This window comes from Haliotis asinina, chromosome 1 (genome assembly GCF_037392515.1).
Source record: "Haliotis asinina isolate JCU_RB_2024 chromosome 1, JCU_Hal_asi_v2, whole genome shotgun sequence".
In the NCBI taxonomy this organism is placed as follows: Eukaryota; Metazoa; Mollusca; class Gastropoda; order Lepetellida; family Haliotidae; genus Haliotis; species Haliotis asinina.
Window position 1 is genome coordinate 80604479 of NC_090280.1, and position 123578 is coordinate 80728056.

A 123578-nucleotide genomic window follows, 5' to 3' on the forward strand; every position below is an offset into this window, starting at 1 on the left:
ACTGTCAGTAATTATGAAAACCATTTAAGCAATGCTGTAAATTTTCAGGGCTGTCGGACAACAGAGCTGTATCATCGGCATATAACAACAATATCCTTATGATACCAATAGTTGTTTCAATGGTGACTCCTTCAGATCGGGAAGAAAGCATATGTGTTTCGACATCATTTAAAAATAAAGAAAACGAAAGAGGTGATAGATTTTCGCCTTGACGGACACCTTTTCCACAGCGAAAATACCCGGAAATATCATCGTTGTATTCAATACATGATTTAATGTTACCTTACATATGAAATATTATCCTGAAAAACCTTCCATTGATACCATAAGACAAGCTTTTGCCACAAACCTATCCTCCAAACGTTGTCGAATGCGTTTTGGAAGTCGATAAAGACACAATGTCATTTTGTTTTAACCTATTTAAGAATGTTCACTAAGTTGCTTAGGACAAAAATATGATCCACTGTCGAGTAATCCTTTCGGAACCCAGCCTGTATTTCCTTCCTGCATTAAGGACAGGTAAACAACTTCCCAAGGCAAAACAATAAAGTAATTGGTCGATAATTTTCTGGGTCGTGTATCCACCGTGATTGACCTTAGTCAATGACAGAACAACAATTCATGTCATAACAGCAGCCATGTTTATAGAGGATACTAAACGGCGTTCCACGTAATACCATTTTTATTAAACGAGTTAATGATTTGGTATCAGACGAGCGAAAGCGAGTTTGATACTAAATCTTTAACGAGTTTAATGAAAATGGTATTTCACGGAAGCGAGTACTGCGGCGAAATTGCCTACAGTGTGAGGGCTCTTAGTTTTCACGTCAAGCAAGGTCTAGTAAAAGAGCGACATCAACATTAGCATTGTGACGTCACAACTTTGAACCATTTTGACGTCATACGTCAAGCGGTATTACACTAGTGTAATACTGAAGTGAAAATATTACACTGCAGTATCTTCAACGGGCGAGTAATAAATTCCACCACACTACATTCAAGGGACATCACTCTAGTTGACTCTAGCATTAGAGCTTGCATTAACTCTTACGGAGTTGTCTCCATTAGACTGTTGACTCTTTATACTCTTAAGTGCCATACACAACACCACTCTCCCCTAAGTTTTTAACACTTAACAACTTGATTTTAGAATAAACTTGCATGAACTTTAAAATGTGAACTTTAAAATAATTAACTGAAAGCGAATTTTAACACGAGAACTTTAACATTAGGAATTAGAGTCATTTTTCACAGGTCTCCCTCAGACTTCGAACCTCTTTGGTGGATGTCGTCTCGTTGTGGGTATCGTCTCTGTGGAGCTGTGGTTGTCTCAGGTGCAGCCGCTACCGAGACATCAGGTTTCTCTGCTGGTACAGCTGGTTTTGCAGGTTTATCAACAACTTCAAGTTGCTGACTTGCAGGGGTTAGAGTCACAGGAATTTCAGGTAGGTTACTGTGACCTTTAGTGAGTTTTGGGATCAAATCAGCTGGACGTGACCTGATTTGATCTATGTGTCTCTTCCAGACTTGCTACCCTACTGACACATGATAGTTTCTGTCACCGTGTCTCTCTAGAACAGTTTCTTGTACCCATCGGGCACCTTGAACTCCGAGGTTCAGCACGAATACTGGGTCACCTGCATTGAAGAATTGTGCTGCTTTCTCAGTCGGTGCTTCTTTGCTGGACATCAGACTTTCTCTTGAAGGTCTCAGTGCTGACAATCGTGTTCATAGTTGTCGCCGCATGAGCAATTCAGGTTTTCCCTGTGGCTGCATGTGGGGTTGTTCTGTAGGAGAACACATATCTCTGTAGCTTGTCAGAGGTGTCACCTGGTTGATTCTTCATTTTCTTCAGCGCCGTCTTGAATGATTCAACTGCTCGTTCAGCTTGTCCGTTCGTAGCTGGATGCTTTGGTGCTGTGCAAGTGTGACGAATGCTGTTCATTCTCAGGAACTCATGGAATTCTTCTGACGTAAACTGGGCCCCATTATCAGTCACGATGTGTTCTGTTAGCCCGAAGATAGCGAATAGTTTTCTCAGGTGCTTGATGGTGACAGTCGATGTCCTTGATTGAAGTGGTATGACATCCATCCACTTGGAGTGCGCGTCGACGACCACTAAGAATGTGTGTCCTTGGAATGGTCCTGCGAAGTCAATGTGAAGTCGGGACCATGGAGATGAAGGCCATTTCCAGTTGGTAGGTGGAGCTGCGGGAGGTTGATTCGCTATCTCATGGCAATCGAGGCAATGTTTGACTTTGTTTTCAATTGATCGTGCCACTGATTTCATCCTGACCATCCCGTCATGTTCTCCATGGAGTTCTTCCAACAGCATCTCTTGGAATTTCTGTGCGATTATTACTCTTGAGCCCCAAAGAACCACGCCCTGTTCCACACTTAGTTCCAATCATCTCTGGAAATATGGTCGAAGTTCTGCTTCTGTTTTGTCAAGGTGGCCAGGTGGCCATCCTTCCAGCGTATGGAGGCGAACTCGTCTCAGTACTGGATCTTTTGCGGTCTGTACTGTTACTTTTTTTTGCTGTGATTGGCAATTCTTCGTTGAATGTTTTCACCAGTAGAATCAACTCTGTGTTGTTCTCTGTGGTTTCATCTTTCGGCGATGCCTGTGGCAATCTTGATAACCCATCAGCTGGTGCATTCTGCTTGGATGTTTGATACTCTATCTTGTAGTAGAATGAAGCAAGAATCAGTCTTGATGCGTGACGCTGCCATGACTGGAGTTTCTTTCGTTGGTGAAAACAGTCTGAGCAGTGGGCGATGATCAGTTACGAGTGTGAAGCTTCGGCCTAGTAGGTACTGCCTGAACTTGGTCACTCCAAAGATGATGGCAAGCCCCTCCTTCTCAAGCTGTGAGTAGTTCTGCTCTGTGCTGTTCAACCTTTGTGACGCATATGCGACTGGTCACTCCTCTCCATCAATGTTGTGTTGTAAAACTGCTCCTACGCCGTAGTGTGAAGCATCGCAGCAGGGCACTAGTGGTCTGTCCAAACTGTAGTGAAGTAAGAAAGACTCATCCATCAAGTACTCCTTGGATTTTTTGAAGGCTTCCTGTTCTTTCTTGGACCATTTTCACTCTTAATTATTCCGTAGAAGGTCGTACAGGGGTGCTACTGTATTCGCTAAGTTGGGCATGAACTTTCCGTAGTGGTTCAGCATTCCGAGGTAGGACCTCAATTCAGATACATTTTTGGGTTCTGGTGCTTGCTGGATTGCTGTGACCTTTTCCTTCGTTCAGTGGATTCCTTTCTCATCTATAATGTACCCTAGGAATTGGACTTGCTTCAAGAAAACTTGCATTTGTCTGGCCTCAGTTTGAGCCCTGCTTCCTGTAGTGCCCTTAACACTGCTCTCAGGTTTGATATGTGCTCTTCTCGATTTCTTCCAGTGACGCAGATGTCATCCATGAAGACTGTGACGCCTTTGATGCCCTTCAGTATCATCTCGATTGTTCTTCGGAACAATGTTGGTGCCGTACTTACACCATACGGTAATCTTCTGAACTGGTACAGTCCTTTTGTTGTGTTGATCATGGTCAACTTGCGCGACTTCTCATCCAGATGAAGTTGCTGGTACGCATGTTTCAGGTCCAGCTTGGTGAATTCTTTCCCTCCATTAAGTTGAGCAAGTAGCTCTTCGACTTTAGGAATAGGTAAGTTTCCACCTTCAAGTACTTGTTGAGTGTCGTCTTGTAGTCTCCGCATAGACAAACCTCTCCTGATGACTTGAGTAACGGAACGACCAGAGTTGCCCATTGTGAGTATTTCACTGGTTCAATGATGTTTTCCTTCTCTATCCTGTCGATTTCCTTCTTGATCTTCTCCCGGAGTGCGAGTGGGACTGTGCAAGCCTTGCAGAATATGGGGTGAGCATGGTCTTCTACTTCTAACGAGACTTCACATTCCCTCTAGTGGCCTAATCCCTTATCAAACACTTGGAAGAATTCTATCAACAAGTCATCCTGTGTATCAGTTGTGGTGTCTACCAGACTGATACTATTGAGGGAGAGCATACTCTTCAATGGTTCCATGTACTTGAGCCAGTTTCTGCCTACTAGTGAAGCTCCGTTTCCCTCGACAACCACTATGGATAGATCCATGATCTCTGATTCTGTGAGGGCCTTGACTTCCAGTTTCCAGTGACTTCCCAACACCAGAATGTCTGTTGCCAAATATGCATTGAGTTGGCAAGCTGTTCTAGACAGTGGAATCTCTGGAAAGGTGGATCTGTAGACCTCTTTGTTGATCAGAGTGACGCCTGATCCGGAATCTAGCTCGAACTTCATCGGCTTGTCGTTGACTAGTATGGTTTTCTTCCATTTACCTGTCTTTCCTTCATGTACTGAGGAAACCACAAAAATCTCTTCAAATACATCATCATCTTTCAGAGTTACCTCCGATTCCTCAACTTCAATCATGTTTGTTGACTTGTATTTACTGTACTCTTTCTTCTTTCCAGATCTAGGTGCGCGACAAGCACGGGAGAGATGTCCAATCTTCTTACAGTTGTTACAAGTTGCTGAGATGTAGGGACAGTCTGGAGGCTTGTGATCTTCTAGGTTACACCTGATACATGGTTTGTAATTACTGGGTTTACTCTTGGGAGTTTTCTTCTTGTTGCTTTCCCTTGGGTTGTGACAACTTGTGTACAGAACTTGTGCTTGTACCTTGATTTTGGATGGCTTTAGCTTCCTTGATGGCGTTTCCATTGACAAGGCTATTTGGTATGCTTGGTCAAAGGTCATAGTTGATTTCTCTTGCAGTAATCTGCACCTAATTGCCTCACTGTGTACTCCTGCTACAAATCTGTCTCTCAACCACATCAGAAGGGTTTGGCCGTAATCACAATCTTCTGAAATTCTTCTCAGATTAGCAACAAATGTACTGATACTTTCATCTGGCCTCTGTGCAGTTCTGTTGAAGTTACAACGTGCAGTAATGATGTTTGGAGGTGGGTGGAGATGAAGAGAGAGTTGGCTTACAACATCTTCAAACTTCTGATCACTAACTTTCTCTGGGGAAAATAGATCATGAGCAAGCTTGTACAATTCGTCTCCCATTGATGATATGAATTCGAAGATATGGATTTTTCTTTTCTGATCAACAACATTGTTGGCTGCCATACGTGATTCAAACCTTTCAGCTTATGATGAAAAATCTTCTTTTCTACCTGAGAACTTGGGAATAGGCACACAGAATCCATAATTTTGAGCTGCTTCTTGATTTGCCGTGGTGAAATTAGGTCACTGTCATTCAAAGTCACACAAACTGTCCATATCGTGATAGGGATTGAATTTATAATCAGAAACATAGTTTGGCTGATTGTGGTGGTTTGGTACACTTAGTTCACTTATTCTGATCCTGAGATCACTTGCAATGTCATTTGAACACTTGCAGAAATTTGATATGGGTTTCCCGCCATTTTTTATGAATGTCAGTTCATGGAACTTCAAATCAATATTCACCCTGTTTTTAGACATCCGTAGACCCTTCTGAACACTTAGTCCAATTTGCCTTGGGGACACCTGCAGTTTACGGGTCCCTGTCTCCGGCAGTCGCCCGGAAGTAGAAATGTATTTTATAGTATTTGGCAGTAAGCGACGCGCGCGCGTCATATATAAAAGACAAAACACGTGACAGCGGGCTGATCTCCGTTAGGAGGGATTTTAGACGAATTTAGAGGTCATTTTCGTGTTTACTGGCAAAACTCTAAAAGACGAGAGTTTTAAACACGAATTTTAGTAATGCTCCATAACATCAATCCAATCGTTAGTAATCAAAGGGAAATCCTCATGACGTTCCTTTTCTGTGATTGGTCAAATGTGGACGCACGTGTCGAATGTTCCAAATAAGGTAGTGGGTTACTAGGAATGCTACAACTTGAATGAGATGGGATACGAGTATGTGACATTAAATCATAGTAAGGAATTTGTAAATGCAGAGAATGGTATGTGCACTACTAAAATTGCGAGTACGTGGAGAGTGGTGAAAGCGTCCCTGCCGAGGTATGGAACTGCGAAAGGATTGTATGATAGTTATTTTGTGGAGTTGATCGTGAGGTAAAAATATTTACGTTGTTTTGATGATCCTTTTGTTACATTTCTTACGTTTATCCGCCGCGCGTTTGACCCCAAAAACCCATGCATACTTTTAAAATGAATGAAACTGAAAATAAAGAAAATGGTGTTCATAATTCGGATGCATTCATTAATGCAAGCGGAGGTTTGTTCTTGTAATGTAAGTGAAGCGTTTTGATATTAGACATCAGATAAACTTACCTCTTTTTGTTTATTAGGAATAGAAAAGAAATGATAAGTAATATGTAAAAATAATGTAGGGGGCACTAGCCCCCATAAAACCCCCCATTCTGTTGAAATATGAGATTGCCAAAAAATCATGCATTCGGTTAGCACTGGGAAATTGTATATCGTGATCTTAGAAAATGAATAAACACTGCAATTGACAATACCATGACATAATACTGACCCTAACATAATGTTGAGGAATGAAGGTCTTGAGCTGATTCTCGATTATAATCCAAAGGTAATTTAATAGGTCAAACAAGGCCATAGAACAGCGGCCATAGAACTCGCCGGAGTAAACAAAAAATGGTGTCAGCGTTAGTGCTCGCTTCGATGTAAATATGGCTTCAGCGCATGCCAGTCACGTACACTTCCGGCTACCCGTAAAGTGAAGTTTACCCTTGCCTTGGCTTGGTGAACGGGATCCCATCCTCGTCGCCATTTACTCTGTCGTGTATTCACCGTGACTGGCCTTAGTCAATGACAGAACAACAATTCATGTCATAACAGCAGCCATGTATATTCCACCACACTACATTCAAGGGACATCACTCTAGTTGACTCTAGCATTAGAGCTGGCATTAAGTCTTACGGAGTTGTCTCCCTTAGACTGTTAACTTTATATACTCATAAGTGCATACACTACATTACATTCGCCTTTCCTTTTGTAAATGGGCTTAATAATGCCGGTTAACCAGGTTTCCGGGATACATCCACTTTCTAAGACCAGGTTAAATAACTCATAACAAACCGGAAGAAGGATATCCTTGGTGCTAATAATGTGTTCATTTTATATTTTGTCAACACCTGCAGCTTTCTTATTCTTCAGATTATTAATAGCCAAAGTATTTCGTGTAGAAATGTCTCCATCGAGTTCCTCGTTTGATTCTGTAAGGTCGTAAATATCAAATGATTTCTTATCATCGTCACTTTCATTGCTTGTATTTATTGGCCGAAAATAGTCCTAAATATATCCAAAGAGATATTTTCATCTTTAGGAGGTTGAGATTTTAAATAATTCAAAAACGCAGTCGGATAATTCTTAGCCATAAGTCCAACCTCTGCTTGTGTCTTCTTGATATAGGCTGTATAATGTTTATCTGCAGTTTTCTTGTAAATACGATTCTGTGTTCTCATGTTCCGTCTGTCGACTTCATGTTTAGTACGTTGGTATTTACGTTTAGCTTTTCTAAATTTTCTTTTCATTGATAAACAGTCATTACCATACCACTTTGTACATTTCACGTTTTGAGTTATTTGTTTAACTGTGTGTGATTTAACACCAGACGATTCCACATCGCCAATAGCATCGATTTCGCATAAATCATCGGCATTTCCAACACGGGCATTAAAATCCCCATTTAGAATAACGGTATTGTTATCAGAATAATGTTGCAATATTTCATAATATAATACAAAGAAATGTTCGTCGCTGGCATATTTTGTGTTTTTCGGCGGAATGTACACAAACCCAGTAACATCCTTATCTGCATGTAATAAAGTCTTTTTAGCCTTGACCCACATCACCACATCACACTCAGTAGGTATATAGTTGTTACATAATCATTAATTATTTCTTTAAATATAATACAAAGTCCACCAGAAATGTTCCCAGTATACTTTCTGTTTTTCAGGTGCACGGTATGTTTTTCAATTTCAATATTATCTAAATGATCTGTCTTGGTTTCCTGTACACCTATAATATCACCAGTATTTGATGAGTTGTGTAAATTCTTGGTATTTTAGTTTGTTCCTCGGCCCACACACGTATGGATATAATATTCAGGGCCCTTATTCTCGAAACGTTCGTAGCCCTAAGAATTCTTAACTTTGATCGTAGCCAATGTGTTAAGAATGGGCTTAAGAAGTCCGTAGGGCTACGAACATTTCGAGAATAGCTAGCCAGCTGTTCACTGCAAGGGTGTTCAGTGTTCAAGTCATTATCACATATAACTGTGTTATTATCCTCATTTCCACGGTCAGCGTCCTATGGGCCATTGTCATGTTGATTAACACTTCTGGGCACATTTATTGTTCATGAATGTCATACTTTTATCTAAATCAAACACTGTTGATTTCACTTATCTATACTGGCTACACTCTGTCGTAAAGTGCGAGTGTAAAAACAACATCCTTCCTTCAAAGAATTAACCGCCAATACGTTGATTGATTGCTCATTCTAAGATGCTTCGGTGAAAGATCAAAGGCGCCGACAATACTTTATCAGGCGATAATGTGCACTTTTGCATTACGTCACAATGTGTTGACGTCACTGCGCCATTCCAGTCTGCCCCCTCGTAATCGAACTTTTTTGCATTACGTCACAATGTAACCGACGTCACGATGGATGTCAGTTGTCGTCGCCTTGTACAGCCTCCCACACTAAACTGCTTCGTCGTATCCCGTTTCTTGGTTTGCAGTTGCATCACACAGCTAACATCACCGGTAGAAACATTATGTTTATATTTTTCGAAGGATAAAATGCCCCATAGTTCGACTCAAAACTTGACAGAGACACGGTAATTTTGGCAATGTTTACACTCCTACAATGCAATCGTGGAATGTCGCATGACTAGTCAGCTTCTGCTAAATGTACTGATCTAAACTTTCGTTGGTAGTAGAAATGAGACGGTCATTTTGCCTTGTATGGTTTAAGAGAATCACAGATGTAATTAGAATGATCTAGAGAAGATATTTAACCCGAACATAAACCTCTACCAAACTGTTCATCATTTGTTTTTCTAGTAACGTTTGTCTTAACGTAGGGGGCTGACACGTCAAAAGAACAGCGCGTCAGTTAGCCCTGTGCGAGGATTCTTAATTTAGGTCAGGCACCGTCGTTTGTTTTCTGCCATAGATTAATCGAAATAAGACTTAAAATTATTAAATACGGCATCTTAGAAAAGAAATACTGTTTGTTCTACCACCATTTATTACTTACTTACTATACATGGTGGTAGAACGAACTGTATTCCTTAATTATTGGCTACCTAATGGCGGACATGCAATTAGTTGACAGGTGTGCTATCTTAGGGAGACTACAGTGTGAAAAATTCTGAAAGGATGTGTCATTTGTACGCATATCAGACTGTTGAAAGACACAAGACATAGAACAGGATCATAAACCAGCTGCAGATGAATGGTATATCGTTCTTGAATATGGATATTGATGGATACATTCCTGAACGAGGTAACAGCCTGACATTGTTGCTATAACTTCAGTCTCTTTTAAATTTAATATCTGCATTTTGATTTAATTTATTCGTTGTAGCATTCAGCAGAATCTGTATTATAGAAAACATGCACTAGGTCGCGAATAGCGGGTGTGTGAAATGTGATTCACGTTGGCAATCTATACAATGCTGAATGCTACAACAGATAAATTAAAACAAAATGTCAATATCAAATTTAAACAGACTAAAGTTACAGCAACAAGGTCAGGCTGTTAGCTTGTTCAGGCATGCATCCATCAATATCCACATAAAAGAACGATATACCATTCATCTGCAGCTGGTAGATAATCCTGCTCTATGTCATGTGTCTAATATGTCTAACATGCGAAAAAGTGATACATCGGTTCAGGTTTTTCATATTGGTGCATAGTCTCATTGGTCCCCCAAGATAGCACACCTGGCAACTAAATTATATGATGTCCGCCATTCTAAGTAATTTAGTTAGCCAATAATGAGCAATCAATCAACGTATTTGCGGTTAAGTTGGAAGGGAGGGTGTTATATTTTCACATTCGCACTTTACGACAGGGTGTAGTCATTATAGATCAGTATATCTACACACAAAAACATTACATGCCTTTTGACAAATTCTCTGTGAAAATAAAAGTTCAGTTCAGTGAAAAGTAATTAATCAGTGTACTATCGGTTAATCCTTTGATCGATGTTTGTTTTTGTAACTCAGCTGATACACCCTCTTGCATCACTTACATACACATGTTACATTTCACGTAATACTTTTGCCACATCAGACCTTAATTTATAATGTCGAGTATTATCTACTCCGGACAGGAGTAATGCCAACTGGGAACCATTGTCGAGTAATCTGAGTGGTGTTAACAGTAATAATACCTGTTAGAAATTCATTAATTGACCATCAAGTGAATGATGACCAATGACGTGTAGGTGTATACATGTACCACCAAATGCCGGTTACAAGAAGGGTTAAGTAATCGCTGTATTGCACGCAGCCTGAAAACACGTATGGGCCTAAACTGTCTTCGGGATACAAACGGAACTTCGTTGTTACATAAGAAATACATGTAAGAATTTTCTGTGTACTTGGGTAAATAGATATGATCAGTTTTTTACCTGAGAAAATTTTCAGAGTTTTCTACCAATGGCAAAAGTCGTTGTTTTCAGCAGGGAGCATACATAGAGATTGTAGATTATCCCTGTTATTAGTTAACGGGTTCAGATAAATCAAATGTGTGTTTTTATTAGCATAGATAATAGACCGGGGGCTTATAAGTATATCCAAAATATTACACATGATGTTTGCTATAAAAACTGAGACAAACCTCAATGCTATCTTATTATACAACTTTGCAATCTATCGGGCTTATACGAAACAAATGGCTTGCTGCGTGCCTGTAGACATCATATTTTTACATGACATGGTTAAATATCGAGGTAAAAACACAGAAACAGGATCAAATTGGATCAACCACTGTACCACCCAGGCGTTAGAAAGTAACCCCTACACTGCTGGGATACTTACAAGGAATACCAGGGATATTTTCAAATAACGGCATGAGATGAGCATTTCACTGTTTAGGTTGAACAAATTCTGCCATTGTGGACAGTAGCCCAGTCCCCGTGTCGGTCACGGTCGAGGGAGCAGGTGCTGACCAACCTGCTGCTTGGTTTCGTGCGACAGTAATCGCTCAGCATCAGTGCCCCTTCAAAGAATCGATTCGATTCGATTCTTTATTCAGTATAAACTTGGGCCATATGCCACTCGTCATCATTTTACAAACTATGCGTGATAGAATATGGTTATCCGTTGGAATATGCATAGTGATTTACATGTATAAATGGAGGCTGGACAAAACATTTGAGCACTTACATGCACAATTTTATGCATTTACACAATCTTGCAATACTATCTTTAGATGGGCCTGTTAATAATTCCAAAAATTTCAACATACTTGCCTTCTTCCAAAAATATGGTTTAATCAGCTGTTTTTGATATACTGTATCTTTTGGGCAAATTAAAACGAAAAGGTATTCATCTTCTATTGCATTTTCATTATTTTCTTTACAGTAAATACAATATCTTTTCTCCCTATCAATATTTTCATAGCGCCCAGTTTCAATTTTTAATTTATGACACGAAATTCGTAATATAGTTGAATATCTAACAGTATTTGGATGTACAGCATCTAAGTATAATTCATATCCAAAGTTAAATTTAATATTACTATATAGCCATAATTTTCTACACGTACTTGAAGCAATGTCATGATGCCATTTTTGGATAAAACAATTAATTAAACGTTGCTTGAAAAGACTATAAAATGTACTATGGTCAACACATCCTGGGTCACACCAAACATATCCAAACTCATATATAAATAACACATTTTTAACATAAAAAAGTCCAGTTTTTGACGCCATTATTGCATTGTGATAAGTTTAAGGATACAATTTGATGTGCTTAGCAGTTTGAACCAGTATTTTACAACCCTTAAATATCTATTAATATACAAAGGATAACGACCTAGTTCACCATATACAGCCATACTAGTAACATATTGTGGTGAACTTTAAGGATATTTTTACAAAATTTTAAATATACACGTTCAATTTCAATTGCATTTTGCATACCCCAGACTTCACAACCATAGTGCATAGCAGATGTAACAAAGGAATTAAACAGACCACCACATGTTTTAGCTGTAAAGTGACCAGCTCTGATGTTATGTAGCAGAACATTCATAGCTTTTAAACCCTTACCCGCTAACATTTGTTAAGTAAATCCAAAATTACCTGTGTACGTAATCATATTACCTAAGTAGTTAAATTCATCTACAACCTCAAGCGGCATAGTATTAAAATGTCAATGTTCATCATCTTTTAATTTTCGTCTTTTGCGGAAAACTATCACTTTTGTCTTCATACTATTAACTTGTAGGCCCCAGTCACCACAGTATTCATGCAAACTATTTAGAGAGTGTTGAAGTCCGCACGGTGATTAGATATCTATATTTCAAGGATCAATACACTCTGCAAAAAAAAAGTAAAAGTAGAAAAAATGGAAATACCTGACGCTTTGCTGATATTCATATTAACTGAAATCCAGTTGTGAATTCCAGCATGCAGTTAGGGTGATTTGAGGCAGGTCCAATAAAATAAAATAAGTTAAAAAATACTACTAATAATAATGAAAAAAAACCCCAACAAAACAACGGTAATTGGGGAAAACGCAACCACGTTGTTGGAGCATGGTCGTCAACTGGAATATGCGAGAAACACGAATTACTTAGCTAGGAAAATGATGCATTTCATTTGTTTGTTGTTACAACAATTGTAAAACCAAAACATTGCTACGACTGACGAGAAGTTCAACGCAGCAACCCCATTTGTCAGCTGTAGTTTGGACCCGTGAAGATCCGGGTTAGAACTGGTCTTCAGTAACCAAAGAGGCGATTAACAGGTTCGGGTGATCAGGCTCGCTGACTTGGTTAACACTTTCAGGATTGTCTGGTCCAGACTCGATTATTTACAGACCGTCATCATATAGCTGGAACTTTGCTGAATGATGCGTTAATCAACAATCCAAAAGTAAAGCCGGGATTTTTAGGGTATGGAGGCTATTGAAACGTTGTCAGACGCACGGGTCAACACGGGTCCCCGTGTGACAACTGCGCAGAACAGATCCATACGTATTCGTCACTTATGGGCTAGACTCACTACGGCCATTTCTACACTACAGAGATGCCAGACTTGCGAAGGATGTCAGTCCAGATGGTGAGGAATTTCCTCCGCGTTGCAGGTATGCGCCCGGGACGACCAACTGGAGGCGTCATTCTGGTTAATAAGAATGTGTCACTGTGTACGATGGAGGTTTGTTTGATTTAAATGACTAGGCACGTTTTTTTCTTCTTCGAACTATAGATGGAAGACGTGTTTACAGAAGTCGTTAGGAAAGTTATGTTTGAATCTTCATACAGGACGTGGCCAGTTTTAGGGGGGTAGTGTACTGATGTGGGACGCTATCTCTCATGCAGATAGAACACGGCCCGGGTGTCACTGAACGATCTTAGTGCTAAGGTGACGTAACTCGTACAACTTCACACAGACTCCAGGTAGTCTTGGCGTTAAGGTTGTTTTGTACAACACTCACGGCAATTTAAAGACACTACATAACACAGGTGACATGCTTTTCCCATTAATATGCCATCAGTAAACGTCATTTCTCAGCATTTCTCACCTCGGCCTTTTTTTATGAACCACAATAACCAAGCGCGGCCATGTTTCTCAGTCTTCAGAACTAAATCCTATCTTAAAGCCACAAACCCTCCGGTATTTGGCACAAGCAGTGGTGAAGAGATGGTGAATATTCCACAGGGGCGTGTCTCGCTCAGAAACAGTGTAGGAGTACAGACCCACCCTAGTATTATATAAAAGGATCCTCGATGTCTTTCTAACACTGTTTCTAAGCAGGACATGCCCGTTTGTAAATTCTCCAAGTCACAAGTCGTGGTCTGTTTGGTTCGCTCGTTTAACAGAGGATATCGCTATCTTTCCACAAACATACATAATCCTAGCCAACAGCCGCCCAAGCCCAAATGACTACAAGGTTAAGTGTATGACTTTTTGGCAAATAATTTGTATTTGTTTATTTTCACACAGGACATTCATATTTATACACAATCTGGGCAGTTGAACAAACAATAACTTAAGGGTGAGAAAAAAGCATGGCGATGTTCAGACAGAAGAATGAAGTGGTGGATACAGTTTTTTTCAGAAAGGGGGTGGTGGGGTCGGGGTTGGGAGGTGCACACTTCTGAGAAAAGGGGGGTCAAGGGGGTTGTTGCTGCACACTTCATTCAATGGTCATATATAACAAAATATCAGGACGGGGGTCGGGGGTCGGGGGTCGGGGGTCGGGTGTCGGGTGTTAGGGATGGGGTGGGATGGGTAACAAGAGTCATCAGATGACATATCCCCCCGGCCCCCACATGTTTGAAATAATCAGAAAGTTACTCATTGTTTTTTTAGACTAAGTTTGAATTGTTTCCATGGAATTCATGGAAATTATAAATGCCATATATCTGTAAACAGCAAAAGGCACCACTTTAAAATCTGTCTCATATATCTGCCAAGATCTGTTGAAAGATATGGAATGGTTTTCGACTTGTGCTCTGGAAACGAAGCCTATCCCTCAATTTTGAGCCTAAGTCAGAACTGTTTCAATGGAAACCGGGAAAAATAAAATGAGTGAGTTTAGTTTTACGCCGCATTCAGCAATATTCCAGCTATACGGCGGCGGTATGTAAATAATCGAGTCTGGAGTAGACAATCCAGTGATCAACAACATGAGCATCGATCTGCGCAATTGGGAACCGATGACATATGTCAACCAAGTCAGTGAGTCTGACCACCCGATCCCGTTAGTCGCCTCTTACGACAAGCATAGTCGCCTTTTATGGCAAGCATGGATTGCTGAGGGCCGATTCTACCCCTGGACCTTCACGGGTCGGGAAAACTAAAAATGACAAAACATTGTAAATAGAAAAAGGCACCACTTTGTGGTCTGCTTCAAATATCTGCCAAGTTTTCATGTAATATATTAAACAGTTTTCTAGTTAAGCTCCGGAAACGAAGCCCCATCCCTCCATTTCGAGACTAAGTCCGAAACGTTTCCATGGAAACCAAGAAAATAATAAATCACAAAAACCTGTAAATACCAAAAGGAACCACTTTGGGGACTGCCACAAATATCTACCAAGTTTTAATGAGAGATATTAAGAAGTTTTTGAGTTCTGCTCCGGAAACGAAACACACCTCTCACTTTTGAGTCTGAAACGTTTCCATGAAAAACGAGAAAATATGAAATCCCCAAAACCTGTACATAGCAAAAGGCACCACTTCAGGTTCTGATTGATATATCTACCAAGTTTTGCAGAAAAATATTGAATGGTTTTTGAGTTCTGCTCCGGAAACGGAAGCCCACCCCTCCATTTTGAAGTCCGAAATGTTTCCATGGAAACCAAGAAAATAATAAATCACAAAAACCTTTAAAAACCAAAAGGCACCACTTTGGGGTTCTGCCACACATATCTACCAAGTAACACTGACAGATATTAAGAAGTTTTTGAGTTCTGCTCCGGAAACGAAACACACCTCTTACTTTTCAGACTAAGTACGAAACGTTTCCATGGAAACCGAGAAAATAATACATCAAAAGATCCCGTACATAGCAAAAGACACCACTTTAGATTCTGACTGATACATATACCAAGTTTTGCAGAAAAATATTGAACGTTTTTTTAGTTCTGCTCCGGAAACGAAACATACCTATCACTTTTCAGACTAGGTCCAAAACGTTTACATGGAAACCGAGAAATAATAAATCACAAGATTCTGTACATAGCAAAAGGCACCGCTATAGGTTCAGATTGATATATCGACCAAGTTTTTGCAGAAAAATGTTGAACGGTTTTTGAGTTCTGCTCCGGAAACGAAGCCCATCCCTCCATTTTGAGACTAAGTCCGAAACGTGTCCATGGAAATAGAGAAAATAATAAATCACAAAAACCTGTACATAACAAAAGGCACCACTTCAGCTTCTGACTGATATATCTACCAAGTTTAGCAGAAAAATATTGAACGGCTTTTGAGTTCTGCTCTGGAGACAAAACACACCTCTCACTTTTGAGACTATGTCCGAAACGTTTCCATGGAAACCAAGAATATGATAAAAATCACAAAAACCTGTAAATAGCAAAAGGCACCACTCTTGGGTCTGCCACACATATCTACCAAGTGTTGCTGACAGATATTTAGAAGTTTTTGAGTTCTGCTCCGGAAACGAAGCACATCCCTGCATTTTGAGACTATGTCCGAAACGTTTCCATGGAAACCAAGAAAATAATAAATCACAAAAACCTGTACATAGCAAAAGGCACCACTTTGGGGTCTGGCACACATATCCAGAAAGTTTTACTAACAGATATTAAGAAGTTTTTGAGTTCTGCTCCGGAAATGAAACACACTTCTCACTTTTCAGACTAGGTCCAAAACGTTTCCATGGAAACCGAGAACATAATACATCACAAGATCCTGTACATAGCAAAAGGCACCACTTCAGCTTCTGACTGATATATCTACCAAGTTTAGCAGAAAAATATTGAACGGCTTTTGAGTTCTGCTCTGGAGACAAAACACACCTCTCACTTTTGAGACTATGTCTGAAACATTTCCATGGAAACCAAGAAAATAGTAAATCACAAAAACCTGTAAATACCAAAAGGCACAACTATAGATTAAGATCATTATATCTATCAAGTTTGGTCTAAAAATATTGAACGGTTTTTGAGTTCTGCTCCAGAAAAGAAGCCTGCCCCACCACTAGACTAACACCAAAATGTTCCATTGAAAAAAAAAAAAAATAAATAAATAAATAAAAATGCCAAAACTCTGTAAATAGCAAAAGGCACAACTATATGTTGAGATCATTATAAGTTTGGTCTAAAAATATTGCATGGTGTCTGAGTTATGCTCTGGAAACAAAATGATTACGGACGGATGGAGAGACGAGGTGTCGACCATATTCCCCCTCATTACATGCCCGGGTGATAAAAAGGAAATAGCGAAAGGCACCACTTTTGGGTCTGCCACACTTATCTACCAAGTTTTACTGACAGATATTAAGAAGTTTTTGAGTTCTGCTCCAGAAACGAAACACACTTTTGAGAGTAAGTCAAAAACGTTTCCATGGCAACTGAGAAAATGATAAATCACTAAAACCTGGAAATAGTAAAAGGCACCACTTTAGGTTCCAATTGTTATATTTACCAAGTTTTGCTAAAAAATACTGAATTTTTTTTCAGTTTTCCCCCGGAAATGAAGCCCATACCTCCATTTTGAGACTACATCCGAAATGTTTGAAACCAAGAAAATGATAAATCAGAAAAACCTGTAAATAGCAAAAGGTACCACTCCTGGGTCTGACACACATATCTACCAAGTTTTGCTGACAGATATTTAGAAGTTTTTGAGTTCTGCTCCAGAAACGAAGCACATCCCTCCATTTTGAGACTAAGTCTGAAACATTTCCAAAAAAACGGAGAAAATAATAAATCAGAAAAACATGTAAGTAGCAAAAGGCACCACTTGGGGTTCTGACACATATATCTACCAAGTAACACTGACAGATATTGAGAAGTTTTTGAGTTCTGACTCTGGAAACGAAACACAACTCTCACTTTTGAGACTAAGTACAAATAATTCTATGGAAACCTAGAAATTAAGAAATCACAAATGCCTGTAAGTAGCAAAAGGCACCACGTTAGGTTCCAATTGATATATCTACCAAGTTCTGCAGAAAAATATTGAATGGTTTTCTAGTTCTGCTCCAGAAACGAACCACATCTCTCCATTTTGAGACTAAGTCTCCAGAAAAGAAGCCTGCCCCACCACTAGACTACGGTTAAGATCATTATATCTATCAAGTTTGGTCTAAAAATATTGAACGGTTTTTGAGGTCTGCTCCAGAAAAGAAGCCTGCCCCATCACTAGACTAACACCAAAATGTTCCATGGGAAAAACAAAAAAATTAAAAATTCCAAAACTCTGTAAATAGCAAAAGGCACAACTATAGGTTGAGATCATTATATCTATCAAGTTTGGTCTAAAAATATTGCACGGTTTCTGAGTTATGCTCCAGAAACAAAATGATTACGAACAGACGAGGCATCGACTATATCCCCGGGGGGGGCAGGGGGTATAAAAAAAATTTCTGTTTAATGCATGTCAACAAATGTGCTTGGTTTAAAGTGTTGAATGTCAAAACCATATCTATAAAAACAGTTGGTACTCTTTGGTGGCACTTTTGGGGCACACACTACAGGTTGTCAGTTGGTCGTTTTCGGTATTCAGAACTTTTAACAATGTTATTTTCTAAATCCTCATGGCAACACATTTGACCTTGCTCATGTTGGTATGTTCTTTTGGTCAATCAAATTCTGGATGTCCGTTGTTCTTGTGAGGAGTATAATCAGGATGTTTGTTAATCACATTTCTCAAAAAAGGAATCTCCACAGTGTTTCAGTTTTAAGGAATTTACTAAATGATTCAAAACTGAATCATCCACATCTGTCAACCTATTATCACATCTCAGTGCATTCTGGTACAGTCTGAAGTGTACATGTACAACATAAACATATTCTCCACAGAACCAGGTCATCTATCATTAATAATCAAACACCAGTGACGATGTGGGTTAGAATTTGTCTTCAGTAACCCATGTTTGTCGTAAGAGGAAACTAAGGGGTCAGACTTACTTAGTTTACATGTCATTGCATCCCAATTGAGAACAATGATACTCATGCAGTTTACTGGACTGTTCCTCAAAGCAAATGAAGCGTTATGATGCAAGTCTATGTTAATGTAGTGCCGTGATCACTTTGAGAAATGGGACTATGAAAGCTGGAATATTGCTGAGTGTGGTGGTTGACAACCAATCAACCAAGAAATCAAAACAATCATCCACATATTATTCTTTAATAAACCAGCAGTGACTACACATCAACAAATCTGAGTCTCTCGCATACAAGATGGGAAACAGCACTATCAATGCCGACAAACCCTGACAAGTAAGTCCACCTACAAAACATGTTAAGGAAGTAATGTATGGCACTTGCACATAGAAGATGCCCGAATCAGGGCTCCACGTCGAAACAGTTAACAATCATTACTTGATGGTGTCTGTTCCATTGCATATAATTATGCACTATATGACAAAACAGTTATTTCACTTTGATTACACGAACCATGATGAAGTCTCAACCATACAGCTCAAACTATTCTGGATGGATGTTCGTGTAAAATGCTCTTTTATGCACACAGCCAACATATAATATAATTTAGGTAGCTTTTTGCCCAGACACACATACAGAGCATTTCAAAACTGACATTAACTCAAAATCCAGAATGGACTGAGTAGGCAATCAGTATTGTCTTCTTCATACAGTCTGGGTTTCTATCCTTTGAGCACGAAGTCTTCTCCCTTCCGAATGCTTCCTATTAGTTCTGGCAGAGCATCTTCAAGCAGAGTAACTTCATGCTGCAGCAATTTCCCCATTCCTAGGTTCTTCTCAACACCATCCCTCTGCAATAAAAATATTTATTTTGATAAGACTTTTGACTCAAAGATACTGGAAGAAACAGACCAATGAAGAACAATCACTGACTTTAACTTAACTGCTTTATTTAATTTCTCTCAATTTGCAAAGAGGAAGGCTTTACAGTATGACGTTCTCAACATCAGTTTGAGCACAAAATCTTTGCCCTAGACATGAAAGGGAGTCATGGGCATGTTATTGTGAGTCAGATATGCAGGTTTTCGGCATCTTGGCGAACATTGAGAATGATAACAGAAAAACCATTTCACCTAATGTTTCTACCTGCTGGAACCTTTGCATGCAAGATAAACGCCCTTACAACAAAGCTAACAAAAAATGATTGTTCGGATTATTTGATGAAACTTACACCCAGTAAAATTGGTGTTGCAAAGTATTTCGCATCGGTTTCATCAGATCGGATGTAGGCACATTCCACTTTGCCTTCCACACCACCCAAAGCCTCCAGCACAGAGAATGCGAACTGAGCCGCAGCGTAAGCCATGGACAAGGTGGCTGACCCCTGCAATAAGAAAAACATGTGTAAAAGAAAGCATTTTGTGTAAAGAACTGACAGTCATGATCAAATCTACGCAACTTCAATTCAGTGAGTCTGTATGGGTTGATGCACTTTTAGCACTATTTCATCAATATCATGGCGGGGAACACCAGATATGAAATCAATACAGCAAGTTCACAGAAAATTATTACCATAACATCAGTCTACATTTTGTAAATGGGGTGCACTTAATGTACCAATTACCAGTCATTGCACTACAGTGATCGCCCTTGCTTAGCATTTGCTCTAATAGTCTGACACTGACCACGTTTATAGCCTTTGTCCAATACTGAGTAAGTCAGTTTAGTTTTACGCCGCAATCAGCAAAATTCCAGTTATATGGCGGCAGTCTGTAAATAATCAAGTCTGGACTAGACAATTGTGTGATCAACAGCATGAGCATCAATCTGCACAAATGGGTCAACATTGTCAGCGAGCATGACCTCCTGGTCCCTTTATTCGCCTCTTTATGACAAGCATAGTCGCCTTTGGTGGCAAGCATGGGTTTCTGAAGGCCAGTTCTACCCTGGTTATCAAATACTGTACTAACATACTGACTTTAATGACTGAACATATAATCCTATCGTCAAATCTTCATTTACAGTGTCTACAATGTCAATCACATTTCATCCAAGCAAGGATAAATGATAACCTAACTCAATGGCTGAAGGTAACAACACTGACACACAGTATCAACCTAACAGTGACTTACATGCATACAAAATGTAGGAAAAAATTACATGATCACATGATAATGCTGTCAGAATTTACGTAACACGAGCAAGTTTAGTTTTATGACCCTTCCAGCAGTATCATGGTGGGGAATACAAGAAGTAAGATTGACACGCTGTGTCTAGTGTCTTATCTTGATCTCAATGTTGGACAGTTTCACAATGACTTTAACTAAAGTTGTCATATGACATGTCACACTTGTTTGCTATTTACAGTCGAACCCTGTTTACTTGGACCCTACATATCCGGAAACCCCGCCTTCCGGGCGATTTCTATGTGAAAAGAAACTTATGTTCATTATTTGTACTTGCTTAACCGGACCCCGCGCTTCCCAGCCTGGACGGCAAATTTTAAATCTATTCATGTAGATTTCCATTGAAAAATGATCCAGATATCTGGACGGAGAGATTTGTGTAATGTGCATGTGTATGTGTCACGTCACGTTTACCGCATGATGATGTGATTTCATTCTTAATCTATCGGAAGGCATTTGGTGTGAATTGATTAATTAGCCATCAAAACGCTAGGGACGTGTGTCACTTGGTTTGTTCATTAGGATTTGGCGTGAGAACATCGCATCAGTTATGAAAACACATGTTACGTAGGATTACGGTAAACTACACTGTAATTGTACCGTATATAACACTTATAAATTGACCCCTACTACCTGTAGCGATGCAAGTTAAAAATAGCCTGCCACATGATCTAAGTCATGTGATCCCATCCGCAAGTTTACTTTCTGCAGACAGCTTAAGTCTGACACGATTCCATAAGTTTTTAGGACATTTAAAATGTAAAAAAAAGAATATGCAATTGGCAAACAAGCTCCACACACTAAATGATTACGTCCGAGACAAGCTGACAAATGGTAACCTGCGTTACACCTTCCATGTATTATCGGTACACTTATATATTATGATGATTCACTGTTATTACTATTGACTGTTGATTTATTGATATACGTACATGAAATTTTTTTGCTATCACTTAATTTTCATGATTTGCCTGTTTGATCCAGTTAACCAGACGTCTTGCTATCCAGACGATTTTCGAATGAAACCAAAACATCCGCATAAACAGGGTTCGAATGTATAAAGTATAAATTTCAACCCCCAATATATAAAAAATGTTAAATAGGAAATGTGTATTTATTATTTTTCTATGGGTCCTGTGAATTTCCAGTGATTCAGAGACATCTGAAATTTACAGGTCCCAATGTCCTGTTACTTAGAAACACCATTCGAGAACACTAAACTAGCCAACTGCGCCATGTCAAACATGAACTCACAGCTCCCGCTTTAGCTTCTACAACTTCGGTTCCTGCATTCTGAATTCTCGTAATCAGTTTGTCACGTTCGTCCTAGAAAGAAAAAGAAGTCAGATATTACAGACATGTTTTCTCAATGCACAAATGTACGTAACATAGAAGCGAGGCATCAGCAATACTTTTCTTAGATACTTGCCACAGTTAACATGTGATACTTGCTACAGTTAACATGAATACTGAGGTTAATTATATTCACTCTGAGTCAATGAATCCTTGTCGTATCTCCTTACTGCCAAGCACATTAGAATACCAAGCACCATGTTTTATGTATTTCAGTATGCAACAGATCATCACTGCCTGTTCCACATTTTAGACCATGTAAGCACTTACAAAAGCAAGTCATATCTTGCTGAAATACTCATAAAGAGTGTTTCACACAGGTCCACCAAAGTGAGACAATGAATTTGCTTCAGGTCCAAAGACATATTCATAATGATTTTCATTTGAAATAATAACTTCTCAAATGGCTGTTTAAAATGTAAGAACTCAACAAGCTTTCCAAATGAGACTATAATACCCTCCATAAGAAAGAGTGAGTACTCTTTTACTGAAGCAAGACATGTATGATTCTAAAAGACTGTTTGTTGGCCTTTGGATGAGTGAGTGAGCGAGTGAATATGTTTTACGCCACTTTTAGTAATATTCCAGCAATATCATGGAGGGGGGGGAACCAGAAATGACCAAATTGTACCCATGAGGGAAACGATCCTGGGTTAATGGTATGAGGAGTGAACGCTTTAACCACTAGGCTAATAACCGCAAAACCCCTTCCATAAAGATACATTAAGTATTAAACTGCAACTGGCATGACCATATACATCACCTTATCAGCTACATGTATTGTACAAAAAGGAAAAAATGAAAGTTGTATCAGTTTATAAGTTCACACTCATACTTAGAAAACGACCTGCCAAAGTATCTGGTAAGTCAGAAAAGGCTCTTACTGCGGGGAAAGAGACTGGGGGAGTGCACTGTGAGATGATAGGGATGATGGTTTTCCCAGCATGGCCGCCAATCACTGGTACGTTAACTTTAGACACATCAAGACCCTAAAACAAACATATAATATTACAATTTAACATTTCCTTTAATCAATACATGCATACGGTAGAAACACCATTAAATGAGTAATCTGAGTGGCATTGTAGAATTTAGTGGTATAGAGATGACAAAACTTTATGGATGATCAACTTCAGTATTTTCACACTGACAGGTGAGTAGGTATCAACATCAAAACATTGAAGTAACAGGAACTGAATTATTTGTATTTCTGTATGTTAAAAACTATTACCAGTTATTGTTTTTTCTTGGCATCACTGCGTATCACCAACACAAAAGATTATGTGACTCCTAATGTTCATGGTATCACATGCATTATATAACAAATGACAGCTGTTGCCTTACCTTTGCCTCTGCAATGAATGTATTTGCTCTGACAACATCAAGAGTTGTAACACCGAATATTCTGTTAGGATCGTAAACTCCTCTCTTCTTAAATACTTCAGATACAATGGGTACGGTAGAGTTGACCTACAACAAAAGGAGCCATGTCTTAACTAGAAAAATAGGTAAGCGACCTAAAGAACATGATGCAGCAGAGACAAGTATACACACAGGGGTAACACCTAGTAAATAATCCTCCCCTTATCAGACCTGTAAACAAGATTCCAGGGTCTTGAAAAAACACTAGATTCTTAAATCAAATTAATTCTATTGGTGACCTTGACCACTAGACATTTGGACTTAAATGTGACTTCAATTTCTTTTCCAAAAATAAAAAAAACAAACATTTTAAACATTTTTCATAGCCTTCACTATATCTTAAATGTGAACAGTTGCACATAAAACCAAAGAAACAAATATGCACAGAATGACTCAAACCAGAAAACTAAATTCTCGTTGTTCATGGAAGTAGACTTACAGGATTTGTGATGATGCCCATGATTGCCTTTGGACAATATTGGGCACATGCATCAGATAGGTCTCTGACAATAGAAGCATTTGTGTTGAAGAGGTCATCCCTTGTCATACCTGAAATGTTAACAAAAAATGATGACACCATTATGATGGTCCATTTTTCTTTTCTCTAACTGTTCTAAAAATGGATGTGAAGAAAACGCTTTGACTATCTTTCATGACCACTATTTGGTGCATACTGTTTCAGCAACACAGTTAACGTGTTTAGTAACGTTTTGTTGTGTAGCCACAAGTAATACTGTATATTGAAGCAATCTAAAAATATATATTTACCTGGTTTCCTTGGAACTCCAGCAGGAATGAGCACTAGTTGGGAACCACTCACACACTCCTTGAGTTGGTCTGATCCAAGGTAACCAGAAACTTTAGCTTTTGTTTCAATGTGACTTAAATCAGCTGCTACTCCAGGAGTATGAGCAATATCATACAATGCTAGTTGACTAATAAGTGGCGACTCTTTTAGTAGCAGTGACAGGGGTTGACCAATACCACCACTGGCCCCAAGAACTGTGACTTTTGCATCAGTCTGAAATAAACAATGCTAATTAATATGCTGTGCACATGATCTAAATAATATTCAAAAGGAAAACAAAAAGCAAAAACAATTTCATAACTTTTTTACTCTTCCTGTGCAGCAAGGAGCAATTTACATACAAGGATTTAGAAAGGTCGAACAACTTCTCTTTGAAGCAAACAGCTACGTATCTGAATTATTCATTATTTTCTTTTAATCCACAAATACATAAGCATATGTATCTATGTCCCCTTAGCTCTCGGTTTATGTCCCTCTGTCCTTTGACATTTACACAACAGTGTAATCAGAAATCATACAATTATCTGCCTACGAGATCATGATTAACCATGTGCCAGCTGCTTAAGCAATTAAAAGGGGTTTTTTTTGTATGGTGTGCAGAACTGTAAAATACCGAATTGGAAATAAAACCTTCTAATAATTTGAAAAAATGTTGCAATCTCAAGTTATGCAACTGTGCTGCACACCTGAAAGAATGTAGGCATATTTACATTTCATGCAAACATCTTAGTAATGCCCTTGAAAATACTATGTCCATGCACTGATGACGTGATTAATGCTTCACTAAGACATGTACTACCATTCTTCTTACACCCTCCGCAATAGAGCATAAGGCTTATTGAGGCCAGAATTAATATAACGTTGCTATGCTGTTTCATCTGTGCAGCGACAACACCGGTAAATATTTTCGATCTTGCATCGCCTTACACAATGTCACGAATCCGGGCCACATGGACACCGGGCACTTGTTGAGGTGTGCAAACGTGAAATTGGAACAATGTCTATCAAATCTAACAGCAATCCTGAAAAGAATACAACAAATTGAACGTTCTGAACCTTCGTGCTCGTTGAAAAAGCATTCTTGACAATGCTGATAATCAGCGGTTGACGTGCGAGTCTTGAAAACATCTTCCCCGGTCTTGAGGCCTTGTCAATATGGCGTATGACAGGAAGTAGAGGATAATTGTAACACGCATGCCAGAAGCCATTTTAGTATTCATCCGCACATGGCAACGCATCTTCCACAAATATTACAGCATTTATGATTTCATGTCGACGTTTGTATGTAATCCAACATTGTTATAAAGAGCCTGGACACTGGTTCTTTTCAAAGTGGAAGTGATTACTTTATCAGAAGGTTTTAACAAGAAAACAAGATATATTTCTTTTGGCGGATGAGCATTTGTTTACAAACTGTGTGAAGAAATCAAGAAGTGTCATCTGCTAGCCGAGGGGATTCTCCATATTCTACTGTGTACAGATTTCACTATGGAAGGGCTTGAATTCATGGAACCGTCTGATTTGTACAATATGCTACAACAATCAACTGTGTTCTCATGTTTGAGTGATCCTAATTATCTGTTACTGATAGGTAAATACAAAGTGATGTGTATTATCTAACCAGTTGTTAACATGTGTTTACAATGTGTTATTGAATGATGTGATCTGATTTGATGCGTAACCACCCAGATACCTGCTATATATCTGAAGTGCTGTCAGAATATTATAAAGAATATTCACTTGTTTGAATAATTGGGAAATAGTATTATCACTGTTGTCACTGTGATAACCACACCTGCTATGTTGCTCAGTGGCCCTAAACATTTACACTGGCGTCTCCTATTCTCGCGGTACTTACGGATATTGGCTGAAAAATAATACAAACAGTTCTTTTCGTATGTATGCATGTTGTTTTGAAATGAAGAGATTCTCCCTCTAACATGTGCATCTATTAACTGCTTGATCCATTAGGTGTATTATCCTGAGCTTGATGAAAAACATGGTCATCATGAGGCGTCTCCCATTCTCGCGGCATAACGGGAAAGTAACGTTATTAGGTGTGAGGACGGGAAATCTTATCGGAAAGGGGGGGAAAAAGTTACAATTTTTCCAAGTTGGTTAAAAGTCACGAATATTTGTTACATTGCCAAATTGTGATAATTCACAGACTTTGTCCACTTCCTAGTTACTGGTCAATGATGTAAACAACCGCTAAGTATCATGCTTTTGCGATCTCGGCAGAAAATGTGTTTCCAGCGAGAATAGGAAACCCATGAGAATAGGAGACGGCCCTATATATTCACAATCAACTTATTTTTCAGGAGGATGATGTTTGAAATTAAAACGTATTCTATATTTAAATGATCTTGTGCATGATCTGCACACTTACATTGCACTGGATACCTTTGGCTATATTTGATGCATCTAATGAAATGGCATGCAAGAGCCTGGGTGTTTAGAAAAACTGAGTTATAAAGTTACATTGTAGTGGAAAAGTTAAACTCAGAATTAAAGGGGCACTGATGCTGAGCGAATAATGTTTCTCGCCAACGGTCTAATTATGAAACCAACCTGCAAATTGGTCAGCGCCCGCTCCCTCGACTGTGACGGACAAAGGGACTGGGCTCCTCAGTCCATATTAGCACAGGAGCCCAGTATTATATATTATGCCCATCATATGCCATTATTTAAAAAAATCCATAGTATTCCTTGTCGGATCGTAACAAAATATCCCAACAGTGTAGGTTTTTTCAGATGCTTGGATGGTATAGTGACTGATCCAGTTTGATCCTATTTCTGTGTTTTTAACCTCAATATTTAATCATGTTACATAAAAATGTGATGATTACATACACGTAGCAAGCCATTTGTTTCAGTCCGAAAGATTACAAAGCTTTATATTTAGATACTTTTGAGTGTTGGTTCAGCTGTGATAGCAGATATTATGCGTAAATTTTGGTAGCTATGGTAGCTACCCTGGTTTATCATTTATGATAATATAAACACACAGTTGATTTATTTGAATTCGTAAACTAAAAACGATGACTTTGCCTTTGGTAGAGAAATCTGAAAATTTTCTTACGTAAAAAAAAACTTATTACACCTATTTACCCAAGTACACAGCAAATGCCTGTATGTATTCCTTATGTAACAACGAAGTTCCGTTGGTATCCTCAAAACAGTTTCGGTCCATAAGTGTTTTCAGGTTGCAAGCGACACAGAGATTACATCTTCCTTGCTGTAACTCGCGTTTGATGATGTAAACCTACACGTGTTATTTGTCATCATTCGCTGGGTGGTCAGTTAATGAATTTATAACAGGTATAATTAGTAGTAACACCACTTAGGTTACTCAACAAGGGTTCCCATTTGGCATTTCTCCTGTCTGGAGTAAATACTCAACATTATAAATTAAGGTCTGTAATGGCAAATGTATAGTATGTTATGTAATATGTGCATGTATGTGATGCAAGAGGATTTATCAGCTGAGTTACAAAAACAAACATCGATCAAAAGATCAACCGATAACACACTGATTGATTAATTACTTTTATCTTCTAGTGGATTTGTCAAACGGCATTGTGTGTAGATGTACTAATCTATACTGACTACACCCTGTCGTAAAGTGTGAGTGTAAAAACAACATCCTCCCTTCAAAGAATTAACCACCCTTGTGTTGATTGATTGATTGCTCATTATTGGTTAACTAAATTACTTAGAATGGCGGACATCATACAGTTAGTTGCCAGGTGTGCTATCTTGGGTGACCAATGAGAGGTTTATCAGGTTTTCACCAATGTGAAAGTCGTGAAATGATGTGCTACGTTTTCACAAATTAGACTGTTGTAAGACCCACGACACAGAGCAGGAATATTTACCAGCTGCAGATGAATGGAATACAATTTCTTTTATGTAGATATTGATGGATACATTCCTGAACAAGATAGTGGCCTGACATTGTTGCTATTAAATTGGTCAGTTTTACATTCATTATTTGCATTTTGTTTTAATTTATTTGTTGTAGCTTTCAGCAGAATCTATATGACAGAAAAGACACACTAGATTGCGTATGTGTGTGAAATAGGATCCCTATTGACAGTCTATACAATGTATAAATGTTGCTGTCATGTTAGAAATTTACTGTAAGTATAAGCATACCGTGTGTTCTTTTATTAATTTTCAAAATCATACAAATATGACAATAAACTAATTAGGGTTATGAGACAAAGTATAAAGACGTACATTCAGGCTTCGTTATTTTTCCATCCTAATAGTTTTTTACCATTTCTACCGTTGGCAAGTGAGTAGCCTTCAAAGTGTGTCATTTGTTTTCATAATACATTTGTAATGAAGTAAAAATGACTTCACCTAAGTTGATCTGTCTATAATTATGGTATCAATTGCGCATACGGAATATGCAGCAGAGGTCATGAACCACTCAGTCACGAATTCTGGGATATCATCTGGGTACTCACGAGAGAGAGAGAGAGAGAATAACAAAAGTTTACAACAGTCCACAGAAATTGCTCCACATAAGTGCCCCTTTAAACATCAAAGCAGTCCATGAAAGTTGAAAATCACGTGTCACTACTGGAAAATCACTTATAAAAAGGAATTCTCTAATATTAATAAAAGTGAGTGAGTGGGTGAGTTTGGTTTTATGCCACATTCAGCAATATTCCAGCTATATGGTGGCGGTCAGTAAATAATCCAGTTTGGACCAGACATCTGGTGATCAACAGCATGAGCATCAATCTGCGAACTGGGAACCGATTACAATTTACATGTGTCAAGTAAGTCTATGAGCCTGACCACCCAATCCTGTTAGTCACCTCTTACGACAAGCATAGTCGCCCTTTACAGCAAGCATATGTTGCTGAAGGCCTATTCTACCACAGGCCTTCAGGGGTAATATTAATAAGGTAAAAATGGTTATTGGACAATTACTGAGGTAGGAGCTTATATACACTTTTTACTGACATGGTGGAAGTTAACTAGTATAATACTATCACAATGGTTTCATTAGGGATCTCTGCTCTCTTGATGTCATATTAGTCCAGTTATCTTTGTTTTTAACATCATTTTCAGTTTGAACTAGTTGGACCGAAAAGTTTTGAATGTATGTTACCTTTGTTTTTACAATTCACATTGTTCAACCATTGTTACTAAAATATGATTGAATTTTGTTTCCAGATTCAAGAAAACGTCATGAATATAACGAAAGTCATGTGGTTACAGCTAAAAAAGCGCCAAAGGTAATATGTGTATTTACTCTGTTCATGTAAAACTATAAATAAGATAAAAATGGGGTAGATTTCATTATGCTGTACCACTTAACAAATTTTCTGACCATGATTGGAAGGAAACTCAAGGTTTGGGTTAGGGTTAGCAGAGTTAGGGTTAGACTCCTATATACAACAACTGGAAGCAGCTAACACAATGGTTCCGATATAAGTAAAGTGCTCCAAATATTACAACACATGACTATAGCTGTACAATATGAGCATAAATATATGTATGTATGCTTACAGCTGTTGCATAAATACACTCTTTAATATAGTAACGTATAATAGAATAAAAATGATAACACCAAGTATTAGAACAATGATAAATGTTGACAATAAAGATCCCATGTAAGAATTTGTATGTCTGTAAAACTTTACACCAAAGCACATCCCACAGTTTACATGTGACATGCTTAGGGTATCTCTCTCATTTTGACACTTTTAAGGAAGGTTGATTAATCCTATTTGACCATTTCTTCTGTCTGTAGATTCTGATTATCATGCAGTTGTGATTTAGTTAATGCCATGCATTGTTTGTGCCTAAAGTAGTATCTGTAAAACCTGCACTGTTGTAAATTAGTTTTCGGAAGGTTTTAGTGCTCCTGGTTTGATTAAATAGTGACTGTTACATATTGTGGTGGGAATTTGTTGATTAAAAAATTGATTACCATATAAAAATTCAATCTGCTTATCAGTGATTGCATAATGAAAGAATCTATTAAACATACATATTCTATTAAACGTGCTAATGTATTATGTATGCATTTTAATAAGGAAATTAAGAGGAAACCTTTGTGTTGCTCTAGTTCTAGTTTTCAGAACAAATCTGTGGTAATCTTTGTGTCATACCATCCATGACTGAAGGTTTTAATTAATAAGAATCAATAACTTATTCAATTCCTTGTAAATGTATGGTTTCAATTTGCAAACTTGGCATTAATTGTGATTCGAGAACTCTTATGATTGAAACCTGATGTCATTTGTGAGGCATTGGCATGGTCTTAAGTCAGTTCATATTACAAGGACTGTGCACTTCCACCTTTTTCAAAACCTTGAAATTGAACTACTGATGTCTACTGTCTTAAATGCAATATACATGTATACGCTGGTTGTTACAACTGCAAAATACATATGTGAACTTTTTTTTTCAGAATGAAGATGAGGATTATGTTATACCTTATGATGCTGAACTGGAGTGTAAACAGAACATTGTCGTATATGACAGTAACACCGCATCATTCAAGGATGAAGGTTATTTCAATTTACATCCTATACCCATAAAAGTGCCCTTGATGATTATTACCAAGACCTGACTTTATCAAAAGGAACTACAAAATTAAGTTTAGAATGTCAGAATGTTGAATGAGTCTGTACTCAGACAGTGTAGAGGCAGTTGGATGGTACAGTGGTTAAAGCATTCTCTCTCATGCTGAAGACCGTGGTTTGTTTCCTCCAGATGGATACAATATGTGAAACCCATTTCTGCTGTCCCCCAGTGTGATAATGATGGAGAAATGGATGGGAAAACTCACTCACTCACTCACTCACTCACTCACTCACTCACTCACTCACTCACTCACTCACTCACTCACTCACTCACTCACTCACTCACTCACTCACTCACTCCACTTGTCTTGCTTGTCACAAGAAACAGCATTTTAAGCAGAAAACTGTAAGCAGAAAGTAAACTGATTCTCACTGGTGAAAACTATATTGAATACCCAAAGAAAACCAACCCAGAAATGGTTTAAACTTGTGATCACATACTCAGTAGCTCATAACGTCTGCAGCCTTCCTGCATCTTAAATAACTGTACATTTGATCGTTACTGGCCACAGCAATGTTCAGATCTGTACCATTCCTTATTTGTCTTAATAGAAGTTATTGAAGGCCTATTTTCAGTGAATGAAATATGAAGAAGATGCGAAGGCATGTCCCCTGAATGGATTGCCCAGCAGAATGAATTAAGTGTAATTGGAAATGCAGACAACACTTGATAGAATTTAGCAATGGGTTGAGGTTCTGAATTTCCTATGATGCTTTGTTTACAGGCCCTGCGGTGGATTGTGCACGGTTGCTATGGGAATATGGCAGCAGAAATCCAGTCAAAATTTTGAAAGGTGAGAAATGAGCTTACTTTGACCAAATACATTAGCCAAAGATTTTTTGTTTCTTTTGATAGTTTAGTTTATTTAGGATTAATGTTAAGCATGGTTTAAGACTGAACCTTGAATGGGGTTAGGTTCAGATGGACAGGCAACAATATTTTTCAGTGATGGTTTCTTGTGTGAGGCCACAAAATTCCAGCTATTTTGCAGTGGTATGTAAATAAGTGATAATTTGTCATCCCTTTATTTTTTTTTAATTAGACAAATTCACAAACAGTGGCTGTGAACATAACAGCAAACACATTTTCTGAAACAGTATGAAGATTTTGTGAAATATTTTCTCATTGGACTTTTCATATAATGATACCATAAAGTAGGGTTGAAATGGCTTAAAGGTGGAAAACAGTTTTGATTCTGATAAGTGGTCACTTTACTGTGTTGACTGACAACTTTTATGACCCATAAACATGTTTATTTCCAGGTGGCTATGAGGAATTTTCTGCATTGTATCCATTTCTCAGGACTCAGAAGATACTTTTTATGCCAAGGGTGAGATGGAGAGAATAAGGGGACACAACTCTCTTCCACAGATGATCTGTAAATAATTGAGTCTGGATCGACAATCACGTGATTGCTTTATTGCTTTATATCAGTATAGAATATCAGTATAGAATTTAAATGCATATATTGCTGGTGATTTCAGTCATGGAAGAACAGTAGGACTCTATTCATGACGGTATGATTGATTTATTATAAGGGACCATTCAAAATTTGTGGCTAGGGTGTGTGATGATGATTTTTATGGAGAAGCATGTAAAATGTGAATGACAACCCACCCTTTAAAATATATCTACAGTGACTGCCTGAATGTCATGTACAAAATCAATGCCCCCCCCACCCACACCATAATTTTTAAGCATGCTTTTTACATATTTTTATGTGTAAAATTGCTGACATCCCTAGTACATATGTAAAAAATTGATGACCCCCAGAACAAAAATTTGTGTGCACACTGAATAAATCATCACACACATGCACACACAAGAGTGCATGCACGCACGCACGCACACACATCAAGCCAACTGGTCTGATGAGATTGCTGACTTGGTTGACTCATATCATCGTATCCCATTTATTTAGACCATTGTGACCCATGACAGTCCCGGGGTGGAATAGGCCTTCAGCAACCCATGCTTCCTGACTATGCTTGTCATAAGGGGTTGACTAACAGGATCGGGTGGTCAGGCATGCTGACTTGGTTGACACATTTCATTGGTTCCCAAATGCACAGATCGACGCTCATGATGTTGGTCACTGGATTGTCTGGTCCAGACTCGATTATTTACAGACCGGTGACATATAGCTGGAATAATGTTGAGTGCGGCATTAAACTCAAATCACTCACTCACTGTAGATCATTGAACTGGATTATTTGGTCCAGACTTGTTTATTTACAGACCGGTGCCATATAGCTGGAATACCGCTGAGTGTAGCAGTAAACAACAAACAAAAAAATCCTTAAATTATCCTTAACAGGAAATCAGCTGAAGGCCCCACTATACAAAGAGTTATATTATGTAGATACATTTCAGACTCATGGACAAGAGCGATTCTTCACAGTGTTAAATGTATGACAGATAGAGATGGCGATATTATTACATTCAATGAGGCCATAGTAGTAGATGAACAATGATGATCTATTCAAATCTGAACAATGTTTTAGTTTGTATTTTATGCCTGAATTTATATTTTATTAAAAAAATGACCATAAATCAACCATGACACTATTTTTTTATGCACTTTGATTCATATATTATCTGACATATTAGTCTAGTAATTCTGAAAAACAGGAAATAGGCCTAAAGTACAAAAGGGAACATATTGCATGTCAGGTATGAATATTTTTCAGATTAAATATGAAAAGAAGGCCGTCAATTTCAAGCATTTGCAGCCTCAAAAGTTTCATCCTTTATAGTAAAGTGGAAATGTGGGGGGAAACTGTTGGATCCTGATATTGTTAAACATCTGCTGTTGACTTCAATGTACATTTCTCTGTGACAGGAGATGGATGAGCTGAAACCCTATCCCACAGAGATCATCCAGGGCACCTTGTACCTGGGAAACTGGAGGCAGGGCAATGCAGCATATATACAGAAGGATCTCAAAATCAAGGGACACATCAACTGCTGTGTAGAGTCCGAGACTTTGTAAGGATGGATGAATGGATGGATTGTTAGAAAAACTTGATGAAATTGTATAATTTTGTTCCAGTTGGAAGCATTATGTTGCAGGGATTTACTTTTGACAAAATATTTCATGCCATGTACATACAAATGGAACTTGGGTGCAAAAGATACAATGTACGTCTATGATAAGTTGCGAGTGTCTTACTTAGTTATAATTGCATTTGTAAGTGCAGATGTGAAATTAGACTGACATTTTGTTCCAAAATAAAGCTGTCTTATCTGAAAACATATACATCTAAAATATACATCTATATATGAAAATAGAAAATAAACAAAATACAAATGGAGCAGAGAGCAATTTTTAATTTCTGTAGAACTGAGACAACTAGACTTGCCCAATAATTCTTTCAGTTCTTTTAAACATATTTTCTGTTGTCAGGGAGACAGACTAATGTACTAACACTGCACAGATTTTCCTTGAGTAGTGTATTTGTAACTTGTAACACTGTTGTAATTCAGTTTGCTGTTACTGTATTGTGTGTCATTATTGTCACAATGTTACAGTAATTAAATTGTAAACTATAGTACTATAGCGATAGTATAGTGGGAAATAGTTCACACTCCAGCGCAGCGATGACTTAGCATAACATCACTGCCACAGGTTAATTTGCATATCATGTGACCGGACTTTTCTCATGTTTGTAAACAAATGCGCACATTCATTAATATGCAGCGACTGGCATGAGGCAAGCGATTCGCCAAGGTTTTCATTATATTTTACACTGTTACGTGAATATGTTTCTACAACTGCGACAGGAAGATTTGACAACACATATTTATATTTCAAACCGGCTACATCGTTTGCTATCCATTAGGCTTCAATGACAGCACGTGGACCTGTACAACCCATGTAAACAAAGGATCGCTCTGCAAATCGAAATAGTGTTACAAGTTTTAGGATAATTTCTCAGTGAAACTGAACCGTTTTAACAAAATGTTTAATTAGATGTGTAGACTCATCAAAAATAAAACAGTTATCAAATTTGTACATTATATTGACTGAACTGTGAAAGACTGAGAAAGAAAGAACTGTGAGGAATCGTCACATCTTTCTGGCCTGTGGCAGAAATACTATGCTGGCTCATGGAACTCTGGGTAAGAGAGTAGGAAATAGATGTATCACATTATTATCCCTATAATTTATGTAGTTGATATGTGAAAGTGTGAAATATCTGTTAAAGTAAATTCAGTCTAACTACAGTTCTGGAGACAGGTAGATAGGAAATGTGAAAACAGGACTTTACTGAGAAGAGATTAGCACAGAAATGAGCAATGTGAAAATCCAAAGCGACTTATTTGGAACAGACCATGACTTTATGCAAATTAGTGTGTGATGATATTGTATTACAAAGGGCACTTTTTAAATGCCCATATTGAAATTAGACTTCATTATAAATGATAGCTGTGTTAAAGGTCACATGCAACGTAAAACACAACTTTGCAGATTCTGATACCTTTTGGTATGCACTTACTGAATCAAAAATGCCAATTCAACTTATAAAGTTGAAACAAAAGGCGATGAAAAAAGCCCGTGAAATCAGAGTTCAAACGATTTCTGGATAACCTTTCATGCATCCCACTGAATGTCCAGTTAGGCCAAAGTGAATAATATCTCAACATATCCTATTTGCAGTAGTGTAAATTTGAGGGGTACTGAGTAACAGCCTAAAAAGAGTTGGGTAATTTTTCTATTTTTTTATTCTACTTTAGTAGCAAACTCGGTGATAAATAAATACCTCTCAAGAATCTCAATGTTACTTGATCAAACTTTTTACAAGAAGTATTTGACCTCTTCTGCATTCAGATGGACCCGCTAATAAATTTCATTGCAGCCATTGTCAATTTTTATACATATGGGATGCATGCATTTGCATCTTGTAAATCCCTGATTGTGTGTTCAGTTTCCCAGACCCTGGCCCCAACTTGCTGCACATACAGACAGAGGACAGGAATGATGCTGATCTCTACAGCCAGTTCGCTACAGCCTGTGCCTTCATTGGTAAGATCAGAACAGATAGTGTTGGCAATCAGTTGGGAGTGTAAAATGGTTATAGGACATATCTTTTCTGATCAGTACTCATGAAGTTTCTTGGTAAGTCAATACAGGCATCCAGAACCCAAACTGTCAGTTTTGCAGTTTATCATTGTGTTGTTTGGCAGCAGCCTCCATCTTGTAGTTGCTGAAGCAAAATCATCTTTTCTGTGAACATCATGTTGTGTGTGTTTTTGGTCAGTTTGGGCTATATGTGTGGTCCTGGTTATAAGAGACACCTAAATGGACAGGGTTGTGAGGCTGGGTCAATCACTGAATTTCAGTACCAGGTCGATCACTATTATAACTGAGACATCAGACACATATGTGATTGATTGCAGCTACTCAAATCTTATAAAATATCCCACTTTCCACTTACATCAACATCTGTCAAAACTCAACAGAAAGTTAAGATACAAGATTTGAAGTGCAAGATGATAGATTCTCATATCTGAAATGTAGAAATACCAGACAGAGTATTGTTTTTGTTGGTTTGAGAAATGTTTCAAGGAACCTTTTCACCATGATTTGAATATTTTTTACCTAACTAACTGTAGGTACTCAACTGATGAACATTAGCAGTGAATGTATAAACGTTTAATTATTAACGGACTGCCGATAAATATATTGCTCTTTTCGCATCTTCATTGAATCTTCAAAAGCCTGAATGGACAAAGATAAATTCATTTTAATCCATTATCAGAACATCATTAAAAGTAACTGCAGTCAATTCTTATGCACTTTACATATCTCAGAAAATGGATATCCAGATGTGGTCAAGTTTGAACCTTTTATATTATTTACCATACATGAGCTCATTGTATAAACAACATGGTGACAGATGGATAACTGGCTGATCAGTCAATAAACCTTTTACATAATTTAGCATAGATGAGCTCATTGTATAAACAACTTGGTGACAGATGGATAACTGGATGATCAGTCAATGTAGAAGTATGATACACTTCTATTTGTATTTCATGTATACAACAAATCCGTCAGTGAATAATTTGTTTCTCATCCTTAATTAACTATTCAACCAGAGACCATATACCAGTATATGGTCCCTGATTCAACTACACCATTAATTCTCATTTGTTATTGTAGAGTCAGTTTTCTCTTATGCTTTTGGTTGGCACCAGTATGATCAAACATGAATTGCCATTCACAAACGAAATATAGATAGTCATGGCTTATACGCTGGAATTGCCAGCTGACAAGTTGACTGTGGATATTTTGGCTTGTGTTCTTGAACTGCCACTTAACAAGTGGTCTGCAGATACTTTGGATTTTATTCCCCTTAACTGCCTCTTCATGGTAGATACTTTCGGCTTTATCTCTTACGTTTACAATAAAGGAACCTGTGAAGTTCTGGGTTACAGTGTGGGAGTTTAGTTTTATGCCAGACTCATACAGTGATCAACAGCATGAGCATGAATCTGAACAATTGGGAATCAATGCTGTGTCAACCAAGTCAGCGAGCCTGACCTCTTGATCCTATTTGTCGCCTCTTACGATAGATAAGAAATTAGTTGCCTTTTGTGGCAAGCTTGGGTTTCAGAAGACCTGTTCTATACCGGTTCTTCACAGGTCAACTGGGTTAGAATTGGTCTTCAGCAACCCATCACTGACGCAAGAGGCGACAATTAGGATAGACCGGTCAGATTCGCTAGCTTGATTGATACATGTCATTGTATTCCATCACAGAATGATACTCATGCTATGCATCACAGGATTGTTTGGTCCAGACTTGATTAATTACAGGCCGCCGCCATAGAGTTAGAAATTGCTGAGTGCAGGATTAAACGACGAGCAAAGGAAGAATGTTAAGGACTGAGAACTGATTGTGTTTGAACTGATTAAGGTGCTATATTTAACAGTGATTCAAGAATCTAAACGTGGAATGTCCAGAAGTTTTGATGAACACAATACTGGACTGAAATGGCAAATAGATTATGTATATTTTCATACTGATGTCTGAAAACCATAGTCACTGAGGTGGATGGACTGTACTTCTTGTATCAATCTTATTTCTGTCACGTGGGATATCAGATGAACTATTTTCTGAAAAAAACAATGCTTCATCATTCGATATGCAATAAAAGCCATTTATTTCATGTCCTCAGATACGCAGAGACAAGATCAAAAAGCAGTACTTGTGTTCTCTCTGCTTGGTATCAGTAGAAGTGCCACCATCATCATTGCCTATCTCATGCATCACTTCAAGTGGACACTACAGGTTGGTTAAAGTATTGCATGAAATTTGATCTATATCCTCAGTTTGGTTCGGTTCTTCTATACGTTTTCACAATCTATCACTTAAAGACGCAGCTGTAAAGCATAACAGTTTTGATTGATATTCAAACTACCTTCTATCACAGGAAGCCTACTGCCATATAAAGAAGTGCTGTTCTACAATCCGACCAAATCGGGGATTTATTGAGCAGCTGTCCAGGTGGGAAGAAGATATCCTGGGAGAAAAGAAAACAGATATCAGTGATCCCAGTTACTGAATACACAATGTAGATGTCATCATGTATATTTCATATTGATGTCAAATGTCTGTGATAAATGCTGTCAATTTCACCACGAGAAGTCATCTGTTTGTGCCAGCTGTTGTTAATATGAATCATGGTATGTGATTAAATGTTTATAACTTCTATCACAGTATCAAATAACAAGGCTATTCAATTTCTCATGTGGTTTATGATCTTTTCTAGATGTATGAATTAATTGCTATCAATACAGTTACAAGTGATGTTTGTTGTTTTCAGATTAGGATGAGAATTATTTTTGTTTACAGTTGTTTTTTTCTAAATGATTAATAATACAGGTACTGCTGAATAGTTTTTGTAAAGAAGATATGTTACATCCTGTTACTGATGTGTTTTTAGCTCAGAAAATCTCAATAATCTCATGTCCTACGTTTTGAATCTTCTTTCATATTTTTTTATACTCAATTTATTTGTTACTAAGCCTCTTTTGGAGGATGATTGAACTCTTTAAATAAAATAAAATGACGTCTGTGACACATTTTGATGCTTTTTTAAGATAAGATTGTTTGAATATGTGTGAATATTGTAAATATTCAATTGAGTAAATTGTAGATTGTTGTGTAAATATGACCATATATTATTCATAATAAATCTGTACTATAATTAACCTCATGAGAGCTTGTGTCATCAATATTAGTGTAAAGCACAGCATGCAAATGTAAGATTGTGATGTTAGAGAAATATTAGAGTCTCTGCCTTCTGAAAGAAAGGTTGGTGTTGTGACCCTCTAACTGATGTGATCTAACAGATGTGAAAGGATGGTACTTGCTGTTACTCTGCCTGTCAGATAGCATTAACTAGATAGAAAACGGACTGAATTGTATTTGTCATATACAGCAAACCCAAACCAATGTCATTGTCCCAGTTATTCCATGTATATGGTGGCAGCTTGTAAATAATCAAGTCTAGACCAGACAATCCAGTGATCAACGGCATGAGCATTGACTGTGTAGTCAGATCTTGGGTTGCTGAAGACCAATTTTGACCCAGATTGGGATATTGTGACGTGTCAACCAAGTCAGCGAGCCTTGCAACCTGATCCAGTTATCTCCCGATTGACAGATATGCACTTAACAGTCAGTTGACAGACACTGAACTAGAAGGTTAATTAGGGTAAGACCTACAGGTATAATGGAACAGTCCCCTGTTAGTTAGTAGATTAGGGTGAGCCTGAAACATGTTCACTACTGAGAACTTTGATTGAGAGTAAATAGAATTTTGTTGTGATTAAATGAAACATTCTGATTTTTACAGGGATCTGCATAGCCATGTAAGATATGATTTTAACCTATGAATAATATTCAGGTGCACATTTTTCCTTTGCATAGCTATAAAATTTAAATGATGCATCAGAGTTGCATTCTACATTTTAACTGCAGATGGGATAAAAGATGATGTTGAACACCTCAATCTTGTACATGGTTGGCTAAAGTATTGGAGTTTCTGAACTTATTACTTGTCCGCTTACCTACTATAGGTGGGAGCAATTCCTGAAGAAAAACTGGTTTCAGTTTGATTGAGTAGGAACTTTAATTTCAAATGAATGTCTTTTCAGCCATCTTCCAAAATTTTCCTGTTCATTGAACCATAAATGCTGTTGTTTCAAAGCGTCTGCAAACTGCCAGTTTCCATTATGGGAGGACACCCCTGATTCCATGTCACCTTTTACAACAAGCATGGCTTACTGAAGATCATTTCTAACTAAGATCTTCATGGGTCAAAATCAATAACAGTACTTCAAGGAAAGAATGGTAAATGCACCCAGGATAGTAAAATATAAGACTTCAATCATCTTATTCACAGAAGAATATTTTACAAAGAAGGTTCTATACATGATGAAAAATGGTTGAAAGCAATATTTGGGGGTGGGGTATTTTCAATTCTTTTCAGTTCTTGAGAGGCATTTAGAAGTCAGTATTCTAATATGAGAATGTAATGGATGTCAACTTCTTCTTTATTGTTTACACAGCGTTTCTGGGCTACCCAATCCACCTGACAAACTGGCAAGGAAAAGCCCAGAAATGTTGTGTAAACAATAAAGAAGAAGTTGACATCTGTAACATTGTGTCTTATATCAAAAACCTTCCTGCAAAATACACTGTCAATTTTGGATATGATCACAGATAGTGTATGATTAATCATATAATCTTTGCAGTACGGAGATACATTCATATCTCAATTATAAAGAACAAGTATTTCTTTAGAATGAGTTTAAGGCATATAATTGATGTCTCAAGAGTACATTACTAAAAAGAACCATGGCACTACAAAGCATATTCTCTTTCAAGATTTGTAATAACAAAATGCTGTCATGCTCATTGACCTGAAAACAATTGAAAAATCTACAGCATTTTTATGAAACTGGGCAATAAACTATGAAATACTGCAATATGAAGAAATAATGGTGGCTATTTTAAAAGCCAAATTATGAATCCACAATCATTATAACTGGGATTTTTCATCCCAACTTTCTTCTCATTAAAAGCTTCAGAAAAGATGAAACATTTGCATAACTGGACGACAGACAATGCACCTACATTCAGTCTCACTTGATCTGTAAGATGATCTGATTGAAAATAGTTAATCCTGAAAAGGATGTGATATATTATTGTAGAATCCCAAATCCCACTACACCAAATAATTCCTCATTCTTTACATGATTTCATATGACCTTCTGATAACAGATTTCGTAATGGGTTCTTTAAACAGACTGAACTTTCTATAGCAAAATCACATGATACTATATTCCAGATTTCTGTTCCTTATCTTGAATGAAAGATTTTCCGAATCAATGTTTGCTTATTTATAAAATATTTTGTTTGCTTGTCCATTGAAAACACTGCACCTACACTTACTAATTGTTAACTGTGAAAACAACCATTGGTTGACATGTCATAGTGTTGTATAGTGAGTGAGTGGGTGCATTTGGTTTTACGCTGTTTTTAGCAATATTCCAGCGATATCACGGCAGGGGACACCAGAAAATGGGCCTCACACATTGTACCCATGTGGGGAACCGAACCAGGGTCTTCGGCGTGACGAGCGAATGCTTGAACCACTAGCCTACCCCCCTGCCCCGTGTTGTATAGTGTATGACACCTGGTATCTAACATTGTACTCTGTCTCACAGTCCCTGAACCAAATTATTTTCCCTAATGCCAAACCCCCTGTGCAATGCTAAATCCCCAAATAAAGCAAGTCTCGATTTCCTCGGGTTCTGAATCTCTGGTCTCCCTTGGGTTCCTTGACAATTTATATGGGCTAGTTTGTTACTATCAAAATTATAGACTTTCAGAGACTAAGTGTTAGTCTACTAATGTTGATGTGTAGATGATGCTTATGCTGTTGATCACTGGATTGTCTGGTCCAAACTCGATTGGAAAAAAAATAATCAATCTGGACTAGACATTTCAGAGATAACAGAGATCATGTTGCCATTATCAACATAATGTGAAATATGAACAGAAAACAAGAAGAAGCATCACATATTCATGTTTATTGCTCCATCATGCTATAATGATATAGAACAGTGAGATGTGATATATGGGTATCAGTATATTATACTGACTTACAATAGTATACAACAATCTTTCAAAACTGCAAGACACTTTCTACATTGTACATACACTGTATATCTCATTATCTATGCAGACACATGTACTGAAACACTAACAATATTGAATAACACTAACATAACATAATGGCACAAAACTTTAGAAATAAAACAACAATTTGAGATAAAACAATGCACTAAAACTCAAAAGTACAAAACAAGATTTCTCTTCATAAAACAAATTAATAACAGAACAGCTAACCATCTGACAAATAATGTGACCTTCAATTACACGGCTGCAGTCACTTTACAGCTTTAACTATATTCCCATCAAAAGTCTATTTCCGTGTTGACATAGCTAAATCAGCTTTCACATTGACATACACAAAGAAATCCAGTTTGTCATCACCTGGCACAAAGAAAAGGGTTAGGGATAGCTAGCTGGAAATTAGAAATTTGCATTTAAATGTACATAGAAACCTTACCTGTGATGATAATTGTCAATGCAAGCAATGAATATATTTCTAGGTACTCTCACTGACAAACTAGTCCACATGTCATTAATCAGTGAGTGAATGAATATGGTTTTACTCTGCTTTTAACATTATTCTGGCAATATCATTGATGGGAACGCCAGATATAGACTTTACGCATTGTACTCGTGTGGGGAATCAAACCTGGGTCTTCAGCATGACAAGCACAAGCTTTAACCGCTAGACTACCCCTACAGCTGCAGCCATTTAATAATATAATCTTATACAGGGTGGGATAAAACCCCTATCCTTTATCAGCTATGATGAAAATGCAGAACATTGTCGAGTGAGTGAGTGAGTGGATGAGTGGGTGGGTGGGTGGGTGGGTGAGTGAGTGAGTGAGTGAGTGAGTGAGTGAGTGAGTGAGTGAGTGAGTGAGTGCCACTTTTAGCAATATTCCAGCAATATCTTGGTGGGGAAAACAGGAATGGGCTTCACAAATTGTACCAATAGAACATTGTTGAACTAGTACAGAAGTCCCTTATCTTGACAGCACACTTAATGAGACATGGGAGAGTCTCTGTGCTTTGATACAAGACAATATGTTCAGTCTCTGTGCTTTGATACAAGACACATATGTTGAGATGATGTCAATATTTCAGCAATATGAAAACCATGTGGAGTCAAGGGACACTAGATGAAAATATTCTGTTTCTGATACAATAACGACAATCAGGAAAAATATATGCTTTTTATGGTTTCTAAAATCATGCTTTCTGACGTGTCAGCTGATACAAATATGCAAGCTTTTATGAAGTTATGACAATGACGATAATAGAACATACTGAAAAGACAAAATTTGTGACAAAATCATCCTGCTGGAATACAAAGACATTCAAGTTTGCAGTAACTGCATCGGTGGCATAAATACAGATGATAAAACATGCAAACAATACATTTTATGATAAAATATCCAACCATTTGAACAAAATGGTTGAGGACGTTATGTTTGAAGACATGTCTTTTACCCAGTGAACAATATGGTAGATGTCAAAATGCTGTACTCATGATTAAACTGTGTCTTTGGGTGAGGGTTTGGCTCAAATGCTGTAATCTTTCCATAAACTGAAATACAAAAGGTTATTATTTTAGCTTAGTATCTCATACCAGAATGATATTTGCAATTTATGTCTCGTTGCTACTTCATTTCTGACACATAATGACTACATTATAAAACCTCCTTGATGACAGATTTTGTATGAAACAACATTGTTTTAAGTCTTGTCAATACGTATGTTTTACCCGTGTATGAAACCCATTAGCATTGGTGTGGTGTTAAAGGGGCACTGATGCAGAGCGAATAATGTTTTCTCGCCAACGGTCTAATGACGAAACCAAGCTGCAAATTGGTCAGCACCTGCTCCCTCGACCGTGACGGACAAAGGGACTGGGCTCCTGTCCACATTAGCAGAATTTCTTCACCCTAAAAAGTGCGGAGGCCGGATGCTCATCACATGACGTTATTTAAAAATATCCATGGTATTCCTTGTCTGATAGTAACAAAATATCCCAGCAGTGTAGTTTTTTTTTCCGGGAGCTTGGATAGTATAGTGACTGATCCAATTTGATCCTATTTCTGTGTTTTTAACCTCGATATTTAATCATGTTATGTGAAAATATGATGTCTACATGCACGTAGCACGCCATTTGTTTCTGTCCGAAAGATTGAAAAGCTTTACATTTAGATAGTTTTGATGGTTTTTTTGTTGGTTCAGCTGTAATAGTAAATATCATACGTAAATTTTAGTAACTGTGGTACCTACCCCGGTTTATTATTCATGGTAATAAAAACACACAATTAATTTATATGAATTCGTAAACTAAAAACGATGACTTTGCCTTTGGTAGAGAAATCTGAAAATTATCTTACGTAAAAAAATTCCAAACCTATTACACCTATTTACCCAGGTACACAGCAAATGCCTGTATGTATTCCTTATGTAACGAAGTTCCGTTGGTATCCTCAAAACAGTTTCGGCCCATAAGTGTTTTCAGGCTGCATACGACATAGAGATTACATCTTCCTTGCCGTAACTCGCGTTTGAGGGTGTAAACCTACACATGTTATTTTCATCATTCTCTGGATGGTCAGTTAATGACTTTATAACAGGTATAATTAGTAGTAACACCACTTTGGTTACTCATCAAAGGTTCCCATTTGGCACTTCTCCTGTCTAGAGTAAATACTCAACATTATAAATTAAGGTCTGTAGTGGCAAATGTATCGTATGTTATGTAATATGTGCATGTAAGTGATGTAAGAGGGTTAATCAGCTGAGTTACAAAAACAAACATCGATCAAAGGACTAACCGATAACACACTGATTGATTAATTACTTTTATCTTCAACAGCGGATTTGTCAAAGGGCAGTGTGTGTAGATGTACAGATCTATACTGACTACACCCTGTCGTAAAGTGCGAGTGTAAAAACAACATCCTCCCTTCAAAGAATTAACCACCATTGCGTTGATTGATTGCTCATTATTGGTTAACTAAATTACTTAGAATGGCGGACATCATACATTTAGTTGCCAGGTGTGCTATCTTGGGTGACCAATGAGAGGTTTATCAGGTTTTCACCAATGTGTTACTTTTTCGCAAATTAGACTGTTGTAAGACACACGACACAGAGCAGGATTATTTACCAGCTGCAGATGAATGGAATATCGTTCTTTTATGTGGATATTGATGGATACATTCCTGAACAAGGTAGTAGCCTGGCATTGTTCTATAAAATTAGTCTGTTTTACATTCATTATTTGCATTTTGTTTTAATTTATTTGTTGTAGCATTCAGCAGAATCTATTTCACAGAAAACACACACTAGATCGCGTATGTGTGTAAAATAGGATCCACATTGGCAATCTATACAATGTATAAATGTTGCTGTGATGTTAGAAATTTACTATGTAAAAGCAGACTGTGTGTTCTTTCACTAAATTTCAAAATCATACAAATATAACTATAAACTAATTAGGGTTATGAGACAAAATTTAGAGACGTAAATTGGCTTCGTTATTTTCCCGTCCTAATAGTTTTAAATTAAACTCTCAGTTGCGCATACGGACTGCGCAGCAGAGGTCACGAACCAGTCACGAATTCTAGGATATCATCCGGGTACTCTCGGGTGAAAAACAATAACAAACGTTTACACCAGTCCACGGAAATTGCTCCGCATCAGTGCCCCTTTAACAAACCCAGAAACATATTCTGTTGAACATCTGGGATTCAAACCCATGACCATGAGATGATAACTGGACACAAATCTGCACAGCTAACTGAACTTTCACAATGGTTCATACAGGCCTCAGAGCGGAGTTTTACACTATCACATTAAATGCAATTTTCATTTGAAACAAATGATGAGTTTCTATTCAGTACGCATTCAAAAACACTCATCTGGAATAATAAATCTTTTTGTCAATACAAACCAGTCACATACATGTCCCATTCTAGAACTTATGCCCTATGGTACATGATAAGGGAGACAACTCCTCTCACCACTGTGTGTATTCTTCATCATGTGAATGTTGTTTGAGCAAATCCTTTACTTCTTGTGGAGGTTTCAGTCCATGTTTTTCAGCTCGGGCCCATCTCTCCATCCTTGTTATTCCTGTCAGACAACAGAATGAGTTGACCTCTAACGTTGTAGGAGACATACGAGTGACAACACTGTTACATAGCTAACAGTATTAATACTTTCTCTATTGTTCTTCTGTTACTTCCTTACATTTAGACATTGACAACATATTCTCTCCTTACATAATTATACAAAATAAACCTCAACTCTTTGTTGTCTTTATTCCTCGGTACATTCAAAAAAGGCTGATACATTGGCCGATTTTCACAATGTATAATACAAGGAGGTTCTGTACAATTTGTAAGAGTGTTATACAAGTGTTTTATGATCTGCATGTTTTTGAGAACATGCTGCAGGGAACTGTGTGAAGGAACATTATTCTTTTAGCATTTACAAATTAATGTTTATCTAATTTCTGTAGCCTGAGCATCATTAATCCTCTCAATGTTACTGTTGAACCCATTCGACAGCAGTGCAGGACAATTTATTCATTTCCTAATATAAAGCGCATCTGGCTGTCAATCGAGTAATCCCGGTAAATTCAGGAAAATTTACATTATTTATGTTTGTCTTGTAATTAATCTCTGTGCGTTTGAAATTATCTGGATTTTTTCTGGAGCCGAATATTTTTTCAGTTGTTCCTTATTTAGTGACACACCAACTGTTTGAAATCGCCCACCCTCTTATCAGCGCCTTACGCTGAAATAATTCAGCAGGCTGAAGGTTAAGGAAACATAATGTGACACACTATTATAGAAATCATGTGCATGTGTCTGATACTGACGTCTTCATACAGCAAGTTTTAACATTCTAGTAGGTCCTACTTACCAGTTCACTTACAAATACATTGAAAAGAGTATGATCAATCAAATGTATTCAGGTTTTATGGTACATATCAATTTTGACAAGGCCCCCTGGCATGTCTGAATGAGTGCCCCCATTACTTCCCTTGATATACTGAAGAAAACGAAATATGATTACCACTGCAAGGGCCAAACTCCAACGTAAGATCAAACTGTCGAAGGAGTTCAAGGTCTTTCTCTTGCTGTGTCTTATTACCTCTGCTTGACCCTGCTGAAACATGAAACAAACAGTATAAAGATCGTCATAGTTAAGTCATCTTGATGAGAGTAGTCTGGCTGGTCAAAAAGCAGTTACTAAAGTAATGATGGGACAAGGTTTTTGTGTGTATTTCATGAAAACGACAATGTTTGTGCATCCTGAGGTGTCATCCCTGTAAGAAGAGCCACCAAACATGCATGAATCATTTACTGTTCATCAGTAAGGACATGAAATGAGTCTCAAGGGAACAGAGGGACCAAGCTTTAGGAAGACCAAATGCTGGCCAGACTGCAAGACATGTTGCAAATCATATTTCTGTAATGTTTTAACAACATACTGCCTTAAGCAATGAGTCCAAGCTAATGGTTCTCACAGTGGAAGACCACCGGTGACAACGTTGAGGCAAAATTGACAGATTGTCTGTCATCTTCTGCAAAACTACAGAAACTGCACGGACAATCGTTGGCAATCACCAGAGACTAATCAGTTCCAACACAGTACGGGGGCGTTTGAGGCAGAAAAATGTCAGATGTCTCAGGCCTCAATGAGGTCCGACCCTCACTGTTTGACACTGTGACACACTTAAAGGTCACATGCAACCAAAAAATCAAACATAATTAAAACACATTTATCACTTATTCATGGCATATGATATACACTTCAGATGGATGATGATGATGATGATGATGATGATGATGATGATGATGATGATGAGTAATAAGAAAGTAAGATTTTTGTGGATAACAGCTTCTTTTATTGTATTTTATGTGATTTGTATTTTGTTTCAGTAGGGATTCATATACTGATGTTAAGAAAGAGTGATAATGGTATAAGAACCAAAATGTCGCATCATATACAATAAAAAATGTTGTTATCCATAAATAATGTATACAGAAGTTGGGTTTTGCAAATACATGCTCTCTGCATTTCCGTCCGATCCAATAAAAAAATACTGAGATGGTGAACTACTGCGTGGCTGGAAATGGTCATATGTTCAAAACAGAGCTTGAAACAGACTATCTGAGTTTGCATCAGTGGGTAGCAATTCAGCGTTAATATGTCAACTAATGATGACCTGCTGCTTTGCTGCTGAACATATTAAAGTATTACAGAGCATTTGGCTTAAAAGTGGACCAATGAATTGCAAATATAACAAATAGTACCAATAAATATTTTAATGATAATTTGTTAAACAACTTTTTCATTTTAGGACATACCTCCAGCCAAAGAATTTGTCTGATGTTTTGATTATGATTGGCATTTCATTGAGTATTATACGGTTATTAGTTTTCGAGTTAAAGGGGCACTGATGCGGAGCGAATAATGTTTCTCGCCAACGGTCTAATTACAAAACCAAACTGTAAATTGGCATGCGACACAGAGATTACATCTCCCTTGCTGTAACTCGCGTTTGATGGTGTAAACCCACACGTGTTATTTGTCATCATTCGCTGGATGGTCAGTTAATGAATTTATAACAGGTATAATTAAAAAAAAAATTTTTTTATTCATTCAACTCAGTAGACAGTTATACAAATAAATGATGTAACAGCACAAGTACACAATAAGACAAAAGTTCATATGGATAAAAATGATACATACTGGATATATGGCAGCAGTGGTGACCATTTTCTGTCAAATTGTAACATTTTATTATTCTTAGTAGCAATAAACTTTTCAGTTTTGAAAATTTCACCCAGTATTTTTAGAAATGCGTCCAGTGATAACTTGGTGTTTTTAATACTTGATACATGAATGTATTTTTTACCAGCAAGAAGTATATGGTTCATTAAGTCAGTTTAATTTCCACCAATTAAGACTGTATATTTTGTCAGGGTAAATTTTTCTGTTGTTTTATTGTCAATATATTCTTTCAGTTTCAACCAGAATGTTTTCACACATTCTCATTCTCAATAAATATGTATCAAATTTTCAGACACTAAGTTACAAAAAGAGCAAAGTTCATCATCAACTAATTTCATTTTCAGTAATTCTTTCAGTAATTTAGTATCTTTTGTGCATCTTCTATACTCTTCAAAAATGTGTTCCCATGGGATTACAGTTTCAAAGAGTTTTTGCCATTTTTCACATGTAGAAGGGAAATTTTCAGTACTTATAAGCTTATCATAGAGATATTTTTACCTCTTTGGTGCTGATAGTAAACATATCTGTGATGTGCTGAGATAGTGATTATGAACAATCAATAGATCATTTCTAATAGTATCTTTCCATTTTCTTGGTATATTTGTAAGAACGTGGTAGTAATCAAGAACTGTGCCTTTGATTTTGTAAGTTTTCTTTAATAAGTTCATTAAATGACAAAATACCTTGATCATTACACAAGTCTCTTATAGAGTGAATACCCTTAAAATACCAGTGTCTAATAATAAAATCACTATTTTGGAATTGATGGTTGAACCAAAGGGGTTCAGATAAAATTTGATTAATATCTGTAAAATCAGTTTTATATGTTCTATAAAATATTCCCCATGCTGCCAACACATCTTTCCAATAGGGATTCATTATTTTCACATAATTTTCAATGTTGGCTCCAAGCAGAAATATATCCTTGAATGGAAAGGTACTAGGGCTAGTGTTTTTATTTTGGAGATAATTATTTAATACTGACAGTTTTAATGAGTTTATGAATACCTCTACATTAACCATTCTGAAACCCCATTCTTCATATTTTCTAATAAGTGTTGTTCGTTTTATCTTATCGCGCTTATCATTCCAGATGAATTTATAAAATATATTGTTTAATTTTTCAATGAATTCCTTTGGAGGATTTGGGAGTGAAGTGAATATATGCACCAATGATGAGAGTGCTAAAGTTTTAACAACCGTTATTTTCCCTATTAATGTCAAATTTCTTTTCCTCCAATTCCCTAGAGTTCTATTAATAATTTCTAGCCTTTTTCTTGTATTAATTACCCAAAGGTTATTCAAGTTAGGATTAAGCTTTATTCCTAGTACATCAAAATCCCCACTGTGCCAATCAAGCTAAAAATCCTGATATAACATCATGTTACTACCTGCCATTGAGCCTATCCATATTGCTTTAGTCTTCTCTACATTTATTCTGAAACCAGACATTCTGTAGAAATTATTTCGGGTGTCAATTGCTATGCTTAAGCTTTCTTCACATCCATCAAGAAATAATTCAGTATCATCTGTACATTGTCCAATTTTATGTTCAGTATTATTCAATGTAATTCTTTTTATTGCACTGTTGTTACGGATCATTATTCCTAAAATTTCTGCTACTAAAAGGAATATGTAGGGAGAGACCAGGTCGCCTTGTCTACAGCCCCTTTCATTGTGAAAAAACTGAGATAAATGACCATTTTGTATAACACAAGATATAGGATTATTGATTAATATTTTGATCCATTTTTCCATATTGGGTCCAAAGCCAAATTTTCCTATTGTTAGAATTTTAAATTCTTTAGAGACAGTGTCAAAAGCTTTTTCAAAGTCAATAAGTAACAACAGTCCCTTTTCACCCTGTAATTTTGCTTCAAACATAATATCATATAACAGTCTAATGTTCTCACTAATACATCTTCCAGGGATAAACCATGTCTGAGTTTCATGAATTATTGTATTCAAAGTTTTTTTTAATTCTATTGGCTATACATGTACTAAGTATTTTATACACTGAATTTAGTAAGGAAATTGGGCTCCAGTTTTTTAACAACTGTCTATTTATGTTAGCTTTTGGAATGCACGTGATGAGGCCTCTTTTGATTGTTGGACTTAACATATTTTGCCTGAATGTTTCTGATATATATCTACAAACCCAAATATGGAGATCTTTCCAGAAAAATTTAAAGAATTCTATTGGGAAACCATCTATTCCTGGGCTTTTATTATTTTTCATTGATTTAACAGCTTGTGTTATTTCATCTATTGTAATGTCGCCCTCAAGAGTTTCAGCCTCAACAGTTGTTAGTTTTGGTGTAATAATATCATTGAATATCTCAATATATTTACTTGCTTTTGTACCACCTAATGCGTATAAATTTTCATAAAATTTTCTCTGCTCATACAAAATAGCTGTACCATCTGATATTACTCCTCCTTTATCATTAATGACACTATTCATAAGCTTACTCGTATAATTTCTGTTTTCGAGATGACAGAAATATTTGGTTGTTTTTTCCCCTTCCTCGTACCACTGAATTCTATTTCAAGTCACGTGATTGGTGACCAAATTACTCATCGGTTTATAGGGCATATGATTCACATCCTCAAAATGCTAATCCTGCATATATATAATATTCAGAAAAAACTTGATATTGATAATATTGATAGAGATATCTATATGTAATAAACATCATGTTCCTTAAAACAGGGACGTCAAATGCATTTCACTGTCAGCAAGGTAGCGAATGTCAACAATAGTCACATGATCATGGCCCCACGTAGGTCTAAAAAAAAACTGTAAACAAACTGGTTACGGGAGCTGTAGGGACTGTGTGTATATTGATGAATATCCATGGCAGTATCATTCCGATTGCCAATCTTCAATTAAACATATTGTTATATGATCTTTGCATTGTTGTACTTGAGGAAGTTCAGTCTTGTGAGTATATTAAAATGGTATAAACAAAGGCCAGAGGAGACACCATGCAACGTTTTTACACACAGTTGAGAGTAAGTATCCTACCACCCGACAAGTTCTTACAAAAATGCTTGATCAATGTTATCCTCAAGTTTGACTGTTTTCCATGGCCAATCTGAGTTTTTTCTGCACTGCAAGATAATATCAATTCCCTTTTCCTGAATACATGTTTGGACCTTGTATTTCTGTATAATTAGTAGTAACACCACTTAGGTTACTCAACAAAGGTTCCCATTTGGCATTTCTCTTGTCTGGAGTAAATACTCAACATTATAAATTAAGGTCTGTATTGGCAAATGTATTGTATGTTATGTATATATGTGTATGTAAGTGATGCAAGAGGGTTATCAGTTGAGTTACAAAAACAAACATCAATCAAAGGATCAACCGATAACACACTGATTGATTAATTACTTTTATCTTCAACAGCGGATTTGTCAAAAGGCAGTGTGTGTAGATGTACAGATCTATACTGACTACACCCTGTTGTAAAATGTGAGTGCAAAAACAACATCCTCCCTTCAAAGAGTTAACCACCCTTGCATTTATTGATTGATTGCTCATTATTGGTTAACTAAATTACTTAGAATGGTGGACATCATATAATTAGTTGCCAGGTGTACTACCTTGGGACACCAATGAGAGGTTTATCAGGTTTTCACCAATGTGAAAAATGTGAAACGATGTGTTACTTTTTCGCAAATTAGACTGTTGTAAGACCCACGACACAGAGCAGGAATATTTACCAGCTGCAGATGAATGGAATATGATTTCTTTTATGTGGATATTGATGGATACAGTCCTGAACAAGATAGTGGCCTGATATTGTTGCTATTAAATTAGTCAGTTTTATATTCATTGTTTGCATTTTGTTTTAATTTATTTGTTGTAGCATTCAGCAGAATCTCTATGACAGAAAACACACTAGATCGCGTATGTGTGTGCAATAGGATCCACATTGGCAATCTATACAATGTATAAACGTTGCTGTCATGTTAGAAATTTACTGTAAGTATAAGCAGACCGTGCGTTCTTTCATTAATTTTCAAAATCATACAAATATGACAATAAACTAATTAGGGTTATGAGACAAAATACAGAGACGTACATTGGCTTCGTTATTTTCCCGTCCTAACAGTTCTTTTACTGTTTCTACCACTGGCAGATGATTAACCTTCAAAGTGTTTAATTTGTTTTCATAATACATTTGTAATGAAGTAAAAATGACTTCACCTTAGTAAATGTGTCTATAATTAAACTCTCAATTGCGCATACAGACTGCGCAGCAGAGGTCACAAACCAGTCACGAATTCTGGGATATCATCCGAGTACTCATGGGAGAAAAACAATAACAAACGTTTACACCAGTCCACGGAAATAATGCTCCGCATCAGTGCCCCTTTAAGCTGCAAGTTGTCGGTTCTTTTTTGAGCCAAACAGACTGTAATTACACTTCTAATGTACAAAATACCATAAAGTATGAGAAGCTGATGGACAAGACTATAAGATGGGAAAGGACAGTGACTTACATTGATTTTATGTTTGCTAGAAAACCACTAGAACTGCAATTACCTCAGAAATCACCATAGTAACAAATTCCAAAAACAAAATCTTCATATCCCTCAGTACAAAACCTGTAAAATATATCATACTAAGTTGAGTGACGTTACGACGATGTTGCCTAAGAGCTAATATACCTGTCTTCATGTCACAAGTGTTATTGTGATCATGTCCTTTATGGTTACCAGGTAACTAATTTAATGAAAATAATAAACGCAAGAAACTGTTTACCTGTTGGCGCCTCTTCTCTCTTTATCTGTCTCCCTACTCTCTTAGTGTGTTTAAAACTGTCTGTAATCATCGAACTAGACATGATAGTAAAGTGTGTTGCGACCAAGGAATAACAAAACTTCGAAAATATGCTGACACTGGAGTCAGGAAATAAACTTCACGCAACGCCACGCTGTTCTATTTACGATTTGACCTAAATATCATACATCTAATGCTGTAAGCATATTATAACTGTCAAAGGGGAGTAACTACTCATAGCTAAATATGCTTTCACCAACAACAAAAAATGAGGACTAGACGTTGGAGGATGATCTTTCTATAAAAGAAAATCATGAAATATATAACGATAGTTTCTCCCCATATTTATATGAAATGATTTATGTAAATATAAACAAGATAGAAAAACTAAACAAAGTTTCTAAATGATTCCTTTTGTAATAAATTCCCATTAACGGAATTCAGGTTTTCGTTCTATTAATTCCAGTATTTGTAAACGTTCAAAGATTGTTATTCCAGATTCACCAATAAAAATCGGCGTCACTGTTCTTTTACGTTGAAGAAACCAATCGCAGGCGACGAACCATCCACGCACTTGCACACGTCCAACTCAGGGCTGTGGCTATATACACGACATCGTGTATATAATGCTCTTATATACACGACAAGACAATGTCGTGTATATAAGTCTGTTATATGCACGACGGTCCTTTCATATAATGCTGTCATTCACACTGCAATTAACTAATTTAATATATGGTAGCATAATAATTGATAATGAAGAAGTTTTTTGCGTCACTACCAGTGTAGACTCAAATTTCTGTCATAACATTGAAGTTATGGTACCAATGCTGTGCATATATATTTTTGGGGCTTTTTATCAGACTTTGTGAAATGAATTTAATTATTACGAATCTTGCATACAGATATATTTTGTGCTGCGAATTTTTTAATTTATAAATAAAATCGAACACAAACTGAGTTCATTCAATGATCGTACAAGTGTTATGTTCAACATATTTGTACATGCTCATATATTGAGCATATCTGTAACAAACAATACGACATCTGTAACAAAAAAAATATTTTCCGTAAGTATTAAATGTAGTATTTTCCCTTAGGAATGCAATAAGCTCTGCAAGGCAGCTGGTCAGCAGTTACATATGTTTGGAGATGAAACGCTACAAAGCAGCGGTTACCCCTGTATATGTCAGATGACAAAGTACACGCCTGGTGGGAACTAAGTAATTAATTAATGAATATGTAATAAGGAATAAAGCACCCTGAAACCACAAGAAGCTTGTGATTGTGTATGTGAGCGCGTGATTATCCGATTGCTAATCTGTGTAAATGATTGATTGCGTGTATGCAATGGAGAGTGTATTACTGAGGAAGAGCATTATTGTGTGCATGCGTGCGTCAACGTGGTTATAACTTCCATCTGACTGTTTTCTCTTATTTTATTGTAAAGCTGTTATATTCTGTCATTTTAGTGTCTCACAGGCCATACAGCCCCAGTGCTTATATATTTAATGTATGTACATATTGTAAAAGCACGTGACAGTTTCAAAAACAGTTTCTCTATACAATGTGTTTGGAGAAAGGCACCATTCCCCCATGTCTGTGTTAGGAGAAAAACATCTACAAGGCAGCAATTTCCTTTGAGTGTGTTTGGGGACATAACCCTACCAAACACAGGGTAAATGCGAGTGTTAAGAGATAAAACCATACTAGGCAGCTGACATCTCTAAATGTATCAGGCGATAAACTCTACAAAGCCGCAGATGCCCCTGTTTGTTTTAGGAGAAATAAGTAACCATGGGAACGGGTACATCTAGCGGGTATCAGTGCGTATTAGGAGACAAATTCTACTACGCAGCGGGTACTTGTGTGTATTAGGAGATAAACCTACAACGCAACAGGTACATGTTTGTATGAGGAGTTAAGTCTACAAGGATGCGGGAATCTGCGTGTTAGGATATATACCACCCAAGGAAGTGGGTACTTGTGAGTCTCAGGATATAAACTCTTCAAGGCAGCGGGTACCTGTGTCTTTTAGGAGATAAACTCTGCAACGCAGCGGGTGCATGTGTGTACTGAGAGAGAAACTCTATAACACAGGATGACAAGTATCCGACATATTTTATTCCAAATAAGTCATAATATGTCACGAAATACACCTATACAATATGACAATATTCTAATAGAAGACATGAATACAGTACAGGTGGGACAACAAACATATATGCGGAATGACACTCATACAGGTGGGACAACGCCTGTGCACCTGGAACAACACCGACACAGGTACGACAACACCAATCGAGGTGGAATAACACCCATACAGGTGGAACAACATTCATACAGGTGTGACAACACCGACACAGGTAGGTAAAGACCCATATAAGTGGAATGATGCTCATGCAGGTGGAACAACACTGATATAGCTGCGACACTCATACTGGTAGAATGCTCGTGCAGGTGGAATATCATCAGGTGGAATGACACTCATACAAGTGGAATATCATACTGGTGGAATGTCGCTCATATAGCTGGAATATCATACAGGTGAAATGACAGTGAAATGAGTTCCAATCATATAAGATTCATGACGTGTTTACGGTGTGATTTCAGTGATATCCCTGCTGTATTTGAACAATTGCAAAGGTATATCGTTTTTTACACCTTCGCATATTTCATGGTCTGCAAACGCGTCGCGATATAACAAAATTACGTTTGAAAACCACCACACACAGTAGGGTTATCACCAGCACCAGATAATAATAGAGCTACATGCATGTCTATGTTCTGAGAAACAAATGTTCTGTAGTCACAGATTGTATATAAAACATCCAGTCATTCACCAGTAACGAATGTAAACAAGGCGGGGTTCATACTATAGAGCAAAGTGGACACATGTATCGGCCTTTCGGTTGCTCCAGCACAAACGAAATGGCACCAACGGTCACAACCACCGCAGAGGACCCACTGATGTTTCTTTTGCCTTTTTGGGGGATCACTACAAAATGGTAGGTCGCAAAGAGTGTCTCGATTGTCCTTCATTTTCTCCACAAATGTAGCAGCTGCAATTCCCCTGAAGTACTCGCTGTGACACTGTCGGAATACACAACACGACATGCCACTGAGTGCCGTCACAGCATTCTGAAGCATATTGACAAATAATCAAGGTGTGTTTCAAGATTCCACTCATTTTAGTTTGCCCACTTCACATAAGATATTACTCTGTTCATTAAATGTGTACTGAATTATAGATAGATTTCTCAATGGATGTGTCAAGAGTGTTTTATTACAGCCGTTTTCTCTATTGCTTGTTTGTTTTTGTATTTATTGTTTTTTTTCAGGAACCTCTTTACCATGAGAACAAATACGCCACAGCTACTTCCATCCGCCTGTAGTCTACAGGGCACTTCTTTTTCTGTCCAGCATGCATCCCCGGGATATCGTTTTTTTCATGAACTCCCTGTAATATATATATATATTACAGGGAGTTCAATATATATATATATATTGAAAGGTATGCATAATGTAGACATAGTAGCGTTTCACATTCACTACATTTACGATGATATATATTTTTGTATAAAACACATATGATTGCTGTGGGCAAAATACAAGGAACTGGACATGACATGCCCCTAAATGTAATGTGATTTGTGTCCTGTCCACATATTGGTTGTGTTCTACAGACTGGTCCCAAGAACATAGCCTGGTACAGATATGGCAAATGTCCGAGGCATCTATTAAGCCCAACAGCAAAACTGTATCTGTATCTTTTTTTTAATATGCCTGTACAACACATATGAGTAAAGAGGTACGCCTCTGCGGAATCACGGCACTATATTAATTTTGATTGATTAGATTAGATGATAAGTCTGGCAAATAGAAAGAATATTAAGTAAGTGGACACCTATTAAATGTAATAAACCTAAGAAAACTTGCCTGACGACTTGACGAATAATTGACGAGTGACATTGGCGTAGTCGTAAGTATCGGGTACTGTTGGGTCCGTCTTGTCGAATTGAGGCTTCACTTGCAATTAAATGTCGACTTCACTCGCAATCCATTGTGGAAACGTTAAGTACCGACGTCCTCAGCCTGACCAGCTTTACCCAACGAAGATAATGGCCGTTATGTCATTGTGACAGGTACATACCATATTGTGTATAGAACGGCAGTGTACAGGGAGGCAGGAACCTTCACAGATATACTTATGTCACGTTGTAAGTTAGGCCATTTTAGGTGAATGTAACGGAAGAGGTCAAATTTTTAGTACTTACCGCCAGTGTGAAAAGTATCGTGTAGCTCTCACTGTTGACTTTATGGAATCCAGAATACTTATATCATATCCTCATATTGGCAACCATAAGTATCCAGTGGTGACTAGTGCAGATCAAAAGAAGGACCTGGTGGTATTCTGCAAGTGGTACCTATATCAAAGTCAAAACTCATTACTGTCAGAGCATTTATTTACCACCTTTATATAATCTCAGGTGAATTTCATAACTGCAAAAAGTTACATGTAAAACGACGACATATGCCAGATGATACTTACCTGATTGAAAAAAAAACGTTGAGCAGACTTAAAAAGAAAACAAAAATTGCACAAAATTATGTTGTAACAAATTCCCGGACGACCTTACACCAGTAAATGCGTTTTATGTTCTCAGCTGTCTTAATAAATAACATTAGATTATGTCATGGCCGGTATAACGTTTATTCTCAACTCAGAATGTCAGCGACAAGACAACACCGTCCCTCAGAACAAGTTTCAAATCACGTTCCTTTTCCGAAGCAGTGCCGTCATCACTCTTGTTGGTGGTGGTCAAAACTGGTGCAGCTGTTGGTGACGGTGCCGTGTCTGTCTCAGTAGGCCTTCTGACTGTCGACAGAGCCGCGCATGTACGTTTACTGGACTTCCTCTGAATGACGCCATCTACGCGGGCTTCCATCTCTGCTGAGGTCCTCTGCAATAAAGGAATGAATTATAGGTTATGGAAATAGTTCCCTTGAGATATTTCTTATGCGCACACTGAACGATTTCCATTCTTTATATTTCGGAAAAACAAACAATACAAACAACATTCAAATGTATCAGCTAGCCATACCTTGTAGCTTCGGATTGCCAGAGACTTGTGTCCTGTCCTCTCAACTATCAGCTGTTCGTCTAGGCCAGAATCATAGAGACGTGTTGTTGTAGTCACCCTCAGTGAATGATTTGAATAAAATCCACCAAATCTTGCCATTTTACACTGTCGTCCGACAGTGCCTCTCAAAGGGTGCAACCGAACCGGAATATCAGCATACCATGCATCTTCTCGAATAAATTTCAGGGGCCTCAAGTAAAATGCGGTGCACTTTCCGTCTTTAGGTCTAAAAATAGGATTAATTTTCAAATGTAATTACTATAAATACACGTTTCCAAAGTGTGAAACATAGTATAGTTAAAGTGATTAATGATACTGTCCCTTGCATAGGTTTAAACATCTCATTTTAATTATGCGTTAGTGAGTGAGTCTGAACTAACATCAACCTCAAAAGTGTCTGTGAAACGGTGTTGTGTACCAAATACGTCGATGTCGGAATCACTCATACCGCATAGGCCTACCGAGTCCCACGATGTTCACTGATGAACGTGAATATATAACCCCCGCCCTCCCATAGTTGATCACGTTTATTTGCGTGTTTTAACGACACGTTTGGTCATGGCCATGTACAGCTAGAACAGTCCCCCATTAGTTTGGTTCGTGAATATCACAAGAACATTGGTTTGAGTTATACGCTTGATCGAACTTTGTTTTAAGTAGGAGAAAGTCCTCAACCTCGCTACTATTTTCGCACGTGAAACCTGTCTCGGCCTAACGGCGTCGAACAAGCTTCACGTGCGAAAATAATAGCGAGGTTTTGGACATTCTCCTATACATAATGCTATACATTACTATTTCTCCACATGCAATTAATACATGTAATTATAACAAAATTCATTCTTCTATTTAAAGGGATTCAGCACGAACACATTTACGGTAACAGCGTGTGCGTGCATGGTGGGCGAGCTGGATGAGGCACCAGGCTCGTTATCTAGCAAGTTTGAGGTGTCGGTATCGAGCCCAACTATACTGACGCTTTAAGTGTTGTCACAACCCCTAGTGTACAGTACACGACCCTGTACGCTTAAAAGAATACAAGAATCCGGTGGCAGATGAAATACGTGCAAACACTTAGTTACGTGTACAGGAATGCGCAGTAAAATTGGACAAAGTACTGTATGCGTCCCAGCTGATATATGCTGATATATAGCAATTGTAGCATTATTGTGTCAGCTCATTCTATACTTGCTTGTATCTCTATATTTTAACATGGGAGCGACGTTCGTCCATTCATGACTTGTATATTTTCATGAATAAAATATGTTTAAAGAAACGATGCAATGCGCCCGCCCCAAACCCCCCAGACACAATACACATTATGAAACTGTGAAAATATAGACTTGCCACATATTCTACACTTGCATGGGTTTTCTTGGACATATTTATGTATTTTTGGGTCTGTGTGACAGATTATGGATAGCTTATACGTACTACTTACCTTCTATAATCAATACTCTGGTGTTGTACAAGATACCTACTGCAGCGGATACCTTTGTATTACACCAGCTTAGGCTGCATAAAATTAATTAAACGTTTCTCGGGCACATGTTTTTCAAACGTGACGAGGGCGGTTGGACCTTGTTTTTTAATTTTTGATAGTAAAAAAGTGACGAGAGAGGGAAACATTTTTATTTTTTCTCTCTCAGAAATACCGCTTGGAAAGTTTAGCACATGTTAATGAGTTGTAGATTCAGTCAAACTCGTTCTTACAGACACTGATTCTTATAGTGGACAAATGTATGAAGGGGATGAGGCAAAGTCAAACTTATTATTTTTAAAATGACAATAAAAACTTATTATGCTCACAAATAATATTTCACTTTTTTTATATAGCCTTAAAACATCAACATGTCTGGTTCAGTGCCTATCTAATGCCCAAGCTGATACCAATGGATCAGTCCAGAAGAATCAATTAGACAAATGGTTATGTTTATTAAGTATATTTATTACAAGTCCAAAAGAGATATAAGATGAAAGTAAGTAATAAATAGTAAATAATATATATGGTACTATGTTCATCATGACCATTCGTGACATATTAAGCACAGCGTTTCCACAGAATTTACAAACAAAATATTTGTATCTCTAGCATGTACTACTTATGGCCGTTATCATTGTAACTGATCGCGTACATTCTTGACACTTTCAGCACTGGATGTATATGTAAGTCTGATACAGGAGTTGACCCCTTCATCTTGTGAGGAGATTTTCAAAGGTAAACATATCATGGATTTGAATGAATATTGGCGGTTATATCTGCTTACGGTTTGGTGAAATTGCATTAAAGTACAAGTATAAACAGTAGCACTTTCAAAACTTAATAGTGAGTGCTGATAAGGCGGAGGCATGCTCTGCTTTATTCTGAGAAATGTATGCAGGTAATATGCGTCTCTCTCTCTCTCTCTCTCTCTCTCTCTCTCTCTCTCTCTCTCTCTCTCTCGTTTTTGAGGCTGAGTGAACTTGGCGTTCCCGTAAAAATATCTACGGAATGCCTGAATACATTGTGGAGATCGGTACCGTAGCCCCTACTATTGGACAATATTTCTTTAAAAAGACATTCGAGAACCAAAAATATAATATTGCGATAATAGAATACGAGACAGGGCCCAGTTCAATGTAGCGCTTGTCCTCTGGCGGCACAAGGGCTTGTAACCGGTGTACAAGCAATCTACCAATCACAGCGCGTCTTGCAAAGCGGGGAAGGAAATTATCCAGTCGTGTATATTGTACCACACTATACACGACGTCGTGTATATAGACGATTCGCCAACTCAGCACGTCGGAAATCAACATGGCAGACGAAACCTCTTCGGTACCGGTAATCGCAGTGACAGCGGCTGTAGGCGCCGTGGTTCTCTTGTTGATTCTCTTATGCGGCATCGGAAGGAAGGAACAGAAAGAAGAAGAACAAGGTGAGCGATTATTTTAATCCGAAAAAGGCTAGAGTGCAGTTTACCGGGCGCGCGACCCGGGACTGCTCAGCGCTCGCTAATGAGTGCGCTATAGTGATAGCGCGCTGTAGAGCTACTGAACTGTCTCACTTTACCGCGCTGATGTATCCTTGGGGTTAGGGACCCCCCTTCTAGATCCTTAGGGTTAGGGACCCCCTTCTAGATCCTTAGGGTTAGGGACCCCCCCCCCCCCCCTCCTAGATCCTTTGGGTTAGGGACCCCCCTTCTAGATCCTTAGGGTTAGGGACCCCCCCTTCTAGATCCTTAGGGTTAGGGACCCCCTCTTCTAGATCCTTAGGGTTAGGGACCCCCTCTTCTAGATCCTTAGGGTTAGGGAGTAAAGGTTAGGGTTGGCTTACCTTAGATGCGATTATATCCATATATCCATCCACGAATCGAATATATCATATCATTGGTTGCACAACACCTTGAAAACAATGCCTAGGTGTGGCTTCTCGCTTTGATGAATGGGTAGGCGTGGCCTAACTCTGCGCATGCGCAGTAAATGAAAACAAACCATAATAGTTTGTTTTCATTCACTGCGCATGCGCAGAGCTAGTGGGGTAATGACCCGTTAAACGAGCACTAACTAATTCTGATCGCACCGGTGGTCCCGAGGTAGCGTGTCCGCTAATTAGTGTAATTAGCCAGTTGAAATCCCACGACCCCTGCTGAAAGCGTTCGAGCCCCACCAGCTCAGCGAAAAAAATCTGAAAAAGCGCGCCCGGTAAAGTGCACTACTCCCCCGAAAAATCCGAGCGTTTGTAGTTTACGACGTTTATAGAGAAGCCCTATTCCATAAACAGCTGATTAAGTCAATGCTAATACACCACCCCTACATTTAAGTACTACATAACGTGATCTCATTAAAAGCGCATGTCAGTGTCATTGACATATGTTTGAATACTTCATGGTAGTGTTGCTGCGTAATATGTATCTTAGGTTTCTAATTAAATGGTTTTTAAGAGGTTTCGCACAGTTAATAAAGTGAAAATGAAAACCCCAAATATGAATATGAAGCTCCGCAATCACACCTTACAGGAAATAGTATCCAGAATTGCATAAAGGTATGTAAGTATACATATATCCAAACAGTAAAACTCAGGTTCATCAGTTAAATGTTGATATTTTGATGATTACAAAATGTCCTTTATCACCCGTGTCTATTTCAGAGTGATTGTGCAATTAGATTGTTTTGCATTATCAGCATCATTAGGCAAGTGAAAGATCATCATCATTTGGCACAAAACTATGGTTCAAACCACCAGTTCCCTAGGCACTAAATTCAGGAGTTCTTGCAGGAAATATCAGGGTCCTGTAAAGTTATAAAATGCTGCAGTGTAGTTTGAAGGCGGAACTAGTGCAGAGAAATTGCCGTGGACTGGTTGTCTCTTTCGTTTTCATAACAGCTCAGGCAACAACCAGGTATGTGAGAAGCACGGCAAATTTGTCACATGAAGAATTGGTGTGTTTTTCCTATTTACTTTGGCATTAGTTTGAGTCATTGACGATTATTTGTTTTTGAGTTAGAGTGCAAATCATTGGGGAGATTTTGACTCAAATGGACTGTAACATTACTATACCCAATGTCAATTTTCAGCAAGTGTATATTTTGACGCAAACACAAAAACAACATGATTAAGACTGATATCATCAGAAAAATGAACGCTATGAATTTTTTCTGAAATTCAGGACCTTTTTACCTAAGTTTGTTTGCTTTCCTTCTATATTTAAATAGGATCATATGTGTATACATCAATACTTTCCTTAACTGGAGCTCCTGTTAATTATTTCTTTAATCATGTTTGTTGAAGTCACTATAGTAGTATGTTAAGAAAAATGAGAGCTATGGACCTATTTACCTAGACTTGTTTGCTAAACTTCCATGTTTAATTGAAATCATATATGTATACATTGATACTTTCCTTAGCAGGAGCCGCTGTTAATGATTTCTTAAGTCATGCATGTTCAAGTCATGATAGGAATGTGTCCAGCTGTTGCTGTTCTTTGCAGTTCAGGGTTCAGTGTAAGGCAGGTGACAATGATCAACATACAAACATACAAATCAATTTCCTTTAAATGAGATCTCTTTCTCAGTCGATAAACAATACCTCTGTTTGTGAAGACAGAAGAACACCTGGAAAGACATGAAAGAAGGCCTATGGACATATTATTTAGAGGAAGACTGCATAAACTTTGACCAACCATTATAAATAATTAATATTGATCCAGTTAAATCAACTTCCTATTATGTGTGAATGTGTTCGTGTTAATTTTTTAAGGAACCACTGTGCCCTTGTTTCTGACAAAAATTTGCGAAGTTTGTTCAGTATCCTTCAGCTTGAGTTAGTTGCCAGAGATTTAGTGGTAATGAACAAACTATCTTCATACATGTTTTCTCCTTCTTTTGTTTTCTATAAATAATCTAAACTATACACTGGAAAAAACGGAATAGAGCACCTTTTAACCAAATTAAAAGTTACTATAGTAGTAATATAGGCGCTATTAAAGTAGAGCATTTGTCATAATGAATGTGGTATATAACGCAGAAATCAATATACTTGCCTTATTTTCAACACAGACTGCCAGATCCTCAAATTCACCTGTGGGATGGTCAGGTTAGTATTTAGACCTGTTTTATGTATATGTAGATATTTTGTGGTCAGGTAAGTTTTGGTCAGGGCTGGCAAGTTTTACATCTATCAAGCCCTGTGATCTGTTTGAAAAATTTTGGAGTTTCATACCTTGATATTATGTACTTGATAGTTGTAAAACATCACCTCAAAGTTCATGTTGTGTAAAAGAGTGGTTCATGTTCCAGAGCAATCTGAAGAACCAAAGAAGACTGAAAAGACCAATGAAAAGGGCTCAAGGAAGACAAAAATCAGCTTAAAAGGGAAAAAAACAGCTCACCCAGCCTTCACCCATCAGTGGCTAGCAGGCACCTTGAAAGGACATGGGAGTCCAATACTTGCCTTCGACTTCAGCCCCAATGGAAAATACATCTTGACATGTGCCGAAGGTAATTAAATTTATGTCATGTTTTGATGTTTTATGTTATAGACACATTATCATGCCACACTTCTCTAAAACTCTGTATTGCATTTCTCTTATTAATACCAACCATCAGCCCCCAGCGAAACTACCACATAATTTATTCTGAAAAGTGGATTAAGATTACAATATGAAATTAAAACGTTCACATGAATTAATGCAGTTAAATGCGTTAAATGGACTCTCACCCTCTACCGACCAAACTGTATTTCAATCGAAACACACAAAGTTATATCCCTTGGAACAGTCTTTACGAATATCCCATAATGCAGCTTGTGATTGAAGCCAGTTCGAAAATCACTGACAACACTGCATGTGGCAACTTTAGATGTACGGAACAGTCGTTTACATGCCATATATGGCAAATGTTATCTGTTCGGAAACTTTTCGCCTCTATGTTTCAGTTATCAATTTCAGGCAAGTTTAAGTCTTTTATTGTATCATTAGGAAGCTATTTAATGTGCCTGCATATGCCCCAATAACTATATTATAGGCCAAAATATTTCTGAAGTTGCATAACATTGTGCCTTTAAATAAGTGTTGAAATTTTATTGTATTAGTAGGAAGGTATTTAAAGTGCTTGCATATGCCCCAATACATATATCATAGGCCAAAAACATTGCTGAAAAAGCGTGACACTGTACCTTTAAATAAGTTTTGAAGTTTCTACAACAACATTGTTAAAATTATGAATGAGATTCTTTCAGGTTCTGCATTGAATCCTGTAGATTCTTCCTCAGTGTTTTCTATTTAATCTATGATGAAGTACTTCTCCATTTTAGAACTAATGATAATAGGAACTCTTATCTGACGGATAGTCTGTGCTTAACAAACACTGCATATTTAGCTCGATGTTAAGAGAAAACAAGCAGAAAGATTTTAATTTAATATCATTTACTTGCGCAGTTGGTGTTTTATGATGCCAAAGTCACATGTAGATAGCAAGTTCCAATATGGACATTTGCTGCTTCTGCTGGCTGAGGTTCTTGAGGCTGAGATGATTCGAATGATTATATTTCGTTGAATTTAAATATTGCGGTTGATCAGCATGACCCCAAGTACAGTCGGTAGAATGCTTGTGTCATCTAGCATTGTTACTGGGATAGTGAGGTAGCATTTATTCATCACACTGAAGACCCTGGTTTGATTCTCCACATGGGTACAAAGCGTGTAGCCCATTTTTGGTGTCCCCCACCATGATATTGCTGGAATATTGCCAGAAGCAAATGAAAACTGAAAAAAATCACTCTTAATGTTGTTTTCAGACAGATCTCTCATGCTGTGGAGCGTGAAGGAATTTCTACAGAAAGAACATAAGTGAGTGTCAACCAAATTAACAACTGTTGTTTGTCATATTTATAAAACAACAACATGATTTTTGTACATTGATATCTGTCCTCCACAATTTGTATCATGGCGACTGTAGGATAGTTCATTGGGTTCGGAACCAGTGCGCACATATTTATATTTATGGTGCAGGATGATTGTGTGCACTATATCAACCACCACAACCACCACCCAGTTTTATTTCAATAATGAGTTTTAACTGGAATAAAAGTGAAATTTTTAAATCCTTATGATACCAGGGATTCCAAGTTTAACCTGTGTGAAGCAGATTTCTGATGTCCACTGTCTTGATATCACTGAAACATTGCTATAAGTGGCATAAAATCCAAACTCACTCTCTCCAAGTTGAACTGAGATGGCAAACAACCAGCCAAGTTGAGTGTTAGTGCTGTTCATTTCATTCATCCTCACAAAAACAATTTTTTTCATTGAATCCCATCTGACCATTTTTGCTGTTTGCCCAGTGTTCATGATGTTGTGTCGTCTGTTTCAGATTCATTAGAGGAAGTGTAGAACTAGATCATGCCACCAAACTTGCCTTCAGCCCAGACTCGAGGTAGTGACGATTAATCTATAATAGTAAAACATGGAGTGTGGTGATCATATGTTCTGTCACTTTTATCAGTTTTGTAGAACTCTGTACATCAATCTTTTTGAATTTGTGGGTATATATAATTCAAATGTTATATGGAGTGAGGCTTGAACATGTGACATATTATAGTGATGTTAATATGTTTTTACTGTCCTGTTTTCGTAAAACAATTCAGTAAGTGAGACTCTTTTCATGAAATATCCGCATCAATATAATATTTTGACTTCTGAAATATTAGTCAGAACTACTTGTTTATGTTAGTTTATAGACACAGAAAACAGATACACTGCTGTGACATCTTTTCTTCTCTTATGGCGAGTTTGGAAACATTGAGTTTGACTTTTAATCCATAGAAACAGTCATAAAATGTAACCCATTATGGATGACTCGGATCATCTCACGAAAAGAGATGTGATTTTAGTGAGGTCCATATGACATCAATGAGATTCTTTGATTCCTCAGTGATTCCTTGATGCCAAGAAGACTGTGTATCTTCATTTCAGGGCAGTTGTCGCGAGTCTGGGCAATGCTAACATTATCCGCATCTTCCGCCTGGGGAAGAAGGAAGATGGCTCTAGTGTCACCATACAAGGTGCCATGGACTTCCCTCAGGTGTGTTTCCGTCATTGTTGTCATTGTCGGAGAAGGGGAGGGGAGTGAGTGAGTTTAGTTTTACTCCACACTCAGCAATATTCCAGCCATATGGCGGTGGTCTGTAAATAATCGAGTCGACCAGATAATCCAGTGACCAACAACATGAGTATCGATCTGGGCAATTGGGAACCGATTGTCAATCAAGTCACGAGTCTGACCACCTGATCCTGTTAGTCGCCTCTTACGACAAGCATAGTCACCTTTTATGGCAAGCATGGGTTGCTGAAGGCATATTCTACCCTGGGACCTTCACGGGTTAGAGGCGGAGGGGAGGAGGGAGAATAAAAATATTCAACTGGCCCTTATACATTGCAACATGATCATGAATAATGTTGTCAGGGAGCTTGCATTTTGCACATTTAAATTCCCAAAGATGTACCTGATGATCTTTAAATCAAACTCTTGAAATTGTTTTGATTTCCTATCTCTGACATACAAGAACACCTTAAGAATTGCTTGAAATTCTAATAGCACTGGCTTGGGCTAACATCCAGGTGCTAATTTCTATCCTGCATTTTACTGTTGACTAGATCATGAACTGATGAAGTTGTTGCATGAATTCAAAGATTTGAGTGTGAACTATGTTTGAAAGCATTATGCTTAATGCATGTTACAGCACCACAATATCGAGATCATCAGCATCGGCATTGCTTCAAATGGGAAGTTCATCATGACTTGTCACAGGGACACCACTATAATTATATACAACCTCAAAGGTGAGGGTTTATCATGTGTATCAGGGATATAATAGATATAACCTAAAATGTTCATTGTGAGTTGTCACACAGGGACACAACTATCATTGTATACAACCTCAAAGGTGAGCGTTTATCATGTGTGTAAGGGATATAGTAGATATAACCTAAAATGTTCAACGTGACTTGTCACAGGGACACAACTGTCATTATATACAACATCAAAGGTGTGGGTTTATCATGTATGTCAGTTGGAATCGTGACGTGTGGGATGAAGATGACACATGTATGATATGAAGATGACACATGTATGATATGAAGATGACACATGTATGGTATAGAGATGACACACGTATGGTATAAATATGACATGTATGATATGAAGATGACACACGCATGGTATAAAGGTGACACATGTATGATATGAAGATGGCACATGTATGGCATGAAGGTGACACCTGTATGATGTGGAGGTTACACATGTATGATATGAAGATGACACATGTATGGCATGAAGGTGACATGTATAATATGAAGGTTTCACATGTATGATATGAAGATGACGTATGTATGTTGTGAAAGTGACATGATTGACGAAGATGACATGTGTATAGTATGAAGGTGACACATGTATGAAGGTTACACATCTGTGGTATGAAGATGATCCATGTGTGATATGAAGATGACACATGTATGGTGTGAAAGTGACATGATTGATATGAAGATGACACGCGTATAGTATCAAGGTGCATAGTATCAAGGTGACACATGTATCATATGAACATAACACATGTATGATAAGAAGATGACACATATGGTATGAAGGTGACACATGCATGCCATGAAAATGACACATGTATGCTACGGAGGTGACATTTGTATGATATAAGGATGACACATGTATAGTGTGAAGATGACATATTTAGCATATGAAGGTGACACGTTTTACAAAATCCCACTGTCAGTGACGGAATGTTTCCGTGTTCATGTATTCCAGGAGAAGTGTTGTCTAGGATAGACACACACCAGATGTCAAACTCATTTGGTGCTGTTTCTCCTTGTGGGAGGTTTGTGGGATCATCAGGTAAGTCTTACACCAGATACCTGTGTATGTCTTAGTGCAAGTGACTGAATGAAGTTCACTGCTGTAGCCATTAGTTTAACAACATCACCAAACAGGCTACTCACATTGTACCCTTGCAGAGAGGCATAGAGACAACTTATCATGAATCCACCCACCCACCCTAACCATTCCTCTCCCTTGATAGAGAGGGGTGGTTGGGCAGCCAAATGGTTAAAGCGTTCAAAGATTAGGCTTCAATTCCCCACATGGGTACAATGTATGAAGCCCATTTCTGGTGTCCCTTGCAATGATATTGCTGGAATATTGCTAAAATTGACAGAAAAAAAGCTCACTCACTCCTTGAGGTTTCATTTGAGACATTGAAACACCAGTTCACAATATCCAAAAGCCAAAGGATTATTTTTGTATTCAATAACCTTGTTTAGTGAATTGCTTTGGGCATTATCTACTTTCAAATAATTATACATTCAGCTTTAATCAATTGATTTTTAATGTATCCCATTTATCACATAAAAATTATTATCCACCTTCTATCTACCTACTCTAATTATTATATAATAGTAAAAGTGCAAAGAAGTTTTGCAATAGGTTTTCACAAGTGTAGGATGATTGAGTTATCTCCCTTGACTCTAAACCAATGATCATTGTCTGATCTATATTAATCCACATTGTCAGTTTGTATTATTGATTTATCATACAGTTATATGCTTGTTTGTAGGTTTCACCCCTGATGTCAAAGTGTGGGAGGTGCTATTTGACAAGTCTGGAGGTTTTAAAGAAGTCAGAAGAGCTTACGAGTTGAAAGGACATGGTGCAGGTGTCCATAGCTTTTCATTCTCAAATGATTCTAGTCGGTAAGTGATATATTCACTTTACTATGATTAAGTATGTCCAAGAAAATTGTATTTTACAGCTTTGAGTGTATGATGTGTGAAATAATTTTAGAGGAAAATGTTTATTGTATGACAGATTTTTTGAAATAATGGTCCAGATCATTAGTCTCTTATCATATAGCAGTAACAATATGGTACTAAAAATGTAACTAAACCTCTTAACATGTTGATAGCCTGATGGTTAAAGTATCTGTTTCTCATGCTGAAGACCTGGGTTTGATCCCCTACATGGGTACCCGTGAAGGTCCCGGGGTAGAATAGGCCTTCAGCAACCCATGCTTGCAGACTATGCTTGTCCTAAGAGGCGACTAACAGGATCAGGTGGTCAGGCTTGCTGACTTGGTTGGCACATGTCATCGGTTCCCAATTGCGCAGATAGATGCTCATGTTGTTAATCACTGGATTGTCTGGTCAAGACTCGATTATTTACAGACCGCCACCAGCTGTAATATTGCTGAGTGCAGCGTAAAACTAAACTCACTCACTCACACCCTACATGGGTATAATGTGTGGAGTCCATTTATGATGTCCCTTGCGGTGATATTGCTGGAATATTGTTAAAAGCGGTGTAAAACCATACTCACTCACTCACTCTTTAGTATGTCACTACGCCTGGTGTAGTTAACAGGACAACTTCTCAGAGTGCAAAAATGATGTCAATTGTGGTGCTTGCTGTTGCCCTGCCTGACACTCATGTCATGAAACTAGGACAGGTCCATTCAGAGTCTGATTACTGTGTGACATTGGAGTATTAATACTAAACTGTGGTATGATTTAAATAATATGCAACAATTGTGCATTTAATCCAGCATTAAATCACATTTTACCTTCATGTCTACGTTTTGTTGCCATGAACTGAAACATGAAGTGAGATGCCATTGTTTGTTTCAAGGATGGCATCAGTGTCTAAAGATGGTACTTGGAAGTTTTGGGATACAGATGGTAAGTAACCCCACCTTTCTTGCTGTTACGACTTCATGAGATTCTCACTGTAGTCTTAGCATGAATAATACTTAGTTTGGTTATTTTATTTAGTCCAGGTTTGGAGTCGATAATAGGATAAGGATAGGCCCCAACAACCTGTGTCTGTCATAAGATATGGCCAAAGTAGATTTGGTGGTCAGAATCGGTGACTTGAACAATTGATGGTCATGCTGTGATTGTTATTGTTAGGTTAATATTTTTACCTATGGAGATGGATCTTGCTTACGATCATGGCACCATTGTATAGCTGGAATATTACTGTGGGCAATAACAAGCAGAAAGCCTTTGTTTAACTCTCTCATGTGTCTATATATTTCTTACAGTGCGATATGAGTTTGATCAGGATCCCAAGCTATTATACACTGGCAAGCTCAGTCACCCTAGTCTCCATCTGATAACATTGTCACCTGATGCTCGATCTGTCGCGCTTGCTGGTGACCAGTCAATATCTATATGCAGCACTGTCTCAGGAAAAGAAGAAGAATTTTTTGAAAATGTACATACAGGTGAGTATCTACTGATGTCCCTCATGATAGCACAATGCCTTCCCTACCACACTGATTATCTCCTTTTAGCACAACACCATAGCACAACGCCCTCCCTAACATACTGATTTTCTCCTTTTAGCACAATTACTCCCCACCACACTAATTTTTTTCCTATTTGCACAACACCTTCCCATCACACTGATCTTTCTTCCTATTTGCACAACACCATAGCACAACACCTTCCCATCTCACTGATGTTTCCTCTATTTGTGCAACGCCATAGCACACCACCTCACCACACCGATTTTAAACTATTAGCACAACATTCATCGTGACATCGTGACTTGACTGACTGTGTTACATTTATCAGTAATCATCTCAGTCTGACCAACTGGATGTGAAAGTCATGTGATTAGGCCATAGATATGAACAACAGAAATAATGAGAAACTTAATTGCTCAGGTTGTTAAAGATTACTGATGGTCAGTATACCATTATATTTGGTTGAGGGGAAAATAAACAAACATCGAGGGTACATCAACCCATGGGCCCTGAGGGACCAATGAACAGCATATATCTTACTGAGCACCTCTAATTTTTAACTGTTTTAGGCATGTTTATCGCATCACAGTAAGAAGTTCTGAGTTACGCAGTTAGCCAATACCGACAACAACAAATATTAAAAGTCATCTCCCATCCATTGATTTGCTTTTGCAGAACATCAGTAATTTCTGTCCAACATCACATGTAGCTGAATTGTTCGAGTACCAAATGAATTCCCCCAGTTCAGCATTCCCGGCAGGTAACATAGAAAATAGAAAATGTTACTCGCGTATAAACAGGGTACACTGAAAATATAAAAAGAGCTCTCAGCCAATTAGCAAATGGCATTTATATGCAGTATGAGATAACAACCCATGTTCCCCTTGAGTAGTATATACAATGGGGGTTTTAAAACACTTTCAAGAAAAGTCTCTACAAAGCCTTATTTACTAAATAAGGCTTTGGTTGGGCCCTTAGCTCTTGCTACTATTACCCCTACTACTTAACGTGTGTTGGAGGTAACACTGTGCCGTACGGTACGATCAATAATTCTTCTCTTACAAACCCCCTACCCGGCCCATCCCTCAAGTAGTACAAGTTAGGTTCGTCGGCTTTTATATCCACTTTATCTATGTTGTAAGTTTTGACTCACCATATAGGATCGGTGGCCCGCTTACGGCTATCACCCTCGTGTTCCCCCGGCTGGTATAGATACCTCACTAGGGCCCTATCTGGTATCTGTTTCTCCTTCCCACGCAATGGAGCGGCCGACTCTGCAACTATTGATTTTAGTTTGATAGCGTCTGCCGGTTTCTTACCGGTGAGACGGGTGACTTCATGGTTGATTGCCGACACCACCTTGGGTAACCTCGTGACCCATTCAGTCGATCGTTTTCCAGGGGTGACCATCTCCCTAGCATACTGATGGCCGAACAAGCGCTCAGCCAAAGTCCTATTAAATCTCTCAACTATGGCTTGGCTGTGATGGGCTCCAGCTGTGCCACGCCTGACCTTTGTATCGTGTTTGGCTAGCAGTTGTGACACGGCACCCATGAACTCCCGTCCGGGGTCAACTTGCAGCTCTGTTGGCCACGTCAGCGGACTGCGTTTGTATATGCGTTCGAATCCTCTGGCTACCTGGGCCGAATCTTTCGTGGTCAAGGGTTCGGCTTCCTTGTAACGACTGGCTACGTCCACTACGGTTAAGGCATACTTGTACCTCTTGTCGTGGGGTAGGAACAGTAGGTCTGCCTGGTGAACGCTATTAGGTATGTTAATACCGAACCTCCTTCTAGGCACGTAGCGTGATGCCGGCAAATAGATCTGCCACAGGGCTTGTTTTTCAAGCCACGCTTTGGCTTCCTCCGGGGGTACTCGCGCTATTTTAGCTAGCTTATCTACTGCGCTAGCTCCTTTCCAGTACCCACGCGGGCTGTAGTAAATAGCCTCAAATTTTTTCATGTCCATACGCGTATGTGTTTATCCCATCAATAGCTATCCAACGTTTCGTGTCCATAGGCGACAGGGACGTCTTGTTTATAGTCAGTCCGTATATCTTATGCCCATCACTTCTAAGTGTGTTCATTTTATGCCTAAAGGTACGGGTCTTGAACAGGGCTTCCTTGAATCTGGCGTGTTTGATGTGTTGTTTCACCACATACTTCTTAACCCCCTTAGCCTTCCGGATCTCACTATTGTCGGCTTTCAGTATGGAGTACATCTTAGGTCTCAAACCTATGTACTCGGCTATGGGCGTGCCAGCACACTCGTCCTTCATCTTACCTAGGACCTTTTTATTTACCGTACTGTGTATGGCATGGGTCTTAGGGTAGTCGCTGGTGTCGTATAAATCGAGGTGTTTTTTCATGTCCTCGTACACGTCCTCGGTTCGAATCTCCATCAGCAGGGAATCCGTGTCAGTGTACAGCACTTCACACCTGTCACCGTACTGTTTCTTGAGCTCGTTGTAGTAAAAGTCGTACATCAGGTGTTTGGATAAATCGAGGATGCTCATCCCCACGTAAACAGGCCGGTTGAATTTTATGTGGCTTTTCTTCATGTGTAGGGCAACCAGGTTGTCTGTGAATATCTTACTACGGTTGAATGCCGGACTGGCTATCAATCTCCTGAGCTTGTCTTCCTCACTCGACCGAACCAGCTTCACGGTCACGCGTTTCCTCAGGTTCTCCATAGTCTTACCAAACACCGAGTTGTTCATGAGCTTGTAGAGATTTTTCTCAAAATCACTGGTGGCTTTTTTTCGTAGGTCTGTGTTCATTCTGATGTAGGGCTCCATCCATGGGCTCTGGTCGAACATGAGCACCCTGTGTATTTTGGTCAGCCTCATACCCAATGACAGGTACAGCTGTAGGTTGCGATAGTGAACGATGTACTTGGTCTTATTCATTAAGTTAGGCACGAGTTTTTCAACGTCTGTCACATGCCCACCTAACAAGTTATGTTGGTACTCAGACATCCAGTCTGGGTTAACCCTCATACGTTCGGGGGCCAGGGGGTAGCTGTTGTGCGATGTGTGTAATTCCTTGGTATACTCTAAGTCAACCTCGAGGATATAACCTTTGTTCGAATCTGGTGCAACCTCCATAACATCAACGTGGGGTACCCATTCGAATCCCCCTGTAGGTAGATACTGGCTCATGGCCCAGCCGTACAGGTTGTTTGCGTCGAGGTAGAGAATGTGATTGGTTGGCTTGTTAGGATCGTAACCTTTCACGTATTGATTATTTGCTTTCGCGTATCGTTTGGATGCCATGGAAATCCCACCTCGCAAGCCTTTCTCAATGAATAGGTGCATGTCGTAATCTGTGAGCAATTCCAAATTAACTCTGGTCTTTTTAAGCAAGGCGTCCCACGACAGACCTGGGCTGGTGTAATACCATGCGGGGTCGAGTTTATACTGCTTGAAACACGTTCGCCTAAACGTCTCAAACACGTCGGCTAACAGCAGTACATCTGTCCTCAAGTACAGGTCGTGATAATCACCCAGGTTCTTACAACCCAGTTTATTCCATACGTTAGTCGCGTGCGAGTAATCATCTCGTGAGACGGACGCCTCATTCAGCTTGCTATAAAAGCAGTCAATAGGGGGTAGTCTGGTCTCGGTGAACTTGACCCAACTATCCATGTACTCATAGGGGTACACACCCTTCCTCATAAGCAGGGGTCTAGTCTCGGCGTCTGTGTATCGATCGGTGATAGGGAAGGTATTGTTGGCCTTGACCAGACTGTCGAGTGACGACAGGAGGAACTGAAACGAGTCAATGAACCTAAGTCCGTTTAAGCTGAAGGAGATGTATCTCTCCATGTTGTTGGGGATGCATGTTATATTACCATCGATTTTCGCGATGGCCTGCATGATCAAGTGTGAGTCGTACCCTCTCAAGTTGTGACAGACAACGGGGATGTTTATTGTCTTAGGGTTGATTTTAAGCTTGAGGTTGCACGCGCTGTGAGCGGCGCCTCTATACTTACCAGTTATGTGGCAGTGATCTCTCACCGAATCACCGTTAAGTAGTGAGTCACACACGTGACAGTTAGTGCTACTAGCGTGAGCTAGCCTGTCGACTCGGGTCATACGCATGGGAGCGATTCTATACAATGCATTCCTAATAATTTTTTCTTCCTCCTGCAAACACTTTAGAAACCTTTCAGCCGCGTCAGGGCCCCTATACACTACCGGAGCTTTCGTTTCCCCGTCACAACGGACGACAATGTATCCAAACCCACAGGCTTTATGCTCGTGTGTTTTGTGGGTGAAGGGGGCCTCGCCGGCGGCACCACTGGGGGATTCCCCCACAACTAAGGCTTCGAAGTCGGCGTATATGATATAAGGCACAGACATTTGGTTCTTGTGGTTACTGAATTTTAGGATATTATCACCTTCCTTAGGCATGTCGACTCGTATGGCCGTCTGCCCCACACCTTGACAATCATCCCGGTGGGATTCTAATAAATCAGCTCGTGTGAAGCCATGTAGGCATCGTTCACAGAAGTGGGTCTTTTCTCTGTGTGCCGATTGGTCATACAACAGCCTGCTAAAGTGTTTTATCCATGTGTAGTGGTACTTGTCACCTCGCTGGATCATGAATATATTGATAACTTGGCGATCCTTCACTTCGCTGACCCTGTGTACTATTGTTGTGTTACCTTCGTGCCCAAAGACATTTATAGCCAGATTATTCTGTTTTTCTGCTTTAGTGATCTGGGATATGGGGGTGGGTTCATCTATACCATCCCAGTTGAGCCCATCTTCCTGAGGATAATTAGAAGACCTGTTCGGATTAGTGTCAGCTGGAAATAAGGCTGACCTGATAGCTAACCTCAGGCAATCGTTTCCTCTATTCTTAACGTTTACTATGGCATGTTTGTTCCTATAGTAGGGGGGCAAGGCTAGGTATGACCCGCCTCTGAATGGCACGTAGTTAGCTATGTCTAGATAGACATTATCGATTTTGTCTACAGCCCACCCGGACCCCAAGTGTGTGTAGCGTTCTAGGTATTCTCGTATCTGCTGAAAACTGGTATCGATTGATGCGTCAATGGTCTCTGTATGTGTGACAACCTCTTGTTTACCTCGGAAGTAAGGCTGAACATATTCAGTGGTACTCCCAACCTGCTTATCGAGCGACATTTTCACTGTGATCTGAAACTTGATACTTCCTAGGTTATTTAGTTCCTGGTTGACCTTATCAGCTATCAGAGGCTTGATATCTGTAATGTCTATGTTTCTATCAACGTGCATGCGCCAACCTCTCAAATAGTTGCCTACAGCGCGCTCAGTTCGCACGAACTGTAGGTCAATAGCTCTATTCTGTCGTAATAATTCTACAAGCTGTGGTTTTCTCATACGGGAATACCCGCCTAAACCCAAATCGTGTGCCTCGGCTTTCAGTTGTTTTACAGTGGGAACGGGGGCATGTGATAACATTTCGACTAACCCGGCTCTCCCCAGGTTTGAATAACCCGTGTATCCAAGCTGTTTTGCTTGAGCTTTTAATTGTTTTACCGTAAGAGGGGCTTCTAAACCTAGTAATCTCAACAATGCTGACTTCCGTATTCTAGAATACCCGATCACACCTCTCTGTTTTGCGACCCGCTTGAGCTCGCGTACAGTAGTCATAGTGTTTACACCTAACATAACCAATGTCTAATTGGGTCACAGTAAAGGGAGGTAACCCTTGATAAAAATATGTGGCTGTTTCCTTGTGCATTTATTTGGAGTCTATCTTGAGCAGTCGCCTACGTTCTTTTATGTAGTCCTTTTTATTCTCGTAGATGAGTTGATGTCTGACTACGTTCGCTCCGTGAGCTTTACATAGACAGTAGTGCCCTTTAACCCCGATACCACACACAGAACACGTGTAGTTAGGACTTCCCATATGGAAACAGCAGAACCCCTGATTCCTGCATTTCCTACCACAGGCCTCGGTCTTCCCCATAAGTATGTATTCGCATCGGTATGGAGCGGGTCTCATGTTTACTTATATAGGTATTTAATTTAATTGCTTCGCAACCAACGCAGTAGCTGCTATACCCAACACTATGAAGCCCAGTTCACGATTCATTTGTCCCTTGGATGGTGTGTAGTACTGAGCGAGTGTGGGTTTATTGAGCGGTTCCAATCGTTTACCAGTTAGTAGGTAGTATTCTTTCATTGCTTCATCGACATCGTTGAATGTTTGAACGGCATGGTTTTCACGCTGGAGTTGTTCGTTAATAAAATCGATCCTCTGGAGGCGTTTTTTAGTGTACTCGGCCTGTGCCTTTTGTAAGTTCTCAGTAGCGAGATCGTGCCGCTTCCTTTCTTCCTGTATTTCAGCCGCGTGATCATCTCGTAGTTTCGAGAAGAGGAAATTACTCCCGGAAAATGCCAGGGCATTCACTAACGCCCCACCGACCATCATAGCTATCGTGGCCATCCTATATTTATTTCATTATATTATCAGGTATTATCCCTTGTTTTACTAGGATGTCTTTTGTGGCCATCGCCATACCAAGGTTCATTATGAGCATACCCATATCCTGCAGGTTGAAATCTAGCTTGATAGTTGGTTGTTTAAGCACCATTTTAGTCAACCGAGCGTACCCTACTGCTAGACTGGCGACCACTGTGGCGTGGTATGCGTCGTTGACGAACGTTTTCCCCTCAGACATTATGTATATATAAAAATATTTTAAATTATAACATGATATGCGGGTTGACAGTGGGGGTTACCACCTCAGGTACCACCTCACGGTGAGGGTTTCCCTCACGTGTATATAACCACGAGATAGCCAAGGCAGCAGTTACGCCTACAGCCAACAACAGTCGGGTTTGGTTGGTCACTGTAATAATTTTATGTTGGTTACACCACCGTTTTTTACCGGCAGCTACTCTTTTAGGATTCTTCTGCCTGGTTACTGTTGGGGGTTCCTGTGAAGGGGTCACTTCCCTCACTGTGGGGGTTTCCTCCAGTGGAGTTTCCCTCACTGTGTGGGGTGTGGAGGGTATCACCTCGGAAGCAGCATCCATCTATACTATTATTATTATCATTTTTTCTCTCAAATTGACAATGCTTTGCCGTGATAATCGCCGCCGTCACTGGAGCCAACAACATACCATATTTGTGGTACAGCCCGCAGCTGATAGAACTCACAGCGTGTTCGATAAAAGGGTCTTTCTCGAGGTCCTCCCACAGGTAAAGTCGGCGCTCTGGTGGAATGGGAAGGAAGTATGATACAATACCGGTGTATATCTGGGTCATAGCCGATCCTGTCCTTGCAGTGAAATAAGGCCACCCATCGCGTCTGCTCCCTGAGGTCTTTCAACACCGAGTTGAACTTCTGCGTTAGCACCCAGACGCTGTGATTTGCATGCCGGCCGGAGAAGGCCAGGTACGATAGCATGTCTCTCTTTTTTGTTATCTCGCGATTAGCGCTGCAGTCGTCCAGTATAAACAGCGTCGGTTCCCCTTTAAATTTCTCGTGAAGAGCTTTCAACCAGTCCTGCAGGCGTGTTCCAGGGTCGATTTTGTGTACGTCCGGGTCCGTCATCACCCAAGGTCGCGCGTACGTTTTATTCATGCTCAGAGTAGGGCACATGATAACGATGTTATCGAACACATCCTTGTAGTAACCCTCCAACATATCCAACACGAAAACGGTCTTCCCACAGCCAGTCTGCCCGCACACTATGGCGCAGTGTGGGTCAGTGGGCAGTGGGGGGTACCCCCCATCAGTAGATGGCTTGCACGAATCTCCCATTGTCTATATTAAGTTGCGCGTCCATAATAATGTAGAGATATAATTTCAACTTACCAGCGGGTTGAGCCTTCTTAGTAATCTGGATGGTTATCCCTTCGCTGCCGTTATCTATACGGCGCCCGCTACCGTGCAGTTTATCATCATCCGTGGATCGCATGTCCAACCATAGGGCGTACTTTGTGGTCAGGTATTCACCGATCTGCACGGAGCCGAGGTCCAGGTCCTTTGTTATATAATCCCCCACTGGTAGCTTTTTTATCTCATCCCACTGCTGGTGTGGTCTCATACCATGACTGAACAGCTGGTTGGGCACGCCCTCGATGGTCACTTCCACCTTTTCAATCTCGGGGTTGAAAAACTTCTTGCTGTCCCTCCGGAATGGCTCGTAATCCTCCACGGGGACGACCAGGATACCTTTCATAGATCGCGCCGGCACGTTCAGGTTGATATTCCACACAGTGTCGCTCTTATCTCGCACGACTGATCTATGCCTCAGTACGCGATCGTACAGGATAGCCATCTTCCCAGAGTACTGGCTTCGAACCTGCCTGGCCAGCTCCGGGCTAGTGACCATGTCGAACTCCAGAGAGATGTTGTCTATGGCATAACTGGCCTCATCACCGTTCGGCGTACGCACTACTTTGCTATAGTCGTTAAACGTGAGCTCGTATTCGAGCCTATCACCCAGCGCGGCCTGGTAAAACGGCGCGTGTCCCGTGAGCAACTCGAAGTCGAGCGGCACGCAGAATTGATTCCCGTATGCTCGAGCGATGGCCTTTTCACCGTCCGATAGCTTGTCTAGCTGGTCTGTCGTGAAGGCATACCCTATACGCGACCGGGTTGATTTGCTGATGCCCTGGTACACATCATTGACTCGTTCTCCCTCGCTTTTCCAGAGATCCCCGTAGCAGTGAAACACGTCGCTGTTGTCGATGCTCAGCACCTCGTTACCGCTGATCTTGACGGTCGTTTTCTTGATGATAGCTCGACCCACGTTCCGCACTAGCTCGCGTTTGTCGTTGTCGGAGGTCAACGTGATATTGAACGCCAGTCGAACAGTGCCTGGTACAATGAGGTCATTCTCACCAAGGTTTGGAAATCTAACCAGCAGAGTTTGATTCTGGTCTGTCTTGCTGGGATTGTTGGTGATGGTCACCGACTGGCACACGGCTCTGGCGCCTAGTGGCTCTCTCAATCTTCTGAAAGGATCTAATTTTCTGCCGTACATTGTTATATAAAGGAAATATATTTTTAATACTAATGGCTGAAGACATACCTATGGATGATATGCGGGGCGATAGTGCCCAGGCATTCGATGATGACCAGGAGACCTCATTCAGTACTGGCCTTCTACAGTCGGCTGTCGACGATTATTACAACGCAGTTGAAAATAAATCCAAACTCAAGCCGTTGGGAAGGAACTATTCCAGGTTTACCCTCGATAGCAATGGCACGCTGCGTTTGAAGTCTCGCCCGGAGATCGATCTCATGAATAAACGCACTAGAGAACCGCTTGCCTTATCAACATTGGGCAGTAAACATGGGAATGACTTTATCCGCGATGAACTAGGCTTCATAGATTACGGTGGCGCGCGACCTAAGCAGTATCCTCCGAAGTTAGTTCAAAGTCTGCAAGACATCAGGGACGCCACATCAGATCAAAACATGACTTATGATATTAAAGAGGTGTTGGCCGACTACGAGAACAAGCCCTTCCCGGGGCTCGAATTTACCGTTCGGGAACTGCGGGGTTTGGATCTGACGATGCAAACCATTCGCGGACATCTCGCGAAAAGCACGGCCAAAATTAGCATGATAGACGACCACATCGCCTATGAAAAGGAAAAACTCGGTGAAACTGAGGACGAGTCTATGAAAGCCACCATCGAGGAACGAATACGTAATTTGGAAGAGGAAAGGCAGACCTGGCTGGAGACAGCATCCTCCTTCAAAGTAAAGCTTCGATCCCAGGTCAGCCGTATGCGGGAAACCATCAATCAAGTCCTCTACCGAGACACCACGTTAGCAGACAGGATTCGGATATTGTTCCGGGAGCAAGGGATCACCATCGCCAGCATTCTGACTGCATTGGGTTTCATCATATCAACCCTGGTGGTGTCACTGACAGGGGGTACCCCTGTGGGGCCTGCCGGCGGCGGGGGAACTCCCACACCTGCCGGTGGTGTTAAAGACTGGATAAAAAAACTCGGGGAAGGCCTAGCTAAACTGGCTGGTAAAGCCGCCGAAGCCCTTCCCGGCATCCTGGGTAGCATCGTCTCGTGGTTGTTGGGCGCTCTGGCTAAAACTGCCACGTGGCTCAGTCAATACCTGTGGGCAGCCATCGTCGCCGTGGCGGGTCTGGTGTACGTAGCGGGTAAGAAATTTTTAACCAAATAAGTCCCAAAGCTACCCCACCAACCACCAGGGCCGTTTTACTATCGATGTGATTGGAGGCCTGAATATTGGGGTGTGTGGGGGGTATCCCCACATGAACTTTAGACTCCGGGGGTGGCGCCACTATACCCGTTTCACGTGGTGGGATGTGTGGGATATAGGGGGTGTTAATATCGGGGTTGATACCCAACTTTTGATCCGCCGTGGCTATGACTATTTTGTTGTTATAACCCACCACTTTTTTTACTCTCAGTTGCATATCACTCGGAGCCATGTACAGCCCCACACCGAACACGTAATTGACTTTCGATCTGGCGTATTCTAACACGTTTTGGTAACGGTCGATGGCCCGCGGGAGATCAACTGGAGAATTGATAGCATCCTCAACGTTGGAAACGAACTGTTTCTGAGCGTCGTAAGCAGTTCCCTTACCGAGGATGTTGGAACGCGTCATCGACTGCGCACCCAACAGCGCCCACACGTACGTTCGAATCGAGTCGTTCAAGCGTATTGTACCAGCACGAGTGAATTCTTTCGATGTTTTTGAGATCATTTTAGTCCAGGCTGTGGCTGCATCAGGATTGGTTTGCTTTATACAGCCGACATGGATCTTTTCATTCGTTGTGGGGCCTGTAAATGTATGACGGTTTGGGTTGTATGAACCATCTTTAGAACCGGCCTGATATGTTCCGGACCTGTAGAAGTACACGAGAACTATACCGAGCCCATGGTTCACACCAGGAAGGCGAAAGTCTTTATTCGTTGGAATCTCAAACTCCCCACAAACACGTTCATAAGCGCGTTTATCATAGGGGTTATTCGTCATACTCCACGCTTTATCTTGGGGAAGAGGAGCACTTATTTCCTTCAATATTCGTCTCGTTTGATAATAAATATGAAACAAAATAACCGCCTTACTCAGTTCGTCTATACCGTAGTCTGGTGTCACACCCGACCCTGTCGTCGCACACCACACAGCAAAGTTGAGTTGGTTCTGCCAAAACTGCATTGGGTTTTGATTCCAGTTTACCACCGCCTGCGCGTTATTAACGGACACGATATAGTTTTCAAAGATATTAATAAAGGTTGTTTTAAACCCCGTACTACCTGCCACCACGATTTTCAAGTGTGCTAAGTCCATATTATAATATATAATTTATATATTATAATATGTACATAACACTTCCAGGAATGACGCACGCGATCGATAACACGTCAGGCCAACTAGAAGTCGCACTCTGCGATATCACCTACCTACCGCAATGGACTAACATCAACGCCAGCAACAATAAGCTGTTCGTCAGTGGAACTCGCAGCCAGATAACTGACGGCTACTACAGCGTGTGCTCTCTAAACGACGAGGTCTTCAAACCCCTGGGAGCCGAACTCAAGATGAACGACTCAAACGGTACAGTGGTGTTAATCAACAACGGAAGAACCTCATTGAGGCTCGGCCGACCATTAGCTAGGATACTCGGTATGTCTCCTGACGAGATAAAACCAACAACAACCGTCACAGGCACGAAGTTACCCGACCTAGTACCGTACCGAGAGCTGTACATTCATCTCGGTCAGGTGAGCACAACGTACAACATTCAAGGAGGTCACCCTTCCACTATACTGAGAGCAGTGCCGGTGAAAACTGAGAAATACAACGACGGTAGAACCGAGTCGTTTTCACCACGGCAGTATAAGAGATTAACCCAGGGCAACATACCTGAGCTGATAATATCGGTGTTAGATATAAATCATAATCCTGTAAATATAGGATACCTCAGCTTAACGCTTCATGTAAAATGACCAGCGCACAAGGGCCCGGAGTGAAAAAATGCGTCAATATCGGGCTCTCCGACCTCGGAGACACGCGTGGTTTCGACGCTCCCGGAGTAGATGGTAAATCGTATGCCTTGCAACTGAAAAACAACATTTACAAACGCGTTGAAGTCTCCGGTGGAACCCTAAGTGATATAGTAGATACCACAAGAGCAACAGTCAACAGTAAGTACGCCCTTGTCAACACCGGTGATAACTGGATAATATACCCATCGTTCGGGGGTAAACTGTTCGACTTAGACGATGTTGAGAGCACTACCGTCGCCCGAAACAAGCCATATATGCTCGTCTTCACCGAAGATGACAAGTGGGTGTTGTTACCCGATAACGACTGGTTTCTCAATATTAGGCTCGGCTCCCCTTACGTGTTTACTGATAACAAAGACAACCACCTAAACAAAGTCGTGAACAATGGAACCATGCTCGTGGCTTACGTCCCAACTCAGAGACGTAGCGTAGTCGTCAGCCCACTCAACACTATGGCAGCCCACATGCTATCGAGTAAACCAGCCATACAAAACGTGGCATTGCAGTTGGTGTCTGAATTCGAAGGCGTGGTCAAGATACTAGAGAGTCTACCGGCAAACTCAACACTGATCATCAAAGTCTACCTAGGGGAACCATCGGGGAATGATATCGAGATCGTGAAGGGAATCAAACTCGGGTGGGTGAAACGACACCAGTATCAAGTTTGCAACGTTTACGTGCGGGTGAATGTCGGCTCCAACACCAGTCTGGAGGGGGTCAACGTGATCGTGGAAAACAAGATATCACTAACCAAGATCTTCCTGCCTGACAACATACACTTCATGGGTATGAAGTTCACCCCTGAATTATTATCAGAAAACCAGTTGGAAATTATATCGTAATAGTATAATAATGACCAGTCATCCCAACACTATGCTTAACGACCTAGGAGATACGGAGGGATTCGATCAGCCTGGTGAGGAAGATGAATTATACATCCTGCACTTCAAAGACAACGTGTACAGACTGGTGTCGTTATCAGATTTAAAAGAGCCTAAATGGATGATCAACTTAACACTCGCCTCACCTTATATCACAATAGACGCAGATACGGGGTATATCTCTAAGATTAGGAACAACGGTATCTGGGCCGGGGATTTCATTCCGGATAGGGTACACATAGCAACTATGGATACCGAAAAAAATAGGTTAAAGACTGCAGTAAAAAATAAATTAACATTTATCAATTATTCTTTTAACATAAGGCTTGATATATTCTTCCCTTTCACACTCATCATAGAAGTCTTCTTTGGTTTAGACAATGAAAACACCTCAAGAGTACACCAATTTTTACCCGGGGTGTCAATACACTGGTTTGATGAACACATAAACCAATATTGTCGTATTGTTATACAACGGGATACCCTCGGGGGTTCTATAAACCGCTTAATAAACCTCAGTGGGGTTTTTATTACAACAGGAAAGTCTATTAGCCTCTCACCTATTACCCTGAATAGTAGTCTAGATCTTGTAGACTTCAAATACATTGATAGAGTATTAACTGAAACCCAATTAAAATATCTTTCAAAATATATATTATAGGATGGGTCTGTACCCAGTCGTAGAGGAAGTAGCGAAGACGCTGGAAACCGTAGATGGGTTCCGCTTGAGGCAGTTATGTGATGTGAAACGCCAACTAGAACAAGACCGTGACACGCGGAAAGCACTATGTAAAAAGTACCATAGAGCTTTCAATATCGTGGACGGGGCTGACACTACCCTTATGGTAACCAGCATGGGACTTGGGGCGGCAGGCGTTGGGTTGTTAGCTACCATCGTGGCCGCACCTATAGTGCTAGGTATTGAAATAACAGCTGGGGTGGCAGGGTTGGCAGGGTTGGCGCTTAAGTTAGTATCACGCAGACTGCATCGTAAGGCATTGAAACACGACGAGATCAGGGTTCTGGCCGAAGCAAAGCTCAACACAGTGAGTGAGCGTATTTCCACGGCACTCTCTGATAGTAAGATCTCAGAAGAGGAGTTTCGTTCAATCCTCTCTGAACTCACAAAATATAACGGAATGAAACAAGATATTCGATCCAAGTCTCGTAAGTCTGCTATCAGCGAGGACGAGAAAAAAAAGTACATAGAACAGGGGATACAAAAAGCCCAGCAAGCCTTTATTACGAACACCAAAGTGATCGTAGGCGGTTCACTTTAAACTGTTTCATCGATATAAACGGGTATTGATCGTACCGTACGACACAGTGTTACCTCCAACACACGTTAAGTAGTAGGGGTAATAGTAGCAAGAGCTAAGGACCCAACCAAAGCCTTATTTAGTAAATAAGGCTTTGTAGAGACTTTTCTTGAAAGTGTTTTAAAACCCCCATTGTATATACTACTCCTTGTGACCATTAATGGATGAATATAATTGACCTTGGAGGCTGACATAACCTAGATCAACAGTCCCAAACCAATGGTCATTTTTCCAGGTGTATGCCAGTATGTCTTGTAAAGACATTGTCAGTTGTTATAGTTAGAGAACTGTCAGTATTTTGTGCATCATGGAATTTGGTCATTTGATGAACTTCAACAAATACAACTTCTGTTTGTTCATTTGCTGTGAACCCGTGAAGGTTCGGTATAGAATAGGCCTTCAGCAACCCATGTTTGCCATAAAAGGTGACTATGTTTGTTGTAAAAGACGACTAACAGGATTGGGTGGTCAGGCTCGCTGACTTGGTTGACACATGTCATCGGTTCACAATTGTGCAGATCAATGCTCAGTGCTGTTGATCACTGGATTGTCTGGTGCAGACTTGATTATTTACAGACTGCCAGCATATAGCTGGTATGTTGCTGAGTGCAGTGTAACAACTCACTCACTCACTAAACAGCTGTGATGATTTTCTTATGAGAGATGACAATTGAAATCATTCTAGAGTTATTTGTGTAAAGGCCACATGTAAAAAAGCTATTCAGATTAAGTGTTCTTTCAAACCAAAGGTTATCCTAAGTAAGTTGCCATGACACATTTATCGAATATTCTACCATGGCTATGTGAAATGCTTGAATTTGATTAGTCAGTCAATAAAATCAGATGGGATCAAGTTTGGACTGAAAATGTGTCTGATTTCACGGCGCTTTACTGTGCACGAATACAACACTGCCGCACTACTTCAGCTTGACCACCAACGTGGCTGATATCAACACAACAGACATGATGTAAATGCTTACAAAACATTTATTAAAATTAAAAACATGCAATCATGTGATTTTCCTTCTTAATTATTAGGGAAACTCACCATCATATTACCTTCTATTATAAAAATATTCAAACTCAATTACAGTACACAGCCCAAAACAAACAAACAATATCTAACTTATAAATGCATAATGTCCAAGTAAGTCTCCATTCCTAAAAAGTAATTTAGTGGAGGCTCAATATTCTAAGAAATGGAGAGTTACGAGGATATTACCTCACTTAAATTGCATTCAAAATAGTGTATTTCTGTTATCAGACTTAAATATCAAAATGAAACGAACCATGAAAGTCTTATGTTTGAAACTGGTATGCATCACTCCATTTCGGAAAATGAATGGATCAGACAATGGAATGATGTCACAAATGTAATTTTATAACAAACTGTACTTAAGAAGGTGTAGTATTTTACACATTTCACTCCCATCAGACTCATGAAGATCAGTGTTAGATTATTGGCCTTTAGTAACCCACTTTTTTCATAAGAGACAACTAATCCAAACGGAGGGTCAGGCTCGCTGACATGGTTGAGACATATCATCAGTTACCAGTTGCACAGATTGATGCATATGCTGTTGATCACCGGATTGCTTGGTCTACACTCGATTATTTAAAGGCCACCACCATAAACCTGGAATATTGCTGAGTGTGGCATAAAACTAAACTCACTCACTGATAACAGAACTACTAAACGAGAAGTTTTTAACCCCAACAAAACCATTCACATCTTGTCTTCCAAGGGTATAATTGGATTAGTTATCCTTGAACTCTTATCCATTTTAGGGGGATGGGGTAGCCTAGTGGTTAAAGCGTTTGCTTATCACGCTAAAGATCTGGGTTCGATTCCCCACATGGGTACAGTATATGAAGTCCATTTCTAGTATCCCACCAGAATATTGCTGGAATATTGCTAAAAGCGGCATAAAAAAGGAAACACACTCACTCACTCATTCCTATCCATGTCAATTCTTCCAGATACAATATCACAGATAGGATTTGATGTGAGCAGCAAGTACTTGGTCTCCACTGGAGACAAACATGCGCAGGTCTTCCATAACGTGACCGGGTACAGGGCCACCATAGCTGACCTGGAACAGAAAGAGAAGAAGGCCAACACAGCAGCCATGAAGGAAAGAATAAGGAACCAGATAAAAGATGCAAGGTACAGTATGGCCCCTGTTGTTGGTGTTTACTTCCTGGTCCCTATATTTTGAGCAGATATGCAATGAAATATAAGTTTATTTGCAACTTGAAAACATAAGTGGAAATTATGCTTTAGCCCGTGGACAAGTAATATACCATTATTTTATTGCCCGAAATGAAAACTGACTTGTCCCAGGCATCTGGTGATGGGATTTTTTTGGGGACATTACCCGTTTCACTTTAATTACTGACAAACAGAAACACAAACGAGGTCAGGCTTGAGAGGTACTAAAGGACTCTTCGTAAGTTTTAGTTAAGGAATGATGATTGTTTTGAGGGGGTGAGGTTGGATGTTCTACCTGCTTGGTCTGGGGAGGTAGAGGGGTCATCAATTTTGTACACATGTACTAGAGTGGTCATCACTGATTTTGTATTGCTTCTCCATAAAAATATTCAACCCCCTTCCCCCTCTTATAAATTGTGAATGGTCCCTAAGGAAAGATAAACACTTAATTTGATCAGACTTTTGCCTGCATGTTTTTACTAACAAGTAGTTACTGTTGTGATTTATTTATTTGTTAATGTATTAAACCAGAACTCATCTGGGGTATACTGTAATGAAAGAATTTGATTGGCTGATAATATACTGATTATATACTCATGGGGAAAAATAAGGGATGGCACGAACACGTCACTAAAGTGCACCTTTGGATTTTACAGTTTTTTTGACAAGCTATGTGATACAATGTTTGTGAAGAAAGATGAAAAAAAATGAAGGAACATTTGCCCTTTCATGTGCTTTCTTATTTTTTCCCCTCAGTATACTTTTCTAATCATGGACATGTAGAGAACACATGCAAAGAGACTGGATTTATGAGGGTTTTGTCATATTCTATAACACTTGGATTCTCTTTTCAGATCTTCTCTCGCAGAGATTTTGGGAACAACCAATGGGCATGCAGAAAGCATGTAAAGAATCAGCCAATCAGCATCCCTGTTGTTGCTCAAGGAATCAGCAATGAAAGGCAGCATCTCTGCAAAATATTTCATAATCATTTTCCCTAATATTTACATATGTAATCTTATGCTGAACTTGAACTTGCTTTTGCTCCTGCTGTGGTGACAGTCATGAAGATTCTGAGAAAGAAGAAAACGAGAATGACACTTGTATATTCATGCTTGAATGAATGTCTGCAAAGGTCTCAATCTTACCAAATGATGCCGTCAAGGTTACTGTCACACAAAATGTTGAAATACAAATATGTAATTTGTTTTGTCAAGAAATACTGAAAATTGATGAATAATAAAAGATTATTCACATCTGATGAACAGACATTCTGTACTGGATATAACCTGTATTAGCTTGGCAACAAAGTCTGTTCAAAGAGATAATCAGTGTTGAGCGGACTGTTACCATGAGCCAGTTATGCTTTGACTAACATCAAGTGTCTGAAATGGAATATTAATTAAAATGGTCACATTGCCTTTGAAGAATTAACTGACAGTAGCTTGAACATAATCTAGACTTGACAAACCATGATAAGGCCAGGCCAATTTCATTTCTTGTTTGACAGATATTTTTTCCTCAGAAAACCTAAAGGCAGGAAGGGAAAAATACAAATACATCACCAGTCAAAGAAACATTCCTTCTAAATACTAAAAGTAGTTTACTTGGCAATTTATGAAATGTATATGGGGCAAAATACAATCTAAAAAGGTGTGTTCTTGCAAGTTTACATTTTTGACCAAAACAGTTAGAATTTTATTTTTTGAATGGGGAAAACTGAATTTAAGTAGGATGGAGTGCACATATTGCATGCACCTGGGCAATCACAGCAGGGACTTGACAAGAAAGCCACCCCCCAACATTTTCAAGCCTGCATTATATACTTATACTGGTACTTGTTCAACTACAGGAATACCAGCCATTCAGAGCATGATCCAGTCTGTGGAAGTGAACCTGAAATTTAAAATATCCAAAATTCCTTTGCCAGAGCAATTTTATTTCTTGTTTTTTGGATCTGACAACCACATTTTCTCAAGAGGGAGAAAAAAAATAAGTCCTTTTCCTTGAGTCCTTGAATTTAGTTCACTCAGTTTAAAAATGGCATGAAATGCAATACTACTTATATGGAGTGAATTGACATGCTTGTTGATCATCTATTCATCTCTGTTGTTTTTAGTTAAATCTTTAGAGAGGAGTATCTGGCCATGACCCTTGTGTAATAAAAGGATGTAATAGATGGTATATAATTATATGTTACTTTATCTTATGTCAAAAGACAAGGTAGGTAGGGCCAGGGATCTATGTGAATTACAGTGTCTGTGTGAAAATAAGAACTTTGCAAACCTTACCTTTTTATAGCTGTTCAAATGACTGACAACTAAACTTGGTACATTTTCAATAATTGCCTGTTAAAGACTACACTAAATGCATTTTTTGGGGTAATGTGCAAAAATGTCTCATAAATGGTTTTCTTGAAATAATTTTTTCAAAGAGATCAAGTCTTTGAGCCAAGCTGTTAAATATTACAAACGCATGGTAAACAATTGAGTCATTGACTTGTTCATTCAGTTTTTCTTTATTTCCACAGAGGAATCAAGTAAATGCATACATACATGTACATGAAATGAATAATTATAAAAATGTGTCTAAACATCTGTGGTGTTAGTACTACATTGTCCATGCTCATGACAGAAAATGCTGACAGATGCTACTGTGATGTCGTAATTGTTATGATGCAACAATGCCTGTGATGTCTCATTGTGAATATACTTAAAATTGAATTCATTTGCAGCAATGGAAGTTTTTTGAAAAGTTTAGTGTTAAACCCAGAAAAATATGCCTGCATCAAGGTGGCTGGAGACACCATTCATTCACTCATTATAGCTATATTTGTGCATTTGACTGTCAGAATTCGGTAATTTAGAGTAATGATAAAATGTGCTATAAGCCATTTGAAAATGTTAAATAATTTCCTGGGGCCTGAAAGAACCATTATCCTAACTCCTGGAAAGGATGCAGTTGCTGGTAGCACTATTAAGAACGAGACATATGCATTGTTTGTAAAACCTACGTTATTAAGCACAGACAGTGACACTCAAGTTGAAAAGGTTTAATAAGATTTGAAACAAAAACAAATATGCTGTATATCCAGCCATAATTTTCTGCCACAACCAACACAATGTATCATTATATGAACCTGTATCGCGACAAACATTGTTATGAAATGTACAAAATGTTTGGACCTTAAGTAACAAGGCAGGCATAATTATGTTTAGTTTTGTATTTTTAGTTTCTTATCACTGGGCTGTTCTTATAACTACTTGTTCATTTCTTCCCCTGTATGTTTTTTGGTATTGTGCTTGCTTATTGATCAGTCAGAGTTGAATAATCTATTTTTCTATGGTGATAAAGGTGATATCGTACCAAGACATATCTTTACTCTACTGGTTCTGTTTTCTGTCATGGGGATGGTAATTACTGTTGTAAATGTTTCATTATGTCAGTATGTGTGAGGCCAGATACATTGTTGGACAGGTTTATGTCAGGTCCACTTGTGAAGATCCAGGTTGGAATTGATCTTCAGTAACCGATGCTTGTTGTAAGAGGCAAGTAACAGGAATGGGTGGTCAGACTCAATTGGCTGACTCATGTCGTATTACAACTGCATTGATCGATGCTGATGTTGATCACTGGATTGTCTTGTCCAGACTTAGCTATTTACAGACCACTGCCATATACGAGGGTTGGCTGAAAAGTTCTAAGCCTCACTGTGAAAAAAAGTTACAAAGTCCATGTTTGTAATTTATTTTTCTACATAGTCCCCTTCCAAGTTCACACACTTTTGCCAGCGATGCTGCAAGGCCCGAATCCCGGTCAGGAAGAAATCTTCTTCAGCTACCCTAAAAAAATCAGTCACAGCGGAAATGACGTCATCATTACTTGCAAAATGGCGACCGGCGAGTTCCTTTTTCATTTTGGGGAACAGGTGGAAGTCAGAAGGAGCCAAATCAGGTGAATAAGGAGGATGGTCAATGAGTTCAAAGCCACAATCGCGGATTGTTGACATGGCCACCACCGATTTGTGAACAGGCGCATTGTCTTGGTGGAAGAGGACACCTTTAGCGATCATCCCTAGTCGTTTGGCTTTGATTGCTCGTCGCAACTGGTTCAGTAGATCAGCATAGTATCTACCGTTGATAGTTTGACCTTTTTCAAGATAATCAATGAGCAGAATACCCCTGGAATCCCAAACGACTGATGCCATCACCTTTCCAGCTGAAGGAACAGACATGGCTTTCTTCGGAGCTGGTGAATCAGGATGCTTCCACTGTTTTGACTGTAGTTTTGTTTCTGGTTGAAAGTGATGTATCCAGGTCTCATCCATGGTTACAAATTGTGCCACAAAATCATCGGGATCTGCTTCAAAACGATGCAAATTGTCAAGGGACGTCTGGAACCTGACACGTTTCTGTTCTGCTGTCAAGAGCTTTGGCACCCATCTTGAAGAAACTTTAGTCATTCCTAATTCGTTGGTGATAATATGCTCAACCCTCTCATGAGAGATGCCCACTACACTAGCAATATGTCGAGTAGTCAATCGTCGATCATCCATCAACATATCGAGCACTCGCGTGATGTTTTCTGGAGTGGTTGCTGTTGAAGGCCTTCCTGAGCGTGGGTCATCATCAAGGCTTTGTCTGCCACGCTTAAATTCTGCAGCCCACTTCTTTACTGTGGAAAATGAAGGAGCATCATCCCCTAGAGTGGAGACCATGTCAGCATGTATCTGTGTTGGGGACATCCCTTTCTTTTGCAAGTACTTGATGACTGCCCTGTATTCAGTTTTGTCCATTTCTGATGATTTCAGAGGGTAGGTTTACCAAAAGAGCTGTAGTTGAGATAAAACTATTAGTACGTTTGTAGTTCTTGTGTCTATGATTCACTAAATGATTGTCCTCGTTAGTGGCAAACACCTGTCTCTACCTGGTGGGGAAAAACCACTCAGGCTGAGAACTTTTCAGCCAACCCTCGTAGCTGGAATATTACTGAGAGAGGAGTAGAACTTAATTTGCTCACTCACTAATATCAGATACTCTGGTGTGTGGCATTTGAGATCAGTTCAAAAGTAGGATGAAAAATGTAATTCCATCAGTTCTGAACAATCCCGCTAATACTTTAATTCTGTGAATAATGAATTCCCTGTAATACTAAAAAAACAGGATGAATGACAAACATGTGAAAATAGGATTGGGATTTTGTTTTAGTTACTGAAAGAATCACTGATATGTAATGTAAGTATATTTTGTCAAATAGAAAACATGCTGGACCACTGAAATGTTGCTGTCAATTCCAACTGTCAATATTAACACTCTTGTGATAAAAATATGATTGTGAAATAGACTGGAAGATTCGTATTTAGTTAATGAAACACTGTGAAACAAGGTATGTTAATTTTGAAGGATGGAAGTCTTGCAGGTTCATCAACTGCTAATAAACTTTGTATACTTTCGAATGGAATATCTGACAGTGTTTAGTACAGTATATGAAACTATAAAGATGGGATGCTGAAAATGTACACATGTTTGTGCTCAGTGTGATTCACTCGTTGCGTTAGGGTAACCTTCAGGTTAAAGCGTTAGTTCGTCATGCTGAAGACCCAGGGTTGATTACATTTAGGAGCACATTCTGTTAAGTTCATTTCTGGTGTCCCCTCCTATGATGTTGCTGGAATATTTCCCAAAGTGGTGTAAAACTAACATCACTCACTCACTCAAACTCAGTGTGATTTACACAATGCATTTAAGCTTTCACAAGAAAAGAGGTAAATTTTCAAAGTACCTCCTGGTGAAGTGGGTTTTGATGATGGCTGAAAGTTACTCTTCCAGTATCAGCATGTTGATTACAAAGGGAACATCCAAACATCTGTATGAATGCCAAATCACATGAAAGGGAGAAACGTATGTTTTTGTCTTAGCTTTGAGAAGGTGCCTTTAGCAATATTTAAGCAATATCACAGTATGGGCCACCAGAAAAGAGCTTCACACGGTATACCCATGTAGGGAGTCGAACCCATGAAAAGGGCATGAAAAGTGAATGCTTCAACCACTAGGCTACCCCTAAAGGTGATGTGTCATGCTGAGATCAGCACTATTACAGACATACAACTGTTTACAGAAGGTGAGCTGGTCTCAGGAAAGCAGTGCTGCCATTCAACAGTGGAGTGGTCTCCCAATACCCTATGTGTGTCCTCTCAGTATATTTATAATAGATTTGAATGAATGTGTGAGTTTGATGATAGTGGGTCAACATGTCCAACTAGCTTGATGTTGGCTCAGCCAGAGTTTGTATTACCCAGATTGTTAGGACAGGTTGCCTTGATGTAGCTGTACCATCATCAACGATTTTATAAGACGCTTCGTCCTTGTAGCCATTAACGCCAGACAGGGACCAACGAGTACCATATTTTAAAGTATTTTTGTATTAAAGTCTTTTTGTATTTTCGAACCCGAACCTGCGATATTCTGCTGTCCAGGAGGACGCTGTGACCACTACAGCATGGGGGCGGTCCCCAACCATCAGAATAGTTGTACGTTTATTTGTACATAATATGGGAGGTGAACTATTTAATCACACATCATCAAAGGGACATTGGCCCTCTTTCATGGTTTTGTTGACAAGCGGCAGACTAGCATATTGGCGGCCAACAGAGTTGGCTCACCCATGACTTGTTTACTGGCTGACTTGAGTAAGGATTAACTGCTTGTAGCAATATTCCAGCAATATCAAGACGCAGAACACCAGAAAAAGAGCCTGAAGCATTGTACCCACGTGGCTAATCGAACCCGGGTCTTCCGTGTAAGGAGTTGGCTCACCCATGACTTGTTTACTGGCTGACTTGAGTAAGGATTAACTGCTTTTAGCAATATTCCAGCAATATCAAGACGGAGAACACCAGAAAAAGAGCCTGAAGCATTGTACCCACGTGGCTAATCGAACCCGGGTCTTCCGTGTAAGGAGTTGGCTCACCCATGACTTGTTTACTGGCTGACTTGAGTAAGGATTAACTGCTTTTAGCAATATTCCAGCAATATCAAGACGGAGAACACCAGAAAAAGGGCCTGAAGCATTGTACCCACGTGGCTAATCGAACCCGGGTCTTTCGTGTAAGGAGTTGGCTCACCCATGACTTGTTTACTGGCTGACTTGAGTAAGGATTAACTGCTTTTAGCAATATTCCAGCAATATCAAAACGGAGAACACCAGAAAAAGGGCCTGAAGCATTGTGCCCACGTGGTTAATCGAACCCGGGTCTTCCGTGTAAGGAGCAAACGCTCTAACCACTAGGCTACCCCATGTTGAATCTGTTGCGTGTGGAAATAATGGACTGCAACCGTGTGACTAGTAATGCTATCTAGTCTTTTCATGAGAGCTTTGAAAATGGAGGAGATAACATAAAATCTGAAAAAGACAAAAATGCTTGGATTTCACCAAATTATGCACAAGGCCAGGATGTCAATCGTGCTTCAAAGAAGAGTTTCTGCTCCAGTTAATTCTTGCTTTCTTTCCAGTACAGATCAAGTGACCAGTTTAAACCGGCCAATCTAAACTCAGATCATTTACTGCCTATATGACACGCAGCTGATGAAGTCGAGTTCGTGATGGGCACCTTGTTTCATGTGAATGAATGAAGGATGGGTAGGTAGTCAAACAGGCGACAATTCTTTGAGACAATTTTACATTTTGCCAACACATCATACACGACATTTTGATTTGATACCCAGAGACAGAAACATGCTTTCGGTGGTACTTCGTCTGGTCTAAGAACGGGGCAGAGATGTAGAGCTATTTTGTAAATACATGTATATGACTGTCTCCGACTTGTTAAGTTTTAATACATTTTTAAATCATGCAAGATTATGGCCGGATAAGAATGTTCATCATATAAGCAGCTTAATGGTGAAACAAAAGTCATGCCAACGAAATGTCGCAGGCTGGCCGAAGCAGAAGAAAGGGCAAGACGTAGCCGCAAACCGTGCTCACAAACAATATAAAATGTTTTGCCGACAAGTTTCATCTCTTACAGTGTGATGATGCCTTGATCGAATCAGATGTGGTGGAGTGTCGTCCTGTGCACAGAACTCAGATTACAGATCAGTTGAACTTTGGGCAACATTGGGCGCGGTGTGTCCTTTGATGGGTGACCGGGTGACCGTGTTTGACAGTTCGACTCCTGAGAGTTTCTAGGACTTCTGTCCTACCCCACAAAGAAGCACAGTTGGTACATGTAGTCCCACCTTAAATGTTCAAAACTGCCTCTGTTTACCCAGCAGAAAATGGGTACCCGGTGGGATAAGTCGCGTGTGTAACCTTCAGGAGACTCACAAGCAGCTTGGGTTAATATTTAGGAGATAGACCAACTGTGTTTGAAAATCAGACACATGCTGTACTGAATTGATGGAAACTAAATTTCAATTAGAACCGAACGCGCAGCGTGAATGAACTGTGACTTATCCCTCGGTGACCTGAAAGGGGCACTGTAAAAGTTGTCTCCTTATTGCTATCACTAATTACATTATATTTGTGCAGACTTCAGTATTTACATTCGGGCAATACTGTTCTATCTCGATTTACATGAACAAGTCATGCTGCATGCTCAATATATTCATACAGAGAATTTAAAAATCGCAGCACCGATTAGAAGGTTCCAAGGATGCGACACAGTAAATATGGAGATTGAAACCGCTCTTGATAAAAGCGGGTTGTTAGTTCTTTTATTGGTTTTTTTGTTTAGCGCCAATCACCCACAATGGTCCATCAATTAAACGGCCAACACAGAGGAGTTATTGGTCTTCTTTCATTTGGGTTTTCGTTTGGACTCATGTTACCAGTCGAGTCCTGTTGAAGCGAGTTCATTCTGGACTTAACTAAGCGATGCCTGTTTCCCGTTGCAGCAGGCCGAGACTGGATTTAACCAGGTGATTGCCTTGTCCTGTTGTAGATTGTCCTTCCGGCATTTGACAATGTTTACTGAAGGGACTAGATTATACAGTTGTTTCTGGTGACACGTGAGACTGTACTGGTGAACCAGGAGAAGTGCTATGTTTATTTTTTGCTTGTGGTGACCTGAGATCTCACTATGAGATGACAGTATTGACAATGTCCTTAATATTTTGAAAACATCCCAAACTCTGCCTTGTCGAATCTACAGCCTGTACAGTCTAAGTAAATTTAATCTCATTATTTTTCGTTACACTTCTACACTAACAAACCCTAGTAGGAGGTCGCGTCAGGTCTGAAAATACATTTATCAATTTTCTCAGCGCCCTGGGCACTTACTACATCGAATACGGTAAGCTTCAAGTATAGTTTCCTTCCCTAAGATAATCTATAAACCGATAAGGCGATCGAGTTCATTTGGTCATGCCTATCCGCACGGAAGTATTATTGACAGGTTGCAATCTTAATTGTTCCGGACAAATCTATAAATGAATACATTCTACAACAAGAGTGTATTTGGCCTGATCACTAATCACCAGAATGCCTAACACATGTATTCAACATAATTAGAAATAGAAAATGTTTTGTCGGGTACAGTTTACGGTTTATTACACTTACAGTGTACAAGCAACAGGTTTCTCGCAGTGATAGTGTGCTGAATTCAGCATGCGTCTTCATACTATAGGAAAAGAACAATTGACTCGTGTCCCGGTTACAATTGCGTCACATAAATACGAGTGTGTCCCATTGATTTTTATTGATATAGCTGTTTTAACTGAAACGCATTTGTCTGTAGTGTGTTATGAGTTCGAATATATTTACGAAAGCCTGTATAATTATTATTCTGCTTATTGATATTCATGCATGATCTTGCGTTACATCTGTGGCAGCGGGACCGGTGAGGTAGCCTGCTGGTAAAGGCGTTCTCTCGTCTCTCTGAAGACCCGGGGTTTCATACCCCACATGGGTACAATGTGTGAAGCCCATGTCTGGTGCCCCTTGCAAAACAAGCAGTAGATCCCTCTACCCGCAGGGCGAGTTATGGCGATGGAGCTTTCGCCAAAGCAGATCTGTTATGGAATCAACTACCTGAGAACGTGAAACACCTATCAGACATCATTCCATTAAAAAAAAGAACTGAAAACAGTAAATATTCTTTTCAACAGAGCATTCGACCAAGCGCCTTAGAGCAATCCTTGAATTCGGGCGCTATATAAATGTTATCATTATCATTATTATTATTAAGACTAAAGTCACTTATTGAGGTACCAGTAACTAGTATTTCTACTAACCTATTGTCTGAGCAGGTGCTCGGTCGTTGTAATGTGACCTTCTGTACTGATCTTCCGTTTATAAGATAATCATGATGTGTGGTATATGTTTAGTTGTTATACATATGTGTGACATACACCAGCAGTCTTCTATGTTCACGGTGTGGCACCTGTCACAATTTTGATTGCTTCAGTCTCGTGACTTGCTGACACCTGGCCCCGACATACGATACTCCATAGCAACGGAGTGAGCAATTGAGAGTGACAATGGTTTTTCGCCACTTTTAGCAATATTCCAGCAATATCACGGCGTGGGATATCAGTAATGCGCTTCACACATTGTACCCATGTAGGGAATCGAACCGGGGTTTGGACCACAAATCGTCCGCAGCACTATGTCATTTCGGTGATAAAATAGACAGGTCGTAACACTGTGAATTCTTTGTGGATCGGAATCCAGGGTCTCGATCCACAGAGCGTTCTTAGCACTATGTCATTTGTAAGTCGGTGATAAAATAGACAGGTCGTAACACTGTGAATTCTTTGTGGATCGGAAACCAGGGTCTCGATCCACAGAACTTTTGTAGCACTATGTCATTCGTGAGCCGGTGATAAACTATGTATAGTTGCGACAGGTCGTAACACTGCGAATTCGTGGATCGGACCCATTACGTCAGTCGTAAGCAGGTGATAAACTATAGAGTTGCGACAGGTCGTATTGTTAAGAACACTTCGTGGTTTAGCATGCTGTATACATATACGATGTCCCATTACATACCATAACTTCACAGCAAGAAACAAAAAAATTGACCGCTGATTTCGACGATCAGCCAACATCTCAGTTGTCGTACCCACTGATTCACTCACCAACAGACCCGTGAAGTCCGGGGTAGAACAGGTCTTCAGCAACTGATGTTTGCCATAAATGGTGACTATGCTTGTAGTAAGAGGCGACTAAGGGGATCGGGTGCTCAGACCCGCTGACTTGGTTGGCACGTCATCGGTTCCCAATCGTGCAATCGATGCTCATGTCGTTGATCACTGGATTATTTACAGACCGCCACCTTAGAGCTGGAATATTGCTGAGTCATTCACTCACTCACTCACTCACCCATTCACTCACCAACACTTATATTGAACATTACCCTAAGTAGAGACCTTAACACACTTATGTCGAATTGACAGGAATCAAGGAGAATCAGTCAGAAAAATATATTTCTAAAATTCGAACCTCTTTCGGAAGTGAATGTCAAAATAAACAAAAAGCTATCAGTTGTTTCAGTGACAGGTGGATACGTTTTTGTGCGAGTCGGTGGCGTTCTGATGACGTCAGGGGTAATTTGAAGAGCATTCGGGACGCTCTGACTGTATTCGAAGTACATTCAAGGTACAACTTCAGTCGAGATATTCCGAACATTTGAAACATATTCCACTTGAAGTCCAGCAGTAATCGAGATACATTTCGCCTCATTCGAGACATTCTGATAGTATTTGGATGTGGCTTGTCTTTTCTATTCTTCTTCAAATGTATTCAGAATGCTTAAAATGCAGTTCGAATGCAAAAAGAATACTTTGAATGCAGTAAGGCTGCTTAGAATGCAGTTGGAATACACCTCATATGCTGGTCCATATTTTTCCACGTCGAATGTACCTGGAAAGTTTCGAACATGTTCAAAACATTCGGGCATGTTACAAGAATTGACCCGAATAGATCGAATGCATGTTGGAATGCAGTAAGAAGTTTTAGGATTCAGTTCGAATTTCAAGGAATTTCCAGAAATTCGACAGCATTACGTCTCAAGTGTGAACGGGGTATGACCCGGATCTTCACGGGTGGTGTGGAATCTTTGCTATTTCGGTTGCTTTGTCAAGTGTGAAGGGTGTATAACCCGGATCTTCACGGGTGCGTAAGGTGTGGAATCTTTGCTATTTCTGCTGCTTTGTCAAGTGTGAAGGGTGTATGACCCGGATCTTCACGGGTGGTGTGGAATCTTTGCTATTTCTGCTGCTTTGTCAAATGTGAAGGGTGTATGGCCCGGATCTTCACGGGTGCGTAAGATATGGAATCTTTGCTATTTCGGTTGCTTTGTCAAATGTGAAGGGGGTATGACCCGGATCTTCACGGGTGCGTAAGATATGGAATCTTTGCTATTTCGGTTGCTTTGTCAAATGTGAAGGGGGTATGACCCGGATCTTCACGGGTGCGTAAGGTGTGGAATCTTTGCTATTTCTGCTGCTTTGTCAAGTGTGAAGGGTGTATGACCCGGATCTTCACGGGTGGTGTGGAATCTTTGCTATTTCTGCTGCTTTGTCAAGTGTGAAGGGTGTATGACCCGGATCTTCACGGGTGCGTAAGATATGGAATCTTTGCTATTTCGGTTGCTTTGTCAAATGTGAACGGGGTATAAGTAAGAAAGGACCACGCAGTTCTTGTGTCGGTTCAACTGAAATGTCTGAAATGTCATCACTATGTCAAAGGTTTGTTCCTGACACACTGAGATAATATCCGATCGTCTACTGTCAGAGCCTTAACTGGAAGCAAGATCGTTCACTAGAATGCTATTACACGCTTTCCACACAGATTTAATGGAACGTCACATTGACCTTTTGCGGTTATTCATTAACTGATCTATACAGAATTCATTCATTCATAGCATTTTGGAATCAAAACGTTTGAGGACATACGTGAACCATATATATATGCATTATTTGGATATATATATATATATATATATATATATATATATATATATATATATATACACACACACACACATACACACACACACACATTTATGCATTGAAACTGGCAATTAGCTGTATTTCACGAGAGAGACCTTCTGAGTTGAGTGAAATTAATCTCGTCAACCCATGTCTATATGTATGGCCTCATTTTCCAGGTGTGTTGATATGCATACAATTTGTTTGTCGTCCGGTCGATGGCACACATTACCATGCCTTGATAGCTTAAACATCCCCTCATTTTGTAACAGTATATGGCAGTCGGTCTCTGAAAATATCCTTGATATAATCCACGGTGTTAATGGTTTCTTATGTAAAAGCAGCGGGGTGACTTGGTGGTTAAAGGGTTGGGTCATCACGTTTTCAAGTAATTTCATACCGTCAAAGAGATACAAGAACCTGTGTGGAAACGTCGTGCTCTAGAATGAAAGAATCCATACATATTTGTCATACACATGTCCAAGTTTTAAAATTGCCACTCAAGGAAGTAGGGTGGATACAGTCATGTAGATTTCAGACATATCACGTCTGACGTGCCATGCGTGTAAGAACCCAGGGACGGATACAGCTTTTTGACAAAGTATGGCGGGATGCACACTAGTGAGAAAAGAGGGATGCACAAGTTTCAATGGTCATTTAACAAAATTTCAGGACAAAGGTGGGCGTACTACTGAAAGTTTCTGAGTTACTTTGAATGATTCACCACAAACGTTAATAATAAATTATATTTTATCATCCAAACCTGTCTTCCACAGGAGATATCGCGTGTGGGAGATCAGATGATGTCTCCTAGGCGATATCGCTTTGACAGATTTTGCACAATGCCCTGACAATGCTATGAAGTCATGAACTTGATGACGTCACAATGCTATGACATCTTGCACTGCAAATCCAGTGCCGGTGCTGTGTTCAGAGATGTACATTTTTCGTTGAAAACTAATGAATATGTCAACACTTATTGATAAAAGTAAAAATATGCTCGTCAAGCCTCGGATATTTGTTATTTTATCAACTCGTGTCGATATATTTGATATCAGTAGACACTTTCAAGTGGTGAGATTCTCTATTTGTTACGCAGACCACAAAAGCTGTAAAATATATTCACGAGTCTTTGAAACATCAACCAAGAACTGAAATCTTAACATTGCAATTTACAGACCTTCAGTTTCAGAGAAGGCTTCATCAAACGAATGTTGCATTACGCCGCTGTAAACTGATTGAATTTATTTTTACGCAGCAATCAGCAATATTCCAGCTAAATGGCGACACCGCAGTAAAAGCAGCATTGAACTGAAATAATGACAACAAGTAAGGTTTAGTGTTTAGACATCTCTTCCAAGCAATTTGATGCTGTGAACCTATGTGCAGTACTCACACGTCAAGCACCTGCTTGTTTGGTCCAAACACGATCATTTACCGCCCGCTGGATAATAATAGCGCAGCTTTAAACAATAAACAAGTAATATACCAACAATAACATCAACAAAAAAGAATAAGAGAATTATTGATCTTAATTCACTCAAACCAACATATATAAATGGTTACGAGGTCATATCGGTTTTAAGACATGAATATTTATAGATACTATATAAAGCTCATTATCACCAGCTGTCCACGTGGCTTGGTACTATCAAAGCGTGATCGGAGCGTGATCCATTCATACTTTGACGACACGGTGCCATCTGTACACTCTCTAACTACCGAGTACAACTGCAACCTTCTCTTGACCCAGTGGCCTGATTAGCTATCATCCGCATTCAAAGAAAGGCAGGTTCGTATTTGGACTCTCATAAGTCATCAGCTCTTGGAAATGTAGAACAATCTGATAACCTCCTCACGTGAATATATAGGTGTATTTGTATCTTGTTTATCGCTATGTTGTTTACGCCATTTTGCCTGTCTAGACATATAACGATAAACTATACATACGACGGGTCAAAACGTTACGAACACTTTGCTGATCAGGTCCTAGGTCCCCACCTACAGAATGATCTTAGCGCTACGACATTCGTAAGATGACGATAAACTTCAGACATACGACAGGTCGTAAAGTTACGAACGCTTTATGGATCGAGTCGCACGTCCCCATCCACGGGCGTACAGCTACGACTTCCGTAAGCCTATTATTTATTCCGAATGCGGTTCGAATTTTGGAAATATATTTTTCTGGTTGATTCTCCTTGATCCCTGACAATTCGAAATAAGTGCGAAGGGGCCTTTATGGATGGTAATGTTCAAGGGTGAGTGTGTGTGTGAGTTTAGGTTTACGCCGCACTCAACAATATTCCAGCTATAAGGCGGCGGACTGTCTCTAATCGAATCCGAAACAGACAATACGGTCATCAACAGCATGAACAGTTTGGATACGAGGACCACCAGATCCTACTAATCCCTCTTACTACAAACATGGGTTACTGAAGACAAATCTTAACCCGGGTTTTCTCGGGTCGAATAGAGCAAGGACCTTCACGGGCTGGAGGTTTAGACAATTGAAAGATTTCGCTCGTGACGTCGCCTTTGATACCCTTTGTGAGAGTTCAGCAATCTGTGAAGCCCATTTCTGGCATCCCCGTCGTGTTATTGCTGGAGTTATAGATATAAGAGGCGTTATACAATTTTGATTCACTCTCACGTATCAAACCTTGGCTGACACTATGGTGTATAGTTGGAGCGTCCGTCTGGAGAGAGGAGGTCTGTGGTCCGTTACCCAGGCTTGACGTTCCATGCTTGTCATTACAGCGACATAGTATCTTGGATGGCTATGAACTATACACACAGGCATGCATGAAAGCACGCACACATGCAGGCACATACTCCACACTCACGTACGTACATGTACACGCGGAGCCTCGTCTCCGACGCACTGACCAATAATATTGATATATATATATATATATTGAACAGAAAAAGAAACGCAACCCTGTTTTTTGGTCAGGTTTTTAAATAATTAAGCATGAAAGCTTGCTTTTTTTCATTTTTTCGAAACTTGCGTTTCTTTTGCTGTTTAGCATATATAATAAGGCCATGACTTCCACCAAGGCTACATAACGACTATTTTAAAGTGTTTTTAGATGTTATTTTGAGCAAGTGATTCTCGGAACGTTAGGCACGTTGGTACATGTAAATGTTTTTGTTTTGTTTCTTATAAAAATGAGACTGGTTTTACTCCCTTCCGGTAGATCATTAGCATATCAGTGTGCATCCACAGGCAAGGTTTCTTGTTGGTTGTTTTTGCAATCAGCAATATTCCATCTATCCAGCGCCTACAGATATTCCGGTGATCAACAGTGTGAGCATCGATCTACACAAATACAGTGACATGTGTCAACCAAGTCAGCGAGCCTGACCACCCAATCCTATTAATAGCCTCCTACATGTGTGAGTGAGTGAGTGAGTGAGTGAGTGAGTGAGTGAGTTAATATTTAACATCACATCGGCAACATCTGAGCCATATCGTGACGAAAACAATTTATATAAGAAAAATGACATCTTCTTACGACAAGCATGGGTTACTGACGACTAGTCTTACCCGAGATCTTCAGGGTCGTAGAAGTATAGGTTTATGAAAGCAGGCTTTAGAGTTGACACTGTGAACCTTCCATATGTGAACGACTGGTCAAGAGGTCACGACAGTGTATTGTTGCCATGGGATACAACCTTTCCACACTCCGTCCGGCTTACTTATCTAAACATCACAGCGTATTTAAACTCAGCTGCTATACTCTCAGTTAATATGGAATGTTACTCACACCGCTATTAAATTATCGGTAAACACAACCATGTAGTAAATAATAAATTAAAGGTATATCATTATCGGGAAACATCCAAATCGCATACCTGCCAGTTCTCACGTTTTTAGTTTGATAGTCACGTTTCTATTACTCATGACACGCTCTCACGACGAACCTGATAAATCTGACGCGTGCCAAACCTTATTCACGGGAAATATGTTAAGGTCTGTGTAGAGTTGTTTTCTTTGTCTTGCAGATTCAGAATATTAAACTGGCGAAAGTAGGTCTGAATACACCGTTTTCAGTGACTTCTCTGACAAGGGAATTTGCAGTTATGCGTTGGCTCCAATGGGCCTGGACCCACCCCCAGTTTCCACCCTGTTGGTTGAGTTGGTGGAGTGAGTGAGTTTAGCTTGACGCTGCACCCAGCAATATTCCGATATAACAACTTACATAATTTAAATCTCTTGAGCGCACTTCAATATCGCAGTTCGGATACGATGGTTGGATGCGATGACGTCACATTTTGTAGCCGCTGAATCTTCACGAAAGAAATGGAGAAAACTAGGTTTGTTTGTCTGTCTAGGTACCAAATTTAACACAATATATTTCGATGTACCAGAAGTTCATAATTCCAGTCTCCGAATCACAGGAATTCTTGACATTAGTATTCAAAAATGCATTTTGTGGGGACATGCCACAATGGACCCCGAGAAAGCTTGGGCGCTTACTACCCTCGTCGATTCGTATCAAATTTTATCTACACATTGTTTAGGTAGGTCGTTTTATTTGATTCTAAGCACACATGAAAATAAAAACATATGCATGCCCAAAGATGGCGTCACATAGATGTTTGATAGAACATTGTTTTCTTTAATTAAGGGTAATTAGTAGTGTTGTGACGATCCATAGAACAACCGATGGGTTGAAACTGAGTCTCCGATATCAAATAATCGACGGTAGAAACGAAAAACTATTGATGCATGGATAGCATGTGTGGCTATCGATACTTAAGTAATTGACTTCCATTGATAAATGCTTCCATTGATATACAGGAAGTACCAGATTCGTTCAGTTTGATTTAAGCTATCTGCCCCTGTTACCTCGCAAACGAACATGACCTGGCGTTCAGGTTTCTTGTCGGTTATTAAAAGAGACTAAAACTATATCACTTTGTTTTTATTTCATATTAACCATATATTCATTTGGGAACTGACTTCAAATGAGACAATTCAAGAAAGGAATAAACACTATTGCAATACTATTGCAATAGTTGCTCGCAATAGACCATCGCTGTCGCAAACAGTATGTTGCAATAGACTATCGCTATCGCAATAGTTTTCCCCCTCAATAGTCACCCTAGTTATTAGAGGCAGATTGAGGCCACAACCGTCATCATTCCCCCATCACTGATGTTAAAGGTTTCAACACATGTACCAGTAGGTTATTGTCCATATCAGGTCAGACACCTATATATAGACGACGTAAAGTAGGTGATGCCAGCTTTATCGATTGGGCGCACATGCACTCATTAAGAAGCAACGTTTGATTTGAAAACCAATACACGCCTGTAAAGAAAGCCCTCATCTTGAAGGATCGACATACTTTATTTTATATCACATGAGCCAATATCACGTGCATGTACCATGTCTCATGTAACCATGGTGACGCGACGTATACAAAATCGACCTTGTGGAGTGAAAATAGGTCCCGTGCCACACTATTGGCGAATATTAGAGTCCGTGAAAGAACATTACGGAAAGAATTGATCTGAAGGTTGTTTTTAATTGGGAGTTTTACTGTGACGCTACGTCACATGTGTTTTACGCCAGACTATGGTTGTCATATCACTGTGAATGTGAGCAATATTCCAACTGCATGTATTCATGCAGTACCCGCTGGGAAGTCGAACCCGAGTCTTTAGCCTGATGCGCGAACGCTTCACCCACTAACAATGTGGCCATTGTTGCTCCCTTTTGACGACGTGGCCATTGTTTCCCCCTTTTGACGGTATGACCATTGTGTTCCTCTTTTGACGACGTGGCCATTGTTTCCCCATTTTGACGATATGACCATTGTTTTCCTCTTTTGACGAAATGGCCATTGTTTCCCTCTTTCGACGACATCACATTTGGTTCCCCCTTTTGACGAAATGACCATTGTTTTCCTCTTTTGACGAAATGACAATTGTTTCCCTCTTTCGTCGACATGACCATTGTTTCCCCTTTTGACGACATGACCATTGTTTTCCTCTTTTGACGACGTGGCCATTTTTTCCGCCTTTTGACGACGTGGCCGTTGGTTTCCTCTTTTGACGAAATGGCCATTGACTTCCCCTTTGGTGACATGGCCATTCTTTCCCCCTTTTCGGAGACTGGGTGATTCGCGATCACCAACAGACTGTGTAAATGTCAAGTAAACCTAAACGATGAATGGAGTTGGTTTTACGCCGCTTTTAGCACTATTTAAGCAATGTCACAACGAGGGACACCAGAAATAGTCTTCACACTTTGTACCCATGTGGGGAATCGAACCAGGCCTTTCTCGTGACAAGCGAACGCTCTAGCCACTAGCCTACCCACCCAAGGATTGGGTTCGTTCCCCACCCGCGTCATACCGAAAGACGTTATGGTACTGACTGGTCCCTGTCTAGCGCTCAGTCCCTCGACTGGTCGGCCCGGAGTCAGTATAACGTTCCTGAGTGGGGTATTCATGCTTAACTGCGGCAGGGTATCTCAGTGAGTTAGCACTATAAAACCAGTCTACGTTTGGGCTAGTACAAGCAGCCACTCATACACACGCACAAACGTCGTCATATGAGCGAAATATTTTTAAATGTGACGTTAAATCTCCACCCCATAACACCAAAACGTCCTCTTGTCCTGAACAGTCAGTCGACAGTAAATGATGCAAGAATGTCGTTTCTTTTCAGTATAGAAATGAAATTGTGAATCTGAGAAATGATTACGCAGCTCGAATAAAATGGTGATTATGAATATGGTCACATTCAGTGCTTACTGTATTCAGTCGGTATTGTTGTCTACCCCCTGCTAGGTTAGCGTGGTTGGTGGCCCCAACTCAGAGAGAGGGGCTACTGATGTGGAACTGACAGGAAATGTGAATAAAACACCGTCTATTATCCGTGTCTGAGAGAGGCGTGTGTGTGCAGTCACCACTGTAACTAACTATTCATGCAGTGCGGATCTTATATATTTGTCTCACAGTCCCTGAATTACATAATGTCGACGACTGCCTATCCCGCCCTGCAATGCTCAAGCTAGACAAATCCTTAGTCTCTGAATATATAAGTTTGTCGACGTGGCCATTGATTCCCCCTTTTGTCAACGTAGCTACAGTTTCCCCCATTTTGTCAACGTGGCCATTGTTTTCCCCTATTGACGACGTGGCCATTGTTCCCCCCCCTTGTCGACGTGGCCATTGTTTCCCCCTTTTGCCAACGTGGTCACTGTTTCCCCCATTTGAAGACGTGGCCATTCACCACTTTTGACGAAGTGGCCATTGTTTCCCCCTTTTGACGATGTGGCCATTGGTTCCCCACTTTTGACGAAGTGGCCATTGATGTGGAACTGACAGGAAATGTGAATAAAACACCGTCTATTATACGTGTCTGAGAGAGACGTGTGTGTGCAGTCACCACTGTAACTATCTATTCAAGCAGTGCGGATCTTATATATTTGTCTCACAGTCCCTGAATCACATAATGTCGACGACTGCCTATCCCGCCCTGCAATGCTCAAGCTAGACAAATCCTTAGTCTCTGAATATATAAGTTTGATAAATTGAAAAGGGGCCCAAGAGAGAACAAAAATTCAAAACCTGAGGAAATCTAGACTTGCTTCGTTTAAGGCGTTTAGCATTGCATAGAGGGCATGTTAGTAGGGGAAATAATGTGTTTCAGGGACTGTAGCACAGACTATGCTCAAGCCCTAACTGAAACGGTTGTAGATTTGCTCAGGTTCTGAATCTCCCTTCTCAATGGATTTCCTTTTCAATGTAAAAGGACTTATTTAAATGTTTCCATTCAAATTATATATACACAGAGAACTTAATTAAGTACACCTGTGTGATAGATTTTCAACACTTTTCTAAAATTTCTCGTGATGACCACAATAGAAAAGCATGCCTTTTTCTGACCCGTTATGTATGGTCCTTAGAGTCATATAATTTGAATCCATGTTAATTTATGATGATAATTGCTCTATAGAAATGAAATTTCATACAAAACCGTTTCTATATGGCCCTGCAATGTTTAATGTTGAATTTGTTTGGTGAATGTAAACATTCAAAATGTCACTTTCCGTGTCTTACACGATTCAAGGTCAATACCGAGTGTGATCTCCATGTGACTGTATGACAGTCCTCACTCTCCTCCTCATACCGTTGTCAGCCTTTTAATCCCCGACAGTCCAGGCATTCCTTGTGTAAATCAGCTTCCATTGCAACTGGGCCTGGTTCTGCACAGGACGATCCCTTTGTTGCACATGACGACCAATCATGTCCCAGATATGCTCCAAAGGGTTAAGAGCGGTGCTTATTCAGTCGTGACATATGTCAGGGGGTTCTTTACTAAGTTCTTTGTGTACATCTTTAGAAACTAAGCCTTAGTCTACGAGACGTGTGCGCAGTAACCATAGTAACCTTGGCGTGTTCATTGTTTAGTGACTGGTTCGTAATGACGCACACATTCTACTTAATGATACATATTTTATACAACCCCAAAGATAATAAGCATATTTTTTAAAAATAAAAATATACTTTCTGCTGTGATGTATGCCAGTAGTCGGGGTGACAGGGACGCTACACTTTCCAGTAGTAGTCTTATCATTAGAGCTGGGACGGGATACCCGGATATCCGGGAATGATAGGTAATGAGTGTCAATACCGGGGTATTAATACCCTGATCCGTTATGATCACGTGGGTAATATGTTATATGTTATTCTCTCATTAGTAAAAGGCAGTAATGTCTTTGAAGATTTAGACATCATTACAGTAACGTCTTTTGAATATAATACATGGTTAAGATCTCGAAATTTTAGCCTCCAAGATGAAGAATATATTGCTATTTCTGTCAAATTCGATGTCTGGAATTAACATAATGGGTATCCGGGTAAGGTAGGGTAATAGGGGTGGGATGTCCGGGTAGAAAAGTTTGACCCGTCCACGCCCAAGATCCGTCTGAGCATTCACATACACAATGCTATGTACTTTATGCATTCCTATATACAGCATAACCATTAATATTTGATCAAAATGTACACACTATTGCGCTGTATGTAGACGTACAAAGGACGCCTGCTGCAAAGCAGCTCACTGGGAGATTTTTCAAATTTCACAGCAAGGAGTGTTTATCTGTTATATAAGGCACATTCTTCCCCACAACGAACCATAGACTCCTTACAGAACGAGGCAGGTGACCGATTGCACAGAGAATAAAGGGGCGTACAATTTATATAGAAAACTGTTGGCGCCGAGGTTAATATTATTCTATTTTGTCTGAGTAATAGTAAGCAAGGACATATTGATGAAACCTGAACTATATTACATTTGAAATGAAGGAACATATTTTTATTGTGTTCTTAAGCTGTATATCCACAGGGGCTTGTATTGCTGAAAATAAAACATCCTGGGTCCAACAAGCCTACAAAGAAGGAATCCTTTACATGTATATGGATATCAGTGTAGGCTTGTTGGACCCAGGATGTTATTATTTTCAGCAATACAAGCTCTTTATATGTATAGGGATATCACTGTAGGCTTGTTGGACCCAGGATGTTTTATTTTCAGCAATACAAGCCCCCGTGCGTAGGACAAAGCATCTGAACCTCTAGATTGTGTTTTAGGTTTCACTTGGATTGTGCAGTCAGAACTTGCAAATCCTAGCTAACTCATCTGTTTCAATACAGATTATTGCTGTCCTTCTATGTTGTGTCATGTTTGACTGGAGGACCTCGCGCAATAGGCACACTTGCCCATCCCTTTACCCCTTGAGACTCAACTGTGACGTAACCACAGCAGTTCATCACGTCTTACATTGGCGCCTAACGTGGGGCAAAGTGTCGCAGGCGCTCATAGTACTCCACAGTGGTCAAAGGTATACACTCACTGGCACATGGGACATAATTCTGTATCTATACTCCTACTCTTAGTTACCTTAGTCAACTAAGAATTCTCAATACCTCAACCTAAATATCCGAATTTTTTAGTCAACATGTCCTCGCTGACAACCTCTGAGCTCGTATAAACTATGTTGTCAAGCGGTCAATTGGAATAACTGGACTCCCAGAGGGAACCAAATCGGAATCGGTTGGGGATGAGTTGTCACGTGTTCTCCAGGTGCTTGATTCCATTTAACAATGTTTTTACATGTACCAGACAACCATCATGGCCTCATGTCTTGTGAATGAGTTTAGTTTCACGCCATACTCAGCAATATTCCCGCTATATACAGCCTGGACCACACTATCCAGTGATCAGCAGCATGAGTATCGATCTCCGTTAATGGGATGACATGTGTCAACCAAGTAAGAGAGTCTGTCCGTAAGGGGCCTCTTACAACAAGCATGGGTTGCTGACGATCTTCAGGGCCTTCACTGGTTGCTCTCATGGATAGATTCCCGACGTGGGTACAACATGGGAAGACCATTCTGGTGTTCCTCACAGTGATATAGCTGGATATTGCGGCGTAAAACCATACTCACTCAATCAATCATTTAAATAGTATCCGAATCCTGAGCGTGCCAAGCGAACACTTTATGACCTATACGTCCGTTTTGGGCCATTGTAAGACGATAGTGCAAGAAACAGCTTAACTGACTTAACAGCCTCCACCGCCCAATCCAACATTAAACAGTTACTACGCTGTCCCAACAGAGGTAACAGTTCACAACTGACGCGCGACCATACAACAAAACACATCAGTACACATGCAAGTCTCCAGACAGAGACAGTCCATTATATAGCAGGACACCAACCGAGATATTACTGGTGCCACCGATATACAACAGTGTCACAACAGATATAGCATTCGAAATATAAAGTCGAAATATAAAGGGTCCTCATAGAGATATACCAGTGTCCAAACCACGGAACCACTGCCCTATACCAAACGAAACAGAAAAGTGTTCCAACCTACGTAGATACAAGTGTGTCCCAACCAAGCTTCCCAACAGAAGTATGGTCGTGTTCCCAATTGAACACAACGACTTCCCGGTCCTTGCACACTCATGGGGGAACAAACGTATTCCCGCTAACAAAGAAGTCATGTCAGTGTCTAAAAATATAACCCAGTCTTTGTACATTATCCAAACAGTGGCAGTATTTTCCCCAAATAGACACTACAGTTAGTTCAGTTTTACGCCGCTTTTAGCTATATTGCAGCATTATCACGGCCGCGGACACCAGAAATGGGCTTCACACATTGTATCCATGTGGGGAATCGAACCCGGGCCGTTCGTGACAAACGAACGGTTCATCCTATAGGCTAGCCCACCGCCCCTAGACAGTATAGAATTTCAAAAGATTCACCATATATTCCGGACACAACAGTGCCTCAGTAGTCTCCCTCCAGAGAGGACCTACACGGAACAAAAAATTTAACCCCCCCCCCCCCCCCCACCTCACACCCCACCCAAACATTTGAGACAGTGACACTCAAGTCGAAACTCAAGAGATACCTAAAAATTTCCCATGCAAAAATCCTCGAGCAATCATCGTCATCGGCTTGCTGGCGGGTGGATGCCAATGTTCTGTGTAACCAGACAAACTAGGCCAAGGCCAGACTCGCCATTCATGTTGCCCTAGACAACGCAGTCGAATATGTCTCCACTGCCACATTGGTAAAGTTATAGTCACTAGCTTCGAGAACTGTCTGTACTGTCATAGCAGATCGAAAAAAAATGTACAAGCGGATCCAGTCAAAACTGGTCTTGTCTGCTACTTGTCTAAATGGGTTGAAGTACGAACGTGCATTTCACTCGTAATACCTGCTTCATTAAGTTGCTTGGCTTCAGTCAGTAAAATTACCTTCGTTACGGCTGATAGAAGGCCCACGTTAGAGTATGACTTGGCTACGTTTCTCAGGTAAAGTCTTGATTATATTCAGAAATACTTACAGGCCCCGTTTGAAGTCAGTTTGTCGATTGAAATATACTTTGGTTTATGGTTAACTAGGTGGTTGGTCAGGTAAATTGGCATTTCTTGGTCTGCGTGGTTAAAGGTCGAAGTTGAAGGACAATAAGCTAGGACTTGACTTGGCGGAAGGAAAACCAGAGCCTGGTTCCTTAAAACACCCAAATTTGAACCCGGGATAGTTGAAGGGCATAAGTTATAGCTTGATTTGGTCAAAGGCCCACGTTAGACCCTGGCTTGCTTGAAGGACCAACGTTAGAGCCTGGTTTTGCTAAAGGTCAAAGTTAAAGCCTGATTTAGCTAAAGGCCAAAGTTAAAGCCTGACTTGGGTTTAAAAACCGAGTTGTGTAGGTGTCAAGGTAACTGGCTGCACACCCTCGTATTCTGATCACTATCTTACGGGTTACTTTAACCCAGTAAATCTGAGTATTTCCTGGTGTAGACGCCTATGCATGATCTTGAACGAAATACAATACACTAAGAGTACAGCGTCAATGAACATTGGCCCAGTTACGCCGCTGCTTATCTCGTGCTATCTGCCGCCCCCTTGAATCTACGCATGTGAGTTACACATCTGTTTGAATATAAGATGGCAGAGAGTCAACACTGAAAACTCGGTTAAACTCGACAAAACATCACTTATCGCTCTCAGGTAAACACAAAGTACATATAGGGCTTGGGGATTCATACAAGCACTGAAGCGGAAGGGAATCGCCCAAACTGGTTTAGATGTTCAGTCTGTTCCCCGACCATCGATGGAGACAGGGGTTGAGGGAAACACTGGGTGTAGACTAAGATTAGCAGACAGGGGCTGAGGGAGACACGGGGTGTAGACTATGACTGACAGACGGGGGCTGAGGGAGACACGAGGTGTACACTAGCTAAGAGTAGAGGACAGGCGCTAAGGAAGGCACTGAGTGTAGACTATGACTGACAGACGGGGGCTGAGGGAGACACGGGGTGTACACTAGCTAAGAGTAGAAGACAGGCGCTAAGGGAGGCACTGAGTGTAGACTATGACTGACAGACGGGGGCTGAGGGAGACACGGGGTGTACACTAGCTAAGAGTAGAAGACAGGCGCTAAGGGAGGCACTAAGTGTAGACTATGACTGACAGACGGGGGCTGAGCGAGACACGGGGTGTAGACAACGACTGGCAGGCAGGGGCTGAGTGAGACACTGGGTGTAGACTAGGATTGGCAGACAGGGGCTGAGTGAGACACGGGGTGTAGAATAAGACTGGCAGACAGGGGCTGAGGGAGACACAGGATGTAGATTAAGACTGGCAGACAGGGGCTGAGGGAGACTCGGGGTGTAGACTAGGATTGGCAGGCAGGGGTTGAGTGAAACACTGGGTGTAGACTAAGACTGGCAGACAGGGGTTGAGGGAGACACTGGGTGTAGACTAAGACTGGCAGACAGGGGCTGAGGGAGACACGGGGTGTAGACTAGCTAAGAGTAGAAGACAGACGCTAAGGGAGGCACTGAGTGTAGACTATGACTGACAGACGGGCCGTGGGAGGCACTGTGAGATTGTGAGGGACACACGTATATGCATGAGCAGGTGCGTCGCTACCATTTATATAAAAAGACCGAGCTTCACATGATTTTCAGTAAAAACGTTGGGCAATCCCTCAATTTTGTCTAAATATATAGCTTTGCTACGCGCCTGTTGAATTGTTGTATATGATTTACAAAGTGATTATTCCTTTCATATAACATGTTATGAATTTCGTGCAAACACATACACATGATAAAGCTTTTCGAAAATGACAATGAGACGAGTTAATGTACTCGTAATGTACATTTCAGTGACCGCAAACACGTTCCGATGTTGTTTTTAACTTATTAAAACTATTTTGGACATGAAGCATCTCTCACGTGAGGGGCGGCTCCGTGCAATTGACCGTTGTGGCCCGATCTATTAACGTTTCACAGTCAGTAATTAAGTGATTAGTATATTACAATCACGATATTGACAGACAAATGACGACAGAGATTGATCTGATCGACCTCGTGCGACATATGGGGCACAAGGCCGTTTCATCAGTTCTCACAGCTGCAGGTGTCACAGTGAGTCGACAGACTATTGGTAATCGGTTTTCACTGATGGAACCTGCTTGCGTCAAATCCAAGTGTTATCCCACGACTCAAAGACTGTTACATTACTGCAAATTGTCGCTGGTGCCACCAAGTGTCTTTGGCAAATGTTACATTTTCGGGTCAGTTTGAACTTCCTTTACGTGCGAAACAGAGTTGGCGCAAGTGCAATGGGCGTTTTCACGTCGTTAACGCCAGACAGAACGATCGTTTTCAGGGAGGTTTTCGTAAGAGGTAACTAACGGGACCGGGTGGTCAGGTTCACTGACTTGGTTAACACATGTCATCGTATCCTGTACATCAATGCTCATGCTAATCCTAACCCGGATCTTCACTGGTTGACAACAGTAAAGACATGATTTGGCTGAATAATGCAAACTAAATCCCATGTACCCTATAAATCTAATCTGAAAATAGTAGTTCACTTGCAGGCATTGACTAATTCATTTTGTTTTTTGCAAACATCAACACACAAGATTCATTGCTTTACCAAGCAAATGCCTTTAAAACATGGGTTATTTTGGATCGACTATAACCCGAATCTTGATGGGAAAGATGATATATACTAGTTTGACTTGCCATGATAAATTACACGATGGTCTGTAGTTCGCTTTGGCCAGTCATCTAATAAATTTAACACTACCTTCCAGCAACATCCTGGCGGGGGACATTAGAAATTTATTTATTTATTTATTTATTTATTTATTTATTTATTTATTTATTTATTTATTTATTTATTTATTTATTTATTTATTTATTTATTTATTTATTTATTTATTTATTTATTTATTTATTTATTTATTTGTTTATTGGTTAAATCGTTCACTCGTCACGCAATGATATTGCTGGAGTATTGCTAATGGTGCGGTCCCAGTGCTGAGGATAGACTTTAAGATCGAGTTGGTCGATTTTCAAAACGAGTTATCTCCAGCCACGTCGATACAGGTCAACCAAAGTTTCGCAAAATTTTTCACAAGTCAGAAATCTTCCACGATTTCCTTCTCGACCATTGATACGAGATAGGTCGAGACCAGGTCGAGAACAGGTCGAGACATGTCGACAAAAGGGTCGAGTTTAGATCGACATTTGGTCGAGTGAAGGCCGAGCGGTCCCTGCTCGTCGTAGAGTCGATATGTACTCGACCTCGACTCCTCTTTGAGTCGACCAGCTCGATCTGGACTCGACATGGACTCGACCAATATCGACCTGAAATCGACCTATATCGACCTCAACTCGACCTAACAATCCTCTCCAACAATCCAAGTGCAGCGGAACAGGCTGGTATCTTGGTAGCTTTGACTTCAGTGCTGCAGCAGCTTTTTCATGTTATATTTATTTTATTTTCTTCACTGCCAAGTGTAAGTGTATACTATTAAAAAAGAAACGCATAGACGAGAAGTCTGTTGGAAAAATATTGAATTTTTAAGCATATATAACTCGTCCACAAATTAGTGCATGAAATTTTACTGAAGTCCAGGCACCCGGTTGTTGTGCTCTTACTCGTAGCAGTATGATCACGCGACTGTAGTGCCTGGATGTACCGATCTTGGGCTGCAGCGATAACTCGAGTTCTGCCTGTACGGGGACGGTCATTTGTTGCACCTGTTTGATTGCAAGGTGCTGCAAGGCATGATATCTTGCTAAGGCTAACAGTGAGAAGCCTGGCAACAGATGACTGGTAATCTCCAGACGTGACGTAGTGATTTGACATTGAAGCTCCTTCAAAACGATTGCAAATTTCTGAAAGTAAATCTGGATTTTATTGTGTACTCTTTGCTGCACAATTAAATTGGAATGTGATTTCTGTTCCGTTGTGGCGATGCCTTTCTAATCTTTGTAAGAAATCTCATCAAAATCAACATTTTCAGGTAAAATAGATTTTACTTGTGCAATTGTGTAAAATCATGTTATCAACACTTTCGTTAAATACTTTGACGCAATTGTTTGAACACAATAGGTAATTAATAGATTTTTTAAAATACAAATCGCCTATGCCTTACTTTTTGGGATTGTATAAATACTTCTTGTAAGACTGTAATAAAGTTGGTTTTGTTTGTTCGGGGTTCCGGTTCCGTGTTATAAATAGAAGTTCATTTATGTTGCGCATGACTCCATGTGCACAGTGTGCACAGTGCAAGGATTCACTGACTTGACTCATCACAGAATGCTTGCTTACACAGACATGTTTTGAGTCTGGATTTAAACAGAGAGAAAGTGTCACAATCTTTAATGTATTTTGGTAACTGATTCCACTCAGTTGCAGCTGCAAATGAAAAGGATCTCTGTCCACAGGAAACAGTTTTGGTAAGTGGGATAGTCAGCAAATTTTTGGACTTCAAAGATCGAGCATATATGGTACGATACAGTCACAGAGATACTCTGGAGCATCCCCCGACAGACATTGGTACGCGAAGCACAGGGTCTTATGGCTTATCCTTTGTTGTACTGGAAGCTAGTGGAGGGTACGAAGGATTGGGATTATGTGATCATACTTCCTAGAGCAAGACACGGTCCTGGCAGCCGTATTTTGAATGCGTTGGAGTTTGTTTAAGCCGACTTTGGAGCGTTGGTGAGCAGTCCATTGTAGTAATCAATTCTCGAGATCGCAAGAAGAAGTGCCAGGGTAGCCGCAGAAACTTGACTTAGGAATTTACGTATATTGCCAATATTGCGAAGTTGATTTGAGCAGACTTTTGCAATACACGTGATATGATTGGACATCGATAGTTCAGTATCCAAGATTACTCCCACGTCTGTGACTTCTGTGGAGAGTGGAATGAAACATCTCCCAATCTGCAGACCATGTAGATCAGACCGCTCGCACCTTAAACGTGGCCCACATAACATACAATCTGTCTTATTGTCATTCAGTCTCAATCTTTTAACATTTATCCAGCTCTTGATACGGGCACAACATGAGGTGACACCCTCAGCAGCAGCCTCCTCTCCTAGTTGTAACTTGAAGACTGTGGACAGCTGGGTGTCATCAGCGTATTTTTGACAAGGTAGCTGATTCTGGTCAATGACCTCTCCAAGCTGTTTAGTATAAATGGTGAATAGAATGGGTCCTAAAAGAGATCATTGTAGAGCACCACAAGTAAGATTAACTGGATTTAACAGCTGACCCTCAATGAAAACAGACAGAAAACAGAGTCCTGTTTGTGAGATGTGACTCAAACCACTTCAGACACGAATCTGCGATTCCAAAGTCAGTTTTTAGGCCGTTAAGTAATCTAGAATGGTCAACTATATCAAAGGCCGCATTTAGATCGAGCAACACCAGCAATGTTGCATTTCCTGAGTCAATACCAAGTCTCAATGAGTTCAACATGTGAAGAAGTGCAGATTCTATACAGTGTCGTGGGCGATATGCAGACTGGTATGGGTCGTAGAGATTGTGTTCTTCAAGACGCCGAGCCAAACGATCTCGAACAGCCCATTCTATAACCTTGGAAATAAATGGAAGATTTGAGACTGGCCTATAATGTTTCAAAACATCCACATCTAGTCCAGGATTTTTAAACAATGGTTTTACCACTGCATGTCGATAGGAATCAGGCATGGATCCACATAGGAGACTGCAATTCACAATACCTGTGATGACACAACTGATCACAACTTTGGTAGGAATTGGGTCCAAAATGCATGATGTTGGTTTTGAAGCCTTAATAATATTCAATACATCATCTGTTGAATAAGGACTTAAAGTATCGAGCTGATTAGAACAACCATGTCCATGTTCTACCACCTCACCCATGCTACCTGATCCAGAGGCATCTGAAGTTGAATGTCTTCAATCTTCTTCTGGAAATAGGAAGAAAACTGTTCAGCAATCTGGGACGAAGACTCAGTGTCAGGGAGTGAGGCATTACTCTGTTTACCCAACAGCTTTAGCATAACTTCATACAGCGCTTTAGGGTCTGATTTACTCTCAGAAAGTTTTGAGTTTAAGAAGTCCTGCTTTGACAGGTTCAGTAAAAGCGTGACTTTATTCCGAGCGGCACAGTAGATTTGACGATGCACTTCAAGACGTGATTTCCTCCTTCGTCGTTCTTCACTCCTCCTCTCAACCTTTGCTGTCTTCACATCTGAAATGAGAAACCATCCTGAATCAGATCTCTGAGGCAAGGTTTTCACTTTCTCTGGTGCATGCTCATGCAACAGCTCAAGAAGCACAGAGTTGTACAGTTTGACATAGTTCTCACAATCAGTCGGTGGATGTTTAAGAAGATCTGAGTTCAACGTATCAGAAGGGAATGTCATATCCGTCTTTCGAATATTTCTACACCTGGCAGTGTGTACAGGTGGTGGGGGTCGAGTCATGTCGAAATGCAGTGTGATAAGGAAATGGTCTGATAGCTGGAGATCTGACACATGAACGTCTGTGATGAATTTGACAGTTTCACGTCTAATCACCCAGTCAAGAATGTGGCCATTTTTGTGTGAAGAGTCATTTACAATTTGAAGACAGCTGTGAGATTGCAAGAGCTCTATCATTTTTACTGTGCCCCTATTCCGTTTCTTATCAAAATGGATATTAAAGTCCCCTAGAATGAACAACCTGTTTGACTTGAGACACAACATATCCAGTAAATTAGAGAATTCCTCAAGAAACATTGAAAATGTCGGTCGATACAAAGCCAAAACATTGGTAGCAGTTTTTCCATGAATAGTTTGGAAAATATATATTTATTCAACTGATGTCGCCTCGGAGTCAGCTTGCAGAAATTTAATGTGAAAATTACACCTAAAGATAATGGCTACTCCACCTCCACGAGTTATCCTAGACTGATGTTTGACTGTGTATCCAGGTGGAGTTAGTTGCACAATCATTGATTCATCTCCCCGAGGTTTAAGTCACGTTTCACTGAGTACTAGCATATCTATGTGGTGATCCAATATCAAGTCCATAGTGTCCACACACTTGTTGCAAGCTGACTGAGCATTTAAAAGACACACTTTAACAGTTGGAGAAAGTCTAAGGGGTTGAATATGTATAAGATTTGAGTAGCTGATTGGTTCTGTGTTGTGACTGGTTGAATCATGTGCTGGTCTGTAGCCAGTGACAATACTTTCGTGTGTGCTTTCGTCTCCTATTCCTTGTTCCTTTCTTTAGCTTGTCTCTTTTCTTTCTATTGCTTCGCTTCTGATGAGAGGCCTTGTCTATCAGTGACTGTAAACTGGTGAAGTCAGTATCCGTGGCTGTTGGAAATAGTCCAGCTTGGGTGTATTGTTCACCGACCTCGAGAAGGTATTGTCTGATATATTGGACGTTACTACACTTGGCCATACCTTGGCTTGTGTCATTCACTCCAACACAATAGACAGGTGCAAAAATTTCAATGGTCTTGATAGAATATTGCAAAATGAAAATGAAAAAGGTCCTAAAACACCAGTTTCTCTGAGACAAAGATACCTTGAATTCCATATCTTTGGGTAACCAACGGCTCTATTCTGCGTGTACTTGCAACTTTTATAAAGTCTATATGGCGTATATCCATATGAAAACACACATTTGTGAGAGCCAGTAGGAAGTCCTTCCGCCACTCAGGCGCATCACCTCAGTGTTCTCAGCATGATATGTAAACTGACACAGGCCAGGGTTATCTGTTCAACTCTGTCCGCAGTTCTATACACGGAGATGAGGAGGAGCTGAAACATCATCAGAATCCCGAAGCTATATGCTCCACCACTCACCAGGCCTGAGTCGGGGTTCATCTGAAGATATTCATCATCGAGGTGTGGAGCGGAAAAGCATCGCATTTATGAATTATGGCACTTGACGGGGCAGTACAAGATCATCGCCTGCGACCAAATCTCGTGTCTTTGAATGGTTGAGTATGGCTGTCTGATGCTGATCCCTCGACCCCGGCGTTGACCCACAGGGACTTGTAGTTGGCATCCGCGAGTGCCGGCAATACGATGGAGAAGATGTTCTTGTAGTTGTAGTAGAAAGACCCACTTTGGGGAGATATGGTTTTACGAATGAAGATTCTTTAAACAGTCTGAATGTAGATGACCTGACCCCATACTGCCTACACCTTCATCGAGACAAATTTGGGACTGACTGCTGTTTTACCTTTAGAAAAGTATGCCTTTCCACTATTGAGGTATTCTTCTATTAATGAAAATATCTCTTGCAATGATGATCTATACTTTAATTATGTCATGTATTCAACAAAGTTTAAATGCCTATATCAACACAATGGTCATTCATCAAACACCACCACCATTATACATTAGTCAGTCACAGACCAATTACTGTAATTTCACTTAATGTCCAACTGCATCTAGAAACTGCATCACAGTTTTTCGTCCAGTTGACATGTGTAGCTTCAGTCTCTCAATTTGTGCGTCTCTGTCCCTGTTAACACGTGCGCGACGTTTCACGTCATCATCAAGACCTGTCTGTCGTCTAGACAGTTTATCTGCAGTCTCAATCTCCTTGATTTCCTTGACGAAGAGGTAAATGTTGGGAGTTCATCGGGCACTCTCCTCTTTAGTCTGTTGTGAAACCTCTCCAGGTAGTTGTTGGGGCGAGGTCAAGTGTTGTCGTGATGATTCCATATATGACAGGGAAATCTAGCGTCGTCTTCTGCCAAGGTACTTGAAACATGAATGTGGAAATCTGCTGGTCATCTAGACCTTGCCCCATACCTTCAGCCCAAGCATCATGGACTTGATCCAGTAATGGCAAAGCTGCAGTTCGTCGGGCGTGGCCCTGTACTTCAGGATTGTTCATGTAGTCTCGCACAAGATCCCAGTCAGCAATTTAAAGTCACAAAGCTTGGGCATAGTGAAACAACAACCCCGAACGGAGCTGGAAGACCTCACTTACAGCACTAATGACAGCCGATTCAAAGTCTGTCTGGATCACATCTGGGGAGAGTTCTACACCAGTCCTTGCACTGACACTGTCCTTCAACAATCTAAATAACCTAACTTAAGTCTGCTTTGTCTTGTTTGGGAGCAGTGAAAATGCCACAGGATATATCATGCCTCCACCAGACAATGAACATCTGCAACCACAAGCTAGGACAAACGAAGAAAAGATCATCCATAAACACGATGCCAGCTTCAACCAGTACTTCTAACATCTCGGTGGTTGCCAACTCCAAAAGTCTGCCATCTACGCCATCATCCACGCACAGGAAGTTTCTTCCATCCTCTCTCTTGGTCCGTGGATCTTCTAGGAATCAGGAACTGGCAGAACCGCCTTGGCTCTATGTCTGTACATGGTTGACCACAGCAAACAGATAAGCAATGTAGATGAGTAAATCATGTCACACAGACAATGTGCAAGATCTATTTGTTTAATCTTAACAGCCAGTTGGGTAATGCCGATTATTATGACAGGGGTGGTAGAATTGGCCATAATAATCAATGCAGGCCGTATGAGGTGTAGGCGTAATGGGGTGTAATCGACATGAGGGCAAGCCATGAAGATACATTACCTGACCTGTTATTCCAAAACACGTGTAACCAATCCGAATGGCCTAAAATAGCAAAGAAGTTTCAGAGAGATTAACTCTTCTCTGGAAGTATTAAATGAAGACATTGAAAAGACAATATAATTTCAGGATCTTCGGTAATTCACTGGCCATCTGCAAATAGTATTTAACATTCTAGATAACTCTTCTGCGTGGGCGAGAAACATAAAAAATTCAGTGGTTATATTTCAGCATGACTAGCATAAGGACCAGATGATTGACTGGCATTCAAAAGTTGGTAGGTAACATGACAAAGAATGGTATGGATTTACAACTTCTTTAATATATACAACACGACGTTTCTGGGTTACTTCGTGTCCCTTCCTCAGGTGAATAACATAGTATGATAACGAGCAAAATACATATTAGGTACAAGAAGCCTCTTGGGTTTGGGTTTTTCCAATGGTAATTGAAACAGCTAAGCTACTCCAAACCAAAGGGGGTATGTATACAAACTAAAATATGTACACGTGGTAGCACCTATATAGATGAAACAGGCAGGCCTTTATGTACTCGTATCAAAGAGCACAAAACAAAACTCCGACATGAAATCAACCTTATCAGAACATGTGATCGGAAATTCAGGCCATACAATAAATTGGGATGACACTAACATTATGGCCGTCAACGCATAGGTTAAGGACGTCTTAACAAACATTTGACACTGTGATGAAATCAATGGATTCTTCTTGCGGTGCTGTCAAGTCCTGTGCAAAAACCCAAGAACCTTGGGCCCGTTGTGTTGTACAGAGGACACCTACAGAAAGCCAAGAACGGTCCACCAACGTTGACTTCAACGATGACGTTGTGAAAGTTGGA

The 123578-nt window shown here is 39.8% G+C and overlaps 6 protein-coding genes across 7 annotated transcripts; 2 read left to right on the forward strand and 4 right to left on the reverse strand.

Moving 5' to 3' along the window:
• Positions 1-3925: 3925 nt before the first annotated feature.
• On the reverse strand, positions 3926-5140 carry LOC137276207 (uncharacterized). The gene has a single exon (XM_067808212.1). It carries the CDS (start codon positions 5138-5140, stop codon positions 3926-3928), a length of 1215 nt encoding a protein of 404 aa, XP_067664313.1.
• A 13908-nt stretch (positions 5141-19048) lies between these two features.
• Positions 19049-25767, reverse strand: LOC137274009 (malate dehydrogenase, mitochondrial-like). Its single transcript, XM_067806998.1, has 8 exons — positions 25644-25767; positions 24548-24800; positions 24219-24328; positions 23702-23827; positions 23242-23346; positions 22259-22330; positions 20050-20202; positions 19049-19669 (listed from the first exon to the last, which is right to left on the reverse strand). Exons 1-8 carry the CDS (start codon positions 25713-25715, stop codon positions 19541-19543), a joined length of 1020 nt encoding a protein of 339 aa, XP_067663099.1. The 5' UTR covers positions 25716-25767; the 3' UTR covers positions 19049-19540.
• A 14-nt stretch (positions 25768-25781) lies between these two features.
• Positions 25782-39425, forward strand: LOC137274164 (serine/threonine/tyrosine-interacting-like protein 1). Its single transcript, XM_067807240.1, has 9 exons — positions 25782-26178; positions 29781-29842; positions 31024-31123; positions 31924-31992; positions 32462-32529; positions 34042-34187; positions 36128-36225; positions 38385-38497; positions 38640-39425. The coding sequence occupies exons 1-9, from the start codon at positions 26076-26078 to the stop codon at positions 38769-38771; spliced, it is 891 nt and encodes a 296-aa protein (XP_067663341.1). The 5' UTR covers positions 25782-26075; the 3' UTR covers positions 38772-39425.
• A 2869-nt stretch (positions 39426-42294) lies between these two features.
• LOC137275943 (DNA polymerase delta subunit 4-like) lies at positions 42295-54162 on the reverse strand. 2 transcript variants are annotated; one of them, XM_067808202.1, is made up of 4 exons: positions 53961-54162; positions 47462-47554; positions 46402-46513; positions 42295-43964 (listed from the first exon to the last, which is right to left on the reverse strand). In XM_067808202.1, the coding sequence occupies exons 1-4, from the start codon at positions 54040-54042 to the stop codon at positions 43940-43942; spliced, it is 312 nt and encodes a 103-aa protein (XP_067664303.1). In that variant the 5' UTR covers positions 54043-54162; the 3' UTR covers positions 42295-43939. The 2 variants fall into 2 exon arrangements, with proteins under 2 accessions (XP_067664303.1, XP_067664308.1); XM_067808207.1 differs by having other exon boundaries at positions 47462-47551; positions 53961-54159.
• A 3207-nt stretch (positions 54163-57369) lies between these two features.
• Positions 57370-59342, reverse strand: LOC137275782 (uncharacterized). The gene is made up of 3 exons (XM_067808193.1): positions 59084-59342; positions 58256-58942; positions 57370-57438 (listed from the first exon to the last, which is right to left on the reverse strand). The coding sequence occupies exons 1-2, from the start codon at positions 59219-59221 to the stop codon at positions 58703-58705; spliced, it is 378 nt and encodes a 125-aa protein (XP_067664294.1). The 5' UTR covers positions 59222-59342; the 3' UTR covers positions 57370-57438; positions 58256-58702.
• A 2546-nt stretch (positions 59343-61888) lies between these two features.
• Positions 61889-89597, forward strand: LOC137273207 (transducin beta-like protein 2). Its single transcript, XM_067805746.1, has 12 exons — positions 61889-62034; positions 64895-65095; positions 66393-66444; positions 66968-67030; positions 67570-67678; positions 68337-68436; positions 69413-69499; positions 70218-70353; positions 71285-71334; positions 71700-71882; positions 88105-88291; positions 89191-89597. Exons 1-12 carry the CDS (start codon positions 61914-61916, stop codon positions 89243-89245), a joined length of 1344 nt encoding a protein of 447 aa, XP_067661847.1. The 5' UTR covers positions 61889-61913; the 3' UTR covers positions 89246-89597.
• Positions 89598-123578: the final 33981 nt, after the last annotated feature.

Bases quoted from the DNA above. Each gene is read 5' to 3' on its own strand.
- LOC137276207 (XM_067808212.1), bottom strand. From the start codon at position 5,140: ATGGCAGCCAACAATGTTGTTGATCAGAAAAGAAAAATCCATATCTTC.
- LOC137274009 (XM_067806998.1), bottom strand. From the start codon at position 25,715: ATGTTTTCAAGACTCGCACGTCAACCGCTGATTATCAGCATTGTCAAG. The intron at 22,331-23,241 runs GTAAGAGCCTTT...TTTTCTTTCTAG, and splicing joins CCCCAGTCTCTTTCCCCGCA to GACGAACGTGACAAACTGAT. The intron at 20,203-22,258 runs GTGAGTTCATGT...TTCTTATTGCAG, and splicing joins TAGAAGCTAAAGCGGGAGCT to GGGTCAGCCACCTTGTCCAT.
- LOC137274164 (XM_067807240.1), top strand. From the start codon at position 26,076: ATGGAAGGGCTTGAATTCATGGAACCGTCTGATTTGTACAATATGCTA. The intron at 31,124-31,923 runs GTTATTTCAATT...CTTTGTTTACAG, and splicing joins CGCATCATTCAAGGATGAAG to GCCCTGCGGTGGATTGTGCA. The intron at 36,226-38,384 runs GTAAGATCAGAA...TCATGTCCTCAG, and splicing joins TACAGCCTGTGCCTTCATTG to ATACGCAGAGACAAGATCAA.
- LOC137275943 (XM_067808202.1), bottom strand. From the start codon at position 54,042: ATGTCTAGTTCGATGATTACAGACAGTTTTAAACACACTAAGAGAGTA. The intron at 47,555-53,960 runs GTAAACAGTTTC...TTCATGTTTCAG, and splicing joins GAGAGAAGAGGCGCCAACAG to CAGGGTCAAGCAGAGGTAAT. The intron at 43,965-46,401 runs GTGAGAGGAGTT...TTTGTATTTCAG, and splicing joins GATGAAGAATACACACAGTG to TTTATGGAAAGATTACAGCA.
- LOC137275782 (XM_067808193.1), bottom strand. From the start codon at position 59,221: ATGGCAAGATTTGGTGGATTTTATTCAAATCATTCACTGAGGGTGACT. The intron at 58,943-59,083 runs GTATGGCTAGCT...CCTTTATTGCAG, and splicing joins TGGCAATCCGAAGCTACAAG to AGGACCTCAGCAGAGATGGA.
- LOC137273207 (XM_067805746.1), top strand. From the start codon at position 61,914: ATGGCAGACGAAACCTCTTCGGTACCGGTAATCGCAGTGACAGCGGCT. The intron at 68,437-69,412 runs GTGAGGGTTTAT...CATGTATTCCAG, and splicing joins AATTATATACAACCTCAAAG to GAGAAGTGTTGTCTAGGATA. The intron at 71,883-88,104 runs GTGAGTATCTAC...CAATTCTTCCAG, and splicing joins TTTTGAAAATGTACATACAG to ATACAATATCACAGATAGGA.